The sequence below is a fragment of the Rhinatrema bivittatum genome, chromosome 4, assembly GCF_901001135.1.
Source record: "Rhinatrema bivittatum chromosome 4, aRhiBiv1.1, whole genome shotgun sequence".
Lineage (NCBI taxonomy): Eukaryota > Metazoa > Chordata > Amphibia > Gymnophiona > Rhinatrematidae > Rhinatrema > Rhinatrema bivittatum.
In genome coordinates this window covers 377,804,894-377,936,048 of record NC_042618.1, presented here as the reverse complement: position 1 = coordinate 377,936,048, position 131,155 = coordinate 377,804,894, and the positions used below count along the sequence as shown (strand labels likewise).

At 42.5% G+C, this 131,155-nt stretch overlaps 1 long non-coding RNA gene across 1 annotated transcript; it reads right to left on the bottom strand.

Annotated features, from left to right (window-relative positions):
- Nucleotides 1–28,445: 28,445 nt before the first annotated feature.
- LOC115089539 lies at nucleotides 28,446–90,080 on the bottom strand. The gene is made up of 4 exons (XR_003856150.1): nucleotides 89,964–90,080; nucleotides 38,945–39,093; nucleotides 32,138–32,188; nucleotides 28,446–29,286 (listed from the first exon to the last, which is right to left on the bottom strand). It is a non-coding gene; the product is annotated as an uncharacterized LOC115089539 (long non-coding RNA).
- Between the last annotated feature and the right edge of the window lie 41,075 nt (nucleotides 90,081–131,155).

Here is a 131,155-nt window from a genome sequence, read left to right as displayed (position 1 = left end):
GATGAAGCTTCTCAGAAGTGAGGGTAATTTCTATCATAAACTGACCTTTTTTTTTTTTTTTTTTTACGCTTCTGTGAGAGGATACATATGCAACCGATTTTTAAATAAAATACTAAATTAAGTGCCCATCAAAATGATGGGGGAAGGGGAGGGAAAAACATTTATGTGTAATATAAGTACCCGTGGGCATTTTGCAGCTAGATTTCCAAAAGCAAATCTCTGTACATTCAAGTCACTGAATTTATTTCCTTCCCCTCCACCCATCACCTTTGAGAATGTGCCTTTTCTCAGTGGTCGAAAGCAAGAACGCTATGTAACAGTATTGCATACTTTTTCGCTCACAGAGGATGGTCCGTGTTCAGAAGATCATTTTACATGCATAAACGTGTTTATCTAGAGAAAATATAATGAAAATTGTCATTTGCATGTGGCTCATGAGAACATACTCTTTATTATATTTTGTGTTCAGTTAAGGAACAATATTTTGCTGGGATACCAAGTGCAGACATTAAAGAAATAAAATTAATCCGGCTCAGTCAGTACAAATATGATTTTTGGAAGGTGACTGATGGACTGACCCAACAACACACAACTGTAGCAAATTACAGAGAAATTATACACCCAGAAACCTTAAGCAAATGCTTAGAAAATGAAGCAGATATGCATAACTTTCCTGTTACACTTTAAAGTTATACATTTTTTCTAAATGAAACCCCGTTTTTTGGGCCTGATAAAATTTGAAATTCCTATGGCTGTAAGGCCACAAGGATGGTATGGGTTGCAACTGTTTTTGATGTCATGAAATGCTCAACTTTAATGCCAGGCTTCAAAAACAAGTTTAAAATGACAAAAGTCAACTCTATGGATAGCAGGAAAGTTTTTAAAGAGAAGTTGAAAAACAATTTAAAGTACCCTTCTAGGAAAACAAGTAATGTGGAGACCAAGCATATACCACTTATTTTTCTCCAGTGTGGCATGGATTTCAGAAACTGATAAATAATCATTTGAAAGGATAATATTCTAGCACATTGAAACTTCTTTTGGGGCCAAGAATGCATTATCCTTAAAAAAAAAAAAAAAATAGTACATCAGTCTATGGAGCATTTAAACTTGCACTGGGAAAAATTCAAAGTTCTGTGGTCCGATTACTAACATCTGTTTCAGTTTTTCCTTAGTTATATATTGATCAGTGTTCTTTATTGCAAAAACATATACCCTATTTAGAAAAGTCAGCATTTTTTCACTGGATTGTGTTCAAGCTCTTCCCAATAACAGGAAAATTAACAGAAATTTATATATTGACAGTGGCTAACAGTGCCGTGTTCAAAATAGTCATTATGGGCTCAAATAAAGAGAAAACTGTTTTAAAGTTTTATCTGTTCAATTCTTTAAACTGCTGTTGTACCAGTGCTGGAACCACATATGTTTTGATAAATGTTTCCAAACCTCTGTTTCACATGGTGCTGCCAATACCAATTTTCAAAACTGTTTTTGCAAGGCATTATTTAAGCCACTGCTATTATCAGGTACTGTGACCGGTAAAGTGATCATTAAGATTCAAGGACAGCAAACTTCAGAGAGTGCTTTGTAAACCTGAGTTGACCAATCAGATTCACTTAATGGAGTAACAGTGCATGTGAATATGTATATGTATGTGTACACACACACACACATATATATATGTATGTGCGTGTGTATGTGTATATATATATATATATATATATATATATATGGTGATTTTTCAAACTACATGTAAAAATTGCATATATCATAACAATTTTCAAAAGCCTATTCATGTGCTTAAAATGCACTTATACGCATAAAACCTGACAATTCAACAGCATATAACCATAGCAATTTTCAAAAGCCCCTTTATTTGTGTAAAACCCAATTTTAAGCATTTTAAGAATTACCCTATATATATGTAAACACACATATACAGGTTTCTAGTTAGATTCCTTGATTTTACTGAAACATAATTTGATTAGCAGTACTTCATTCCAGATGCCCAAATACTGAGTTAAACTCAGAGTTCATAATTTAGGATAAAGGTTGCAAAGTGTGCATCTTATTAAACTAAAAATGTTTCTAGAATTCCATGCAATACTGAACTAATGTAAAATATACATATTGTACTGTGTGGGTCAAATATTGCAAACAAAATGGGAAAAAAAGAGTTTAGAGGAAATTTCGCTGCCACCTTTGTGGGTGTGAATTAAATAATACTGCTTTTATAATAATATGACCAGGAAACCAGATTTCTTTTAACCAGCCGAATACATTGAAACTAAATATTGTGTTAAGTTGATCTTCCAACTAATATATCACTTTTGTACTGGTTATTACTATCTGGTATGCACTTTATTTTATTAAAAGAATTTCTGGAAACATTTACAGTGACTAAGTTCTTTTTTTTTTTTTTTTTTTGCAAACCTCTGCAATATCAGATGTAGGCATGATTTATAATTGGCAAGCTTGCTTCAGTTTGTCTGGACAGACTATTTTCTCTGTTTATTTCATATTCCCCTTTCACCCGGATGAATGGTTTGATTCAAGCAGTGATATAAGTGAAAAGGAACTGGTCCTGCGCTTCTGTGCAACTTATAATTTGGTGTTTCCATAGGCCTGACCACAGGAAACGAGTCATGCATTTTGGACACATGGTAACCCATATAGAAAATGGTGGAATTAGCATGAGTTTGAAACTTGTGAACAATAGTGTCCATCGACCAGGGTCTGCCTTATTTTATTTTTTACTGATGGTTGATGACATTTTTATCAAAATTTGCAGTTAAATCACTTTAAAACAAGGAAGTATAAACCATTCATTTGTGTATTTTTCTAGTGCTTTTCAACATCACTTTATTGAATGACCCAAATCTGCTTCCTGACATTTCAATAACATACCATGTAGGATCATATTGCACCTTCCATCATGATTCCCCCACATCCCACCCCTCACCAATACACGTTTGGACTCAATCGATGCATGTTAGGGGAAATTATTGTACCACAGCTTGGTGGAATTCCGGCCCTTCGGTATATTTCATACACATTGAAATATGCTAGAAAATATTGCCGTATTTGAAATCAAAATTTTAAAGGAATTTTAAATGTTTAAGAGAACGGAGTGAATCAGCAAATGTTGAAGCCTCATGACTGACTCAACTGTTGAAAAGTATGAACCATTTTGTAGAGCATATATATTATTCACATGTGAGATGAAGTCTGTATCACTTGGCAGTGAACAGTTTTGAAGCCAGCCTTTTTAGCCTGTAAAAGCAATGTTTCAGTTATATTTTAATCTTGAAAATCCCAGAAATTCTGTAGGTTTAAAATTTGGAAGCCTCACATTTTTGGAAGCAAAATAAGAGGTTCACAATCGCAGAGGACTGTGTTTGTAGAGACGTGAAAATATGTACATTTCACAGAAGGCATGGTTTACCCATGCTGCGATAAAATGAAATAATAAAACTTGGCAATCTCTGGATCAGGCTTCAGGTTTGTTTTCACCAATTTCTAAATATTTAATTGCTAAAAGACTCAATCTCCAATTTACTATGGCCAATGATTGCACACAACCTGATAAATTTATGACCGTTGCACTTTGGAAGGGATTTCAAAGTTGCAAATTTGCTTGAAATATTAATAAAATGGCATGAATTGCATGCAATGTTTCCTGTTTAAAGGCTTGATCTTTAGGAAGAAGCTAGGTATGGGCATGGTTCAGATTAAATTTCAAGAGGCACTGCTCACAAATAAGTTTGGGTAATTCTAACCATTTGCAGCTTAACTTGGGTAAACTTGGATCATTTGTGGTTTGACTTTATTTTCTGTATATGCTGAGTTTTGATCTTTCAGAGGAGATTTGATGCAAATATTTGCAGATTGATGTGAATGTTAATTCAGTACATACACATTTTAAAAAAAAGGGTAGGGTTGGGTTGGAATAGAGTTGAAGCTCAGTCTGATTATCCAAGTAGTTAATCTGAGTCAAATACTCACTGATACAATTTCCTGCTTGCTGCTGTGAATGCTGCTTTTGGAATGCACTGGGGAAGTTCTCCTCATCTATGATGTGTATCCTGTGGAAACCACTTGTTGTGAACTTTTGATCTTGCTGAGTTTGGAGGGTGCGGTGGTGGTGGTGGTGGTTCTCTGCTTAGCTCTCAAATTTGAACCTGATTCCTAACTGGGTTGCAGTGGGCTTGCTCAACCATAAAAGGATCACTGGCCCTTGTTCAATAAAAATATTTTCTACAGGACACAGAGTGGCAAAAAACATTCTTTCCAGAATAAGGCTAGTTGTGTAGCTGAGAGGTTTGTTGTTTTTTTTAAGGCCAGGTGGCTTTCTTGTAACCCTGTGAATCTTAAGGACATCTACATACTGTATTTCCTTTTTGCTTGAAGTATGCTGCCACCTTTCCAGTAGTTTCCTAATATGACCATAGGAAATGTTAGCAAACAATGGTTGCTGATGAACCTTTTTTTTTTTTTTTATACTAGCAAAGGACATAATATCTTCATGAATTGAATTACTCCAGGTATTGGAATTGCCTACAAAAATATTGAATGTTTAGTATTCAATGCTTACTTGTTAGCTGTCCTGAAACATTATGGAACTTCCATTTTTGAGCTTTAGTCTAAGCACACATACCTTCAACCCTTAACTTTTATGTATCCCTCATCACTTCTTTTTCTTAAATATATTTAAAAATCTGTACTCTCTAGTAACTTTGCCTATGCTGTTCTTTAAGCATTCTTTTGCTATGATCTGATCTTGCTTTGCCTTCAAGGAGAAAGAAACGCACACATCAGGGTTTGATATTCCTTCTTGCATTGCATGTTCTTTTTCATTTTTAATTGGTTTCAACAAATGCATGTCTGTACCCTGTATTTGCCTTTTATGCTTGTGGACTTGTAAGTCAAGATTGTCTGCATAATGTTTTTTTTCTCTAAAGTATATGCCAGGCTATTTTTCATAGTTGCTTTAAACGTCTTTAAGTCTCTTGTGTAAAAAGTCTATTATTCTGTTTACTTTATTTATTTATTTAAAAACTTTTCTATACCGTTGCTAAGTTAAATACCATCGCAACGGTTTACATGTAGGCACATATTTAATGTAGGTAAAAGTGTACTATGGCCTTTCCATTTGACAGACCTGTCAATGCAGAAGTGGCGGCCACTGTAATTCCAATGTTCTTTTTCAGTTTTGCCATGTCAATACCCTTTATCTCTTAAGATCCTGCATCGGTCCTGACAAAGTAATAGTTGACTATGGGCCTCATTTTCCAAGCCGCTCGCACGCAAAAAGTCCCTTATCGCGTGCGATACCAGGATGGGGGCGGAGTCGGCCCCGGAAGAGAAGGAGTCGGGGCGTCACCAGGGCCGACTCTGCGCCGACGCCGCTGACAGCGAAAAGGTAAGGGCCTTTTCGCTGCCTATTTCGCTCCCAATAGCTACACCTCCTATGGTGGCGCTATTGGGTGCAAAACCGGCAGCGATCGCACCGCGATGGTGCGATCGCTGCCGGCTAGCGCAGGCCCGCCCCCCGTTTCGGCCCCCCTGTCCCTCGTCTTCTAAAGTATCGCAGGCCTGCGATACTTTAGAAAATGAGGCCCTATGAGAGTAAAGAGGTCATTTTAAAAGGCTTTAGTTGTGTAAATATAACATATTATTGTAGCAATTTTAAAAAGCCATTTACGCACATATAAAGTGCACTTACATGTGAATATCCTATGGACAATTCAAAGGCATATATTGTAGCAATTTTCAAAAGCCCATTTACATCAGTAAAGTGCATTTACATGTGTTAAATCCACTTTTATGCATGTAAATGTTTTTTAAAATCAGGCCCTTAAGATGCAGTTATAGGACTTGAAATCTGGGTTCTTAAGAGGGAACAATGATCTATAATTACATATGTAAATTTTTTATAATAGAGTACATGCATGCATGGGTGCTGGAAATGTGAAAGGAAGGCCTAAGAGTAAATAATGGTTGAGAATATCATGAACCGAAAGTAAAACAACACCAAAATAGTCAACATGTAGCCCTGTAGAAAAGATGGCCATTGGCAAGTAAAAAAATAATATAGTCTGGAGCAGATGATGATACACATCTTGCAGGAGTTATTGTTTCCAGATCCCTGAATAAATTCATTGCTTTTTTCGACTGTCAGAAAAAACACATTACAGTAACACCCAGAATTATGTTGGCTATGAAGACAAACTGGGCTATTATAACAAGTAGGGATGTGAATCGTTTTTCAACGATTAAAATTATCGTCCGATAATGTTTATATCGTCTTAAATCGTTATAGAACACGATACAATAGAAATTCTAACGATTTATCGTTAAAAATCGTTAAATCGTGTTAGTGCGCACTAACTCGAGTTAGTGCGCACTAACTCGATTTAGTGCGCACTAACTGAAAATGATACAAATAAACACTTTCCAGGTCACTGAAGGTCAGTTAGGAATGAATATGTGTTCCTATTGGCTGGCTGCCCTCTTATCTATTGATATTACCAAGGTTACCACTGAGGTGATGGTTGGGGGGATGGGAAATGGAACTGGAAACTAACGAACACCAACAGAAAATGAAACAAAGTGTTCACACTTCCCAGGTCAGTAAAGGTCACTTAGGAATGAATATGTATGTATGTATTCCTATTGGCTGGCTGTGCTCTTATCTATTGATGTTACCAATATGGTTGGGGGGATGTGAAATGGAAACAGTTGGAAGCTTGACAAAAAAAGTAATGTAATGATCAGCACTCACGTGACTAGAACTTGTTTGTTTATTATTTTTGTTAGCAGGCACCTGAAATGCTAGTGCATGTTGAATTTGCCAATCACTGTGCATTTTAGAAAGGTGGTCCTGGCTGGAACTGTACACAGTTCAAATATATGTAATTGATTGTTGGTAAGTGTATTTTTTAAGTAGCCACACTGGCACCAGTATGTTTACTTTTCCTCCTACTTAACTCACTAGCTCAGCTTGGTAAGAAGGGCTTCTCTGCTTGTGTGTTGTTTTTGTTTGGTGTGAGGAGAGCAGAAACATCAGATCTTTATTCAATCTACTACAATCTCTTACAGTGCCCTATCCCTATTAATACCAGGAGTGTTGTGATCTTCCTGCACACAGTGCCCTAACCCTGATACCAGTCTGAGACAGCTCCCTCCCTGCATTACTAGTGAGAGGCTGGCTTCACAGACAGGGGGGAGCTGCCTGACCCTCACTCCTGACTTCCCCCATGTCCCAGCTAGTGAATGGTGTGTGGGTGAGGGGGGGGGGGGGGGGAGGATGGTGAAGTCTGAGACAGCTCCCTCCCTGCATTACTAGTGAGAGGCTGGCTTCACAGACAGGGGGGAGCTGCCTGACCCTCACTCCTGACTTCCCCCATGCCCCCGCTAGTGAATGGTGTGTGGGGGAGGGGGGGGGGGGGAGGATGGTGAAGTCTGAGACAGCTCCCTCCCTGCATTACTAGTGAGAGGCTGGCTTCGCAGACAGGGGGGAGCTGCCTGACCCTCACTCCTGACTTCCCCCATGTCCCAGCTAGTGAATGGTGTGTGGGTGAGGGGGGGGGGGGGAGGATGGTGAAGTCTGAGACAGCTCCCTCCCTGCATTACTAGTGAGAGGCTGGCTTCACAGACAGGGGGGAGCTGCCTGACCCTCACTCCTGACTTCCCCATGTCCCAGCTAGTGAATGGTGTGTGGGTGAGGGGGGGGGGGAGGATGGTGAAGTCTGAGACAGCTCCCTCCCTGCATTACTAGTGAGAGGCTGGCTTCACAGACAGGGGGGAGCTGCCTGACCCTCACTCCTGACTTCCCCCATGTCCCAGCTAGTGAATGGTGTGTGGGTGAGGGGGGGGGGGGGGAGGATGGTGAAGTCTGAGACAGCTCCCTCCCTGCATTACTAGTGAGAGGCTGGCTTCACAGACAGGGGGGAGCTGCCTGTCCCTCACTCCTGACTTCCCCCATGTCCCAGCTAGTGAATGGTGTGTGGGTGAGGGGGGGGGGGGTGGATGGTGAAGTCTGAGACAGCTCCCTCCCTGCATTACTAGTGAGAGGCTGGCTTCACAGACAGGGGGGAGCTGCCTGACCCTCACTCCTGACTTCCCCCATGTCCTGCTAGTGAATGGTGTGTGGGTAAGGGGGGGGGGGAGGATGGTGAAGTCTGAGACAGCTCCCTCCCTGCATTACTAGTGAGAGGCTGGCTTCACAGACAGGGGGGAGCTGCCTGACCCTCACTCCTCCGGGGTATTGTGATCTTCCTGCACACAGTGCCCTATCCCTGATACCAGGGGTGTTGTGATCTTCCTGCATGCAGTGCCCTATCCCTATTAATACCAGGAGTGTTGTGATCTTCCTGCATGCAGTGCCCTATCCCTATTAATACCAGGAGTGTTGTGATCTTCCTGCATGCAGTGCCCTATCCCTGATATCGGGATGTGTGCAAGAAGATCACAACACCCCCGGTATCAGGAATAGGGCACTGTGTGCAGGAAGATCACAACACCCCCAGTATCAGGAATAGGGCACTGTGTGCAGGAAGATCACAACACCCCTGGTATTAGGGATAGGGCACTGTGTGCAGGAAGAACACAACACTCCTGGTATTAATAGGGATAGGGCACTGTGTGCAGGAAGATCACAATACCCCTGGTATCAGGGTTAGGGCACAAGTTCTAGTCACATTGACTGATCACATTACTTGTTTTGTCAAGCTACCAACTGTTTCCATTTCCCATCCCCCATATACTGTCAGTAGGAAACTTGGTAACATGAATAAATAAGAGGGCAGCCAATAGGAATACATATTCATTCCTAAACTGACCTTAACTGACCTGAAAAGTGTCAAATTGTATCATTTTCAGTTAGTGCGCACTAACTCCCAGTTAGTGCGCACTAACTCGAGTTAGTGCGCACTAATCGGAAAAAACGATTTTTAACGATTTTTTAACTAAAAAATCGTGCCTAAGACGATTTTCTTGCCCTGCCACACGATTTCTATCGTTAAGACGATATGGAAAACGATTCACATCCCTAATAACAAGAAGACTAAATGCCATAGTTCAAGCAGAATGATGTCATGAGTCCTAAAACTCCAAAATTAATATTCTTGTTTCAGGATGCATGTGTCACCTGTGTTAGATTAATTATTACTACTGTGGCCATGAGTCTTGTAAGCCAGACCTCATCCTGATCTGAAAGGGTTGCTATCACAAAAGTGGTGCTAGCAATCTTACAGGATATCTTCTTGGGAGACTGCACACCTGCTGATGCTGCTGTTCATAATGCTCTCCTACCTTTACAGCACTTTTATTTTATTTTATCTTTTTTAGTAACTGTATTGGTTTGGAAGAAAATTGAATTCTATGTAGGTTGTGACTTTTTTTTTTTAAATTTTGAATTTAATTACTCACCTTTTGCAACCCAAGCTGAGAGTGAGTGTTAATTCGGATACTGTAGGTATTTCCCCAGAGGATTTATAATCTAAGGGCTTAATTTACTAAGGTGTTTTACCTATTCTGTGTCTATGAGAAAATAGCTTAGGAAATCAGGCCCTAACAGGGTCATTTATCAACTAACGTTATGGCGTTCTCGCATGCGAAAAACGCCTTAAAACATGTGAAAAGCACCATAATGCATGGTGCGATGCAAATTTTTAAAAGGGGAGGGATTGGGAAGCAGTCGGGAGTGGGAATTTTGTAAAAGTGGGTTGGCTTCATGAACCCATATTGCATGATATTGCACAGTTTTAATGCCAAAAATAATTACACCTTTTTAATTAGCGTTAAGCTGTGCAATATGCCCATAACGCAAATTGTGATTTTTTCGCAAATTCTGTTTTGGCTTTTTTAGGCTGGGGAAGGGCCTGAGATATGGGAGGAGAGAGAGGGGTTAGGGGCCACTTTTACAGGCAGAGTGAGATGTATGAACAGAACAGTACAGTCTTGTGAAAATTTGATGTCCTTCGGAGTGAAGAAACTCAGGCAACGATGAGATTTGTACAATGTTTTCTCAACCTAGCTTGATGGACTCTCTACCTCGGTAACATCAAGCTAGGTTGAGAGAACATTGTACAAATCTCATCGTTGCCTGAGTTTCCTCACTCCGAAGGACATCAAATCTTCACAAGAGTGTACTGTTCTGTTCGTACGTCTCACTCTGCCTGTAAAAGTGGCCCCTAATCCCTGTACTCTTACCTAAACCTCACCTCGAGTTACTAGATGGGCCTCCTATAGTAGCATAAATAGCTAACTACTACAAGGGCCTTGAGGATAGTGTCTCTCTCTCTCTCTCTCCAATAGTGAAATGAGCACTTTGTGAACCCACATTTTTTCCCCTGGTAATTTATATAACAAATACATGGGAACTTTAAAAAGAAAGTTGCCCCCAGAGCCACCACTCAATGTTTTAATGCAAGGACATTTTTTCTCTTTGCTTGGGTGGCTCTGGAGACATCAGGGAAAATTTGGATCTTGTACCCGCAAAAAGAGACGTCTTTGTCTTTGTTCCTAAAAAACTTTCTGAATAGATTATCTTTATCTTGCTCTGAAAGAAAAGAAATAAAGAGAGTCGCCCTATTCTCAATTATGTCCAGGGACTCCTCCAAGAAGGCTGAAATTCCAAAACTTGGAGGGTCCTCAGTATCAACATTTTGAATATTCCTCTCCATTCTCTTTTTGAAGTAATATATTTTAGACAAACAGGGAAATTCTTCCTCTTTATACATTAGTACCTCTCTAAGAAACTTTTTAAACATTTCTAGAGGAGATAGAAGACGGGTTATTGGAAAATTTATTAGTCTCAAATTCTTTGATCTGAATAGATTTTCCATACGTTCTAGCTCTTTATGCATATTTAAACTATCACGCATAAAAGTACTCTCTGATGATTGTACCAATGGCATTCTATCATTCAAAGCTGATATCTTTTTCACATTTCAACATTTTTATCCCATATTCACTAATTGCTTCTGTATTTACTTTAATCACTGCAGACAAAGATCTATTCATTACTGTAATATTATCTAACTTTGAAATTACTTTCCAAAAATCAGATAAAGTAACATTATCTGGAGAGACATCCGAGATAATGCTACTAGAAAGAACTGGGAGATTCTCTACATTTAAAACTTTAAGCATAGATTTCTCAAACCCATGGTTTTCTGCTCGAGTCATCAAGCTTACTTCCAGGGGAGTTATTCCTACCAGTTCTGATGCCATTTCAGCAGATGAACTCTTACTTGGCTGTGGTGGTAAAACAGGTCCTTCTCCAGGACTAAGGGATGCTAAAGACTAGCTTCCCAATACTTCCTCTATTGAATCAATCCTCTGCCTTAGGACATGTTGATCCATCAGACCGGTGCGCTGTTGTGGCACTGGTGACGGAGTCAAAGTCTTTGCTTTTCTCTTCTTCCCCATCCACAAAGAAGGGAAACAAAGACAAAGACCGTGGCCAAACACCCAAACTAACCCGGACCAAGTCGGACCAAGCTGCGTGCCCCTTCGGCGCGCGTGGCTTAGGCATCCCGTTGGCGGCGTCTAAGCGCCGCACCTCGGCAGGATTTAAAAGCCGACTTGGCCACGCCCCCTCTGATGTCGGCAGGCACGTCTTTCTCACCGTAGATGTTGAACAATTTCAAGTCCTCTCTTTCAGCGAAAAGTCAAAATTCTCTCCGCATTTGGTAAGATGAATTCAAGGGCTTTCTTTCAGCGGGACAACTTGGGGCTAAGGGCCGACAGCCCTCTCCTTCTCCTTCTCTGTCCCCGTTTCAAAATGCGCCTCGGCAGGATTTAAAAGCCGACTTGGCCACGCCCCCTCTGATGTCAGCAGGCGCATCTTTCTCACCGTAGATGTTGAACAATTTCAAGTCCTCTCTTTCAGCGAAAAATCAAAATTCTCTCCGCAGTTCGTAAGATGAATTCAAGGGCTTTCTTTCAGCGGGACAAATCGGGGCTAAGGGCCGGCAGCCCTCTCCTTCTCCTTCTCTCTCAAGTCAGAAGTTGGAATGTTAGAGGTAAAAGATCCTTAAAGAAAGATAACTCCTTTCTCCAATTATTGTTATTTTATGTCTAAGTAAATCCCAAGATAGATATTTGGGATTGTAATAGATATTGAATTTCCTATTTATTTTGATTATTGTGATATTCTCCCCCAGTTATGTTATATGTATAACAATGATATTTTTAAGTTATATTAATAATGATTGCCTTGATATTGGGATACATATTTTTGAAATTATTTTCATGACGTAATCATTGAAGAAAATTTAATAAAGCATAAATAAAAAAAAAAAGAAATGAGCACTTTGCAGGTAGGAAAATGCCAAGAAACATCAACATTTTTATTCTTTTAAATTTGCCAGCATGACATCCAAAGACATCAAAGCTGGTTACATTCATAAAATATATAGCGCATAATATATTATATGGTAGCATTAATGTGAGTTGCTACTTTGTGATGATAGTGTAAAGGCAATAATTATTTTACAGTTTAGAGGTAACAGTCCAGGCAAGGAGGCACAAATGTATGATTGGGTAATTATTATCTTTAAAATTTATATATCATATGCTCTTTTGTTTTGTTCTAAATGTAGATTAGAGAATTAGCTGAGGTTTTCTTCAGAAGAATTTACTGTCTTGCCTCTTAAGATACATCTGCAGGAAACACTGTGAGAATATGTTAGCTGTAGAGCTGTTTGCAAATATCATGTCTAGAATTTTAGTTTCCCCACCTGTAATAAAGCATTCTTCCAGTTGCTCCAAATTTCTCATTGCCTGCCTGTTGTCTTATCTTTTTGTATCAAAGTATTTGGGTAAAAAGAAGAATATAACAAGATAAACAACTGTTGTACATTCTCTCACCAAGTACCCAGTCTTTTTCCTCTAATTTCTTTCTATGTTTAGAAGAATATTGTATTTATTAGAGATGTGAATCGTGTGCCCGATCGTTTTAACGATCAGGTTCGGATGGTGGGAGAAAAAAATCGGATCGTTAGAGATGTGAATTGGAATCGGTTCCGATTCCAATTCACATTGGGGCGGATTTTAAGAGCCCTGCTCGCCTAAATCCGCCCAAATCCGGGCGGATTTAGGCGGATAGCCCTGCGCGCCGGTGAGCCTATTTTACATAGGCCTACCGGCGCGCGCAGAGCCCCGGGACTCGCGTAAGTCCCGGGGTTTTCGTAGGGGGCGTGTCGGGGGCGGGACCGAGCGCAGCGCCGTTTTGGGGACATGTCGGGAGTGTTTCGGGGGCGGGTCCGGGGGCGTGGTTACGGCCTGGGGCGGTCCGGGGGCGTGGCCGCGCCCTCCGGACCTGCCCCCAGGTCGCGTCCCGGCGCGCTAGCAGCCCGCTGGCGCGCGGGGATTTACGCCTCCCTCTGGGAGGCGTAAATCCCCCGACAAAGGTAAGGATGGGGTTTAGACAGGGCCGGGCGGGTGGGTTAGGTAGGGAAAGGGAGGGGAAGGTGAGGGGAGGACAAAAGAAAGTTCCCTCCGAGGCCGCTCTGATTTCGGAGCAGCCTCGGAGGGAACGGAGGTAGGCTGCACGGCTCGGCGCGCGCCGGCTATACAGAATCCATAGCCTTGTGCGCGATCCTGGATTTTAGCGGATACGCGCGGTTCCGCGCGTATCTACTAAAATCCCGCGTACCTTTGCTTGCGCCTGATGCGCCAGCAAAAGTACACCTATTCGCGCGGTCTGAAAATCTACCCCATTGTTAATTTTTTAGTGAGGCCTGAGCAGATAAAAAAACCCCCACCCCGACCCTTTACAAATGACCCCTTTGCTCTCCCACCCTCCCGAACCCCCCCCAAAATGTTAAGTTACCTGGTGGTCCAGTGGGGGGGGGGGGGGGGGGTCCCGGCGTGATCTCCCGCTCTCGGGCCATCGGCGCCATTTTGGCTACCACTGATAAAAATGGCGCCGATGGCCCGATAAAAAAAAACCCACCTGACCCTTTACAAATTACCCCTTTGCTTCTCCCACCCTCCCGACCTCCCCAAAAACCTTTTACATGTACCTGGTGGTCTAGCGGGGGGTCCGGGAGCCATCCCTTCAATCATACCCTCAGTGCCGGTGCCGGTGCTGGAGGTTTCAAAATGGCGCCGATCGCCTTTGCCCTCACTATGTCTCAGGGAGCAATCGGCGCCATTTTGAAACCTCCAGCACCGGCACCGGCACTGAGGGTATGATTGAAGGGATGGCTTCCGGACCCCCCGCTAGACCACCAGGTACATGTAAAAGGTTTTTGGGGAGGTCGGGAGGGTGGGAGAAGCAAAGGGGTAATTTGTAAAGGGTCAGGTGGGTTTTTTTTTATCGGGCCATCGGCGCCATTTTTATCAGTGGTAGCCAAAATGGCGCCGATGGCCCGAGAGTGGGAGATCGTGCCGGGACCCCCCCCAGTGGACCACCAGCTAACTTAACATTTTGGGGGGGGGGTTCGGGAGGGTGGGGGAGGGTAAGGAATTGGTTTTAAAGGGTCGGGGTGGGTTTAGGGGTTGTTTTGGTGTGCCGGTTTTCCCGCCCTCCCCCCAAATAATTCCCGTGCCCTATTTAACGATACAATACAAATGCCCCTGACGATAAATCGGGGGCATTTGTATTGTATCGTGCACTCTAACGATTTAGAACGATTCTAAAATTATCTGACGATAATTTTAATCGTTCAAAAACGATTCACATCCCTAGTATTTATTAAGTTCAGAAGTTCAAAACACTAACATACTTGAGCACGAAGATATCAATTCCTTATGACCATTGGGAAAGTGATGATTAACAAAAAAAAGTATGGATTTTGAAGCATCTGCATTATAGTTAAATGGAAAAATTGTTTACTGATGCATGATTTTCTTCTAAGGATAGTTAGATTTTTTAGTGTTGGGACAATTCATTTCATTCACAGATTTAAACTAGCACGCTTTAAGTTATTCTAAGTTGCTTGCATAATAGAAACTAAACCTGTAAAGCTGACAGGATGTAAATAGACCAGGGCAATGGGACATACCTGGATGCTGGGCATGGATGGACCCTTTGGACAGCAGAGGTTTTCTAAAGACGGGTTTATTTGCCACTGTAAATGCTGCTCAGCAGGAGTTCTGCGTTCAGAGCCACAAAGCCTAGATGGTAAGTTCTTGAATCAGCAGTAGATGGAGGCATTGTAGAGGTGGTACGTGATGGCCCTGGCATATGCATTTCTGATGGTCATACCCACCACTGAGGTTTGTAATAGAATTAGTATTAGGAAAAACATCTTCCTGGAGTGGCCTGTAAGGGTTCCAGGACCTGAAATCAGAAATGCAATAGCTGTAAGTAGAAAGAGAAGCAAGACCATTTACCATTATCTTATTTAAATATGTTTTTTAAAGTAGACATGCATGCTAAATAACTGGGCAGCCCCTGTAAATCTGGTTAAATACATATGATCATGTAAAAAATGACGATGCAAGGAAGTAACTTTGCTATACATTCCATACTGACATGAAAGATGGGGGGTGGGGAGGGAGAACATCTTTCTTGGGTTCATTTATAGAAATATGGACAGAGGGGTAGCTTTATTCATCTTTTAAAATTAAGTTCTTAGCTATTCTAATTTTGTGGAAAAAAGGGTTTGCGATTTTAATTTTAAAGACTTTTTTTTTTTGGTTCCAAAATCAAGATATATCACTGGTACTGAGTGATGTAGCCCAACCTGGCAATGAACATTGCAAAAAATAAAGGTTAAAGGAAAGCTCCTTTGCTTTTCATCCTTTTATTTTTCTTTTCTCTCCATTTATTCACCATCAAACGGCAAATCTAATATATTAAACTTGCAAATAATTTAATTGCAGACCATACTCCAATCTCCCTTTTAAAGTCAGTCACAAAGCAGATTCTATCCTTGTTTAAATATATTTTAAAGCTGGTGAAATTATGGGTACTAAGAGACTTGCATGTACTATTAAACTTCAGGGGTGAATAGACTTAAGAACAGCTCTTGTGAATGAAATAGCTTTTACTGGAATAATGGAAAACTGGAAGGCATGAGCAATACGTCCTCATGGATGAAGAAAGCCCTGAGCTAAAAGCAATGGATACAAATAAATTCAGTTTCTCATGTTATTGGTATGAAAAGCACTTTAACTTATTTTTCAAAGTCTTTATGAGCTGCAGCCTGAGACCATTTGACAGGAAGTCAACCATGCCAAGGAGCTACAAAATCCAGAGGAAACAAAGGAGAAACATTTGAAAAAAAGAGAAACATTTATAATAGAACCCTTACTTATAATAGTGACTCTTATTGTAAAGAGAGAACCATATTTTAGTACATGTCCCATGCATCTCTTAATATTTTACATGCTTAAAAATCCCAGTATGTTTCTTGCTATCCTGCGGGCTCCTTGATAGTGCTGTATGCTGCTAAATGGAAGACCTGTGTTCAATTCCTGGGACTGGGGATACTGCAAAGGCAATATTCACAGCCCCATAGGTGGTGGGGAACTTCAGTCATTGCTCAAAACCAGACATTTTTGAACTATTAGAGATGTCTTGAACCTCCTCATATTTTACCTAACATTCCTGCTCTTTGGGAAAAACCTTTTTGGTGGTTACCTTGCTAGAGGTTGAGAAAACTGTGACAAAACTCAACACTGCCTAGTGCCCCCTACATAGATATTCACCTGGGTTAGTAAAGGTTCTGTGTAAGGGCTTATCATTGTATATTAGTAAGATTATTAATCTTTCATTAGCTGAAGTCCATTTGTTTGTAAAATGAAAAAAAAAAAAGCGCCTCTGTTTGATCACTTTAAAAAAAAAAAAGTTCCTTCTTTGGACCCTTTAATTCAGAAGAATTATTGTCCGATATCGTCGCTCCCTTTTTTTTTTTTAAATCAAAGATTATTGAATCTGTAGTTCTTTTACAATTGGATGATTTTTTAATTCAACATGTTTCAGATCAATTTAAATTCGGATTCCGGAAATTAGGTAGTAAAGAACTTTGCTTCTTTCCAGTATTTATACTATAAGATCTGGATTTGATCGTGGGCTTAATTTTATTATGGTTTTATTAGATGTTTTGGCTGCCTTCGATACCATTAGTCACTTTATTTTACTTAGACGATTGGAAGAAATTGGAATTTCCAGAGTAGTACTGAAGAGGTTTACTCGCCTTTGTCCAACAGGTCACAGACAGTTTCTATTAATAACTCCTCTTCTACTTATCATGATGCTTCCTCAGGAGTACCACAGGTTTTACACTTTCTGCAGTGTTATTTAATATTTATCTCTCCCTGTTATTTAAATTACTATCCTGCTTAGGAGAAAATTATAAATTGTATGCTGATGATATTCATTTTTTTTTGTACCTAAACAAGCTACCTGGTCAGCAATTAATGATCTACAGAATCTGTTTCTCTACTATAAGATAAGAACATAAGAACATAAGAAAATGCCATACTGGGTCAGACCAAGGGTCCATCAAGCCCAGCATCCTGTTTCCAACAGGGGCCAATCCAGGCCATAAGAACCTGGCAAGTACCCAAAAACTAAGTCTATTCCATGTTACCATTGCTAATGGCAGTGGCTATTCTCTAAGTGAACTTAATAGCAGGTAATGGACTTCTCCTCCAAGAACTTATCCAATCCTTTTTTAAACACAGCTATACTAACTGCACGAACCACATTCTCTGGCAACAAATTCCAGAGTTTCATTGTGCGTTGAGTAAAAAAGAACTTTCTCCGATTGGTTTTAAATGTGCCCCATGCTAACTTCATGGAGTGCCCCCTAGTCTTTCTACTATCCGAAAGAGTAAATAACCGATTCACATCTACCCGTTCTAGACCTCTCAAGATTTTAAACACCTCTATCATATCCCCCCTCAGTCGTCTCTTCTCCAAGCTGAAAAGTCCTAACCTCTTTAGTCTTTCCTCATAGGGGAGTTGTTCCATTCCCCTTATCATTTTGGTAGCCCTTCTCTGTACCTTCTCCATCGCAATTATATCTTTTTTGAGATGCGGCGACCAGAATTGTACACAGTATTCAAGGTGCGGTCTCACCATGGAGCGATACAGAGGCATTATGACATTTTCCGTTTTATTCATCATTCCTTTTCTAATAATTCCCAACATTCTGTTTGCTTTTTTGACTGCCGCAGCACACTGCACCGACGATTTCAATGTGTTATCCACTATGACACCTAGATCTCTTTCTTGGGTTGTAGCACCTAATATGGAACCCAACATTGTGTAATTATAGCATGGGTTATTTTTCCCTATATGCATCACCTTGCACTTATCCACATTAAATTTCATCTGCCATTTGGATGCCCAATTTTCCAGCCTCACAAGGTCTTCCTGCAATTTATCACAATCTGCTTGTGATTTAACTACTCTGAACAATTTTGTGTCATCTGCAAATTTGATTATGGCTTTCATACCATCAATGTTTATTACATTTAGAGAAAAATGAAATTTTATTCTTGAGAAGATTACCTTTGCAAGATGATCCTTCTGCTTTCACTTTTGAAAATCTTTTTGAGGACGTGGACCCTTAGGCCGAGGTGGAGTTGGGGGGTGTGTGTGTGTGTGTGTGAGAGTGACTTGTTGTGGGCCCTAAAGAAGAGGACCATGAGGACAGAGCTTTAGCAGCTGCTGCTGCTACTGGTATATGCTTTCAAGGGAAAGCAGTAGGAGAGTTTCTGGAGAGGGTAAGCAAAGGTGGCATTTTAAGTTTATTTTTCTTGATTGACTGCCATTTTAATTATTGAGTATTATGTGATGTGTCTGCTGTTTTGAAATATTTTATTGATATTTGAACAATTTTTAATAATTTTTAATAATTTTTATGAGTTTTAATTGTTTGATGTTATTCTGTTCAACAGCTGTTTTGAAACATTTATTAATATAGTTTTATAATTATTTCTGTGTGGGGATCTATAGCAGCTTGGCTTGCTCAGTTTTCCTAACTGGAGGTGTATTGGTGTTTAGGGCCTGGTTTAATAGTTGTAGTGTTGCCTTTTCATAGATAGGATTGTTACTGTTTGAGTGTATTCCATAATACAGGTGTAACTTTGTGCAGATTAGTTTCTGTGCATTATTGCAGATCCTGGGACTGTGTTGGGTGCTATATTTCTCTTTCCATTTCTCCAGGTTTGCACCTAATGCAGAGTGGCTTTTTTGGGGTTTCCATTCCAGTTTCTGTGTCCATATTTATAATGTGTGGTCTTTCTGTCCTTGATGAAGGGCAGCTTTGTGTGTGACCGAGGTGAGGTATTTTACTAGCATGTAGGCATTTGTATCAATCTTATTTGTTGTGTTTTCTCAATAGGACATGCATTAGTGGTAAATTACTGTCTTTTCATAAGGAGGGCTATTGTGCCTGGTAGTAAAGGGAGTTTGTTTTGCTTGTACTGAGATGTCATCAGAACCAGAATATCTTTTTTGTATGGTGAATTGTACGGGTAATGCCCTAGTTCTGCTCTGCACTCATTGCTGGGGGTTGAGGGGATTCCTGTGGATGCAGAGTGTATATTTACTTTAGCCCCATGACAGTCACATGTTCAGCGTGTCACGCATGTGAAAACCATTTGTCAGGTGTGTCCCAGCCGAAAAAAGGTTGAGAACCACTGGTCTATACTTGAGCAACAGGGTAGATGAGAGGAGCAGGTATATTTATTTATTTTATTTATTAACAATTGTGGATTGAGTATATCTCAAAAAGCCTCTCTGTGATTTGCAAGAAGCTAAAACAAAAAAATGGAGAAAGCAGCACCTTTGTCCAACACCTTTGATCTGCTGGATCACACCCTACCATTGGAGAGGTGTGAGGAGCTAGATTTGAAGGGGCAAGTTTTAATTTGGTTGAATTTGTTCTTGAATGAGAGATATGCAGTGGTGCAGGTGTGAGGGGAATTATTGTTTTGAGTATGGGGTTCCACAAGGTTCTTTATCTCCTCTGTTGTTTAACTTGTTGATATATCCATTGGGAAAGTTGGTTAGAGACTTGGGGTTTAAGGGATTCCTTTATGCCAATGACATACAATTGATTTTTCTAGCTGGATAAAATGTTGAGGATACTATGACTAAGATGAATGGAAATTTGGGATTGCTTTCCAAGTAGTTTTATAAAAATTGTTTACGTTTGTATATAGGGAAAACACAGTGGTTATATATTGGAGTGGAGTATGCCCCACAAAGATCATTGAAGTTGAGGATAGAAGGGGTGGAACTGAGGGCCAGTTCAAAAGTAAAGAACCTGGGGGTGGTTTGTGATGATCAGTGGGATTTTGTGTCCCATAGTTCTGTGATAGTAAAGGAGACTTCGGGGATGTTTATCTTTGGCAGTTTTTTGGTTGGTGGTTCAGGCTTTTATTTTGCCTCAAATTGATTATTCCAATAGATTGTTGGTGAGGTTACCAGTTAAGTGCATTCATTGGCTACAGATTATGAAAAATATGGCAGCAAGGTTGATTTATGGTTATCCATGCAGAGTCAGTGCATCTCCTTTACTAAGGCAGCTACATTGGCTCCCAGTTCAACAAAGAGTAGTTTAGGATGATGATCTTAAAGTACAATGTAAGTAAAGTGCAGGAGCAAAGTATTTACCACAGCTGGTAGAGATTTATAGGCCAAGGAGATGTCTTCACTCAGCATCAGAGATTTTATTTAATGTTCCAACAGGTATTGAGAAGCACAATTAGGAAGAGGCTTTTTTTCCATCATAGGCCTTGAATTGTGGAATTTTCACAAAGGGAGTTGCAGATAGAGCCAAAATACCTTCTTTTTTGGAAGAAAGTGAAATCTTGGCTCTTTCCATGTTAGACCATATTTGCTAATCCTCTGGCCTAGTGTAGGTAATTTAAAGTAATTTAATTTTTATTTTATTTTAAAGTTTCTGTTTTAATTTGTTTGATTTATTGTTTTTTATTATTTGTTTTATTGAGTTGTATATTAATTTGTTTAATATGGTTGTACACTGCACTGACCAGGGACTCCCTGAGTAAGAGGTTAATAAGAATGAATGAATGAATAAATAAATAAAAACATGCACCATAATAAAACAAAACAAATGAACTAATTTATAAGACAGTGCTTATTCAAATTTGAAAAAAAACCCCCCAAATAAAACCAACCCACTAAGATAAAATTATCAGTATTCCTAAATCTCATTAAAATAAGCCTCAGACTATACTCAGACACTATTTTCAGCTTCTGTTTTAACCTGTTTTCTAAACCTGCAAAAATCCTCCTGGGCTCTAATTTACCTTGGAAGAGAATTCCTGAATCTAGGGGCAGCTACAAAAAAAGGCTTTCTGTTTGGGTTTGTCTAGCTGGTCAGCTTTAGCTTTGGAACACAGAGCAGGGGTGCTTGAGAGGAGCGAAGGATCTACCTGGGATATAATGAGTTAAAATCTCAGTCAAATAACCAGAAACGTTTCCCTTCAGCCCCTTCAACAGTAGTCAGGATTTTGAACTTAATCTAATATTCTGTTGGAAGCCAATGTACATTGTAAAATAGTGGGGACACTGGCTCCCAGGATTGCCACCCACCTATGAATCTGGTTGCAGTGTTTTTAATAAGTTGCAGTCTTTAAAGTATCTTTTTCATTAGGTCCAGATTGATAGCATTGTACCACCTTAAGCACAATTTTGACTTATAGTTATCCAGATTAAGAGAACAGGAGGAACACAACAAGAATCAATTGGGAAATTAGATAAAGAAAGGCATAAACCAGCCCTGATTAGTCAATTAACTGTTGTCCTCCTGTAAGTCATTACCAAACTAACATTAAATACATTAAATAAATGCCAAAGACAAATAAATTAAGTATCCCTCATTCCTTAGAAACCTTAATTAACTAATAACTCAACAACATTAAGATGCAGGCAGTAGTCCAGCAGCAAGTTAGATGGGACCTTCCAGGCTTTTGCCCCAAGTGCCACATATATGATTATCTCCCTTTTGATGAGAGGTTATATGTACTCAATGCAAAGAACTCTTGGTTTTCAGAGAATGAGTCCAATATCTGGAGGCTAAAGTGGCAGATCTGGAGGAGCTGAGGCAGACAGAGGTATACAGAGGAGATCTTCAGGGACATAGTAAAGACCCAATTTCAATCTCATAGCCGCTATGCTTCCTTGGAGGAGCAAGGCCACCAAGAAGCAAAGCATAACCTTGGTGTAGCAGAAAGTGATACTGAAGCTAGGACCTGCTACTCAAGTAATTCATCATCCTCTCTCACCAAGGATGGGTCTCCAAGGGCTTATGCACAGGAGGGAAGGGCTAGGATGGCCATCATAGTTGTGATTCAATTATTAGAAATGTAGATAGCCATTTGGCTGGTGGACATGAGGATTGCATGATTGCTTATTTGCCTGGTGGGAAGGGGTTGATCTTAAACATCACCTAGATAGGATTGTAGGTTGTGCTGGGGAGCATTTGGCTGTCATGGTACATATGGGTGACAATGACATTGGAAGGTGTGAGAGGAAGGTTCTAGAAGCCAAATTTAGGCTTTAGGTAGATAGCTGAAATCCAGAACTTCCAGAGTAGCATACTTAGAAATGCTTCCTGTTCCACATGCAGGACCACAGAGGCAGGCAGAGCTCTTGAGTCTCAATTCGTGGATGAGATGATGGTGCAGGGAAGAGGGCTTTAGATTTGTTAGCAAGTGGGAACATTATGGGGAAGGGGGAACATATTCTGAAAGAATGGGTTCCACCTTGACCAGGGTGGAATCAGGCTGCTGGCACTAACATTTAAAAAAGAGGTAGAGCAGCTTTTAAGTTAGAACATGGGGAAAGCTGATAGTCGCTCAGTTGCATATGGTATCTTTGAAAGATACTAACATAACAGGGACATTTTAGCATCCTCAAGAGTAGCCCAGATACCCTTAGGTAAAGTGTAGATTGAGTTAAAAGTTTCCATATTATCCTTGTCAATTGCAAGGAAGGTTGTGTATATACAAACAAAAACATATCTTGAAATGTCTATATTCAAATAACAGAAGTCTAAAAAATAAAATGGGAGAGTTAGAATATATAGCACAGAATAAAGAGGTAGACATAATTGGCATCTCTGAGACATGATGGAAGGTGGATACCAATGGGATAGTGCAATTCTAGGGTACAAATTATATCACAATGATAGTGGGGATCAAATTGGTGGAGGTGGTGGTGCTATATGTTAGGGCTTGCATAGCATTAAACAAGATAAAGATCCTGCATGAGACTGTGGAATATGCATGGATAAAAATTCCATGTGTGGTGAAGAATATAACAGTGGGGGTATACTACTGTTCTCCTGGCCAGAATGAAGAAACAGATGATAAAATGTCAACAGAAATTATGGAAGCTAACAAATTTGGCAGTAAGTAAGAAGGGGAGACTTCAATTATCTAATATTATCTGGATAAATGTCACATTAGGACATGCTAAGGAAGAAAAGTTTCTAGAAGCAATAAATTACTGCATCATAGAGATAATATTCTAGTATTTGGTGAGAGGGGAAACTATTTTAGACCAAATTCTTAGTGGAATGTAGAATTTGGTGCAAGACAGAACAGTAGTAGAGTCACTTGGCAACAGTGATCATAACACAATCATATTTGACAATAACTGGAGGGAGGACATTAAGGAAAACTGCTCCAGCAGGAAAATAGTAGAAAAAACTAAAAGGTTAAGAGTTTACATCAGGCATGGATATCGTTTAAAAATACTATATAAGAAGCTCAGACCAGATGTGTCTCATGCAATAAAAAGACGGAAGGAAGGCCAAACAACTGCTGGCAAGATAAAAAGGTGAGGTGAAAGAGGCTATTATAGCAAAAAGAACTTCTTTCAAAAATGGAAAAAGGATCCAAATGAAGAAAATAAGATAAAGCATAAGAAATGACCAGTTAGATGCAAAACATTGATAAAGCAGGAAAGCATAAAGCATAGAGGCAAAACCTCATAACAAACATTTTTATATTTATTTTGGTTTGGTTCATTTGCTGAGCTGAAATAAATGCTAAAAAAAACTCCTCCCAAACAAAAAAAAACGTAAAAGTTATCTTCCTGCCCCCCCCTCCGCCACTTTTTCAGGTCCTGACAGAATGACACAAAACAAATTTTTTTCCATGTGCATCCCTATGAGTAACTAAGATTTTCTTCTCATTACTTGAGAATTTTCATCAGCAATTCTGCTTTTCACACCTCTTCTATAGAGGCATGTAATATATTCACTGAGCTTCAAAGACAGAAAGAGAGAGGGAGGAATATGATGCATCAACCTACTCACCATAGATTCTCAAATGTATTATGCATCCATCCAGAAATACATAAGTTTCTCATCATGAATAGAAAAGGGGGCTTATATGTATGTATCCAGACTGAAACACACTGAAGTAATATCTCTCTCTCAACTGACTGACACTAAGATGTGTCTTTATGAATGGAAAACAAAAGAGAGATACTTCTCACTAGAGCTTCAACAGTTGGGCCTTGATTCATTAAGGCTTTCTTCCCCTAGACACAGAAAGGGAGAAAAGCCTTGGCAAATCAGTCCCTTTGTACTAAAACCTGTGGAAAAAGCATTGATGAAAAGGCAATCATTTTCAATTTCTCACAAAAACTGAAACGAAGCTAATGGAGAAAAAGTGAATGGAGATAGGTCACAGAGAATCATTGGCAGAGTGAGTTTGATGTTTTGTCCCTGGATTTCTCCTGAATTGTGGTTCAGCGGTCTAACCAATAGAACACATCTCCTCTCTAAGGAATTTTTTGCAATATATAGCTCGGATTTACTACTGAATATGCACAACAACTGAATACAACACTATTTCCTTGCTTTGTTAAAAGTTCTCTCACTTGGGGGCCGATGCAATACCATGCGCAGCAGCTAGCACCTGGTTCAACATGCGATTGGATGTGCGTTTTGGACGCACATCCATAACCCCCAAAGCAATATGGGGAAGGGAATTAGCATGTCCAAAATACACATTCAAATCACCGCATAGCTAATAGCACTCATCACATGTAAATTCCAAGTAGATGAGGCTATTAGCTAATCCCCACATAAAGTTATGCCACACTCAAGGGAGAATTGAAAAAAAAGAAAAATCCAGCTTTCTGTAATTCCTTCTAATAGTATTGTAGCAATGCTAAGTAGGAGGAACCAAATAAAGCAGATTGAGTAAAATAAATAAATAAATAAAGTTTTTGAAAAACAAAATCTGGACGCCCAATATACATATACAAGATACATGGTCCAGGCCATCTATCTTGTATGTGTCTATGACGGTAGCAGGAGAAAATGGTCACTCATAGATTGAGTGTTCGTTTTCCCAACCCGCTTGACAGCCAACTCTCCTGGGCACCCAATGCTGAGGAGATGCTAAAGACGCACAAATTTTCCCTAGTGCCTGCTTTTTTTTGCACAACCCCTAATATTGCATCGCACGTCTAGGAGAGGTGGCTGGGTGCACGTTAGGAAAACAGGCGCTCAACACTAAGCACCTATTTTCTGCGCACAAATATTGCATTGGCCCCTTGGTGCAACAGAGAAACTACAACAGTGATCTCCCAGATATACCCCAGAAACCTGTCAGACTGAATAGCATACGTAGAATTCCATGATTCTACCCTCTAAATTATCTTATAGTCTATTTGATTCTTCAGAGTTTTCTGCAAAGGGTTTTTTTTAAATCATTATTTTGCCTGAATTCTATCTCAATATTATTACCAGATTTAACGTAAATGAGCCCTTGGTTGCTCTTCTAGTGTTCACCACACCCTCCACTCCTTTGTAAGAGGCAAGTCTCTTTTAGTTCTCAGGTTCTTCTATTACACATTCAGAAACAATAACAAAACTCTTGCCCCCCCCTTTCCGATAGCATCAAAATACCTTAGTCATTTCCAGAAATCTGTGTATGTCTTCTTTGTGTTTGGGTGTGCCCTTTTCATGACTTTCAGGTTATCATTACTATTGCAACTCAGTGAAAATGGAGTAATACTCTGACCTACTGTGTGAAAGATTTCAAAAAACATTATCAGCCTGTTTATAATGCGTTCCCCCCCCTCCCTTTTTTTGTCAAAGCGAAATCCTTAAATGAATCAGCTTCAAGGTATTCTGAATCATCTTAGAAATAGGATTCCTTCCCTGAATCTATTTGAAATTCTTGGACATCAGCGAGATTTCTGTATTCTCTGTAAGTGCTAATGAAGTTTGCAGGCTGCAGTATTTATTTTTATAGCTGTGCTTCCTGAAGGGCCATAATGTCTCTGGTTTCTGCAGCAATAACATAAAATACCTTAAGGGAACTTGTGAATATAGTTAGTGTTATACAATGATTGTCAGAAGCGTATTTTTTTTTTTCCCAGTATGAAATGTTTAGCCAGTTGTCTTGTTCATTTCATGGTATTCTGTACCAAGGAAACCTTGCTTGTTCTTCATTTTTTTTCCTGTTCATGAGAATTTTGCATAATGTTTGTGTGTTTTTAATTCTTATTTATTTATTTAAAACATTTTATATTCTGCCTCTTCCATTTATATTGTACAGGGCAGATTTACAAATTTTAACATTCATAAAATTCATAAAAATCACTAACTAAACATAAATTCACAAATCAAACATGTCATTAAGTAACATTTAAAATGGGAGGTATCAAATCAATTCAAACCAAATACCTTGTTAAAATAATTTTAAGCCTCTTCTCATTCAAGTGTTAGGTTGATTGACATGTCAGTGATTCTATTAAAAATGTGTGTCACATTTATTCAGAGATTTCTGGGGGTGTGCAATGAAAGCGTTTATTTCATTTTATCCTTTGTTCATTTTTAGTTTATTTAATGTTGAATAAATTTAATGAAATTTTAAAAAATGATAGGGAAAAACAAAACAAAAGTGTCTGTCCGGAGCACTACCCACCCAATCTGCAGCAATTAATTTGCTCCTCTCCCGCTGCCGAGTCCTTTTGGATCCCATCTTACCACATTCATAGATTAAATGGAGCAGGAGTGATCCCGTCGCTCCTACTCCATTACTGTTGTTTTTCAAAATGGGGTTGGTCTTAGGTTAGCAGGCACCATTTTGAAAAACAGTAGTGGCAGGACAGAAGCAACTAAGGATTGTTCTTGCTATATTTAAATACCATGGATAGAATAAGAGAGGGCCCAGAGGGTTTGGTGTGTGGGTATAGTGCTGATGCTGGGGGCCCACAGAGGACCATGAAGGCTTGGGGGGGGGGGGGGGGGGGGCTAGGTATAGGAGAAAGCCTGGGTTTCCTAAAATGGTGGCATGAAATGAAACAAAAACATAGCATTTTGTTCATTTCTTCTTTCAATTCATTTTGACAACAAACCAAAACAAAATGCTGAAATAGGAAATGTTGTTGATGTTTCATATTTCTTTTTAAACAGCAGCACATCCCAAGAGATCTCTGGAAAAGCAATGTAGATTCCAAGGATATTTTAATGTGTTTTCTAAAGTAAAAAAAGCACTTGTGTTTTTGGTCTGTCCATCACAGACAGGGACTAGTGGGCAGGTGAAGAAACAGAGAAGGTGTGTGATGGCAGTCAGCGCAATGGTGCTGGTGGGGCTTCCCAGGTTCTGCCAGCTGAAGACATGAAGGAGTCAGTGGCTAGAGCAGCAAGGCTGGTGGGGTTCCCCACATTCCAGTAGCTGAAGACATGAAGCTGGTGGCTGGAGTAGTGGGACTGATGGGAGTCCCTAGGTTCCAACAGCTAAGTACACAGAAAATCCAGAAGCTGTTCCCATGCAGTCCTTCCTTGTTCAGGGCTGCTGTCACTGTTGCTGCATGCCAGCTCAACCAATGTCTCTCCTCAGGCTCCTGCCTGCTGTCTGATAGGCCAGATACTGGCAGCCATGTGGGGGCAAATGTAGTAAGAGCATGGGGTCTCGGCATAGGGAAGAGAGTGTGTGGGATAGGGAGAATGTGTGGAGGACAGAGTGTTGGGAGAGATAGCATGGGGAGAAGTAGTAGTGGGGAGAGAGTGAAGTGGAGAGTATGCAGGAAGGTTGACTGAGAGTGTGTGGTGGAAGAAGATGGTGTAGCACACACACACAGACACACACATTCTACAGAACAACTGTCACACAGAATCCCCACACTCCCTCCAGCGCAACTGCAACCTTCACATAAACAATTCCAGAGCAACTGGAATATATCAAACCCCATCCCAGCAACTATAACACCCCCCCACCTCCAGAACAATTATAACACCCACCCCTCTGGAGAAACTGTAATACAAACACACACACCCTGCTCCTGAGAACTGTAACACACATCCCCTCCCCACCACAGCTATAACACACACAAATACACATACCAAGAGGAATTGTAACAGACTCTCAATCAAAAAACGTTTTCAGAAAATGTACTCATTGCCATGCAAATTTAGAGTTGGATCTCTCTTAAATTAAGTCTGCAAAAGTCAAACAAATGAAAAGAAATGTAAAACGCAATAACATTTATTTTTCCTGTTCATGGTTGTTTATCCTTCTTCATAGGCCTTCCTATCTGCACTATATTCTTCAAACCATTAAGAACAGCTTCCAGTATTCTGTCCATCAGTCCATAATGTACTACAGTGACCTGTGACGGAGAGAATAGGAAGCGTTCATATTATACTTATAGGCTTGCCAACTGGGACCAGATTTTCAGGTTTATTAAAGCCATGTTTTACCTCATTGCAAGCAGGGACTTGAAGCTCTAATTTCTCAATTGAAGTCCCTAAGAAAGGGAAGACTATAAGTCCCTGCATTCGGTGATTGGATCAATCTCTCCTGAAAATTTGGATCCAGCTGGCAACCCTACACACTTGCAATCCAGAGCCTAAGGTGCTTCATAATTATAAAATATCTGGAACACACAGAGAGCATGGATATAAACTTTGCTGCCTAATCTGCATGATTTAATTTAATGTACAATTTCTATTCTGCTTTTCATGGTTGGTCAGTCACTTCAAAGCAGGTAATAGTGGTTAGTCCAGTTGAAAAGTATTACATACAATTTACAGCACAGAGATCATAGCAAATTGCTACATAACATGGCTAGATGAATCAATATGGTTGACAGGACAGAACATTGTTCAAATGATCATATTTCACAGCAAATCTAGCTTTTCAGTTATTTACATTTGAGAAAGCTGTAGCATAGGAAGATAAAGTGACTTGTCCATTTGCACTCAGTCAGTCAAGTTGCAGAGACGTTTTGAACTTGTGAGTCCCAGGAGATCTTCTGTCATGTAGCTCACTGTTCTCATTGGCAGGCCAATCCTCCTTTTCTAATCAACTCTGAGCATGGGAACAAGCAATAAAAAGTGTAAAGGAAATTTTAAGATGAAAGGAAATTCTGCCAGTGTACCAGGTTCATTTTGGCCAAAATGTAGCAGGTACCTGTGGAAATCTGAACATAAGTCCTTTGAAAATTAGACCCTCGTGACTTATAACAGATCTGCTGCTAATGATTTAAAACCTCTCTTTGGTTGGTAAGAAGAGTTCCTATCCCCAGATTAAAAATTGCTGCATCTAGTCCCAGATAAACTGCAGTTCCTCACCATGGCGACTGACTGTGCATTTGAAGCAGCTATGGGCTGTGTTATGGATCAGTGAATAAAGTGAAACTGAGTAAGAGAAGATGATGGCATAGGTTATGGTGCAGCTCACAATTATATGTTTGGATTGGTCATTTGCTAAAGAAGAAAAATATGCAAGAGGAATGGAACTGTCGTGAGGAATAGATAAACCATTGCCTACTGCTGGGAATGGTATAAAGATATTCCTTTAAGTTGATTGCTAGAGCTGCTGTCTTTAGTCTAGTTCAGGCTAGGTCACACCTCTTTACCATAGGCCTACAGATGTTCCATGTGTCTCTGTCTCTTCACTAAAGAGCTTTAGGTTTTGATAGTTACATAATGCTACTATGATAGAATTTGTAACAATGTAAGCTGCTGTTTTCCTTAGTGCCAAATACAGAGGTTTAATCAACATTGTACTCCAGTGCAAAAATGTCTCCAGTTTGATGCTTGTGTTGTTCCTATTGAAAATACTGGGATAGTTTCACTCACAATTTTGGAGCAAGTTTTGAATAGGAGAAAAAGCTTTTTATTTTTTTAAGATATATAACACAAGTAAAGTAAATATATAACACAAGTAAAGGTTTATTTACCTTGGTTCTATTTACCTTGGTCATTCTTTTGTTATCTCAGTGTTAATCTCTCTTTTGCCTTCTCTTCATTCCAAGTTGCATTTTATCCCTGTTTTATTGTAACTGCTACCTTATTCTTCTATCACATGTTAATGTTTTTAAGTTATTAAGTATTTATTCTGTTGTCACACCTTGTTATTTGTAAACCGGCATGATGCGACTCCCATCGCGAATGCCGGTATATAAGAAATTTAAATAAATAAATAAATAAAAATTGCATCATTTTCATTAGGCATGCATTAATTATATATAGTAGATCAAACAGTTCTACCAGGAAAAAGGAGAAACCAAAAAAGCAAAATGACTAATATTAGCCCATCACCTTGTTCCCTCAATCCAAATACAGTAAGACTTTCAGATCATATTGTAAGATTCTAGGTCACCTTTAAGTGGATAGGTAAGCCTCTTTAGAAGGTGATTTCTATAACATTATGCTTACAGAATTAATACTGTAGCACATTTTTTCAAAACAAATGCATGAATCAACTGAGTCACCAACATTAGAGGTGACTCAGTCAACCAGCAAGCTCAAAGAAACATGAAGTGAAAAAGAGTTGGTCAGTATTTTTTTACAGCAATATCCTTTTCCATTGCCTCCCAAAATTCATATACAAACCTGCCATGTGTGGATATGCAACCCCATTCTGTTGCAACTAGAGATGTGAATCGGAACCAGAATCAGTTCGGATTCCGGTTCTGATTCATATGTGGGGTTTTTTGCATCGGGCCCGATCGCGGTTTTGTTTATCGGCTGCGCCCGAGCCGATAAACAAAAAACCCACCCGACCCTTTAAAACGAACCCCTTAGCTTCCCCCACCCTCCCGACCCCCCCAAAAAAACTTTTTACAGGTACCTGGTGGTCCAGTGGAGGTCCCGGGAGCGATCTCCTGCTCCGGGCCGTCCTCCCGCTCCCAGGCCATCGGCTGCCACTAATCAAAATGGCGCCGATGGCCCTTTGCCCTTACCATGTGACAGGGTATCCGTGCCATTGGCAGGACCCTGTCACATAGTAGGAGCACTGGATGGCCAGCGCCATCTTGTGCTCCTACCATGTGACAGGGGCTAACCAATGGCACCAGTAGCCCCTGTGACATAGTAAGGGCAAAGGCTATCGGCGCCATTTTGAATACTGGCAGCCGATGGTCCGAGTGCAGGAGGTCGCTCCCGGACCCCCGCTGAACTTTTGGCAAGTCTTGTGGGGGTCAGGAGGGTCCCCCAAGACTTGCCAAAAGCCCCTGGTGGTCCAGCGGTAGTCCAGGAGCGATCTCCTGCACTCAGGCCATCGGCTGCCTGTAATCAAAATGGTGCGATAGCCTTTGCCCTTACTATGTAACAGGGGCTACCGGTGCCATTGGTCAGCCCCTGTCACATGGTAGGAGCACAAGATGGCGCCAGCCATCCAGTGCTCCAACCATGTGACAGGGTCCGGCCAATGGCACGGATACCCTGTCACATGGTAAGGGCAAAGGGCCATCGTCGCCATTTTGATTAGTGGCAGCCGATGGCCCGGGAGCGGGAGGACAGCTGGGAGCGGGAGATCGCTCCCGGGACCCCCACTGGACCACCAGGTACCTGTAAAAAGTTTTTGGGGGTGTCGGGAGGGTGGGGGAAGCTAAGGGGTTCGTTTTAAAGGGTCGGGGTGGGTTTAGGGGTTATTTTTGTGTGCTGTTTTTCCCGCCCTACCCCAAAACAATAAGGGAACCCCCACGATCAATATCGTGGGGATTTCCTATCGTTTTGGGGGAGCCCCCGATTTCTGATGATTTTGAAAATATCGACGATATTTTCAATCGTCCGAAGCCCAATTCACATACCTAGTTGCAACAATGCTACATCATGCGACAAAAGTTGCTGAACTTAAACAAGAAAATAGGATATACATAGATACAATGGGGGTGCTTGTATGTTAATTCATGTGTTTTGTAACATATAGATACCCTGTTTGTTGCATGCCAGATGTAGCACCAATCACAGGAGTTCTATTCTACCTGTGAATAAGAATAGGAGAGGGATCAGAGGTTAGATCCTCCGCAATCAGACACTGGCATAATTGAGAAATCATCTTTCAAGAGGGGTACATACAGATACACACCTGTCAATGCCATCTGGACACCTCTGGCATCAACCAGTGCAACAAATGAAATGGAATGCATAAGTAACACAAGTGTCTAGGAAATTTAAATGCAACAACCATTTCCTGAAAAGATTTGATGATACTGACCTGCCAAAACTGTCCTAAGAATATAACACTAGCTACATTTTAGATCTGGGTATCATGGGAAAATGTAGACCAAGAGAAGTGTGAATTATTAATGAGTTGAGTTATTGGGCACAAGTGTTTTAATTAAGTAAATTTTATGAGGCCAATAGACAATAGGTCGTTTAGTGGACAAGTTATCCGGCTAGAGTTAGCTGGATAACTTGTCTTGTATATTTAGTGGGATAAACATCCCACTACATATACTTGCTTAAAGTTGTTCAGATACATATAAGCTGAATAATTTTAAAACCTGTTAGATTGTGAAGTTGTCCGGCCTTGTGTGGCTGGATTATTAGCTACTTAACCAGATGTCTTCAAAGATAATTTGGACAAGGGATCAAAAGAAATGGGCCACAGGCCCATTTACATATGTTTTTTTTTCCTTTTACAGATCTCTACTTAACTAGATATTTTTGAAGCTATACAGTTAAGTAGCTAGCCATTTGGCCACATAAGGCCAGATTATTTTAGATCTACTCAGAGGCAGGTCTAAAGTTATCCAGCTCGCCTAGTCAAATATCTCAGCCCCTCCCTGGAATGCCCCCAAAGTGCCCCTTTTTTATCCGTCTAATTATAGCCGGATAACTACTTATCTGGCTATAACTTAGGGCTTAATTCATCAAACTATCACATGTGATAGGAAGAGGGGTGTGTTTTATGGTAATAGCTTATTTATCACAAAGTGCGCTATCTTGGCATAGCTATTACTGCAGAGTGCAATAACTTTTTCACACTTGCAGTAAGTGCCACAATTGTTGTAATTCCTACCTACAACCACTGGGGGCTGGCGGAGAGAGAGAGAGAGAGAGAGAGAGAGAGAGAGAGAGAGACTGCCTAGCTATAAGGCCCTCAAGTAGTTAGGTATTTATACCTCTATAGGAGGCCTACATAGTTACTCGAGGTGAGGTTTAGGTAGTAATGTAGGGGTTAGGGACCACTTTGACATTCAAAGTGAGACGTACAAACAGAACAGTGCACTCTTGTGAAGATTTGATGTCCTTCAGAGTGAGGAAACTCTCACAAAGATGAGATTTGTACAATGTTCTCTCTCTCTCCACCCCCCCCACCCCCCCATGGTGGTAGGTAGCTTAAAAGAGTAAAAATGTTATGTGCGAAAACATTGCAAATGAAAAAGGTGTAGTTGTTTGCCGTGTTAAAACTGTGCGATATGGCTTCACAAATTACGAAGCCAGCCCATTTGGCCAGAAATCCCGCCCCAAACTGCACCCCTTTTCTAAATTTGTATCGTACCACGCGTTATGGTGCTTTTCGCGTGCATTAAACGCCTTAACACATGCCATAACGCAGCTTGGAAAATACCCCCCTTAGATGGATAAGTTGCTGAATATGCCACATTTGCCATTTAGATGGATAACTTGTGAGTTATCCGTTTAAATGGCTTTTGAATATTGACCTCTTTATTATCATTCAGATTTTAAGGGCATGTGATATAATAGAGTTATTTCTGTGGATCTTTTTCATCTAAGGTGACCAGGCGAGTAATGCAACAGTGCAGGCAAATATTTATCTGGGCCCTCAAGAGGCATCCATGACTGTAGACTGCCATGACCCTGCCAACCATGCAGACAGAACAATCTAGCTTCCTAATAGTAATGCTACAGGAAAATCAACACCCCTGCAATCTTTTCACAGGAACGTCATGGAAAATTCAATATATGATGTTTTACTGTTCCAGATGAAGCCAGACATAAAGCCCCAAAGCTCAGAAACCACTCTCAGTGGCACTTTACATGAAATGTGCTGGAAGAGAAGAAAAGGCATAGAGGATCCATCATTTTGAGAAAGTTACTCCTTCCCTTCAGAGATATGGCAAGGGACATCCATTTCTTCATATCATTATTTAGTTTCTGAATCAAAAGAGGAAAATATGTCCTGTACAAATTCCTTAAGTTAGATACAATGTTAGTTCCAAAGAGGTCAATATTCAAAGGCATTTAGCTTGATAACTTGTGAGTTATCAGGCTAAATACTTACTTTTGAATATTTCTTACATTTATCTGGCTAAATTTTAGCAGGGTAATTCATTATCCTGCTAAAATGTGACTTAATAAAGTAGGGTCATTTTGGAAGCTTTCCAGGGCAGAGCTGGGATAGCTGAATAACTTATTTGGCTAATTCTGGAGAAGGTACAGAGAAGGGCAACCACAATGATAAAGGGGATGGAACAGCTTCCCTATGAGGATAGGCTGAAGAGATTAGGGCTGTTCAGCTTGGAGAAGAGACGGCTGAGGGGGGATATGATAGAGGTCTTTAAGATCATGAGAGGTCTTGAACGAGTAGATGTGACTCGGTTATTTTCACTTTCGAATAATAGAAGGACTAGGGGGCATTCCATGAAGTTAGCAAGTAGCACATTTAAGACTAATCGGAGAAAATTCTTTTTCACTCAACGCACAATAAAGCTGTGGAATTTGTTGCCAGAGGATGTGGTTAGTGCAGTTAGTTAGCTGGGTTCAAAAAAGGTTTGGATAAGTTCTTGGAGGAGAAGTCCATTAATGGCTATTAATCAATTTTACTTAGGGAATAGCCACTGCTATTAATTGCATCAGTAGCATGGGATCTTCTTAGTGTTTGGGTAATTGCCAGGTTCTTGTGGCCTGGTTTTGGCCTCTGTTGGAAACAGGATGCTGGGCTTGATGGACCCTTGGTCTGACCCAGCATGGCAATTTCTTATGTTCTTATTAGAGTTAGCTGAATAAATTATTCGACTGTGTCTAGATGTGGGTCTAAGAGGTTTAATGTTATCAGGAAATATTGCCACTTAAGTAGTGATTAAAGAAAAAAAACACTCTGAATGGGCCTCATATCAGTAAAAACAATGTAGGTCCTCCCAGCTGATCCCCTCTTCCCCTCAGCTCCCCATAAAAATGTATATGTTGTGGGCCTTTAGGCCTGAAAAATTTCCTCCTCCTGTACCCCAAAAAGTCCGAAAATTAATTAAGGGATGGCAAGAGTAGCAAACCAAAGTGCCAGAGAGGTCATCAACAGTGGTTCCCTGCTCACTTGTTGCAGCAGTAATGCAGTTGATTTGCTATCCCTTTTAGTTTCTGTGTGTAACAGGAATAAAATGTCCTGACAGAGGCTCTCTCATAGTGTGAGATTGCCAGCAGATTTTTTTTTCAAACATCCAATGACAGTACTACAGCAAAGTTCTCCTAGCAGAGAAATGTATTAACAAGGCGCTTTTGCACACACGTCCCCTCCATCAGCACTATAATGCTGCTGGGGATTTCAATCTCCCTCTCCTCCCACTGAAATCCACTTTGTGGGCAATCCTCAGCTGTCTCTCCTTTTTTTTTTTTGCATTCGAAAGCTCATTGTCTTAACCCACAGTTGGAGCCTACCACCTTCGATATTATTCTGATGCATCCATGAGCTCAGAATTATCTTGAAGCTCCTCTGTCTCTGCAATTTCCATGGGTTCTGGGGCCTGGAGCTCTGCTGCTTCCCTTCCATTGGGGAAGTAGTCCCACCCCCTCTGAGCAGTACGTCCTCCCAGTCTAGCTCTTGTCTTTGCCTCATGAGTGGTTCCTCCAGGGCCAGCCTCCTGGGTACCCCTTCCCTTGCTTGCCACCAGCTTGTCCTTGCTTGAGGGACCCTGGGAACTGTAGTTTGCAGGTGTTTTTCTTTTAACCTGGGCATTCTGTGCCTTGGCCTGACTCTAGGAGCATTTCTAGATGCTTGTGGGCTCTGAATAGGAACAGAGAGAATCTCCTCTTGTTCGCTACAGCTAGTAAATAGCACAAAACAAAAATTTCCCAGAAAAAGGCAGTGAAATAAAATACCAATAAGTAAACATTACTACATCACTAAATGCCATTATTTATCTATATATTCCACAAAGAAGTTTAAGATTGGCTAATCAGGGTTTGCTTGTAATACCATCAATACGCACAGCACATCTATGCGAGATCAGAGAGAGAGCGATATCAGTAGCTGGACCAAAATTGTGGAACACAATTCCTTCAGAGTTAAGAACACAAATGGACTATCTAGTTTTTTGAAAATAAACTAAAAATATGGTTATTTGAGAAGGCATTTAAAGATGTTATTTTAAGTTGACATTTTATTTCAGCGGTTATTTTAAGTTGACATTTTATAATCAGTGGCAGGCAAAGATTACGCTAGGATATTTTGAAGGCATACAACTTTTTGAATTTTATTTTACTTTTATTTTGGATTATAATGATTTTGTTTTTATGATTCATTATATATTAATTTTTAGAGTTAATTTTGTATAATTAGTTTTAAAGTCATATTATTTATGTTTATGAATTGGAATGTTTTAAATTTTATTTTATTTTACTTTTCAATTGTATTTTAATCATGTAAACTATTATGAGCAATTGTTAGAATAATGGTATATAAAAATTTCTAAATAAAAAATAAATAAACTACAATATATACAAAACAGACCTGCAATATAAGACCCCAAATAAATATGAAATTCAAAAAAGCAGAAAAAACAAGATGAACAGATGAAAAAGGAAAAAGAGCAGTTACAGTGCCCTGAAATAAAGAATAATAAACAATAAATCCCACAATGAATCTGCACTGAGGGTGCTTATACTAACAATTCAGAGGAAGCATGTGAATCAGTTGAAATTCATTATATTATGCGACAATTCTTTAAGTTGGTCAGGCTCATGAAAAACATACCGCATTTAAAGATCACCCTGCATTTGGTGGAATACCACAAGGAAAAACTTGCCCTCAATTTGAAAACCTGAGCCCGCATACTGTATTTAAAAATGTCTTGCTTCCTGCCTGGGTGAAACTCTGGAAACCTACCAATTTATAATGACAGAAAAGGCATTGAGGGGTAAGATCCCTTTCCATTGAGCAATCAATGTTGCTTTAGAAAATCTCTCTGAGTAACTAGAGAGCATACTCTGAAAATTAATTTCTGAAGAACTATCTTCTGGTTTGTTCTCCTCCCATACCTTAGTGGGCCCTGCTTTTTAGACTCAAGCACATAAAATGCCTGATACACAAGTAGAAGAGAGACCTCAGGAACTTTATGATGTTACATTTTTACTTTTTTTTCTAAATTACATAGGGGTCATATTTAATGAAGGGTAGCAGTATATAAATACTAATACAATGTAATTTTCAGTGCTTCCATATAATGTTGAAAAAGATCATGATCAGAAATAGAATTCAGCTTTGGAAAATGTATCAGTCTAATTAATTAGGGCTTGATTCACTAAGGCATTTCTCCCATTCTGTGTCTATGGAAAAAGGCCCTAAGATTCTTATTCTGTTATTCTCCAAATTTTCCACATTCAGCACAGGGATATGTTATCTTTCCATTATGAATCACATAGGAACTGTACCCCAGAAAATCCATGCTCAGTATCAGTCACTTTCTCTAGACAGTGACTTCCAATGAAAAACAAGAATCTCTAGCCCCAGATGACTTTAGCTCCTCCAACCACAAACCTGCAATCCTTGCAGATGATACAGAACTCTGCTGCAAGAATCTCAATGGGCTCCTCAAAATTTGAACACATCTCATCTGTTTTAAAATCCTTGCATTGGCTACTGATTGAATATAGAATTCAATATAAAATTTTAAGTTTAATACACAATGGTCTAAGCCATGATGCCCATGTTTGTCTTAATATTCTTCTAAAGATTCACCATCTGGTTAGAAACTTAAGATCAGAGAAGCAGTGCTTATTGGATATACCGAATCATAAAATTATTCGTCTAGTAGACAGACTCCTGAGAAAAATTATTATTTGTTGCTTGTGCTGAGATGTGGAACAAACTACCTTTATCATTACAAAAGCAGACATGTCATAAGTGTTAAAAAAAACAAAAACTTAAAACACATTTGTTTATGATTGCTTTTTCATTTTTGTTTTATTTTTATTTTTTTACAATTTTACTTTTTAGTTTTTATGTATTTTACTGTGGTTTTATGATATAAAAATTTATGCAGTTTTGTTATATTATTATGTATGTAAGCCGTTCAGAATTTTAGATGATACGGCATATACATTTTGTAAAATAAAATAAAATAAATAAGTTAGTGATAGCAAGCCAAAAATTCTCAAGCCAACAGCTCCAGCTCCACCATTTGCAAAAGAGATCACTAGAGAATCATTTTAAAAATGATCAATACTTTCAATAGGTAATCTGGAGCCCTGCAAAGCAGCCTCTGCTTCCTGGGTTGCAGCGGCATTCCTATCTGCACTTCCTAAAGCACTCTACATCTCAAAATGGCCATCACAGTCAACATATCTTCCATGGTTGATGATCAAACAGTTGTACCCGGCTGTGGACAGCATGTTCACTTTTCCCCAAACAGAGAGGGGAGGGCTATTTTCAAAGTTGTTTTTCCCCTGCAGGCAAATACTCATTTCTTCATAGAAATCTCTTTGAAAAATGCTCCCAAGTCATTATCTGGTAATTCTAGATGTTATACAGTTTATGGTTCATGATCAGCACGACTCACCTTTACAGTGACACCTGAAAGTTGCGCAACATGCATATGTAGAAAAGGGTGAGATGCTGGGGGCTCCTACAAGCTCTCCATTCCTTTAGTTCAGCATTATAATACCACAGGTAAAGCCCCAAGTTTGTAGGTTGGAATCCTGAGGTCCCCTGGTGAAAAATAGAATGTGTCATAACAGAATGCTGCAGTAAATTTGAACCTTCATGGAAAGTAATTACACATTGTCTAATCCTGCTTCCATCACCATTGATCAAATGAAGCCTTATTTTGGAAATTCAGGCATCAGGTGCTGTCAAAGAATGCCCAAATTTTCTTAAAGAAAATCAAACAGTTCACCGCAATGTGACTTAGTTTTTGTTTTAAATAGAACATTTATTTGTGTTTCTGTGGGAAAGGGATGGAAACTGCATTGCAAGGCCAAACGGCTCTGATATGGCAGCTGTTTCCTATGATGCCCTTATTATTTTGTTTTAGAGAAAGCATAGACATAGTGTCCACATCTGCCAAGGATTATAAGCAAATTCCATAGCAAATTCCACACAAGGGCCTTGCAAGCTAGATTCCTTGCTCTTAAACAGTGACACCTGTAGGCGGTCAATAAAGGTCACAATTCTCAATTTTGGAAACTGTAAAAAAATTTGCTCTTAATTGTTGTTAAAAAGTGTTTTCACATTTTTTTCCCCACTCATTTTAACACCTCCTCCCCAAAGTTGGCAGAAAAAGAAGTAAACATGTTAGCAAGTCAATGACGTCTGCCTTTATATAGTTGTAGGCTTTTGAAATATAAAAGCCTCCAGGTTGAGAGTGACTGAAACCCTGGCTGAAAAATTGTCTTTATGACTGTGCCTAAAGCACAGTCTCTCTCTTTCTTCTTGTTAATTTGAACCCAGCACCAATTTCTCTATTAATTTGTATAGTCCCCAAAATAGTATCTGTATGCTTTAAGGAAGTTGCCTGCTAGTCTAGATAGCGTCACATACCGCAACATGAACAAATGCATTGATTAAATCCTACTCACAGGATGCAGGGTGGATCTGATTTTTTTTTTATATAGTAAATTGAATTCCCAGAGTTTCTTTACGGTAATTGCCAGTAGTCTAACATTTTCTTTTACTTGTTATCTTAAAAAGACTATGGTTTAATCCCTTGGAATGGTAGGGTAGTTAAATCATACAGTGTTGTTGCAAAAGAGTGGCAGAGTGTCGTTGCAACTGACTCACTGAGACTGTTTAAAATGCAGGGCATTATCACAGCACAATCCTCTAATCTATCTTCGCATTCTTACACCCTGTTTTTATACTCCAGACTTTATGTCACAGACCATCCAGCCAAATTCTGTAAACACTGGTTACACTGCACCATAATTATGAACTACCTAGCAAGATGTGTGGCTTGCATTTACCTTTATGTGCCAGTTAATAGACATTTTATTTTTCAGTTTCTACTGTACATTTTTGTTCTTATAGAATGCAAAGAAACAATGCAATAATGAAAAGGTAATATTTTGAGGGTAATACGTAATTTTTGTTTTGGCCAATAACATTAGCAACATATCCTTAAATAATCTTATTTTCATAGGAGGGCAGTAATCTGTTTTTTACACAAATAAAATAGAGGAGTTTTCATTTATGAAAGCATTTTTGTCTCTTTGATTCACTAAGCTGTCATTTAGTAGTGTTCTGAATAAAATATATGCTTTTAAATAAGAGAAAAGTCATCCTGCACTGTTCAGTTATGGATTTAGGAAGGGAACTCGCTCGCTGAATGGAGACACAGAACTTCCAAGGCACAGGATTAGCCATGGCCAGTCTGAATTGGTCTTGATTTTACCTCATTGCATCCAGGGCCAAATTTACCTTGTGGTTGCCCCTCAGCCATGCGATATGGGAGCCCTTTCATCTATGGGGCTGCTCTCCTTTCTCATAATAACTGGTCAGTCTTAGCAACTGCATCCTGTCAGATCTGCCACCTCTCCTCCTCCTCCCTCCTCCCTTCCCTATTACTGTTCCTCCCTCTCCATTTCCAGTCCTCCCTCCCTTTCTTCTCTCTAATCCTGAGATCTCTTTCTTGCCTCCCCATACTTATACCTGAGATCCCTCACCCATAAAACTTCAAGAAGTACAAAATAAATTATACCTATATCCTGTATAGTGGGATTCTTTATGGATATCAAAGTATCACCAGAGAGGGTATGGTTCTAGTGCCTCATGTGGAAATATAGGGACTTGTTGTTGAGGACTTGTAATTATTCAGGGGTTTATTCCTCACATTTGTGCATTCCATCATGTCTGTGCTGCTTTTTTAGTTTTAGATTGTTTATTTATATATTGTGTATTTATTGTTATGTGTATTGTTTATTTTTTAATAAAAATACAAATGAAAGGTTGGAGAGATACTTTATTTTAATTATACAAAATGCATTTATATTATGTAATATGCAAAATAATCAAATTTCAGAATGTTGCAGAATTTCAAAAACTTTGCCACAGAATTTTCTAACTTTTGAGCTGCTGCAGGAATCTAGTTGTTTTATATATACTCACCTATACACAGATATAGAGAGTTTTATCATGCCGGGAAAAATAGTGGAAACTATTCTAAAGATCAAAATCGTAGAGAATATAGAAAGACATGGTTTAATGGAACATAGTCAACATGGATTTACCCAAGGGAAGTCTTGCCTAACAAATCTGCTTCATTTTTTTGAAGGGGTTAATAAACATGTGCATAAAGGTGAACCGGTAAATGTAGTGTATTTGGATTTTCAGAAGGCGTTTGACAAAGTCCCTCATGAGAGGCTTCTAAGAAAACTAAAAAGTCATGGGATAGGAGGTGATGTACTTTCATGGATTACAAACTGGTTGAAAGACAGAGAATAGGATTAAATGGTCAATTTTCTCAGTGGAAAAGGGTAAACAGTGGAGTGCCTCAGGGATCTGTACTTGGACCGGTGTTTTTCAATATATTTATAAATGATCTAGAAAGGAATATGACGAGCGAGGTTATCAAATTTGCAGATGATACAAAATTATTCAGAGTAGTTAAATCACAAGCAGATTGTGATACATTACAGGAGGACCTTGAGAGACTGGAAGATTGGGCATCCAAATGGCAGAAGAAATTTAAAGTTAACAAGTGCAAGGTGTTGTATATAGGGAAAAATAGCTCTTGCTGTAGTTACACGATGTTAGGTTCCATATTAGGAGTTACCACCCAGGAAAAAGATCTAGGCATCAAAGTCAATAATTCTTTGAAATCGTCGGCTTAGTGTGCTACAGCAGTCAAAAAAGGAAACAGAATGTTAGGAATTATTAGGAAGGGAATGGTTAATAAAACAGAAAATGTCATAATGCCTCTGTATCGCTCCATGGTGAGACCGAACCTTCAATACTGTGTACAATTCTGGTCGCCGCATCTCAAAAAAGATATAGTTGCAATGGAGAAGGTACAGAGAAGGGCAACCAAAATGATAAAGGGGATGGAACAGTTCCCCTATAAGGAAAGGCTGAAGAGGTTAGGGCTATTCAGCTTGGAGAAGAGAAGGCTGAGGGGGGATATAATAGAGGTCTTTAAGATCATGTGAGGTCTTGAATGAGTAGATGTGAATCGGTTATTTACACTTTCAGATAACAGAAGGACTAGGGGCATTCCATGAAGTTAGCAAGTAGCACATTTAAGACTGATCAGAGAAAATTATTTTTCACTCAATGCACAATTAAGCTCTGGAATTTGTTGCCAGAGGTTGTGGTTAGTGCAGTTAGCATAGCTGGGTTCAAAGAAGGTTTGGATAAGTTCTTGGAGGAGAAGTCCATTAACTGCTATTAATCAAGTTTACTTAGGGAATAGCCACTGCTATTAATTGCATCAGTAGCATGGGATCTTCTTGGTTTTTGGGTAATTGCCAGGTTCTTGTGGCCTGGTTTGGCCTCTGTTGGAAACAGGATGCTGGGCTTCATGGACCCTTGGTCTAACCCAGCATGCAATCTTATGTTCTTAAGGCTCTATCTATGGCCTAGATTCATCAAGAGGGGTGTATTTTATGGTAATAGCTTTTTATCGCAAAATGCACTATCATAGCACAGGTATTACTGCAGAGTGTGATAACTTTTCACACTTTGCAGTAAGTGCCACAACTGCTGTAATTCCTACCTATAACAAGAGAGAGAGAGAGAGAGAGAGAGAGAGAGAGAGAGAGAGAGAGAGAGAGAGAGAGAGAGAGAGAGAGACTAGCCATAATGCCCTCATACTAGGTAGGTATTTATACCTCTATATGAGGCTCACCTAGTTACTCGAGGTGAGGTTTAGTTAGGAGTGTGGGGGTTAGGGGCCACTTTTACATTCAGAGTGAAACATATGAACAGAACAGTGCTCTCTTGTGAAGATTTGATGACCTTCAGAGTGAGGAAACTCATCCAAAGATGAGATTTGTGCAATGTTGTCTCAACCTAGCTTGATGGACTCTCTACCTGGGTAACATCAAGCTAGGTTGAGAGAACATTGCACAAATCTCATCTCTCTCTTTCTCTCTCTCTCTCCCCCCCCCCCCCCCGCCTAGTGATGTTAGGTAGCTTAAATGACTAACAATGTTATGTGTGAAAACATTGCAAAGTGTGATAGAGCCATATCGCACAGCTTTAACGCAAATGAAAAAGGTGTAATTAGCCATGTTAAAACTGTGAGATATGGCTTCGCAACTTGCGAAGCCAGCCCACTTGGCCAGAAATCCCGCCCCAAACTCCACCCCTTTTCTAAACTAGCATTGTATCATGAGTTATGGTGCTTTTCACATGCAAAAAATGGCTTAACGCATGCGAAAAGCCCATAATGCAGCTTGGAAAATAACCCCCTATATTTATTATTTATTTTATTTTTAATTTTTATATACCGAAGTTCTTGTAGGGACTACAAATCACTCCGGTTTACATAAAACGAAGAACTGCTCAACAGAGAGCTGAGCTTTACATGTAATCCCCTCTTCAGTTTATGTCCAGAATACTACTCTCCCAGGGCCAATGTTATCATCCTGAACCTCTAATTCTTCCTGCCATGCATACACCAGATGTTGACCACTGGGATGCTGGTGTTCCACTGGCGGTGATGAGGACAAGCCTCCAGGACCCTGTCCCACAAGCTCCACTCAATCTTTCTCATATGGATATTCACTCCTGTAGATCTCAGCAGGCTTACTCTTAATCTCGGAAAGAGTAGCCACAACGCTTGACGTGGTCTTCAAATAAATATGTTTACTGTAATTTTGGAGAAAAAAATAAAAAAAAAAAAAAATCACAAAAATACAAAATAAAAATCTCTTGATACAGATGGAATGAAAACTCCAAGCACCATAATCACTTTCTCCAACTCTGTCAATGTCCTTACCTGATGACAAGAAAGTAGGAAAATCTGTTCTCCAAAAAGTAGGTAGGAAGGTGGTGATGGTAAAAAGGCTTCCTCCCATCCATGAATAAAGAAACTCTTCCTACAAAATATGTATTATTTATTGGCAACTACAGTCCCCACATTAACTGGAAGAAGGGCAAAGTAGCATCCTATCTCAATCCCCTCAGGCAGGGGTGATTACCCTTTTGAACTAGGAACAGGTCAAGGAACAAAATGCCAACTTTCTCAAAAGTAAAAATTCTTCTCTTCTCCTTTCCCTCAAGGAAAAGATCCCTTTAGATTCATGAGGGCTCTAGTAAGAACAAAGTCCTTGTTTTCCCCAATTCTGCAGGCTGTGGGGTCTACAGGGATTTACTAGAAAAGAACTCCTCCTGTTCCAAAACTAGGTAGAAAGTGCATCAGGCTAGACAGAGTACATTGTACAAATCAACTCCTCTTTTATCTTTCATTGCTCGAAATGATAGAAAATCTTCACTGATGTCAACTTTGCTGTTCGTACCTCTGACTGTGTATGTAAAACTGCCTCCAAAACCTACCCCATCCCCCAAACCTCATCCCGAGTTATAAATGCCCCTTCTTACAGAGGTATAAATAATAGTAAACTTACATATTGGTCTCTCTCTTCCCTCTCTCTCTCCTATTTGTGATAAAAAATCTTTTAGGTCAGTAACTCACCTGCAGTGGATTAATCAGTATGCGATGTGAAAAATAGCGCTAGTGTAATAAATATATCGTGTGTTGTGGAAATTACCCATGTGATGCGGGAGCAGGGAAATTAACCTAACCAAGCCCTCCCTTTCTTTTAAATCTCAGGCGCTATTTTCACTATATTTATAGCATTTTGATGAATCCAGGGCAAAGTTTAAAACAGCTAAACAAAGAATTGTCAGCTTCACAGCCAAAATTACTGTGGACCTGACAGCTATTGCAAATGGTACCCGCAAACAGAAGCTGGTGCCCTTATAAATTTGGGCCACACAAAATGGCGCTGGCCTGGGCCTGGCCAGTGAGGGGTAGTTTTCAAAACAGCCTGCCTAGGTGCAAAGTCTGTGGGTACCTTTGATCCTGTAGTCTTTGTTCAAATTTTCAAATAGAAAGATCCACATGTGTTTTCCCTTTGGAAACTGCATTTGTATCTGCGGGCTAAATTTGCCTGGGAAATAGCAGACGTGTACATTTGAGAATGCAATGCGCGTGTGCTGTTCCCATATCCCACCCAAAACATGGTCCCCGGAATGTCTCCCCTTAACTCAGTACAAAGTATGCATGCCATGGAACCCTGGGCATGGGTTAAGGGTGGAGTGTTATTTCAGACTGCCCTTCTACCAGGGTAAATCAGTATACATCCCAGTAAATGGCTTTTAAAGATTGTCCTCCTCTTGTCAGGATTTTAGCGGAGGTACAGTTAGTCTAATGACTGTCAAGCGTAGAAACTGTTTGGATATTGAACACATTCTACTCATCTTTCAGCTGTCACTGGGAAAAACATTACAAAAATTTTTAACAAATATGTATAAAATCATATGCTGCTACAATTTCCTAATTCACAAATTTATTTTATAAAGCAGAAAAGTGCTGCAAGATAGTGCCTTGTTGGAAGCTACACATCCCCCCTTTGGTTGATGTAGCCATGATTTTGCTTTACTAAATGATACTAATTTTTCTTCAGCCTTTCTATCATTATTGAAGCCTTTCTATGATCATTTTCTAGAGAAGAGATATTTGGTCCTAAGTGAGGTGTTTTGATCTAATCTTCCCTGTGCTTTCAATAAGGTGCCTGGCTATGCATATAGTGCCCGCTTTGATCTATTCCAGCATCCTGTTGGCTTTTTTTCATGGCTGCCTCACATACAGAAGTTTGTTTTAATGCGCCATCCATCACCATCCTGATCTTTTTCCTGGCAAGTACATGCTAGTACTATTCCTATTAGTATGTACTTGGCACAAATAATTTTACTTTTCAAGAACATCAACATTTCATTTATCTGTGCTGAACTTTGCTGGGTTGTTTTTTTTTAGTGGACAAAGTGTTATTAACCTTCCTGGTTTCAGTCAGTTCTGCAATTTTACTTACTGGTTGGAGACATTGGGCTGCTTATTTGAGGGTCTGGAAGATCTTCTCTTTCCTTTCCATCCTGCTTTTTATTTTTATTAGAGAGACATTGATCCTGAAGTGGGGTGGGAACTTCTGATGTGTTTGTTTATTTAGGGGTGAATTTTCGAAGGAGTTATTCATGTTAAATTAGCACATATATGTGTATTTGCATATATCCTATTTTATAAGCATCAAAAGTAAGCATATATTTTTTGTTTCGTGTCCACGTTTACCTGTGAAATAAAAGGAGCAGTCTAGGGGAATTGCAGGGTGGGGCCAAGATTTACTCATATAAATTGCTATTTTAGAAGAGATTTACACAAATACATTAGGCAATTTATTCACACAATTTTATGCCTGCTTGTTATCTAATGGAAATGATATCAGACTCGTCTGTTCTCTGCTATTGTTGGGGGGGGGGGGAGGTCTAGGTGAACTGGGGTGAGTTCAGGGTGAAGCACTAGGAGGGTCTAGAATGGATGAACTGGTGGAGGTATCATCAAACTGGTGATTTCAATTATGTGAGCAAGTTTTATAATACGCGACTTCCATGCATTAATCAGGGTTTTTCGTGAGCAAGTTCTATTTTTTGTCATGTGTAAAATATATCTGCTTATGTTTATAATTGTAACAAAAAGACTGGGGCTGCACTTTAAATAACAGTTAATACACGACAAGCACAGGCAAATTCTTTGTTGGTCTAAAGTTCTTTGGATCAATAATTTTTTAATATGGCAACTCCACTGATGCAAAGAACTTTGGACCAACAAAGAAATTGTCTGCACTTGTGATTAATTGTAACTCAACCATCCTGTCAGGTTACCAGTAATCCTTGGGACATGTCATGGTAGTGCAGGAATAATAACGGGAGGATCCATTCATGTGCAGCCCCTCCACTTGAGGGTGCTAGAATTACATTCCACTTCAGAGGTTTTATAGTAACGCTCTGCCAAGAGCTCTGGGGGCAGTATAATTTGCAGTTCTGGAGGAAGGTTGTACATTTTTGCCTTAGTTGTATTTTTGACCCAAGGACCTGTTAGGATCGGGGACCCTTGGGCCGGCTGAGACTGCGGGTGTCGTGCTGTGGTTGCCCACAGTGGGTGTTGCAGACGGCAGGCGGCGCTGAGGAGAGGATTCGAAGACGGCTTCACCACTGGAAGCCCGAGGTCCCCCCAGGAGAAGCCCATAGGGATCCAGGCCTCTTGGTCTTAGGTAGATCTTATGCGACCAAGGATCAGAAGAGCAGCCTCCTGAGGTAATCCAACGATGAGATGGCGCCCAGGAGGTCAGGAGAGACTTCACCCTTGAAAGCCCGCGGTCCCCCCGGGAGGAGCCCGTGAGGACCCAAGCTGCTGGGGCTTAGGAGAAACCTCCGGGCGGGTGATGAACAAGTACTTTCGGCAGTGGGAAGAGACGAAGCCAAAGTCCAGGGACAAGCCAAAGTCGAGAGCCAGAAGTCAGATGTCGGATGCCAAAACCAGGGACGGAAGCAGAAGCCGGAGTCAGAGAACGAAGCAAGGTCAGGAGCCAAGAATCAGACGTCAGGAAGAAGCAGGAACCGGGAAGCAGGAAGCACAACTAGCTACTCCGAAGTGTCAACCTCGTTGCAAGGCAAGGTAAGAGTGTGGCTGCAGGGTTTAAATACCCTGCAGAGTCTGATGTCAGCTTGAGGGCAGTACTGGAATTTCCCCCACTGGTCCCTTTAAATTTGGAGCTCCGGCGCGCACGTGTGCGTATGGGGCAGGGCCAGCCGCGGCAGGATTCCAACTTCTCCCTCAAGGGGGGAGCGCCGCGTCAGAGGTCCGAGCAGGCCCAAACGAGGCACCAGTGGCCCAGGCTGGGGCAGAGGTAAGTGAAGGTCCCGGGGCACAGCCCGGGACCGCAACAGGACCTGAGCTCCATACTGCCTGGGATCTTTTGGGATGGGTCGAGTGCTCCTCTCTTATACTCTTCTCCCAAGGTGCAGAGTGGTTGTCCTGGAAATATTTTGGACGTTTATGTGGTAAGCGCCTTGCTGGACACCTGGGCCTTTTCTGGATTCAGGGAATGGGGAACCCTGTGTTTGGAACACTCAGGGATAGGGAAGACCTGCCCCTCTGAGGTGGTGACCCGATGTAAATAACAACTATGGTGTTAGCATTTTTTGAGGACAAGAAAGACTTTTGATTAACTGCCCAGCAGGAAGATTTTTTGCCCTTCTTTCTGCTTGGAGTGAAGAAACAGCCCAAGCTATTGGATCCCACTCCATTAGGATCCACACAAGAAAAGAGCAAGAGTAAAGATTCTGAAGATCTGCTAATTGTGAGTAAGGGACTCTCTACATCTTTGAGGACACCCATCTAACATCTTTACCCCCTGGGGACCAGCACTTTGCCTAATCCTGAAGGGTGGATGGCTCCCTCACCTGTTTAAAGATTCCTGCACAGATAGAGGATAAAGACTGTGGTGCTGGATTCATTTATTTATTGTGTTATTATTCACCTAACTTCTGAATAGTAAAGTTTTATTTTGGACACTAACCCAGTATGTCTTGTGTGGTTTTTGGCACATAGCACAGTGAAGAGATTACCCTTTTCCCAGGAAAATTTCAGTAAGGAGGAAGTCACCCCTGCACTGGGCCCTGAAAGTTAACCTTTCCCCCCAACAAAAAGGATCCATACCCTGTGGAAAGGGGCAGAAAGAAGAGCTAGCCAAGGTTCCTGCCCCAAAAAACTACAAATAAGTTTATGATCCCACCCATGTAGGACACTCACATCGTGGAAAAGAATGGCCATTCAATGCATTGCAGGTATTTGCTCATAACCAAACATACACGTGTTGGGGGGTAGACATATGCATATTTTATAATCTGCGTGTCCCTGATATGAGCAGGTTATACAATGCTGAGGATCTCCATGTGGCCATATACATGTGTACATGTTACGCTCCGCTGGCCGGGAATGCTAGAGGGTGATAGATGTGTGCCCCTTTGCATTAAGGCGGGCCTCGTCTAGGGTTGGAGGAGACCAGGCCCCTGCCGACCTGCCTGCCTTAGTGAGACCAACCACACAAGGTTGGACTCTGAGTGGTCCTCCGACTACTCCACACCCTTTCGGACTTGCTGCTGGGTAGCGACAGAGGCGGCAGGCCGGACAGGAGACAAGGGCAGACTAGGACTGAAGCTTGAAGGCTGAGACAAAGACTTCAGGACTCAGGAGTGGAACACAAGGCATCGACAACAGGAAGGAAAGACATCAGGACATCTGGAAAGGCAAGCGAATGGAAACTCACCCATAGAAGGCATCTGGGACTAGAGTAGATGGAGGCTCAGGGCATTAGAAATGTCCGAGGCAAGGATATCTCTTAATGACCTTGGGAAATCCAGACGAGTCAAAAAGGACTTGGAAGACTTGGACGAAGACAGGTATGCACTGTTCCTCAGGATGCCCTACACAGCCCACCACAGAGCGGACCCATGGGGCTGGTCACGGACCACCCTGTCCTCTGCGCGCCCTACACAGCCTAAGGAGGCTGGTCGCGGACCACGTGGGAGCGGGGCAGGCTCAGGAAAGGAGTCCAACTGACCAAAGCTCCAATGACCGGAAACAGGAACCGGACGAAATGGATTTATCCTCAGGGTGGCCATCTGGAGAACTCGAGGAGCTGGAGCATCAAAAGGAACCGACATCAGGAAGATCAGGAACGTAAGACCTCTAGCCATCTAGGACGTCAGGCCTTCCGGAACATCAGGACAGCAGAGACTGAAGATGTCTGGAACATCAGGACATCAGAGATGGAGGATGTCGGGAACATCAGGACATCAGAGACGGAATGAAGAGGGATCTCTTGTACACTGGAACACCAAGCAAGAGCAGGAACATGGAGTTCAAGGGGAAGGAGAAGCTCCTCAGAAGACTGGCTCATTGCGAAGGCACTGGAGGAATGACTGAAGAGCCCTTAAGTAGGGCTAAAGAGGGAGGCTCCCAGATGATGTCATCAGGTGGGGCCAGGAGGAACCCACCCACGCTGTCCCTTTAACAAGGGAAGAGAGCCACGGGCCTCCCCCATTAGGAGGAGCAGTGAGGAAGTCTGCAGGACCTTGGATAGTGGCCCTGCAGACGCTGAAGCAGGGAGGAACTGGAATTGCCATGCAGGCCCCGACGTCGAAGGTGGAGCAAGGCGGTGTCCCTGCCACTGCGGAGCAGGCCTCCAGGCCTGTCAGGAGGCAGCATGGGCAGCGGCTCTAGACCACGAAAAAGACGCCGAAGTCCGCAGCTCCTGCCACAAAGATGAAGCAGCATGGCAGTGCGGGGGCAGCTTCCTGCCACAATGGAGAAGCCTGGCACTGCCGGGGAAGGTCCGGGTAGCTGCGGCCTCTGGGCCACGGAGGTAAGAGGCGGCTCGTGGCTCTAGCCACGAGCTGCATTGCAACAGTACATGGGGCCACGCAGAGCTGTTTGAAAGTTATCCTCTTAGTGAGAACAGTCCCTGATTTGGTATTCCTGGTTAAAGTGACTTCTGTAAATTGTAGAATGAAGGAAATAGTGCAGTTCAATGTTATTTGGGGCTGAATTCTTCAAGGAACCTTTTTTTTGTAAGCTTCCATATCACCCCACCTATATATAGCTTTTTGGATTGAAGAACAATATTGCCAGACTTAGGGCTGAACTGGCAGTCAGGTTTTCAGGAATGTATCCAAAATACATTTACATGCACTAGAGACTCAATATATGCAAACTTATCTCATTCACATTCATTGTAGATATCCTGAAAATCCAACCAGCTGTGGGGGGGACACACGGACAGCTTTGAGAAGTCCTGAATACAATACTACTAGCACAGAGATCTCCCAAGAGAAGGGAGAGTCTCTCGTACTATAGGCTCCATACCATAGATTTAGGATTGCCAAAGTTGCCAACAAATTCCATTTTATCACGACAGGTTAATCCAGTTCTGCTTTTACTCCTATTGTATGCACAGAGTTGTAGTTCTGATTTTCTTACGAAAAACAGGCAGTGATGGATTTTGGATTTTGGCACCTGTGCCCTCCCCCCTCCCAAGTTTAGACAACATGGAGCAGAAGATCTATGGCACTGTCCCCTAGTTTCCTGTAGCAGCTCAGAGGTAGATTCAGTAACAAAAATACATTTTGAAGCAAACATTTACATCTTTTATAATATATTGCATTATAAAAATAAAGTACTTTTCCAGTATAATTATACTTAGTATAATTTGTTTTAATTGGGTGAAGAAAAGGGATTTCAGGGATGGGGGGGGGGAAAGGATGGAGGAGGGTGAGGAAACAGGGGGGAAGGACTGTGAGAAGGAAAAAGGACTTGATATGGAAGATGGGGAAAATTAGACATCTGGGATAGAGAAGAAGAGGAAGAGAGAGGGAGGTTCTTGGATTGAGAAAGAGGAGGAAGAAAGGTTGAGTAGTGAGTTTGATGACTGATGAGAAGGGAATGGTAGGAAGGAAGGGAGATTCCAGGATCTGAGAGGCAGAATCAAAGGTTAAGGGATAGAGGATCTGAACTGCAGTAGGTGGGGAGGTGAGGAGGGGGGGGGAGGTGTCCCTACCATGCTCTGATTCTGCTCCTCCTTGTATTCCCTAATATCCCACCTAATCTGACATATATATACATATACACACACACATACATACATGTCAGATAATCCTAAAATAGGGTAAGTAACATCACTAATGTTTTAAATGATTTGAAAGATGCTTAATGTTGCAAGCTTTATTACACAATGGCAAATAATTTCAAAACTATTCAAAAAATAATTAAAAAAATAAAATTGGCACAATAACACACACATATATTTATCAATTGCCCTAATCAATCATTCCTCATTCACACCGCTTCTAAAATCTTTGTAGTGTTATGCATTTATAACATGAATAGATATTAACATAAAACATGGTCAAAATACTCTGTCCTCTGGCCACCCCTGGTGCCTCCGGCTCAGCTACAGACCCTGGTGTTTCTGGTCCAGCCACCACTTCCATTGCTCCATGTCAGTCCTCTCCATGTGGCCCGCGGAGAGACGCTGCTACTCGGCGCCACGCCCCTCCCTAGGTGCACACACACGTATCACTAATGCTTAAGTAGGGCCCGTGGCGGGAACTGATCCGCGGCCCCGGATGATGATGTAATCAGAGCACCAGTACTTAAGCATGGGCTCCGCTCCCTAGCTTTGCCTTTGCAACAGGTCTCCTCGCTGGTCGAGTACTCGTTGCCTCCTAAGAGATTCGTCTCACTCCCGTGTTCCTGTTCCTCACTAATCCTGGTTCCTGACTCCTTGCTCCTACGTTCCTGCTCTTCACCTTTCCTCGGATTGCCTACATGGACTTTGACTCTGCTTTTCCTGACCACACCGTTGACTCTCTCCAAGCCCGGACTTCCGCATTGCCTGACTACATCTTTCCTCTCTCCAGACCCAGACCTCTGCATTGCCTGACTACGTCGTTGCCTCTCTCCAGACCCAGACCTCTGCATTGCCTGACTACGTCGTTATCTCTCTCCAGACCCAGACTTCTGCATTGCCTGACTATGTCCTTGCCTCTCTCCAGACCCAGACCTCTGCATCGTTTGACTACGTTTGACTATCTCCGTGATCAGACCTCAGCCTTGCTTGCCACTGCTTCCAGATTGCCGCAAGCCCTGACTCAAGCTTGTTCCACGACGCCTCTTCAGCTTACGTCCTGGACTTGGTCTAGTCAGGCTTCGGCCTGCTTTTGCTCGGGTGCCCAGTGCAAGACTGTACCATCTCTCTCCTGCTGTCTCTGGGCTGACCTTGATTTCCTTATCGACAACATACGGAGGCCCACCTAAGTCCAGCCGGCCCCTGCACCCAAAGGCTCAACTCGCGGGGAACGAGGGCTGGTTTTGGTGAAGCTCCAGCTGACCTGTGTTTATCAGCCCACTCCGCTTGCCGATGGTGGGGACCCGAAGGTCCCTACCTACGGGTTGCATCAACCCCACCTCGGCCCAAAGGTCCACCTCTGGTGCAACATCTCTGTCCCAGAGATTCAACTGTATCCCCTTTTTAATGAAGGTATCTTCCATGTGACTCATTTGTAATTCACAAAGTATCTTTCTTGGAGTCCAGCTCTTTTGCAAGTGTGTCATTGTTTTGTTACAAGCACCAGGGACGAGGAACCAGGTACTGAGTTACTGCAGAGAGGAGAGGGGGCCTTGCTGCATGCATATATATATATATATATGCATGCACTTGGCACCACTCCCTTCTCTCTCTCACACATGAACACTGCTCACCTATCCTTTTTCCCCCTCTCTCATACACAGACATACCCCCCAGCCTCTCTTCCCCACCATCTAATGATTTCTACTCAGCCCCTCCTAATCTACCCTAAATGATCCCCATTTGCTGCAGGCTGACTCCCCTCCTCTCCTCTTCCCTGGAAGATGAGGGGCTGGATTAGGTAACAGAGGGCTGTTCTCTGTTGAGTGAAATTCAGCACAGCAGGAAGGCAGCAAATCTTCAGCCAGCTTGCTGCCCCCCAGATTTTTTGCCACCCTAGGCACAGGCCTAGTATTCCTATTGACAAATCCTTGCCTGTAAACAGGACAAGAAGTCCATATATACAGTGGGGGTAAAAGCATGACTGAATCAGTCTGTCATGAAGAAATGGAGCAAAGCTGACAATCTTACTTGCAAAGAAACCTAAAGGAAGAACAAGCAATTTCTGATAGCGCCTTCGATATTGAGAGATGTAGAGTGGGGAAACAACCATGGGGAGAGGAAGTCTGGTACCTTTGAAATGCCCTAGCTTACAAAGACTGACAGAGGATTCAAAGATTAGCTAGAGAAATGCAAATTGAGGTTGGGGATGTGAGGTGAACGGGATATCATTGTATATTAGGGGTGTGCATGGTCCTTTTTTTCATTTTGTGTGGGTTTTTTATTTTTACCAGTTATTTTATTTTTTTTAATAGCATGCAGTAAAGAACATAAGAAGTGCTATACTGGGTCAAGCTAAGGTCCATCTTGTCTCTGACAGTAGCCAATGTGGGTCACAAGTATCCGGCAGAACCCCAATAGTTGATCTTTTTCTTGTGTTTTACACCCAGGGATAAGCGCTGGCTTTCCCAAGTCTACCTGGCTAACAACTGTTTATGAATTTTTCCTTTAGGAATTTGTCCAAACCTCTTTTGAATCTCACTATTTGCTGCCTTGACCATTTCTGCTGGCAACAGATTCCATAGATTTATCATTGTATAAGTGAAAAAAAATACATCCTATGATTTGTTTTAAATCTGCTGGTTGTTAGTTTCATGGAGGGAAGGGTAAATAACTGTTCTCTATTACTCATTCAATCCCACTTAAGATTTTATAAATCTCAGTCATATCACCTCACATTCATCTCTTTTCCAAGTTTAACCTTGCTCCATTAGGGAGCTTTGCACCTCCTTTATCATTTTTGTTGACCTTCTCTGTACCTTTCTATATCTGCTATGTTTCTTTTTGAGATGGGGTGCCCAGAACTGCACGCATTACTCAAGGTGTGGTCGCATCATGGGTCTATACAAAGGCATTTTTATATTCTCAATTTTATTCTCTATTCTTTTCCAAATAATTCCTAACATTTTATTTGCCATTTTGACCACCACCGCACACTGATCTGAAGATTTCAAGTTGTTATCCACAAGGAATCCGATATCCTTTTCCTGGGTGGTGGCTCCTAACACAGACTAGGAGTGTACATTCGTTCCCTACAAATTGGGAATCCGCAACGTATAGGGCCCTATTCGTTGTATTCGTGGGGAAGCGAAACGTATCGCGATTCCCCACGAATACAACGAATCTTCGCCAAATTATTTGGCCGCCTAAAGGAGCCAATTTAAACAAACCCCCCACCCTCCAAGACTTACCAAAACTCCCTGGTGGTCCAGCGGGGGGTCCGGGAGCCATCCCCTACACTCACACCCTTGGCTGCCGGTTTCAAAATGGCGCCGATAGCCTTTGACCTACTATGTCACAGGGGCTACCGGTGCCATTGGTCAGCCCCTGTCACATGGCCATCGGTGCCATCTTGTGCTCCTACCATGTGACAGGGGCTGGCCAATGGCACCGGTAGCTCCTGTGACATAGTAGGTCAAAGGCTATCGGCACCATTTTGAAACTGGCAGCCAAGAGTGTGAGTGCAGGGGATGGCTCCCGGACCCCCCGCTGGACCACCAGGGAGTTTTGGTAAGTCTTGGGGGGGGGTCAGGAGGGTGGGGGGGTTGTAGTTAATTTAATTTTAGCAGGGAAACAAATAGGGATTAACGTATAAATGTATTGGGGGGCCCCCTTTCCGAATTCAACGTATCTGCCCCCCGATGAATACGAATCCCGAATGCAACGTATGGCGTCCCTCTGCACATCTCTAACACAGACCCCAGCATTGTGTACCTGTAGTTATGATTATTTTTTCCTAAGGGCATTACTTTGCACTTGTCCACATTAAATTGCATCTGCCATTTAGATGCCCAGTCTCCTAGTCTCACAAGGTCCTTCTGCAGTTCTTCACAATCCACTGCTGTTTATACAACTCAAAACAATTTTGTGTCATTTGCAAATTTGGTCACCTGACTTGATGTTCCTTTCTCCAGATCATTTATGAATATGCTAAATAGCACAGGTCACAGTACAGACCCCTAAGGCACTCCACGAATGACCTTTCTCCATTTGGAAAACTGACCATTTAGTCCTACCCTCTGTTTCCTGACTTTTATCCAGTTACTAATTCACAACAGGACATTGCCTCTGATAAGGACTTCTCAATTTCCTGAGGAGTCTCTCATGAGGGTCTTTGTCAAATGCCTTCTGAAAATCCAAACACACTACATACACCTCACCTTGATACACATTTTATTATACCTTCAAAAATATCTAATAAATTGGTAAACCAAGACTTCCCTTTGCAAAAACCATGCTGACTCTTCAGCATTAAACCACATCTATCTATGTCAGGGTGGGCAATTCCAGTCCTCAAGGGCTGTAAACAGTTGGGTTTTCAGGATATCCCTAAAGAACATGCATGAGAAAGATTTGCATATACTCTTCCTCAGTCATAGGCAAATCTATCTCATGCATATTCATTAGGGATATCCTGAAAACCCAAGTGATTTGTGGCCTTCGAGGACCAGAATTGCCCACCTCTGATCTATGTGGTCAGTAATTTTGTTTTTAAGAATAGCTTCTATCATTTTGCCCAAAACCAGTGTTAGGGGTTTTCCTGGATCGCCCCTGGAGCCCTTTTTAAAAATTGGCATCACATGGGCCACCTTCCAATCTTCTGTTACTCTGGATATTTTAAATAATAGGATTCAAATCACCAGAAACAGGTTTGCAGTTTCATGTGTGAGTTTCTTCAGAACACTGAGGTAAATACCATCTGGTCCTGGAGACTTGTTATTCTTTAGTCTGTCAATCTGATTTATTACATGCTACAGTTTTATAATAATTTCAATTAGTCATTCAGAGTCATCACCATCAAAAATGTTTCTAGTGTGGGTATTGCCCTGACATCCTCCTTAATAAAGACAGAGGCAAAGAATTTGTTTTCTGCTATTTCTTTATTGGAAATAGCAAACCACCTGATTCCCTTATGGGCATTTTGCTTCAAATGTACTTGAAAACATTTTTGCTTTTTTTTTCAGATTTTCTCAGTCTGCTTAATTATTTTTTTACATCTAACTTTCCTTATTTGAGTCTGATTTCCATTTTTGTAATGATGCCCTTTTGGCTTTAATTGTCTCTTTCCCCTCATTAGTAAACCATGCTAGCAGTCATTTGGTTTTCCTGAGACCTTTTTAATGCATGGAATACATTGTATTTGAGCCTCAATGATTTAATGAATGCTACTTTCAAATAGCATAAGCTAGTTTACAAAACAAAACAAAAAGAAATGTTTTGAGGTTGTTGTTTTGATTCATTTCCTTTCAGAAATTAAATGAAACAGCATAAGAAATCATGTTACTACACATTCCTATTGTGTACTTAGGAACTAATGGGTATAGTGGAGGATATACCTGGTTCCATAAGGATTATAGAGAGGGAGTGATTTGCATCTACCCAGGAAAATATTGCAGCCCATAGTTATTGTTGAAATCCTGCCATCATTTAAGGAAGCACAAACTGTCCTCCCCCCGAAACAAAAACATTTGAGTTAAACCCTGAAGTTATAAAAACCCCAGATCAATTATGAAATCATATCTGGGAGGCAAAAAAAAAAAGAAGTAAGAGAAGACTATGTAGGAAACAAATGAAAATGAAGAGAGAAGATGGCTAACTATTGTATGTACCACTGTTCAAAGTCTTATTAAAATTACTAACCTGGATGCTACATAAACAGACCTGGATATGGTTGCAATGCGTTTTGGTTCATTTTGGTTAACTTTGTTTACTAAACTGAAATAAACATTAAATAAAAAAAAGTAAACAAAAACAAAAAGAAATTCTCCCAACTTCTGCTGGCACCAACCCCCCTCCCCCAATTAATCCCCCTCCAAGACTTTTCCCTAAATCTCCCATCCCCCCAGAGGTCTCTTATCCCCTTTTTAGGGTCTGCAAAATAGAAAGGAGCAGGAGTGATCTGCAATTGCCCCTTCCCTATTGGGTTCTGGTTACCAAGATGGTGTCAAGTGGCCCTGAGGGTGATACTGTTTTGTTGTACAGCTTTATATTATGTCTGCATAACAAAATGGTGCCATCCTCAGGGCTAGCTGGCACTATTTTCAACTCAACACCTAGCAGTAATGCTGGCCCTGACTGTTAGGCATGGAGAAATCCTGCATTCTCTAAAAAGAAGCATTTCACAGGTAACTAATTGAAGATTCCAGTCACAGAGAGACTGTACTGGATCTAACACTGACAAAGAGTGACAGTATTATTGACCTCATGGTAAGAGAAAATGCTGTAATGCCCTAAGTTTTATGTCTAGCAATAAAGATATGTGGAAAGCCTGAACTATATCAATATTTATTAAATGCAGAATAGTACAAGTCCCAAAGATATTTATTTATTTATTTATTTAAATGATTTTATGTACCGATAGCCGTTTGCACATTGTATCGGTTTCCAGTAAACTAAAACTTTTTGACAGTGTCATTAAACAGAACTTTAGGCACTGCCATTACATAGAACAGTAAATTAAGGGACAATTTACAAATTTTCAAGGCTATACCTCTATAAAGACATTCAAAGGATGGGAATTCAGAGAAGAACTACGAAAATGATTCAGGATGTGCAACACAAATCCTACAGACAGAGGCATAAGGAAGTCAGAATATGCTGGCTTTGAAGAAGGAAAGGGAATGAATGATAGAAATATTCCAATATTTAGCAAGAAGGTACAAGAAGGTGGCATTTTTCATAGTGAATGCAACTGCTACTGGCATTTATTTATGGTTTGATGTATCAAAAAGCAGAATTTAAATCAAATAAGAATATAAAGTGAGAAAGACAAAAAAAAAAAACCCAATAAGTAAGAATAGGCTGCTACGTCTAGCAATACCTTCCTTTTTTTCACAAAAAAGCTATTTAAAAGTTTGTTAGAAATCATTACCAGCTTTGCCAGGTACTGTTATAGCCTTGGATTCAGCTATTTATTATTTTGGTGTCTGACAAAATTAAAATTGGGGTTTTCTGTTTGCCTGTGTGTTTTATTAAGATGAAAATAAAAAAACATTCCCTTCATTCTGACCATCATGAAACATCTCCTTGCTAAGAGAAAAAGAACCTTTGTGCTCAGTCAAGCCTACTTTTTTGACTCCTTTTTTGGCTGTTTGTCCATACTTCTTCCTTTGAGGTCTAAAATTAAATATAATTGTAACCAATGTTACCTCCCCTTGGCAATGTTTTGAAACAAGCATTGATGTTTTGGACTGCCAAGTGAAGGACCAGGGTTTGATTCACTGCTCAGGTCTTCCACTCCCCAGGATGGTCGGGGCTGGTGATGCTCCAGAGGCAGTGCTCACAGTCCCTAGGGGTAGGTGGGAGGGAGTCATAGCTATCGTGCAATGGTGATATCTAGTGGATGGAGATAGTCCATGATTTCAGGGTTCTGGAAGGAGTCCTGGTGCATAGCCCTAACCGAGGACTGACATTGCAATGACAGTAAGCTAGGAAGGAATATAAAATAGAGGAGAAATCCTAAAGTAGTTGCAAATGAAGGTTCATAGTACCAGCTCCAAGCCCAGGTTCTGAAAGAGCTGGAGGAAATTGCCAGGCCAAAAAAAAAAAAAAAAGGATAGATCTTCATCTTGCATAACTTTGCAAAACCTGCTTTGCTTTGTTGCAGCTGTAGAAAGGAGCTTTAGAATGTTCATTTAGTAGCTGGCAAGTAATATTGTAAAAGAAGTTTTTATAATGACTAAAAAGTTTCTTATAACAACTGTATGTTTCTATGGCTACACATGGTTCTAAAGTCACTTTTTAGTTTCAAAGTTTGTCAGTAACAAACCCCTAGTCCAACAAAATATAAAAGTCACCTTTATGTCAAAATTAGGCACTCCAGATGTTGAATTACCTTAAGTTCCAAGTTTAATATGTCTCTAGAGATGGGCTTACTTGATAGTAGCCCAACATTTACTGCTGTAGTAGGTTTTGTTTAATTGGAAAAAGCTACCAAAGGATTTTGATCATGGTGTTGCCTTTGATTCATAATCCTGTTACTGAGAAATAGAAAGTACAAAGAGGAATCAGGGAAGGATGATGTTATTCACAGCAACATCTTGTTTATAGGAATGTAATGCCAGCTACAAAGGACTATATCCTGGAAGTAAGGCTTGAGTTTCAGTTGCGCCCTTGAAACATGGATCAATCTGTATTCTCAATGCAAAGCAGATTTGGCCTTGTCTAGCATTTTATTTGTTCTGGAATCAGATGAAAAATTATGCCTTCTGCTAGCCTACATATTCATGCATAGTTTTCTTTTGTTCCAGGAGTTGTTGAAGGACACAAGAATTAGAGATTCAATGAGCTGATGCCTCCAGACTTTTTGGATACTTAAAGAAGTATTTTTCCTACTGTAGCTTGGTTAGAACTCTTCTAGTTTGACTTATTCTTGCTTTTAAAAGTGACCAATGGAATATTATAATACAGAACTGAAGGCAGCATGATTTTAGCAGAGGGAAACAATGAGATTGGTAGTAGGTAGTTTCAGATGCGACATAAGAAAAGATTTTGGAACACCCTCCCACTGTAAGTGATGGAGCAAAAATCAGTATCAAAATTTAGGAGCGCATGGGACAGAAACCAGAAATACTTAGTTATAGTAGTGTGGATGAGAAGGTAAACCTGGGGTTCAAGTAGAGTTTGCGGTATACTATATAATGATGGTCTTTACCTGCCATCATACTCTATGTTTCTGTAATAGCTGTGAATTTATAGCACCACAGTATTCTTGTTCTGATGATCAGTACCTGAGATCTTACAGTAAAAGAACTTTCTGAAAAATGCGTAACATGGTATGCCCATTTGGTTGAATACAAACGTTTGTATAACATAGGCATGCAGAACTTTCCTGACACTTTCTTGCACCTCCTCCTTCCAATAGTACACAATGGCACACAAGGAATGGATTTATAAAGGCTGCAGTTTATTATTAACATTGACATCATCAACCTGATCCTATTCCCTAATCTACAACATTTGAACAATGTGTACTCTTAAATCCTCCACTATGGCTTTGGGCAGTCTACATGTCACTGCAGTACACAACCAACAGCCCCACCAGAGGCCTTCAATGCTGCTCTGATAGTCAACTACCACTGCTCTGATAGACAACTACCACCCTCCTTGTCACATTAACAAGGATGGACCACACTGTGTAGTCGATGACCACATCGTCCTGATACTGCCTTGTATAGCAGCCTCCCAGCTACACTCCAAGCATTAACTACCACTAGCACAAAATATATGAACCTAAATGTTTCAAACATCAGAATTAACCTGGGCTCAAGTTACCACCTACAAACAAGGATAACCAGGCCTTCTGCAGGTCTCCTTTCTTCTTCTGTCATCAAAATCTGATGCCGTCTGGTACCTTCCTCTTGACCAAGTACTATATTGGTGTACTGCCATACATTTTAAAGGATATACACCAATATGGCTCCATCTTGTCAGGAGGAAGGCCCCAATTTGATGTCACTGTAGCGCCTCCTTCCACCTGACGGCACCAGTTTTCATCGATAGAAGAAAAAAGAAAGAAGATCTGAGGAAGGCCTGGTCCTGGGTCTCTTGGCCTAGGCATTGGGCCTGGGCCCCAGCCTCGGGTCAAGCCCCTGGTGCAGGACTATGCTGAGGCCTGATATCTCTCCAGAGGCTCTATTTTTTTTTAATGCATAAATAAAAAAATACCCCAAAATTTTGGCCTATATTTGTCTGAGGCAAATTTTTGGTTGCATCATTCATATGAATTGAAAATAGCTTCGTTTATTGTGTTTTGCCTAAAACAAATACATATTCATATTCCATACCAGTAAACTCCAAAATTGACTGCCCTAGTCACATTTGAATACAACTGCAGATCATAATTAGATACCTCAGTCTCTTGTACCATAAATGTGCCATTGAATGACTCCAAAATGGTCTCCCCAAATTCCCAACCCTTCCCTAATTTGTTTAATCACTCTTATAAAATGATGCTCATACCATATGCATACTGTCATTGCCAAGAGTTGCCTAGTAAATACCCTTCCTATGAGTATGACGCTGCATGCAAACTTCATGGATCCAATAAGGGACTGCATCTGTTTCAATGTAACCTTCTTTGCAGGTCTGGTCAATTGAACCTTCACAAGCAATTTATACCCAATCGCCTCCTAGTCAGGTTCTATCCTAAAAATATGTCTAGACATAGAACCTTCTGCCTTTTCTTGTGCAATGGGAATACCCAACTGACCTGCCACCTCTAAGAAACTATTCAATAAATTTGAACATGTGCTCGCATAAGTGGGACCGCTAAAAATAAAGGGGTAAATTTTCAAAGGGTTATGTGTGTAAGATATGCGTGTAACTCCCGAAAATCTACCCCTGTGCGCGCCGAGCCTATTTTGTATAGGCTCGGTGGTACATGCAACCCCGGGATGCGCGTATGCCCCGGGGCTTTCCAAAATGGGCAGTCCGGGGGCGGTCTGGCAGCCGGCTGGCACACGCAAGTTACGCCTGCCTCGGGTAGCCGTAACTCCTGAAAAAAAGGTAGGGGGGTATTTAGTTAGGGCTGGGAGGGGAATTAAATAGGGGAAGGGAGGGAAAGGTGGGGGGATCTAAAAAAAGTTCTCACAAAGCAATTTAAACCTGCTCCGATTTCGGAGCGGCCTTGGATAGAACGGGGAAAGCCATTGGGGCTCCCTTTGGGTGCGGCATGCGCAAGGTGCACAAGTGTGCACCCCCTTGCGCGTGCCGATCCAGGATTTTATAACATGCGCGTGGCATCTTCTGGCAACAAATTCCAGAGTTTAATTGTGCATTGAGTGAAAAATAATTTTCTCCAATTAGTTTTAAATGTGCTACTTGCTAACTTCATGGAATGCCCCCTAGTCCTTCTATTATTCGAAAGTGTAATTAACTGAGTCACATCTACTCGTTCAAGACCTCACATGATCTTAAAGACCTCTATCATATCCCCCCTCAGCTGTCTCTTCTCCAAGCTGAACAGCCCTAACCTCTTCAGCCTTTCCTCATAGGGGAGCTGTTCCATCCCCTTTATCATTTTGATTGCCCTTCTCTGAACCTTCTCTATCGCAACTATATCTTTTTTGAGATGCGGCGACCAGAATTGTACACAGTATTCCAGGTGCGGTCTCTAAATGGAGCGATATAGAGGCATTATGACATTTTCCGTTTTATAAACCATTCCCTTCCTAATAATTCCAAACATTCTGTTTGCTTTTTTGACTGCTGCAGCACACTGAGCTGATGATTTTAAAGTATTATCCATTATGATGCCTAGATCTTTTTCCTGGGTGGTAGCTCCTAATATGGAATCTAACATCGTTTAACTACAGCAAGGGTTATTTTTCCCTATATGCAACACCTTGCACTTGTCCACATTAAATTTCATCTGCCATTTGGATGCCCAATTTTCCAGTCTTGCAAGGTCCTCCTGTAATGTATCACAGTCCGCTTGTGCTTTAACTACTCTGAATAATTTTGTATCATCCGCAAATTTGATAACCTCACTCGTCGTGTTCTTTTCCAGATCATTTATATATATATATATATACTGAAAAGCACCGGTCCAAGTACAGATCCCTGAGGCACTCCAATGTTTACCCTTTTCCACTGAGAATATTGACCATTTAATCCTACTCTCTGATTCCTGTCTTTTAACCAGTTTGTTATCCACGAAAGGACATCGCCTCCTATCCCATGACTTTTTATTTTTCGTAGAAGCCTTTGATGAGGAACTTTGTCAAACGCCTTCTGAAAATCCAAATACACTACATCTATAGGTTCACGTTTATCCACATGTTTATTAACCCTTTCAAAAAAAATGAAGCAAATTTTTTAGGCAAGACTTCCATGTTGACTGTGTTCCATTAAATCATGTCTTTCTATATGCTCTACGATTTTGATCTTGAGAATAGTTTCCACTAATTTTTCCTGGCACTGAAGTCAGGCTCACTGGTCTATAGTTACCTGGATCACCCCTGGAGCCTTTTTTAAATATTGGGGTTACATTGGCCACCCTCCAGTCTTCAGGTACAATGGAAGATTTTGGATAGGATGGATAGGTTACAAATTTTAACTAATAGATCAGAAATTTCATTTTTTAGTTCCTTCAGTACTCTAGGATGCATACCATCTGATCCAGGTGATTTGCTACTCTTTAGTTTGTCAATCTGGTGTATTACATCTTCCAGGTTCACAGTGATTTCATTCAGTTCACCTGACTCATCACCCCTGAAAACCATCTCCTGAACTGGTATCTCCCCAACATCCTCATTAGTAAACACAGAAGCAAAGAATTCATTTAGTCTTTCTGCAATGGCCTTATCTTCCCTAAGAACCCCTTTAACCACTCGGTCATCTAATGGTCCAACCGACTCCCTCACAGGTTTCTTGCTTCGGATATATTTAAAAAAGGTTTTATTATGAGTTTTTGCCTCTATGGCCACCTTCATTTCAAATTCTCTCTTTGCCTGTCTTATCAATGATTTACACTTAACTTGACAATGCTTATGTTTTATCCTATTTTCTTCAGATGGATCCTTCTTCCAATTTTTGAAGGATTTTTTTTGGCTAAAATAGCCTCTTTCACCTCACCTTTTAACCATGACGGTAATCGTTTTGCCTTCTTTCCACCTTTCTTAATGTGTGGAATACATATGGACTGCACCTCTAGGATTGTATTTTTAAACAATGTCCAAGCCTGTTGAACACTTTTAACGTTTGCAGCTGCACCTTTCAGTTTTTTTCTATTTTCCTCATTTTATCAAAGTTTCCCTTTTGAAAGTTTTGTGTTAGGGCTGCAGATTTACTTATTGTTCCCCTTCCAGTTATTAGTTTAAATTTGATCAAATTGTGATCACTGTTGCCAAGTGACCCCACCACCGTTACCTCTCTCACCAAATCCTGCGTTCCATTAAGAATTAAATCTGAAATAGCTCCCTCTCTTGTTGGTTCCTGAACCAATTGCTCTATGAAGCATCCAGGAACTTTATGTCTCTAGCAAGCACTGATGTTACATTTACCCAGTCAATATTGGGGTAATTGAAATCTCCCATTATTATTGCACTGCCAAATTGGTTTGCTTCCCTGATTTCTCTTAGCATTTCATCATCTGTCTGACCATTTTGTCCAGGTGGACGGTAGTATACTCCTATCTCTATACTCTTACCCAACATACATGGGATTTCTACCCATATAGATTCTACTGAGTATTTAGTCTCTTGTATGATCTTTATCTTGTTGGACTCTATACCTTCACGGATATAAAGTGCCACACCCCTACCAAGTTGATCCTCCCTATCATTGCGATATAATTTGTACCCTGATTATAACACTGTCCCATTGGTTATCCTCCTTCCCCCAAGTCTCTGTGATGCCAATTATGTCAATCTCATCATTTGCTGCTATACATTCTAACTCTCCCATCTTACTTCTTAGACTTCTGGCATTGGCATACAGACATTTCAAAGTGTGTTTTTTGTTTGTTTTAACAACCTGCTTTTCAGTTGTTAGGGATAATTCGGAAATCATTAGCTTCGGTGATTTTTCACATATAGGCACATGGACTATATTTGCTTTTAATGGAACCTCTCTGTTGGGATGCCCTTACTCTCCTGTTTCATTAGTATCCTTCAAGGATACATTTCTCCGAACCATGCACTGCTGAGTGACTGTCGGCTTTCCCCCTTGTTCTAGTTTAAAAGCTGCTCTATCTCCTTTTTGAAAGTTAGTGCCAGCAGCTTGGTTCCACTCTAGTTAAGGTGGAGTCCATCCTTTCGGAAAAGTCTCCCCTTTCCCCCAAAGTTTCCCCAGTTCCTTTCAAAGCTGAATCCCTCTTCTCTGCACCATCGTCTCATCCACACATTGAAACTGAAGCTCTGCCTGCCTCTGGGGACCTGCACGTAGAACAGGAAGCATTTCAGAGAATGCCACCCTGGAGGTTCTGGATTTCAGCTTCCTACCTAAAATCCTAAATTTGGCTTCCAGAACCTCTCTCCCACATTTTCCTATGTCGTTGGTGCCCACACGTACCAGGACAGCTGGCTCCTCCCCAGCACTGTCTATAATGATATCTAGGTGATGCGTGAGGTCTGCCACCTTTGCACCAGGCAGGCAAGTTACCAGGCAGTCCTCACGTCCACCAGCCACCCTGCTATCTAAATTTCTAATAATCGAATCACCAGCTATAATGGCCGGCCTAACCTTCCCTCCTGGGCAGTAGCCCTGGGAGACTTGTCCTCAGTGCAAGAGGACAATACATCACCTGAAGAGCAGGTCCTTGCTACAGGATCACTTCCTACTACACCAGGGTGATGTTCTTCTATTGGGAGACCTTTATGATCCAAGGCAGCACTGGGGCTGCCAGACTGGATTTGGGACTTGGCTACTATGTCCCTGAAGGTCTCATCAATCTACCTCTCTATCTGCCTCAGCTCCTCCAAGTCTGCTACTCTAGCCTCCAGAGATCGGACTCATTCCCTGAGAGCCAGGAGCTCTTTGCACCGAGTGTACACATACAATCTCCAATGCATCCCCAATGCCCTCTTCTATAGCGACCTTTTACTAGGCTCCAATCAGTTCCTTCCAAATTCACTCTCACCACCACAGAAGTCCTGTGAAAAGTTCAATCCATCTCATTTCCAGGGCTTGGACTCCAGAGTTGCCTTGACAGATGTCCTTCAGCCATCACAACCTCCATCATATCACCATTGTGACTCCCCCTCTATCACCAGAATCACAGACTCTGTGGGAATATTGACAATTCCTGCTTTATTTCCTTTTCCAGTTCTGCTTTGTCCTCTGAATAAAAGTGGCATTTTAGTGCACTAAATAACAATTCTAGAGGAACCACTGTCTATTATTTTGGCTTTTAAAAATGGGCAAAAATGCTCTTGTGTATTAGAAATGGTAAAAGACTATAGAGATAGTTCTTTAGGTCTTTCAAACTTGAATGCACTGCAGTGGAAAGTAAAATATATTGACATAGATAAGAAAACATGCAACACTTTAACTAGTTTTAAGAGCTTAGGGGTAGATTTTCAAAGGGGTACGCGCGTACCCTTCGAAAACCTACCCCAAACCCCCTCTGCACGCGCCGAGCCTATTTTGCATAGGCTCGGCGGCACGCGCAAGCCCCAGGACGCGCGTAAGTCCCGGGGCTTGCATGGAGGGGCGTGTCGGGGGGGCGTGCCGCGAGTGACGTGGCGTTTCAGGGGCGGGTCTGGGGGTGTGGTGCCGGCCCGGGGGCGTGGTCGAGGCCTCCGGACCAGCCCCCGGGTCGGGTGATGGCGCGCCAGCAGCCCGCTGGCGCGCGCAGATTTACGCCTGCTTTCCGCAGGCGTAAATCTGCCAACAAAGGTGGGGGGGGGGGTTTAGATAGGGTCGGGGGGGGTGGGTTAGGTAGGGGAAGGGAAGGGAAGGTGAGGGGAGGCGGAAGGAAAGTTCCCTCCGAGGCCGCTCCGATTTCGAAGTGGCCTTGGAGGGAACAGGCAGCGCGCGCTGGGCTCGGCGCGCGCAGGTTGCACAAATATGCACCCCCTTATGCGCGCCGAGCCCGGATTTTATAAGATACGTGCAGCTACGTGCGTATCTTATAAAATCCAGCGTACTTTTGTTCGTGCCTGGTGCACGAACAAAAGTACGCGCTCGCGTACATTTATAAAATCTGCCTCTTAGTGTACATCAAGGATAATAAAATACCAGTTATGATTAAAAGAATATAAATTTATGGAAAACTGTATTCATATTTCAAACAAAATTATTATTTTTCCAATGGAGACTACATTTCAAACCAAAATATTTTTCTGACCAAAATTTCTCACTCTAAAAAACAGAATTTACACCTTTAAAATTAACCTACATCTGTAGCACTCAACTTTCAAACTGCTGAAGAGCCTAATTTTGGGAATTAGTTACTTAAATTGGCTCTTTTCAAAACGGACTAAGGCTGAGTGCCTAAATTTAGGATCCTAGTTTACCTGATTTAGGAGCTGATACAGTGGGTGTCTGGGATAGTGGAGTTAGAATGGGGAAAAAAATTTAGGAGCTTAGCACTGATTTTCAACACTAGACATCTAATTTAGGGGGCCTATTTACTTAAATGTTTTAATGTGCATTGTAAGTAAATAGGCCATATTGAAATTAATGGGGCCTATTTACTAACAAACAGATAGATTTTAAGAGTTTCTTGCGCAAAAACGGTCCCATACACGTATGTGGGCTGCACGCAAACTTTTAGAAGACGGGAAATATGTGCGTCAAGAATAAAGAGGCAGAAAAGGAGCAGGGCATAGGTATTCTGAGGTGGGGCGAAGACTTTCGTGCAAAACCCCCACATTTTGCAAGGTTAAACATGGCAACGTGCCATGTTACCTGTATAACTTTACTACTGGTCCTGATGAGGTGCAAGTCTGGAGATTTTGAGCCAGAGGGATCTTGAACATCAGGGAGAAAGAAATGGAAGGAAAGAAAGAGAGAGAGAGAGAGAGAGAAAGAGAGAGAGAGAGTGAGTGAGAATATGACACTCTATATATATCTCCCACTGTAAGAGGAGAATTTTCAAGTCAGGGTGGGTTTTGGAGAAGGCGGTGTTACATTGGCTGCCTAGAGTGCAAGGGTCTGTAGACCCTTATAACTCCGCCCCCTTCCCCCAAAACCCACCCTGAGTTGAAAGTGCCTCTCTTACAGTGGGAGATATATAGAGCGTAAAATTGTCTCTGTCTCTTTCTCTCCCCCTCCCCCAAGGGTCACTTGAGTATAAGCGGCAGGGATATTTTAAATGATACACATGTACTTGCACGCACGATATAAAATTAAGTGTACCTTTGCTCACATATCTAATGGGTACATGCACACTCCTTTTAAAATTTACCTGAAAGTGCAGTAATGTGCTGTAACAGTTTGGTAAATAGTCCCCTCCCGCATCAAAATCTAGGCAAATTGATTGCAGTCCTATATTTAGAGCCCTCATTTTTAGGAAACTAAATGCAGGTGAAATTTCAGCTGAAAACTAAATTTAGCTGAATATCCACCTAAGTTTAAGCGTCTAAAATTTGTGCATATAGTTTGGAAAATTTACTCTTACACTCTACAGAGTTTAATCCTTCATTATCTTAGACTTCTTTTCCTAAAATACTCACATTTTTATTTTTTGGCAGCTCCATCTGCCCTCTGGTAGTTTTCTTCCCTTCAGATACAAGTGTGTATAATTAGAGCTAACAGTAGAATGGTTACACCATCAATTAAAATGATTGACAGATGAGATAAGGATGATGTCAGCCAATCAGCATTCACTTCCAATCTAGGCCCCACCCATAATGCCACTCATGCCCTACCCACATCCATAGAAGTGAATGGATGTAGCTCATCCATGTCATGCTCCAAAGCCATACCCCTTGCCACCCAAACCACAACCCAGCCTAGCCCAAACCATGTCTCTGTCCAACTCAAATCACATTCTCTATGATTTCATTGGAAATGGCTCCTGACCACTTTTTGATGACATCATGGAAGTCCAACCAAATCACACCCCCAACCTTAACCTCCAAATACGCTCCTTACATCAGAAATGACTCTATTTCTTTTTATGATAAAAGAATTAATGGACTCTGCTTTTTGATGACATCACTGGAAGTCGAAATAACTGCTACTAGGGGGTGGTAACACAGCCATAAACAGAAGTTCTTGACCCCAGAATTCCAAATTACTCTCTATAACATAGCAGGAAGCTCTCTCTTAATCTGTGCACAGTGACAGGGAGAGATTCTCCCTTTCCTCCTTCCCTCTCACTCTCTGTTCAGGAGGCTTCAGTGTAAATGTGCATGCAGAATGAGCTGATGGGGGGCTGGATTGGAGGAGACCTGCTACAGGAGGTTTCCAGAGTTTCTACCAGTTTGTGAAGATTTTTCTGAATTCCCAGGAGAAAGTTTGTGGGCCCACCCTTTCTGAAAATTTTAAACAGCTGGGAAAAGGCATCAGAGCTTCAAGACATTTGATTTGAAAACAGCTTTGTGTCATAAAAGAAGAATAAAATGAATGAAGGAGGGCTTTGATTTATGCTGCCTTGTAATACCCCTGCAAGGATGTTTCCACAAGTTACCGGTTCTAATTTCACAATACAATTAACTAGCTAGCTGATACTGCAGGGACTGTTGGAAGTAAAACTGGTGAAAATACAGTACGCACACACATGGGATAATATTAAAGAAGATCAGAAGTATATTGTTACCTTTGGAGAAGGAAGACTGGATTACCACTTTGTTGTATAAAGAGAGTATTATGCAACTGCACAAAGTTTAGTGGATCACATGAACCATGACATGAATAGTTTCTTTAAACTCACTGCAAATCATTTATGCCCCCAATATCTGAAGAATCAAATTAAAATCAGTAATTTCTACAAAGGGTGATTTAGCAACCATTTATTTATTTATTTATTTATTTATTTTTGGTTTTTATATACCGGAAGTTCCTGTATACAATACATATCACTCCGGTTCACATTTAACAGAAATAACTATCGCCGGGGAGGCGGTTTACATGGAACATATCGAATTAATGAACGGATAATATATAATAAAGTACAATCTATTGGGAAAAACAACTAAGATCAACTTAGAACACAACTTGGAAACATATAACTGAAGTAATATAAACATTAGATTATTGCTGTAAGGCAAGGATGGTTGTTGTTCTTCTTGCTTTTAGCTCTCTGGGAAAGCTTGACGGAAGAGCCAAGTCTTGAGTTTCACTTTAAAAGTAGTATGGCACGGCTCAATGCGGAGGTCCGGTGGTAGGGAGTTCCAGAGAGACGGGCCCGCTGTAGATAGAGCACGTTTCCTCAGGGTAGATTTTGCAGGTTGGGTGATCATTCTGTTCTGGTATGCCCTTCTGGTTAGTTTTTTAGAGGAGTGTAGTTGAAGCTGGAAGGTTAAGTTGAGTGGAGAGATGTTATGTAGGGCCTTATGAATCATCATGCAGGTTTTGAACTGAATCCTATATTTGATGGGCAGCCAATGGAGATGCTGGAGGATCGGGGTGATATGGTCCCTTTTTTTGGCGTTTGTAAGTATCCTTGCAGTGGCATTCAGTACCATCTGGAGTGGTTTGGTGGTGCATGCTGGAAGGCCCTGCAGGAGTGAATTGCAGTAATCTAGTTTAGGGAGAATGATGGGGGGCTAGAAGCTAAAACAAATATTCAGTACTCGCCAACAGATATTATGGGTAAGTTTAATACTCTGTACCTGTACATAGATATTGTAGAGCAGGTGGGAGAACATTTTGTGCTGCTACTACGCTATATTCCTGCTAAGGGGATTAAGGACAAATTTATCACTTCATTTATGATAAACTGTATTATGTTCCTGTGAATGAACACCATCTCATTAGAAATAAAGACAGATCAGAACAAATACATATCATTTTGTTATGGAAAGGTGATCCTCAAGCTTTATCTGTATCGCAGGAAGGCTGATTTTTAAAATGATGGTTGCTAAAGACTACATCGCATACAGAAATTATGATGCCACACAGGCCGGGCATAGGTTTTCAGAGTATTACAGGGCTCCAGACATGTATGGTGCAGGGATAGGTGGTGTGTTTTGTAGTCTCTTTAAGATAGCAATAACGATTTTGAGAAGGGGTTTTGAGATTGTTAAACCACATGTGAAAAGTGCAGCAAAAACCATCATCAAAGATGATTTGGACCATGTTGCTACAGCCATTCTGAATAAAATGAATGATAACACAGAGCAGACAGGGTCAGAGCAGTCAGTGCTTAGAAGAGCTGTTAAGTAAAAGAGAACCAATCAACAGGGTCCTTCTGAATCTTTTTAAAGAAAGAAGCTCAGATGTAGCAAATCTCAGAAGCCTAATCGTAAGTCTAAGAAGAGCAACTTCTCCACCAGGAAGCAAGATATATTCTAAAGCACCATGGCCCTGAAGAAATCAAACAAAGATGATTTCATACCATTGTAATTCATCTGAGATTTTTGATTATCAAAGCCACTGAGGCAGTGGCTGTTGAGCTGAGAAACTCGGCCTGAGTCGGGCAATTTTATGAATACGTCTCTACTTTAATAAACATTTGAAAAAGATCAAGGCATCTATTTCTCTTTGTTCACCTGAAGAAATCATGAAATTGGAACTTGATCTGTTTCAACTAGCCCCCACTCAAAACAGCAATGAAAAAAGTATTTACGTGGAAATTCCACCATTATCTGCTTTGCCAGAAATGGCCCCTTTAGATTTTTATGCAGCTAGACATGGCAAGGATTACCCAGATTTAAACAACACACTGCTGTACCTGACCTGTCAAATTGTGAAAGAAGATGGGTAAGACCATGATATGGGGGCCAAAGTTGCTCTCATGAACTATCTGGTGGCCTCTATTTTTAACCAGCTGGATTTCACTCTCTGAGACCTATTCATTAGTGATAGCAACAACTGCTATCCTTACAGAGCCATCTTAGAGATGCTTCCCAATTATGGTGAAGGACTTCTCAAAACACAGTTTACAGTCTGCTTTAAAAAAACACAGCCAGAACTTCGCAATGTCGGTTTTATTGAAAGATCTTCCTACTGAAACCTTTCCCACATTCAGAACATGTTAAAGGTCTCGCCTGTGTGTGTTTTCTGTTGTGCCTGCATTTCTTCCTTCTGAGGGTTTTGCTATTATCTGATTATGTATATTGTCTGTCTTTAGTATAATATTGCTGTGATTTCAGAGTTACAAGATCCCATTGCTCTTCTCCTGTGCTTGTGAAATTACTGGCATTTTGATCATACACACAAGAATTCTCAGCTGAATTTCCTGCTGAACTTTTTTGCTTCATCTTTGAGATGCCTTTATTCCTATACTTTATTCCCCAGTCAGAACAGGAGGAAACATTCTCTCTGTGTCTTTCTGGTAATATCTTGTACTGTAGGCCTGGGGTCTTGCTGCCACTATGCCTAGCTGCCATGCCCCAGATATACCACAATGGAGGTCTTACTGCCTCTATGTCTACTTGCCATGCCACGAATGCTATACCTGGGGGGGGGGGGGGGGGTTTGATGCTTTCTTGTTGTTTCTAATTGGATCCCAGCTTAGTTATTTTACCCTACTTCTTTCATGGTTAAAATGGGGTGTTTTGCCACCAAAATAAAATGTAAAATAATTGAAAAAGAAAAAAAGAAATACAAGTTTCTTTCCTTATCCCACCTCTTTTCTGATTCTCCACCTTATTCTTTATTGCGTATCTGTAGGATCCCTGTTTAGTTCTTCTTCCCTACTTCTCTCTTGTTTAGACCAAAAAGAAATAATGTTAAAAAAAGAAAAAAAATACAAATTTCTTCTTCCACCCTAGCCTTCAGTCAGTACCTGTATCCAGATTCCAGCCTGTGCCTGCCCTTTAGCTTCCAACCTGCCTTACCTTGTCCAGCCTAACCTGCCTCATCCAGCCTACACCTGACCTCAGCTTCCAGTCTGTACTCAGCTTCCACTTCGTACCAGTCTGCACTCAGCTTCCACTTCGTACTTTTCCTACTGGCCTCAGAACCTAAGGTCTCAACCTGTGTGGGAGGGGGTTGGATAGGCAGAAGGCTAGCTCCAGTCCTGTCATGCAGCCCTTTACTGTCTGTATAGTTTTGAGGTGTTTGAGTGGATTCTTGGGTACTGTGGAAGATGACCACACCCATGGGGAGGAGCCCCGTGGGGAGCCACAGTACTGGGCTAGACTCAGGATGCACAAACACAGAGTTTTGTCTTTTATTGTAAGGCTGATGTATTAGGGATGTGAATCGTTTTCCATATCGTCTTAACGATAGAAATCGTGTGGCAGGGCAAGAAAATCGTCTTAGGCACGATTTTTTAGTTAAAAAATCGTTAAAAATCGTTTTTTCCGATTAGTGCGCACTAACTCGAGTTAGTGCGCACTAACGGGAGTTAGTGCGCACTAACTGGGAGTTAGTGCGCACTAACTGAAAATGATACAATTTGACACTTTTCAGGTCAGTTAAGGTCAGTTTAGGAATGAATATGTATTCCTATTGGCTGCCCTCTTATTTATTCATGTTACCAAGTTTCCTACTGACAGTATATGGGGGATGGGAAATGGAAACAGTTGGTAGCTTGACAAAACAAGTAATGTGATCAGTCAATGTGACTAGAACTTGTGCCCTAACCCTGATACCAGGGGTATTGTGATCTTCCTGCACACAGTGCCCTATCCCTATTAATACCAGGAGTGTTGTGATCTTCCTGCACACAGTGCCCTATCCCTAATACCAGGGGTGTTGTGATCTTCCTGCACACAGTGCCCTATTCCTGATACTGGGGGTGTTGTGATCTTCCTGCACACAGTGCCCTATTCCTGATACCGGGGGTGTTGTGATCTTCTTGCACACATCCCGGTATCAGGGATAGGGCACTGCATGCAGGAAGATCACAACACTCCTGGTATTAATAGGGATAGGGCACTGCATGCAGGAAGATCACAACACTCCTGGTATTAATAGGGATAGGGCACTGCATGCAGGAAGATCACAACACCCCTGGTATCAGGGATAGGGCACTGTGTGCAGGAAGATCACAATACCCCGGAGGAGTGAGGGTCAGGCAGCTCCCCCCTGTCTGTGAAGCCAGCCTCTCACTAGTAATGCAGGGAGGGAGCTGTCTCAGACTTCACCATCCTCCCCCCCCCCTCACCCACACACCATTCACTAGCTGGGACATGGGGGAAGTCAGGAGTGAGGGTCAGGCAGCTCCCCCCTGTCTGTGAAGCCAGCCTCTCACTAGTAATGCAGGGAGGGAGCTGTCTCAGACTTCACCATCCTCCCCCCCCCCCCCTCACCCACACACCATTCACTAGCTGGGACATGGGGGAAGTCAGGAGTGAGGGTCAGGCAGCTCCCCCCTGTCTGTGAAGCCAGCCTCTCACTAGTAATGCAGGGAGGGAGCTGTCTCAGACTTCACCATCCTCCCCCCCCCCTCACCCACACACCATTCACTAGCTGGGACATGGGGGAAGTCAGGAGTGAGGGTCAGGCAGCTCCCCCCTGTCTGTGAAGCCAGCCTCTCACTAGTAATGCAGGGAGGGAGCTGTCTCAGACTTCACCATCCTCCCCCCCCCCCTCACCCACACACCATTCACTAGCTGGGACATGGGGGAAGTCAGGAGTGAGGGTCAGGCAGCTCCCCCTGTCTGCGAAGCCAGCCTCTCACTAGTAATGCAGGGAGGGAGCTGTCTCAGACTTCACCATCCTCCCCCCCCCCTCACCCACACACCATTCACTAGCTGGGACATGGGGGAAGTCAGGAGTGAGGGTCAGGCAGCTCCCCCCTGTCTGTGAAGCCAGCCTCTCACTAGTAATGCAGGGAGGGAGCTGTCTCAGACTTCACCATCCTCCCCCCCCCCCCCTCACCCACACACCATTCACTAGCTGGGACATGGGGGAAGTCAGGAGTGAGGGTCAGGCAGCTCCCCCCTGTCTGTGAAGCCAGCCTCTCACTAGTAATGCAGGGAGGGAGCTGTCTCAGACTTCACCATCCTCCCCCCCCCCCCCTCACCCACACACCATTCACTAGCTGGGACATGGGGGAAGTCAGGAGTGAGGGTCAGGCAGCTCCCCCCTGTCTGTGAAGCCAGCCTCTCACTAGTAATGCAGGGAGGGAGCTGTCTCAGACTTCACCATCCTCCCCCCCCCTCACCCACACACCATTCACTAGCTGGGACATGGGGGAAGTCAGGAGTGAGGGTCAGGCAGCTCCCCCCTGTCTGTGAAGCCAGCCTCTCACTAGTAATGCAGGGAGGGAGCTGTCTCAGACTGGTATCAGGGTTAGGGCACTGTGTGCAGGAAGATCACAACACTCCTGGTAATAATAGGGATAGGGCACTGTAAGAGATTGTAGTAGATTGAATAAAGATCTGATGTTTCTGCTCTCCTCACACCAAACAAAAACAACACACAAGCAGAGAAGCCCTTCTTACAAAGCTGAGCTAGTGAGTTAAGTAGGAGGAAAAGTAAACATACTGGTGCCAGTGTGGCTACTTAAAAAATACACTTACCAACAATCAATTACATATATTTGAACTGTGTACAGTTCCAGCCAGGACCACCTTTCTAAAATGCACAGTGATTGGCAAATTCAACATGCACTAGCATTTCAGGTGCCTGCTAACAAAAATAATAAACAAACAAGTTCTAGTCAGGTGAGTGCTGATCATTACATTACTTTTTTTTGTCAAGCTTCCAACTGTTTCCATTTCACATCCCCCCAACCATATTGGTAACATCAATAGATAAGAGCACAGCCAGCCAATAGGAATACATACATACATATTCATTCCTAAGTGACCTTACTGACCTGGGAAGTGTGAACACTTTGTTTCATTTTCTGTTGGTGTTCGTTAGTTTCCAGTTCCATTTCCCATCCCCCCAACCATCACCTCAGTGGTAACATCAATAGATAAGAGGGCAGCCAGCCAATAGGAACACATATTCATTCCTAACTGACCTTCAGTGACCTGGAAAGTGTTTATTTGTATCATTTTCAGTTAGTGCGCACTAAATCGAGTTAGTGCGCACTAACGGGGAGTTAGTGCGCACTAACTCGAGTTAGTGCGCACTAACACGATTTAACGATTTTTAACGATAAATCGTTAGAATTTCTATTGTATCGTGTTCTATAACGATTTAAGACGATATAAACATTATCGGACGATAATTTTAATCGTTGAAAAACGATTCACATCCCTATGATGTATACCACCAGAGGTGGCAGTAGTGAGGAGATCCAGAGGTAGCAGTCCAGGGACCCTCGGCAGAGGGAACCCGTCTCACCAAGATGGTATAGGGAAATCCAGGTGTAGGTTTCTCAGCACGGCAGAGCTGTAGATGAGACAGACTGAGAAATAGATTACTCACTAGATGGTAGCTGTAAGGTTTACGATTCCATCAGGCTGAAGTAGATGGTTGCAAGTACCGAGGCAGGGAGAGCAGGCCCTCGAGGAGCGAGTACCTGATCCCAGTAAGGCACCTGAAAGAAAGCAAGGGTCTCCGAAGGGCAGAGAGAGAGCTTCCAGCGGCAGCACGGAAGCGTCAGAGTAGCTTAGACCGGACGAATCCAATCCTTGCTAACTCAATGAGCTAGCAAACAAGCGTAGGCTAAATACCCGGATGGTGTGACATCACTTGAGGGGGACGCCCCCGAGGTTCCCACCATGACGTGGATAAAGACATGGGTGGTGTGCGCACCCTAGGAGGCCCTTAGAAGAAACATGGCGTGAGGCTTTGTCATAGCCATTCTGATGACGCCGGAGAACGTGGCTTGCAGACATGGCGGCAGCCATCTTCCAAAGGCTAGTGGGGAGAGCAGAGAAAAAGGTGAGGCACAAGCGTCGAAGCCATTTGAGACTGTTGGGGTGCTCCCTGACTCTTGCCTGCCAGTCCAGGACACCCCAGACTCCTCAACTTGGGATGTTTTTGCCACTGTGGGGTCTGCTTCTCACATCTCATTGGCCTTGGTGTGTTCATGCTACTCTTTGTGCTGGTTTGTCCCTTTATCAGTGCCTTGTGATTTTTCTTACCATCTTTGCTTCTTCAGTCCTCCTTCTTGGTTCCTTAGGATGATGATGCCTCTCTTGGTGCCAATTTGCTTCTTGTGTTACCTTCAAGAGTTCATGCTAATATTGTTTGTGTCCTCTTTTGAAACCTCAGGGTGTTTTCCCCACTCTTTCTGCTTCTTTGCACCTCTCACAGTGCTTTGGAGAAGTCCTGCCACTTCTGGTACTCCTTTGCTCCTTTATGGCGCCTTAGGCTATTCATGCTACTTTTTGGTTGCACTTTGCCACAGTCTAGGTACCTTGGAGTTCTTTCCCCCTTAATAGAATTGACGAGAAAATCCCAATTTTGAAGTCCAAAATATGCTGATGTGCTTCCTCCATTGAATTTAATGGTAAATGAATGAACAAATAAATGAATAAACCTTTTTTTTTTAAATTTAAAATGAACCAAATGAATGGAGATGATCTATATAACAAATTAACTAATTGAAATGATAATTTTGCCTCTGCACATACCTAAATTATATTACAAACAGAGGCATTTATTTACTTTCAGAAACCTCACAATCTATTTTGTTCAGTTTCTTGCCTGCTGGATTTCCAGGTCCTCATTTTAGGAGGTGCAGCCTAGTGTTTAGAACACGGCACTGTTATTCTAAGTTGCATAAATCTAGAATCACAGACTCTCTCCACCTGTGAAATCCAGTTGAAAACAAGGCATTTGTTTTAATCACGTTAATAATGGGATTGTCTTTCTGCAGTGTTTTGCAAAAATATGATTAATATTTAATGTTTAATAATATTTGATGAATCTCATTTCTTCACATATGATAAACTGGAATGCAACTTTTGAGAGTTGCCTTCAAAACATGGACTACCTAGCAAGCTTACTAATGGCTATCATCCTCAAGACAAACCAACAATAGAGAGACCCTTATTTTGAAGGGTTACCATTAACTTTATTTTTAATTCTCTAATCTTCAGCAAATATATGATATCACCACATTCAGTACAGAAATTCTTACATAAGAATCACCATACTGGGCCAGACTAAGGGTCCATCAAGCCCAGTATCCTATCTCCAACAGTGGCCAATTCAGGTCACAAGTACCTGGAGGATCCCAATTAGAAGACAGATTACATGCTGCTTATGCTCAGATATAAGCAGTGGCTTTCCCCATCTGAACCTGGTTAATAATAGTTTATGGATTTTTCCTCCAGAAACTTGTTCAAACCTTTTTCGAAAGCCAGCTATGCTCACTGCCTTTACCACATCCTTCAGCAATGAATTCTAGAGATTTGTTGTAAATGTACTACTTATTAACTTCATAGAGTGTTCCGTAGTCTATTTTTAAAAAAAATAAATAACTGATTTGCATTTATCCATTCTATTCCATTCATGATTTTAGACCTCTATCATATCTCCCCTCAGCCATTTCTCCAAGCTGAAGAGCCCTACCCTCTTTAGCCTTTTCTTCTAGGGGAGCCATTTTATCCCCTTTATTATTTTGGTTACCCATCTCTGTATGTTTTCTAGTTCTGCTGTATCTTTTTCAAGATGCAGCGACCAGAAATGCAGACAGTGGGGCCTAATTCATAAGCTGTGCTGAGCCTAGCACAGGTTTTATACTTATATTTTAGTGTGGGTTTTTCAGCACTAATCTTGCCAAGGTATGTAATATAGGCTTCAGTGCCAAAAATACCTGTGCCAAAAAACCTGCGGCAAGCTCAGCACATCTCATGCTAATTGCAGGGTAATAAGCCATATTAGCCATTACTCTTCAATGCAGAGAGAAGCACTAGTGGGGAGGCTGCCTAACACACCTCCATTTACCAAAGGAAATTTAACTCCTGGTCAAAGGCAGGAGTTAAATCACCAATAGTAGGCAAGAGGATAGAAACATGCGTGGTTTGGGTTCAGGTCAGGACGGACTGAACCAGGTGAGGCTGGGTATGGTCAGGTCTGAAAGAGACTTTTGTGCAGTGCTGCACTCCCACCAGCAGGGGTCCAAACCCTATGGCTTGGAGGTCCTGCTGGCAGCTATGGCCTGGATTTATCAAAATGCACTAAATATTGCATGCGATAGAAAAAGGGGTGTGTTTTATGATAATAGGCAGTTTATCACAATTTGTGCTATTACCTGTGTGAAGTGCTAAGTTACCATAAATTGTGATAACTTTCAGAATTGTGTTATCTCCTACATACAACCATGTTTACTATTAGAGAGAGAGAGAGAGAGAGAACACCTAGTCATAATGCCCTAACCCTAGATAGGTATTTGTATCCCTATGGGAGGCCCACCTAGTAACTTGAGGTGAGGTTTACGTATTAGTGTAGGGGTTAGGGGCCACTTTGACATTCAAAATGAAATGTACAAACTGAACAGTGCTCTCTTGTGAAGATTTGATGACCCTCGGAGTGAGGAAACTCACTCAAAGATTATATTTGTGCAATGTTCTCTCAACCTAGCTTGGTGTTACCCAGGTAGAGAGTCCATCTCTCTCTCTCTCTCTCTTTCTCTCTCTCACTAGGCATTAGAGAACACATCACTCACCCTTAACTCCTCTTTTTCAGATTTGCATTGCACCATACGTTATGGTGCTATCGCATGCAAAAATGCCTTATAGCATTTTGATAAATGACCCTATTTGTTTACAACAGTGGCTTAGCACTGCCACACCCTTAAAAGCCTGCATTACTCTTTGCACATCAGCTCAGTTTGATGTCAGGGCACCAATACCAATGACTGGGTAACCCCCACGACAGGACCAAGCAGGACCTGGAAAGAGGTGGCCTGAGGTCTGGAAAGGCTGTGCAGGACAGAACTGGCTCAATGACAGGTAAGAAAATAAGAATATAAGAAGTCACCATACTGGGTCAGATTGAGGGTCCATAATACCCAACATCCTGTTTACAATAGTGGGCAATCCAAGAGATAAGTTCCTGGCAAGTACCCAAACAGTAAATACATCCCATTCTACTATTGCTAGTAATGAGCAGTGCCTATTCCCTAAGTCAGCTTGATAAATAACAGTTTATGGACTTCTCCTCCAGGAACTTGTCCAAACCTTTTTTAAACACAGCTATGCTAAGTGCCTTAACCACATCCTCTGGTAATGAATTCCAGAGCTTAATTGTGCAGTAAGTGAAAAAGAATATTTTCTGATTTCTTTTAAATGAGCTACTTGTTAATTTCATGGCTTGCTCCTCTGATGGAGCATGCAAGGAACTTCCTCAGAACACCTTAAAGGCCCAGGAACAACTATCTGTACCAGTCCTCCTTAAGTCCCAACCCAGCAAGGGATTCTAGCATAGGATGGATTATTGCAAGTGGGGATAAGAGACCAGGGCCAGAGGGATGATGGAGGCCTTTTGAATACAAACTATAAGGTTCAATAATTTTGTTGAAGTGCACAAACCAGCTATCTTGTTTTGTTTACTATTTGTTTATTATTCCCCCCACGGGGGATACAAATTCGGCCAAGAGTCTAGCCTGGAGTCTGTTATCTGGCTAGTCCTGACTGCTTGGTATCACACAGGCGGATACAGTAAAGCGCGGCGGAACCAAAGGGACGCCCAATTCTAGGCTTGAGAGTACATGATGGTCTAGCTACCAACCTTTCCAAACGATTATGCCACGAAGGTTGGAAGATAGGCTGCCTTGAGCGCCGGAAAGGTTGGTTGAATGTTCAAAAGTAGCTAGCATGGCCTCTGCGTCCATGAATCCTGGGGGCCTTGCGGTACCTGTTGGAAAGAAACAAGCGTGCATTGGTATGCCTACCTGCTGAAAGCCTTGCCGATCTCCCAATAGATATCCGACGGAACAGTTGTACATGGTCTGTCCTAGGCAAAAACCAAATACAAAGGGACTTTACTTGGAGATGCGACTTATGTACACATCCATGGTAGGATTATGACGCAGTGATGATGTCACAAAGGGGAAAATCCAGTTTAATTGTACTGACATGTCGGTACAGCTACCCAACTTTCCGGGCGCTCAAGAGCCCATGCACGCTGGAAGCTAGCCGGGCCAGCGACCATGGATGTCCAGGCCATGGACGGTGGCAAGAAAAAGGCGGGAATGTCCATGATTGCTGGCCATGTAACCTTCCAACATCCATGGCCTGCGGCGGAGGAGCCGCAGCCTTTGAGCGCCTGAAAAGTTTATAGCAGTAGGGACATGGTGGAACCAAAGGGACGCCTAATTCTAGGCTTCAGCCTTGAGCGCCGAGAAAAGTTGGTAGCTGTACAGACACGGACGGTGGCGAGAAAAAGGCGGGAACGTCCATGTTCGCCGGCTATGTAACGTTCCAACGTCCATGGCCTGCGGCGGAACCAAAGGGACGCCCAATTCTAGGCTTGAGCCTTGAGCACCCGAGCCTGAGCACCCAGAAAAGTTTGTAGCAGTAGGGACATGGCGGAACCAAAGGGCCTTTCAGTCATGGATGTCCGGAAAGAGACAGGAACGTCCATGAACGGAAGCCCCGACCTTGGATGTCCGGCCGGGCGCTCAAGGCAGTGGCCATGGATGTTGGAAGGCAGCATTCCCATCTCTTTCCGGGCATCCATGCTTGGAGGCCCCAACCTTGGACGTCCGACTGGGCGCTCAAGGCAGCAGCCATGGACATTCGAAGGCAGCGGGGCCTCCCCTCTGATCATGGACGCCCGGAAAAAAGCGGGAATGTCCATGAACGAAAGCCCTGACCTTGGACGTCCGGCTCAAGGCAGCGGCCATGGACGTTGGAAGGCAGCGTTCCCATCTCTTTATGGGCACCTATGCTCGGAGGCCTCGACCTTGGATGTCTGGCCAGGCGCTCAAGGCAGCAGCCATGGACGTTTGAAGGCAGCGGGGTCTCCCCTCTGATCATGGATGCCTGGAAAGAAGCGGGAACGTCCATGAACAGAAGCCCTGACCTTGGACGTCTGGCTCAAGGCAGCAGCCATGGACGTTGGAAGGCAGCGTTCCTGTCTCTTTCCGGGCATCCATGCTCGGAGGCCCCGACCTTCACAGATGCCCGGACGTCCTTGCATGTCCTTAAGCGCCTGGACGTGGAAGGTTGGGGGTGGCCTCCGATCAAGGACGTCCGGATGCTCAGGGCAGCAGCCCCGGTGTCCATGCAGGGTTTGTAGAAAACAACCATCCACTTCCCTGCTGGACTGACATTTGAAATGACATTTGAAATGACAGGTATGGCGCCAGCGCACCCTGGATACTGTATAGGTGCTGTATACCACTCTATACAGTAAAATGGATTGCGAACGCCTACAGCTTCATAGGCATGCTTTTGACGCTCCTTTGCCGCTGCTTGGATTTGCTTCTAATTTGAATACTGAATCGAGCGGCTTGCGAACCAAAATGTGCGCGCATCAAACGCGTGGGCTCCCAGCACTGCCGCACTTTGTATTACGTGTCGGTACTGTATCGGCCTGACAGCTCCCTAATCCTTGTTTTATCTGAAACAGTAAATAACCGATTCACATTTATCTGTTCTAGTCCTCTCATGATTTTAAAGACCTCTATCTTATCCCACTTCAACCACCTTTTCTCCAAGCTGAACAACCCTAACCTCTTTAGCCTTTCCTCCTATGGGAGTCATTCTATTCCTTTTACCATTTTAGTCATCCTTCTCTGAACCTTTTCCAGTGCAACTATATCTTTTTTGAGATGTGGCGACCAGAACTGCACACAGTACTCAAGGTTTGGTCTCATCATAGAGCGATACCGAGGTACATTCTCTGTTTTATTCACCATTCCTTTCCTAATAATTCCTAACATTCTGTTTGCTTTTTTGACCACCACAGTATACTGAGTTGATGATTTCAATGAATTGTCCACTATGACGCCCAGATCTTTCTCCTGTTTGGTAACTCCTAATATGGAACCTAACATTGTGTAACTACAACATGGGTTACTTTTCCCTATGTGTATCACTTTGTACTTGTCCACATTAAATTTCATCTTTCAGTCTTACAAGGTCCTCCTGCAATTTCTTACAATTTGCTTGTGATTTAACAAGTCTATATAATTTTGTGTTATCTGCAAGTTTCATCACCTTGCTTGTCATTCCCCTTTCCAGATCATTTATAAATATATTAAAAAGCAATGGTCTCAATATAGATCCCTGAAGCAGTCTACTGTTTACCTCTCTTTTTCCAATCTATTAGCCAGTTTGCAATCCACAAAAGTAGATTGCCTCCTACCCCCATGACTTTTTAATTTTTGTAGGAGTCTCTCATGGGGGACTTTTTCAAACGCCTTCAGAAAATCCAAGTATACTAAATCCACTGGCTCACCTTTATTCACATGTTTATTAGCCCCTTCAAAAAAATGTAGCAGAGTTTTGAGGCAAGACTTCCCCTGGGTAAATCCACTTTGGCTGTGTCCCATTAAATCATGTCTAAATATATGCTCTGTGATTTTGTTTTTCAGAATAGTTTCCATGAATTTTCCTGGCACTGAAGTCAGGCTCACCAGTCTATAGTGGCCATCCTCCAGTCTTCAGGTACAATGGATGATTTTAATGATAGGTTACAAATTACTAATAAGATCTGAAATTTCATTTTTGAGTTCTTTCAAGACCCTGGAGTATATACCATCTGGTCCGAGTGATTTGCTACTCTTCAGTAGTATACAACAGTTATGATCATTGTTTAAAAATACCATTTTTGAGGCGCAGTCCAGATGTATTCCACACATTAAAAAAGGTGGACAGAAGGCCAAATGATCCCTGTGATGCTTAAAAGGTGAAGTGAAACAGGCTAAAGAAGGTAGCCATAGAGGCAAAAACTCATAATAAAAACTTTAAAAAATATATCCAAAGCAGGAAGCCTGCGAGGGAGTCGGTTGGATTGTTAGATGATCAAGGGGTTAAAGGGGCACTTAGGGAAGATAAGGCCACTGCAGAAAGACTAAATGAATTCTTTGCTTTGGTGTTTACTAATAAGGATGTTGGGGAGATACCTGTTCTGGAATCTGTTTTCAAGGATGATGATTCAGATGAACTGAACCAAAACATGGTAAACCTGGAAGATGTCGTAGGCTAGATTGATAAAATGAAGAGTAGCAAATCGTATTCACCCCAGGTTTTTTTCTTGACCAGCTATCTCCCTGTTAGGTTGAACTTCCAGGTTCCAGGGGCCAGCAGGGCTTCATAGGAGGTGCACTCAGGGACAAGAAAGCACTTAGTAGGTCAGGAGTGGCTGCTAAAATAAATAGGGAATAAGAAAGTGACCAAAAACAATACACAAGACAGACATGCACCACAAGACTAGACAGAACAAACTAAGACGGGACATATACAGACAGGACAAAAAGACTAAGCATAACTAGGACCAAGCACAGGACAAACAAACTAAGCAAACAAGAAAAAAGGCTAGGACAAACAGATTACCAGAAGGCCACAAACGTGGGCCAAATATCTAAGGAATGGGTGGGAGGTCAGCACTGCATACAGATTCCTTACATGATTAGGCTGGGGAGGCGAGACCTCCCTCCCCAAAATGAAAACCAGTATCAATGTATTCAAACACAATTTTTTTTCAACTTAATGAATTAAGAAATAAAAATAAAAATGGAAAATTGTATAGGTCCTAAATTGAATTATGATTGAATTTAGGTCTTAAGCAAGCAGAAGACAAAGCTCACAACCACACACTGCTGGATGCAATTAACGACTTTGCTCAGGAAGGACAAAGAGCTGTGTTGAAATGCAGACTTCAAGCTGGTCAGACCAAAGGTCCATCTAATTTAGGGCTGCTACCTCACCCAAATCAATCTGAGCAAGCTGATCCAATTTGGTTTTGCCCCATTGCATGCATAGAGATCCAGTTCTATTTTTCATAAATTCCAAGCATGCAATGAGACAAGCCTAAGAACCGTCCAAATGATGTTGTATATGAGCTTTTGAGAACATTTTGTTTCTTCAAGACATCTGAACAATAGAAACATGCAGCCTTGAAAATTCCTGCATAATATCCTTGGATGATTCTTATGCTAGTCCAGTAATTGGTATCGCAACCTGCGAAGACTCAGGTTAAACTGAGGAAGGCTTGAGTTTATTAGTGAAGAAAGCCGGAGAATTCTGACTGTTACTGCCTAATTAAGCATGGATAAAACAATATCATTTTAGGACCGATTGTTGCCAGCACCCTTGCCTTTATATGGCTACATTTTATTAAATAAGTGAAAAGTTAAGGAAAAAAAAGTTTTCCCACCACTGAGGGTCTAGAAACCTAGTTGGGGAAACAATGATTGTGTAAGGGCTTTTCTTCTGTTTGATATGGGCATCAGGTTATATGACAGACACACAGAACTGGTAGAAAAATAGATGAAAACAAAGTCTGGAAAAATAGGAAAGCTTCTATGTTTAATGATATGTTGGAATTTTTGCATGAAACTGAAGTTTTGAAAGCTTAATGCTCAGCAGCAGAAGAATGTAGAAACATCACATTCTGAGCATGAGGTCTCTGTCTAAATCCTCCCAGATGAAGAATGTTTGGCAAAGGTATATTTTGCAGTTTTTGAGTAATATGCTGTTAAAACAACCAGATAGTGAAATAGAAGGAATTGTTTTTCTGATTTCTACTGCCAGATTGGTAAAGGCTCTGCAAAATTTGGGAAGGAGTGTACAGTCTGGTTTATGCAAACATAGGAAACAGTAAAGACAGACAAAATATTTAACTTTAAAAACATCACGAACTAGTTTTATAAGAGATTGTCATACATGAAAAATAAATGTGTTGCTGTTTTGCAGTCTTAAAAATGGGTCTGATTTTTTTTAAAGGGTTTTATAAGTGTTTCATCCTGTAAATATAAACACGTAAACATGCAGACTTGTTTTTAGGACTAAATCATTCTTTAATTTATGTTGAGTTTCCTTAGCATTTTGGGATCTTGTCTTGAGTTAAAGCATGGCCTAATCCTAGATGTATATATTTTAGAATGAGAGCAACAGGTTATGAAGTGATATCTCCAGCCTGTCCTGCCACAGTGTGTGTCCTCCAGCTGTCTGAGTGGGTCCAACAGGTTCAACTGCTGGGCTGCATCAACCACTCTACTGCACTGAGGGTCCACCACTACCAGATACATTGCAGGTGGCTGAGGCCATGGACCAGGTGGACCTGACTGCACTACAAGCCATTCCAGGCATGGCTCATTGGATTCAACAGCAACAAGGCATTCTGGATCAAGTGTCAGAGGTCCTTGAGAGCTCGCTGCTCGAATGGACACCCCGTCAGTCAACTGTCTGTCCTAACTCCTGCTGCAATCCTTTCGCTGTCTCAGCCAGCTCCCTCTCTGAGACCTGTTCCGCAGCTTTTGCCCGTACCCTGCTTCCATGAGGATGCCAGAAAGTTCAGGGGCTTTCTCAACCAGTGCCCATGTACTTTGAGCTCCAGGCAGCCCTCTTCCCCACATACAAGGCCAAAATGACTTACATCTTGTCCCAGTTGGGGGTGGGGTGTGTTCTGCACTGGCTTGGATCTTCCTCCTTCGGGAAAGAGAGAACCCTTTCCTTTCCACCTCAGTTTCAACTGAAGTCCTCCAGGAGCCAGGTTGGTGGGGGATTATGTGGTCCACTTCTGGACACTGGCATTGGAGCTCCAATGGAGGGAGGACAGTTTGATTGCCATCTTCCATCAGGGCCTATTCAAACCCATAAAGGACGAGCTGGCCAGCTGGGACCTTCCAGCCACCTTGGAAGGACTCATCAGTTTGGCTATCAGACTGGACCTTCGGTTCTGTGAATAAGCAAGAGAAATGGACCTGTCCGGTTGCCACAGCCACAGGACTTCCCAGTCTTCCACAAACCCTGCCAGAGTCCCAGAGCCCTTAGGCCCTGCAGGAGGACTGCCTCAGGATTTCACCAGAGAAAAAACAGAGGAGGAGGCATCTTAGCCTCCATCTCTATTCTGCTGGCCAGGGGCACTTGCAGCTCATTGTCCGGCTAAGCCAGGAAACTCCAGGACCTAGGGCTGGTAGGATAGGACAACCTAGGTCGGCTCAGCTCCTCTCCCCAAATTCTAGTCCTGGTTTGTATCTCCATTAAAACTAACCAGATCCATGTGCAGGCCTTCCTGGTTATGGATGCAGCTGGAAACTTCATTGCGGAGGGCCTTATATGCTAACATGGTATCCCTTCCAAGCAGATGGTGATCACGCTCACCATTTCATCAGTCTTAGGGGAGACCCTGCCTGGCTGAGTCACCTTGTTCACCATGCTGCTCCAGATGCAAACCAGCCTGCTCCATCATGATTGACTCTCATCTCTCTTTTCAATGCCATATAAAATCTGTTATCCATTCTGGATTTTTAAAATTGAGAGTTTTGTCTGGTTTTAAACACATATTAGAAGATGCTGATTTTCACACGGTAGTTCAAGCTTCCATTTTTCTATTATTAGATTATTGTAATATCATTTATTTAGGTTTGACTTCTTCCACTTCATAACCTATTCAGCTACTAGAAAACTCTGCTGCTAGACTTATCACTGGAAGTAAGTGTAGAGATCATATTACTCCTATGTTAGCTAGCTTACGTCTGACAAATCTCCAAGGGCAAATGCTTTAGTCAGGTTTTATTGTCCAAAAAGGGCCTTGCGTTCTCAACAGAGAGAGTTGCTGGATGTTCCCTTGGTACGTCAGGCTCATTTGGCTGTTACCAGAGAATGCTCCTTCTCTATTGCTGCTCCAATATTTTGGAATACATTGCTAGAGGAAATCAGGCAATTAGATAGTGTTAAAACTTTTAAGTCAATACTGAAGACCTTCCAGTTTAAACAGGTTTTTTTGTGAGGCAATGGTTTCTCTGGGATTTTATTGAGTTGGTTTAGTTGTATCAGAGGGTTTTTATTTACCTATTTATCTATTATCAGTCCATCAAGCCAGTAGTCTTTAGGTAATGCTGTCAGAGACATGTATGTCTTTTAACCTAATTTTATTTTAATGAATTTTTATCAATTTAGAGGTTTATGTTAAATTCTGTATTATATTTTTATATTTTCAAGTTTTTATTTATTTTATGCTGATTTTACCTTATTATGTATGTTCTATTATATTCTTCATCTAGTGCATTCTTAAGCGATTAAGAAATTTGAATAAAGATAAAGATCTGCCTCTATGTACTTCCTAAAGCATTCAATGAATTTTTCTTGGGCCTGCCATAGTTAATGCAGCACCAGCCTCATATGAACTGGGATATCCTGCAAATCTCCAGATGGGGCAACATATGCACTAGGGATGTGCAGACAAAAAGTTTATGTTCATAAGTCCATAAGTCGAAAAGGGGGGTCAATTTCGGTCAATATGGACATATGGAGAATTCCATAAGTTGAGTCTATGTCCATACGTGCACCAGTTCCCTAAATAAAAATTTAAACCCCTCACCCTCCTTAATCCCCCCCCAAGACTTACCAAAATTCCCTGGTGGTCCAGCGGGGAGTCAGGAAGCCATTCCTCTATTCCTTTGCGAGGAGCACGTGACGTCCGCATCACGTCGGAGTGACGCGGCCGTCACGTGGTCCACCGTGGTTCCACTCCTGGACCCCTCGTTGGACACAAACGGAACTTTTGGCCAGCTTGGGGGGACCTCCTGACCTCCCCAAGCTGGCCAAAAGTTCCGTTTGTGTCCAACGAGGGGTCCGGAAGCGGAACCGCGGTGGACCACGTGATGCGGCCGTCACGTGCTCCTCGCAAAGGAATAGAGGAATGGCTTCCTGACTCCCCGCTGGACCACCAGGGAGTTTTGGTAAGTCTTGGGGGGGATTAAGGAGGGTGAGGGGTTTAAATTTTTATTTAGGATCAACGATCGCGATTTCCAACGTATTCAACATAGCTATGTTGAATAAGTTGGAAATACGATCGTTTTCGCCTCATCACTTTTTTAAGTTAAAAAAAAAAAAAAAGTAGCGTTTTACATATAAGTTCAAAACGAATGCACACCCCTAATATGCACTGCCTATCCAGGGTTCTGCCAATGATCCCTATTTCCTAAACAACAGTTCCAGGACTACCCGGCCTGCCTTCACAATACTCAGGGTTGTTTGGGCTGGGATAAGATTGGCTCTACCCACAGAGAGAAGTCCTGCAGGTTCTCACTGCCAGCAAGTGGACCCAGGTGAAGCAGAGACCAGTCTAGAGCTTCAGCTATACCATCCCTCGTTCCCCTCTGGTTGAGCCTTTGGGTGCCAGAAGCTACTGAGGAAACTCCCAGCACAGGTTTTCTGAGAAGCACAGATCCCTTGGAAACCACAGTTTAAGTTAATTCTATCTACACAGCTAATACAAACTTAGCTTGTCCAATTGGGTTAAATTCCTTACCTGGAAAGGTAAAATTTCTTCTGATGCCAGTCCAGATAACCAGGGGCAAATGCATGCTCTGGATAGTTCTGTTCTGTCCCCATCAATAGAAACTCTGTTAAGCTAAGCTAATTAATTCTGCCTCTAGAGCTCAAAGTACCACAGCTGGCAGCAGCAATTTATTAACGAGATTTGCTCAGACTAACAGAAAAGCAGCACATACCTCATTCAAGCTTGCCTGAATGTTCCCAGCTCAGAGACCAACTTCAACCCAGCTGCAGGTCAGACTGTTCCCTCTCCATCCCTGGATTTACCTCCTGCCTAACCTAAACTTTTGACACAGTCCTTATGCAAGGAGAAAACTTCAGTGATGCCTGCTAATCCACTCCTAGAGAAGTGGTCTTGCATTAATGATTCACTCTAGGTGGAAAACTCCAGTGCAACAGACATACTTCAGCAAATGTACTCCATTCCAGCTCAGCCTTTTCAGGAAGAGCCTGCAGCCACAGTCTTGTTCCAGTGGAAGCCTGCTTTGCCAGCCCTCTGCTCTTAACTCCGAGAGTCTCCAGTTCTGTAATCCAGTGATGAAGTGAACACCCAGAGGGAGGCACTCTTCTTGACACTGATCACCCAGAGGGAGTCACAATGCAGTTCCAGATGCCCGGTTACCAGAGGGAGGCACTGCAGTTTCAGGTGCCTCATGCCCAGAGGGAAGTACTGCAATTCTAGATGCACTGCTCCCAGAGGGAGGTGCAGCAGTTCCAGATGCCCAGTGCCAAAAGGGAGGTGCTGCACTTACAGATGCCCAGTGACTGGAGGGAGGCACTACATTTCCAGATGCCCAGCACCCAGAAGGGGGGCCTGTTCATGATATGCAGTTCTCAAGCAACCCTGAACTAGTGGTCAGTTTTCTGGTTATCCTGTGTCATCAGCCTAGCCTTGAAGAGGCCTTGAGCCTTTAACCAAGCCTTGGAAACATTCTGACTTCTCTGACCAGTTCCAAAGAAACATTAGTCTAGCACTTCTGATTCAAGTTCCTGCTTGACATAGTCAACATGGACAATGGGACCCTGGAGGATGGGGTCTTGGGGGGTGGTGGTGGTGGTGGTGGTGGTACTGCCATGCAGCCTCTCCATGCCCTGGTCCAGCCTGCTATGTCTCCTTCTTGCCTGTAGAGGTCTTCAGTAAGCCTTACTACCAGCCTTGCTAAGCTCCTCCTCACACAATACCCAAGTCTCAGCCCTATGTAACCCTGCCTTGCCAGAATCTCCTTGCCTCTTCATGCAGTCACTCTTGGCTCTCTGAGCTGGCCATTCTTGTCTTGTACCTTGCCTTGAGGCCTTCAGGTTTGCTCTTGTCCTGAACCTTGCCTTGCGGCCTATCTGGCTATTCCTTTCTCCTTGCTCTGAGGCCTACTCTAGGCCTTGCCTTACCTTCTGCTTTCTGGGCATGCTGCAGTCTTGTATCCTGCTTTACGGCCTTCTGGCCTCTCTGTACCTAGGAGCCTATTGGCCTCCAGCATTGTTGCCTTTGGAATTTTATGTTCTATGTTCTGTGTTGCCTTGCATAGCCCTTGTCCTGTCCTGTCTCATCTGCCATGTCTAGTCCTATCTTTGGTCTTGTTGTGCCCTGCCCAATCCAGCCTTGCTATTGCTTGCCTTGCCTTGTATCAGTATCCTGCCCTTACCCAGTATCCCTGTTTCCGACAGTGTTTGTTTCCTGTCCCAGTTTCTGCTTTCTGCTTCCAGCCTGTCTCTGTCCATATTGCCTGCCTTGCCTCATCCAACCTGTACAAGCCTTGCTTTGTCCAGCCTCACTATGATGTACTGCTGTCACAGTAAAGACCTACTGACACCCAGGACCGAAGGGTTCAACTTGTGGGGGAGGGGGCTGGCTATGCAGAAAATCAGCCCTTGTTCAGCCCAGTGTCCTGCTTTGCAGTCCTGTACAGCTCCTGGGGTGGTGTACCCAGATCCCAGTAACCGTGACACAGGCCTAGCTTGGCTGCAGGTAAACTGACAGGTTTAAGATATGAGAGATGTCTTCATATTTCTTTCCAGAACCAGGATAACACCTGGCAGTGCCACCACATATGTATATAAGTATCTTGCTTTCCACAACCTCGCCAGCACATGTTGTTTGTGTTGGAAAATATTTTGGAATAATACATTGGAGTATGATAAGTTCTATGCAGAAGCTTAGCCACCAATTCAACTCTCTTACAGCAAATAGAACTCCTGTGAGCTTCCTTCCATATCCCTTTCTATTCTTTATCCGTAAGAGTGGTGCCTAGATCTGAGTTCCACTTATCAGTAAGAATTTGGGATGTATTGTTACCAAATTTCTGCATAAGAATACCCCAATAGATGTTGGACAATTCCTTAGCAGTGGCATCCAGATCACAGAGAAAAGCTTCCATATATTTAGCTTACAAAGTGGGGTTTGTAAATCTAGCTTACTTCCCAAAGCCCTTCTCAATTACAGGCAGTACATGTATGAGTCATCCTGCAACTCAAAGTCATCAACCACCACTTAATAAATGATTAAATGTATCCCTCCATAGTTGGGCCACACATATCAATCCCTTATCTCTCCTCTGCTTAAACATGGGGGAGAAAGTACAACTAGCAATGCATGAATTCTTATAAATAAGGGCGAGAGGCGAGAGTGACTCCTCCACAGAAGTCAAGTTTTTGTTGACCTGCCTCCATATTTTCAGAGTATGAGCAAGAATGGGTCTAATTCTACATATTCATCTACTCAAGGGCGAGGAGGCAGGCCTAAACAGTAGTGCAGGTAGACTTGGCTCACAAGCTTGTGCCCGCTCTAAGGCCAGTCACATGGTGTCTTTATTATTAAAACAATTTTTCAAACAAAACAGACGTGCCACCCAGTAATACAACATGAAGTTAGGTAGGGCCATATCACCCTGTTTCTTAGGGAACTTTATTCTAGTGGTTCCAGATAAATTTGCTAACCTGACTATGCAGATCTATAAAACTTGCCTAGGGATATTACAGGGAATGGTCTGGAAAAGATACAGCAGCTTTGGTAGAAGGTACTAGGGATGTGCAGAGCAAAAGTTTAAGTTCATATGTCCATATGTCCAAAGGGGGTCCCATTTGCGGTCAATATGGACATAAACAGAATTCAATGAGTTGAGTATATGTCCATATGTGCAAATAAAAATTTAAACCCCTCACCCTCCTTAATCCCCCCCCCCAAGACTTACCACAACTCCCTGGTGGTCCAGCGGGGTCAGGACGCCATTTCTGACCAACTTTGCAAGGAGCACGTGACGTCGGCGTCACATCAGAGTGACGCGGCGTCACGTGATTCCCCACGGGGTCGCTTCCGGGATCCTCGTTCGGCCCAAAAGGAACTTTTGGCCAGCTTGGGGGGGCCTCCTGACACCCCCAAGCTGGCCAAAAGTTCCTTTTGGGCCGAACGAGGATCCCGGAAGCGACCCCGCGGGGAATCACGTAACGTCGGTGCCACGTCAGAGTGACGCGGCGTCACGTGATTCCCCGCGAGTTCCCTCCGGCACCCTCGTTCGGCCCAAAAGGAACTTTTGGCCAGCTTGGGGGGAAGCTGGCCAAAAGTTCCTTTTGGGCCGAACGAGCGTTCCGGTGCGAACCCGCGGGGAATCACGTGACGCCGCGTCACTCCGACGTGGCGCCGACGTCACGTGCTCCTCGCAAAGAATTTCAGAAATGGCGTCCTCACTCCTCGCTGGATCACCAGGGAGTTGTGGTAAGTCTTTGGGGGGGGGATTAAGGAAGGTGAGGGGTTTAAATTTTTATTTTGGATCAACAATCGCGATTTCCAACTTATTCAACATAGCTATGTTGAATAAGTTGGAAATCCGATCGTTTATGTCTCATCACTTTTTTAAGTTAAAAAAAAAAAAAAAGTAGCGTTTTACATTTATGTTCAATACGAATGCACACCCCTAGAACGTACATCTTAACTAAATTCATTCATCCAACTTATGAGATACGTATATCTTCCCAGTCTCTCAAATATTGCTTTATATTGGCCAATAGTGGAGTGTAACTTTTAGGATAGAAGTCTTTATGATCTCTAAGTATAGATTCCAAAATAAGTGAACCTCTCATTTCCCATATATTGGATAAGCTTTCAGTCAAGCCCCCTCCCACTCCTTGAGAGAACATAAGAACATAAGAATTGCCATACTGGGTCAGACAAAGGGTCCATCAAGCCCAGTATCCTGTTTCCAACAGTGGCCAATCCAATTCACAAGTACCTGGAAAGTACCCAAACATTAAATAATTCTCAAGCTACTATTGCTTAATAATTAATAGCAGTTTATGGGTTTTTCCTCTAGGAACTTATCCAAACATTTTTTAAACCCAGCTACACTAATTGCTATAACCACATCCTCTGGCAATGAATTCCAGAGCTTAACTATACGCTGAGTGAAAAAGAATTTTCTTCAATTTGTTCTAAATAAGCTATTTGCTAACTTCATGGAGTGCCCCCTAGTCCTTCTATTATCTGAGAGAGTAAGTAACCAATTTAGATTAACTTGTTCAAGTCTTTTCATGATTTTGTAGACCTCTATCATATCAGCCCCCAGTCATCTCTTCTCCAACTTGAACAGCTCTAACTTGCTTAGCCTTACCTCATAGGGCAGCCGTTCCATGCCACTTATCATTTTGGTCGCCCTTCTCTGCACTTTCTCCAGTGCAACTATATCTTTTGAGATGCGGCGATCAGAATTGCACCCAGTATTCAAGATGCAATCTCACCATGGAGTGATACAGAGGCATTATGACATCCATCGTTTTATTTGCCATTTCCTTCTTAATAATTCCTAACATTCTGTTCATTTTTTTGATTGCCACAGCACACTGAGCCAACTATTTCAATGTATTATTCAATATGTGTTATAATTAGTGAGGTTTGGGTGGACCCTTGGACACTGTGGCAGCTGACCACGCCCATGGGGGAAAGTCCCGTGAGGGGCCACAGGTCAGGCTCAGCTTAGGACACATAAACACAGAGATTGATCTTTTATTAGACAATTGATGAAGCCACCAGAGGTGGAAGTGGTGAGCAGCAGAAGTAGCTGGGCTAGTATCCCTCAGGCGCTGGAACAGCGAATCCTCCGGTAGCAGTGCTTTGGTGGAAGGAACTGAGAATAACGAGTACAGTGGAATATGCACAAAGTCCCAGTATGGAGAACCCCAAGATAGGGAGAGCAGGCCCTCGAGGAGCGAGTACCTGATCCCTGAGAGCTGAGAGGCTTGAAGGTAATGTACTCACACAGCGGTTCCACGTAGGAGATAGCACTAGGGCTGGAACGGAGGCAGGCCCTCGAGGAGCGAGTACCTGGTTCCGGGGAACAGCTCTGTAGGTGAGGATGGTAACTCACTGGTGTTGAAGATAGCGAATCCTTCCAGGCAGAAGAGAAGGTAGGAGCAGGCAGCGAGTCAGGGAACATGGGCCCTCGAGGAGCGAGTACTGGTTTCCTGATAGCGACCTGAAAAGCAAGTTAGCGTTAAGAGTCCAATGGAAGATTGGAGAGGCAGAGTAACTAGGTAAGGAGAGCGAATCCCATCCGTAGAATACCCCTTGCTAACTGAAAGGCTAGCAAAAATTGTAGGCTTTAAATATCCGGGCAGCGTGACATCATCACAGGGGGACGCCCCTGAGGTTCGCGCAAAGTAAGAAATAAGAGTGAGGGCTGCGCGGTGCGAGTGCCCTAAGGTACCAGCGGAGCATGGCGGGAGGCAGTGCCCAAGCTGGTCTGGGGATGCCGGAGAGGACAGCAGGCAGATGCCGCGGCAGCCAGGTGTCTATCCATAGCGAGAGGAGGTGCAAAGAAAGAAAGGTAGGCGGAGTGAAGCTGTCGGAAAGGGACGGTTGCAACAATATGACACCTAGATCTCTTTCCTGGGTGGTAATTCCTACGATAAAACCTAACATTGTGTAACTATAGCAAGGGTTATTTATCCCTATATGCATCATTTTGCACTTTTTCACATTAAATTTAATCTGCCATTTGGAAGCACAATCTTCCAGTCTTGAAAGGTCCTTCTGCAATTTATCACAATCCGCTTGAGAATTAACTGCTCTGCATAATTTTGTGTCATCCACAAATTTGATCACCTCACTCATTGTACCCCTTTCCAGATCATTTATAAATATATTAAAAAGCACCATTCCAAATACAGATCCCTGAGGCTGTTACCCTTTTTCCACCGTGAAAACAGACCATTTAATCCTACTCTTTGTTTCCTGTCTTTTAACCAGCTTGCAATCCACAAAAGGACATCCCTTCTATCCCATGACTTTTAGTTTTCTTAGAAGCCTCTCATGTGGGACTTTGTCGAACGCTTTCTGAAAATCCAAATATACCACATCTACTGGTTCATCCTTGTCCACATGTTTATTCACTCCTTCAAAAAAATGTAGATTTGTGAGACAAGACTTTCCTTGGGTAAATCCATGCTGGCTGTGACCCATTAAACCATGTCTGTCAAAATATTTTGTGTGATTTTATTCTTTATAACAGTTTCCACGATTTTTCCCGGTACTGAAGTCAGGCTTACCGGTCTATAGTTTCCTGGATCATCCCTGGAGCCCTTTTTAAATATCGGGATTATGTTGGCTATCTTCCAGTCTTCAGGTATAATGTATGATTTTAATGATAGGTCACAAATTAATTGGAATAGGTCTGAAATCTCATTTTTTAGTTCTTTCAGAACCCTGGGGTGTATGCCATCGGGTCCAGGTGATTTACTACTCTTCAGTTTGTCAGTCTGGCCCACCAAATCTTCGAGGTTCACCATGATTTGGTTCAGTTCTTCTGAATCATCACCCTTGAAAACCATTTCTGTAACAGGTATCTCTTCAACATCTTCTTCAATATACACTGAAGCAAAGAAATTGTTTAATCTTTCTGTGATGGCCTTATCTTCCTTAAGTGCCCTTTTAACCCCATGATCATCTAACTGTCCAACCAACTCCCTCGCAGGCTTTCTGATTCAGATACATTTAAAAAAGTTTGTATTGTTAGTTTTTGCCTTTATGGCCAACTTCTTTTCAAATTCTCTTAGCCTGTCTTATCAATTCTTACATTTAATTGCCAATTCTTTTGCTTAATCCTATTTTCTTCTGATGGCTCCTTATTCCAATTTTTGAATGAAGATCTTTTGGTTAAAATAGCCTTTCACCTCACTTGTTAGCCATGTTGGGAATCGCTTGACCTTTTTTAACAATGTCCACACCTGTTGCACACTTTTTACCTTTTAGCTGCATCTTAAGACTTAAGACGTGGCTATTCCACCAAGCCTTCGATGATCCTCCAGACAATCCTTAGTCTTCTTTTCCCTCACTTGGACATAGAAGATTGAGGTCCTCCAACCATTCAAAAGAAGGACTCTGGCACTCACTGGTTAAAGCATCTTATACCTTCTGCCTTTACCTTTCTTCCAGCTTTTAAGCTTCCCAAGTTTTTTAGTCCTTGTTAAATGTAACTTTGCCTTATTCACTTCTCTTGTTAATTACTTTTATTTTATTTATTGCTTCAGTTATACCCTTGTTTTATGTAAACCGATCCGATATGGTTATTACTATGAAGGTCGGTATAAAAAAGTGTTAAATAAATAAATAAATCTTTCAATTTTTTTAACTATTTTTCTCATTTTATCAACATTTCCCTTTTGAAAGTTTAGTGCTACAGTCATGGATTTACTTACTGTCCTCCTTCTAGCCATTAATTCAAATTTGATCATATTATGATAACTATTGCCAAGTGGCCTCACCACTGTTACCTCTCTCACCAAATCCTGTGCTCCACTGATAATGACATCTAAAATTGCTCCCTCTCTCATTGGTTCCTGAACCAATTGCTCCATAAAACTGTCATTTATTCCATCCAGGAATTTTATCTCTCCCAGTCAATACTGGGGTAATCGAAATTTCCCATTATTACTGCACTATCAATTTGGTTAGCTTACCTAATTTCTCTTAGCATCTCACTGTCTGCCTCACCATCTTGGCCAGGTGGAGGGTAATATACTCCTATCAGTATACTCTTCCCCAACATGCAAGGGATTATGCATTTAGTCTCATGCAGAATCTTTATCCTATTGGACTTTATGCCATCCTGGACATAAAGCACCACCCCGCCACCAAGATGCTCCTCTCTATTATTGTGATATAATTTGTACCTTGGTTATCCTCTTTCCATCATGTCTCTGAGATGCCAATCATTCAATGTTATACACACTAATTCTTCCATCTTATTCTTAGGCTTCTGGCATTAGCATACAAACATTTCAAAGAATGTTTTTTGTTCGTATTAACCTTCTGCTTTTCAGTTGACTGGAATAAATTGGAATCTTTTAGTTCAGGTGAGTTTTTAATTATAGGCACTTGGACTACTTTTCTTATTACTAGAATCTCTCTGTTGGGATACCCTAACTCTAATGCTTCATTAGTATCCTTTGAAGATACCTCCATGCACTACTGAGTGACTGTCGGTTTTCCCCTTTGATTTAGTTTAAAAGCTGCTCTGTCTCCTTTTTAAAGATTAGTGCTAGCAGCCTGGTTCTACCCTGGTTAAGGTGGAGTCCATCCCTTCGGAAAAGACTCCCCTTTCCCTAAAGGTTCCCTAGTTCCTTACAAAACTGAATCCCTCTTCTTTGAACCACTGTCTCATCCACACATTGAGACTCCGGAGCTCTGCTTGCCTCTGGGGACCTGCACTTGGAACTCAGAGCATTTCAGAGAATGCCATCCTAGAGGTTCCGGATTTCAGCTTTCTGCATAAGAGCCTAAATTTGGCTTCCAGAACCTCCCTCCCACATTTTTCTATGTCATTGGTGATGCATGATGTCTGCTACCTTCATGCCAGGTAGGCATGTTACCAGGTGATCTTCACGCCCACCAGCCATCCGGCTGTCTATATTCCTAATAATCAAAACACAACAATAAAGGCCAACCTATCCCTTTCCTCCTGGGTCCTAGGATTAAGCTGAATGGCTGCCGCTAAGGGCTCAATTACTAAGTCAAAAAGTTGGGGTGAGAGGGGACACCCTCTCTTGCACCACGTCTAATGAAAATAAATGAAGTTAGTGTACCATTTAACACCAGATGTGCACGGGAGCACTAGTACATTGTCCTTAGCCAAAATTCAAATTGGGCAGGGAATCCAATTTCTTATAAGACTTCAAACAGGAAAGGCCAGGACACCCTTTCAATGTCCAGTGAAATGAGGAAACCTGAGACCCTGATTTGTTTGCCATATGTGATATTTAAAAAAACCTGTCTGGTAGTAGTAGTAGATGTTCTCCCCTTAACAAATCCAGTCTGATTTGGGTGTACTAAGCCAGGTAATATGTTTTCAAACGAAGCTGGAGAACTTTAGACAGAATCTTTATATCTGAATTCAGGAGAGATATAAGTTTGTAGGAGCCACAGTTTAAAGGGTCCTTCCCCTTCTTATATATCAATGTAATGTTAGCTTCCGCCATGTCCCCCAGTGTACCCCCATTCACCCCCACATTATTGAAGATTTATGCAGGAAAAGGGACGAGGTTCGGGAGAAATCTTTTGTACAAATCTATGTGATATCCATCAAGTTCTGGATTTTTTCCTCCAGGTAGAGTTGCCACCGCTGCCTGTATCTCAGTCAATATCACCAGCTCTGACAGTCACACCTTCTGAGCATCTGTTAATTTTAATAGGTGCAATGGGGCAAGGAATTCCTGAATTTCATGAGTACTAACCTGGGAAGTATCTGTATAGAGGCTGGTCTTCAATATCCTTGTGTACTGAAGAGACATTCCCTGAAAGTTTTCATATACTTAAAATTGTTGCCTTTCTTTCTAACTGTCCTGGCCAGAAAAGAGCCTGGTTTATCTCCATGCTCATAAAAATTGCAATTTGACAGCGAAGTGATCTTTCTATTTTGGTCAGTTCCAGGGATTTTAAGTCTCTCCTATGCTGTTCCAGTGTTCTTAATGTACGTTGCAAGCAATCTTGTTTATGCTGAAGTTCCAGTTTATTAATTTGTTTCAAAAGCCCATCAGTTCTCTTCCTACGGAACTTCTGTAAATGCTTAGCATACAAAATTATCCTGCCATGAAGGAATACTTTAAAGGCATCTCAGGCAATAATCAGACTTGGGGGTTAAAAGAGTTGACATCCTTAATAGCATCTTTTAGCAGACTAGGAAAATTCTTATCTCCCAATAAGGTGTTCAATCTCTAGGAAAAGGACCTAGGTCTGTGAAAACTATAGTCCAATGTAGTCCCTATTGGATGACAGTCAGAGACTGAATACACCAAGATGTTACTCTTTGGGATCTGCGAGACCAAATCAGGGGAACACATAAAATAATCTATTCTACTGTACATGCGGTGTTTGGGGGAGAAATATGTGTAATCTTTTACACCAGGATTATAATGTCCCCATATATCCATAGGACTGAAAATAGCTATTAGATCCATGGTTTCTCTAGCTGGGCCTCCTCCCCCATTCGAGTCCTCAGTGTTTTATAACTTGAGGGTCGGGACAGACCTTCCAGTATCCCCCAATACAGAGATGCCATGGCTCCCAAACAGCAAGCTTGTTCATTAGATGCTTCTATATCGCTCCATGGTGAGACCACACCTTGAAAACTGTGTACAATTCTGGTCGCCGCATCTCAAAAAAGATATAGTTGCGATGGAGAAGGTACAGAGAAGGGCAACCAAAATGATAAAGGGGATGGAACAGCTTCCCTATGAGGAAAGGCTGAAGAGGTTAGGGCTGTTCAGCTTGGAGAAGAGATGGCTGAGGGGGGATATGATAGAGGTCTTTAACATCATGAGAGGTCTTGAACGAGTAGATGTGACTCGGTTATTTTCACTTTCGAATAATAGAAGGACTAGGGGGCATTCCATGAAGTTAGCAAGTAGCACATTTAAGACTAATCGGAGAAAATTATTTTTCACTCAACGCACAATAAAGCTCTGGAATTTGTTGCCAGAGGATGTGGTTAGTGCAGTTAGTGTAGCTGGGTTCAAAAAAGGTTTGGATAAGTTCTTGGAGGAGAAGTCCATTAATGGCTATTAATCAATTTTACTTAGGGAATAGCCACTGCTATTAATTGCATCAGTAGCATGGGATCTTCTTAGTGTTTGGGTAATTGCCAGGTTCTTGTGGCCTGGTTTTGGCCTCTGTTGGAAACAGGATGCTGGGCTTGATGGACCCTTGGTCTGACCCAGCATGGCAATTTCTTATGTTCTTATGTTCTGTCTGGTCATCATTTAGGCCATAGATGTTGATCAGCGTGAATTCCGCACTCCATAGGGAGCGATCAAGTATCACATATCTCCCATATGGGTCTACATTGGAGTGCTCAACCTTTAAGGGTAGGTGTTTATATATAAGGATAGAAACGCCCCTACTTTTAAAGTTATATGATGAGTAATGTTTTTGGCCTACCTGCAGCTTCTCATTTTCTGCATTAGTAAGGTGTGTTTCCTGTAATAATAAAATGTGTGCTTTGTTTCTATGGGCAAACTGTAGAATACTTTTAATGGGCGAGGAAATTTCTCAAATATTCAGTGAGATACAACTAACTGAGACACGTCTGGCCAGCCTCCAAGTCAAATCCAAGATGAAAAGACACTGAGTAGTACCAAGAAATAGTTAGTGAAACTGACCAACTTTTAATGAGTCTTGTATCATATGAACATTATATCTCTCCAATAGTATTTGAGTTCCATCTTGTTTGCAGAGACCCATTATAATTCTAACTTGAGCATGCCCTTTTTTATTTTTCTTCCCATCTCCCCAACACTCCAACCCCATCCCAATCCAGAACCAACTACTCAATAGGCCAGTCTTTGAATTGACCCATTCGGCTGCTAACCAGGGCAGAATTCAAACCTCCCCTATATAGAAACCTAGGAAATCGACACACGAGACCTATTTGGAAACACCAACCTCTTCTCCACTTGGATGCTCAATTGAAAACTAGAATGAATAAACCCAACCCCCCCTCTGTGGGAGCTCCTTCAGGACTGAAAGGCAAGGTCATCACTATTGAGCAAGTAAGAACCCAGAGTCCCACCCTGATTTCCTAAACTCCTGTCCTCTCCCATCCCTAACCATCTATATACCTCAACTAACCTAAGGAAGAAAAAGGAACCCAAGCTATGTACACCCTCATCCAGAAAAACCCACATTATCCCATCACTATCTCTAGCCCCCTCCATAAGCACCCTTCACCCCATAAGTATACCACCACTTCAAGGGGCAGGGACTCTGCGTCTCTCCTACCTTATATCACCAATATCCCCCCAAACCAAGTATTTCCCAATAATAAAAACCAAAGCAGTCTCTCTGATTAAAAAAGCAAGGCCAGAGTGAAGAAGCCTAGAATAACTGAAGAGTATTAGCCTTTGCTGTAGAAAAACATCAGGAAACTGGTAAAGAAAAATAAAGCAGCCATAGTAAGCCTTATCAAGTGAGAAAGTTGTAGTGTGGCTTGAAAGTCTACATAACTTTATCTTCAAAAATAGATCATGCTGATTCAGTGCATATCAAAGCTAGCTTAGTGCTACACTGTATGAGCACAAAGATTCTCCATGAGTTCAGTTGTTCCACATGAAAAAGTATGATCAAGCTCACCGCACTGCACCTCGAGGGACAGACTGATGTTTACTGTCCTACACCACATCAGATATGCATCAATGTCATCTTGTGCTTGTTACACAGCGAAAAAACTGAAATGGAGATTCAAAGTCTCCCCAACCCACATCCCTCTCTAATCCCCACCCCTCCCAGCTCCCCCACCCCACCTAGCGTGAAACCTCAGTAAAATATACACTGAATAACCAAAGACAATAAAACAAACAGAAAAAGAGAAACAAAATTAAGATCCTGGGGGAGTCACTTGCAGTCTGAAAAAGCATAGCACGTTAGAACACTTGGAATCCCCCAGACTCCATCAAATCAACTGAATTGGGCAGAGTAAAAAGCCCGCCAATGTGGCCTTAGCCGCTGTCACTGCTAAAGCAGCCCCAGTGATGCGATTCTGCCTGCTCCTGACAATTCGGGCCATGCGGGCCTTCCTCTTATGAAAAAGTGCCTCTCCAGCCTGATCGAGGAAACGCTGTTCATCCACTGGTGAGTCAAAGAGCTTCAATTTGTTATTATGGGCCACCTTTAATTTAACAGGGTAAACCAATGCATACTGGCTGTCGTGTTGCCTCGGAGATTTCTTAATCACCTCAAATCCAGCCCGCTTCTTTTGTAGTGCCACCAAAAATGTCGGGATAAAACGAGACATAGTGCTGCTGAAATTTCGCCTTTTCCATCTCTCTCTGGCAGCACTGAGGATTTTTACTTTATCGGGAAAGTGATGCAGCTGAAGAATCACTTTACGTGGCCACCCACCAGAGCTTGGAGGAGGGGCTAGCACTTGATGGACACGCTCAATCTGAATACCCCTGATCTCAGTCCTAGAGGCCCAAAGCTTCTGGAGTCCATTGGGTGAAAAACTCCCTCTGGTCAGAGCCTTCTTTCCCTTCACTAGCCGTAATTTCTTATGCCTGCCGCGATTCTCAATATGTTTTCATTTATTGTGGCAAGCCTTTACTCTAGAATGTCCACTTTCTTTCGCGCTCCTGTAAGAGATATCTCCTGGTCTTCCACATGTGCTACAGTCTCATCTTGTGAGCCAAGCTTTCCTGCACTGTTTTGACCAGAGCCGCCACCTTATTCAGCCACCACCATTTTCAACTTTGTGTAAAAATTTGATGTAAGATTATCTGAAAGTTTTCAAACATCAGCTACAGGGTTTTAGTTGTCTCAAAGGGGGTTGATGGGACAGACCATTTATCATCCGAGGCCTCCTCACCTGCTACTTCAGGCTTCTCTGAGCAGGACCATTTTGGCCTTTTCTCCTGAAATCTCCCCATATAGCTGACAGCGATTCCTTAGGGGATACTTTACTCATTTTAGATTGAATAGTAGAAACTGGAGAAAATAAGGATACATTTTCCAGAGTCCAGGGAGTTCCTCTCTCCCACGTCTGCTTAGATGCAGTGCATCACGTGACCCCCCCCCCCCCCCTATTTTCTTTTTTAGATTTCTATGTAAATGTATAGCAACATATAAAAATGTTTGGTTTGTTTTCTTCTGATCCATAGCATTTAATTTAGGACTTCTGTGCCTCCGTTGAGGGGTTAGTTTGTGGCACATGTTTTCTTTTCCATAAGAGTTATACTGTGCAGATTGTATATAATTTAAGATTTAGGTTGGGAGCCAGTCTAACTGTTGTTAGGGTACTTTTTTCTTTTATAGTGAGATTTTTATTTATTTAAAAATAAATAAATAAATAAACGTGTATAGCGCATAGTCCCAAATTCTAATTGGATTACAGTAAAAAACATGCATAGATAAATAAAGCAAGCAGACACCAAAAGATCTAAATGATTGATACTTAGCAGGAAAAGACGTATCTCTTTTTCTGCTCGTCTTTTCCTTCTTATTATGTAGAATGTTTAGATTGCTGATAAACTGAACACTTTCTCTTTTGCCAATTTTTCTCTTAGCTTAAATTTATTATGGTCTCTTACTTTTCAAGATTTTTGGGGAATTTATGTAAATTTAACAAATTTCTTTACTAGAGAGGTTTGTGCCTTCACAGAGCATATCCATGAGGTCAGAAAGAAAGTGGTGGTACTGTTCAGATTTTGGATTGTTGTTTCTACTATGGATGTTTGTTGCGATCCCGGTCACGACACCCGCGACTGGGCTCTTCCCTCCACGGCTGTCCCCAGGCACGGGCAAGTCTCCCCGATCCAGCGCGAGGCCTGTACAGGCCTTTCCCCATCGCGGCGCCTCCACGAGGGTGACGCCGTCGAGCTTTCCTGCTTGGCTCCACCCTTACTACACGCGTGCGCACAAGGAGGCAGCTCTTGAAGCTGCAGGGGCGGGAGATCTCGGCCGGCCCCCGGAATGACGTCAGACGCCAGCAGGGGATTTAAGCCCGGTTCCTGCTCCAGAGAATCACCTTGCAACGAGGTCACTCTTGTGAGTATCTAATTGCCGTCTCATTCCTGTTCCTGCTACAGTTCTTGTTCCAGCATTATTCCTGCTTCAGTTCTGGTTCCAGTCTGTTCCTGCTACAGTTCTTGTTCCAGCATTGTTCCTGCTTCAGTTCTGGTTCCAGCCTGTTCCCGCTTCAGTTCACGTTCCAGCCTGTTCCTGCTTCCGTTCACGTTCCATCCTGTTCCTGCTTCAGTTCACATTCCAGCTCCGCTCCTATCCTTCCCAGTCTGTCTTTGGATTGTCTGCCTGGCCTTTGACCCTGTTCCGTACCTGCTACTTTCCTGTCTGCCGCCAGCCCTGAACTGTGTCTGCCTTCTGGCTACTGAGACTGCCTTCTGGGGGAGACCTTCTAAGTCCCAGCAGTCCAGGTCCTTACGGGCTCCTCCCGGGGGGATCTCAAGCTTCCAGGGTGAAGCTACCTCCTGGTCTCCCAGTTTGGTGCCGCCTCCTGGCCTTTCAATCTCTGCGGAGTATTCTCACATGCTGACATCACTCCACACGGCCAGTCCAAGGGTCTACTATCTCAGTCATAACAGTTTGCAAGGCCATGGACCCGACAGACATTTCGAGCCTACAGGCCATTCCAGGAATGGCACAACGGTTGCAACAACAAAGCATTGCCTGGATGTCCTGGCAGTGACTGTGGAACGTCTGGCTAACCGCCTGGATTCCCAGCCTGATGAGACCCCACCCATACCTCCTGTGGCTCCCGTTCCAGACGCAGTAGTTCCTTCACACCTGCCAGTACCGCCACGCTATGCTGGTGAAGCCAAATTCTGTCGTGGATTCTTGAACCAATGCTACGTAAGGTTTGTATTACTACCTAAACAGTTTCCTACAGACTCAGTGAAGGTTGCATACATTCTCTCCTTGCTGGAGGGGAAGGCCCTAGCCTGGGCATCATCGTTGTGGGAGCGCAACGATCCCATGCTGGGTAGCTTCCAATAGTTCATCCTCAACTTCAAACAGATCTTTGATGAGCCAGCACGCCACTCCTCTGCTACTTCGGAGCTATTACAGTTGCACCAAGGGTCCCGCTCTCTGGCGGACTATGCCATTGAGTTTCGAACACTGGCTTCTGAAGTAGGCTGGTGGGAGGACAGCTTAAGAGGCTTGTTTCTGGAAGGCCTGGCTTCCAGGATAAAGGATGAACTAGCTGCTAGGGATCTCCCTGAGGACTTGAATAACTTGATTGATCTAGCAGGGAGAATCAACCATCAGTTGCAGCAACGCTCCCGGGATTTCCGTCCGGCTAAGAAGCAGGTTTCGCTGTCCCCCGCATTCTCGAAGCCCCTAGCCGCAGTGGCTAAACCACAGGCAGAGTCCTCTGGGGAGGAGCCAATGCATCTGGGTCGCAGCACTCTAACCCCAGAGGAGAGAAGGAGATGCAGAACCATGGGACTCTGTCTGTACTGCGGAGGGAAGGGACACTTCTTGGCCCAGTGTAAAGAACGGTTGGAAAACACCAAAGCCTAGGTGCCACAGGGGAGCTGTCCCTAGGCTGTGTAACTTCTGCTCCTTGATTTACGGTTCCGGTAATCCTGGAATATCCTGGAGGGACCTTCGCCACTACTGCCTTCATTGATTCAGGGGCAGGTGGGAAATTTATCCACTGGGATTTGGTACAACAGCTCCAGCTTCCTGTACGTCCTCGAGACCCTCCGCTCCGGATTACGTCCATCCGAGGTACAGCTGTTCATCACCCGGATCCTCTATGGCTGTTCATCGTAGAGGTGGATGCTTCTGATATTGCCGTGGGAGCTGTTCTCAGCCAAGCCTCTAGGAACGGAGGGTTGATTCCGTGTTCATAATTCTCTCGTAAATTCTCTGACGTGGAGAGGAACTATGGAATTGGCAACAAGGAACTGTTGGCCATCAAATTGGCCTTCGAGGAATGGAGGCAGTGGTTGGAGGGTGCTCAACATCCCATAACGGTGTACACGGATCACAAGAATCTGGAGTTCTTGTGTAAAGCCCAGCGCCTGAACCCCAGACAAGCCCGATGGTCTCTGTTCTTCAGTCGCTTTAATTTCTCCCTGCACTACCGGCCAGCTACTAAGAATGTACGAGCAGATGCATTATCTCGTATCCCTGAACTCGAAGAGCAGGACAGTTCTCCCAAATACATTCTTGACCCTGCAAGGGTCTGTTTAACCAGCACCATGGTCTCACCAGGAGACAGGACAGTGGAAACTCATCGTCTTAGACGAAAAGTATTAGCATGGGCTCATGATTCACTCACGGCCGGGCACGCCGGTAGAGCTCGAACCTTGAATCTCTTAACACGATACTACTGGTGGCCCCGCATGCGACAAGATGTCAATCTTTATGTCGGTTCCTGTTCTACCTGTGCCAGGCAGAAACCACTAACGGGTCATCTGTGGGGTTTGCTTCAACTGCTGCCCATTCCCGTGGAACCCTGGACACACCTTGCCACGGACTTTGTAGTGGACCTTCCTCTGTCCGAGGGGAAGACTGTGATCTGGGTGACGGTGGACCGATTCTCTAAGATGGCCCACTTTGTCACTCTGGCCAAGTTACCATCAGCTCCAGAACTGGCACAGCTCTTTGTACAACACGTCTTCCGAGCACATGGCTTGCTGTCGCATATCGTGTCGGATAGAGGTCCACAGTTTACTGCACGATATTGGAGAGCTTTGTGTAAAACGTTTGGAATTCAGTTAGACCTCACCACTGCCTTCCATCCACAAAGCAATGGACAGACGGAACGCACTAACCACTCGCTGAAGACCTTCCTACGGACCTTCACCAATGAGACCCAGAGTAATTGGGCCACTCTGCTACCATGGGCAGAGTTCTCGTATAATAACCACACTCATAGTTCCACTGAGCAATCCCGGCTTTCCCCGGGCACAGGCAGGTCTCCTCGATCCAGGGGCCTTTCCCTGTTGCGGTGCCTCCCTGAGGGAGACGCCATCGAGCTTTCCTGCTTGGCCCCGCTCTCACTGTGCACGCGCAAGGAGGCAGCTCTTGAAGCTGCAGGGGCGGGAGATCTCGGTCGGCCCCCAGAATGACGTCAGACGCCGGCAAGGGATTTAAACCCGGTTCCTGCTCCAGCGAATCGCCTTGCAACGAGGTCACTCTTGTGAGTATCTAGTTGCCATCTCGTTCCTGTTCCTGCTATAGTTCTTGTTCCAGCATTGTTCCTGCTTCAGTTCTGGTTCCAGCCTGTTCCTGCTTCAGTTCACGTTCCAGCCTGTTCCTGCTTCCGTTCACATTCCAGCTCCGCTCCTATCCTTCCCAGTCTGTCTTCGGATTGTCTGCCTGGCCTTTGACCCTGGTCCGTACCTGCTACTTTCCTGTCTGCCGCCAGCCCTGAACTGTGTCTGCCTTCTGGCTACTGAGACTGCCTTCTGGGGGAGACCTCCTAAGTCCCAGTGGTCCGGGTCCTCATGGGCTCCTCCTGGGGGGATCTTGGGCTTCCAGGGTGAAGCTACCGCCTGGTCTCCCAGCTTGGTGCCGCCTCCTGGCCTTTCCATCTCTGCGGAGTATTCTCACGTGCTGACATCACTCCGCACGGCCGGCCCAAGGGTCCACTATCTCGGTCATAACAATGTTGCTACTACTATTATTTACAATTTCTGTTGTGCTACTAGACATATGCGGCGCTGTACAGGTACATGAAAGAGAGAGTCCCTGCTCCATGGAGTTTACAATCTAGTTGAGACACACGGTCAAGACAAATAATTTCTAGTATTCATGTACATATTACAGTAAAACGTATTTAATATGAGAGGATCAAGATTAGGAAGAGTCAGGGTTTTTGGATTTAAAAGCAATCTCAAAGAGGTGGGTATTTAAGCAGGACTTGAACCTGGCTAGAGATGGAGCAAGTCATAGCATAGAAAGATAGTTCCAGGCACATGATGCCTCAACATAGAAAGCAAAGAGTCTGGAGTTAGCAATAGAAGAGAAGGGCAGGACACAGGCGGAACTTGCCTGATGAACGGGAGTCATGAGGGGGATAAAGGGGTAGATAAGGGACGACAGGTAGCAGGGAGGTGCACTTGCAATTTAAACTTAATGTGGAAGTAGGTGTAGAGCTAGGAGAAGAGGAATAAAATGTTCATAATGACACTGGAGGAAGATAAGACATGCAGCTGAATTTTGGATAGACTGTAGAGGAGAAAGATGGTTGAGTAGCAGGCTTGTGAGGAGGAGGTTGCATGTAGTCCAAGCAGGTGGTGACAAGAAAGTGGATAAGGGTTATAGTAGTGTGTTAAGGGTTATAGTAGTGTGTTAAGAAAGGAAAGGGTGTACAGCTGTAGGTCTTTTCTGTTTTCTTTTTCTTTTCTCCTAGATTTGTTTGGTATGTGGGGGTGGGGAATTGGTGTGGGTAGGGGAGAATAACGGATTGGTTATTTTGGAAAATTGAACTATGAATGTTACTGGGATTGAGTTGTCCTCTTTGCACATGTTTTATTGTTGCTGTTTCCTGGTTCAATAAAATTTACATTGAAAAAATAAAGAAAGGAAATGGTGATTTTGGTGATATTATACAGAAGAAATAACATGTTTTAGCAACATTTTGAACGTAAGCAGAGAAGGTGAGAGAGAGAGAGACATCATAGATAACCCCGAGGTTCCCGGCCAAGGGTGCAGGGAAGAGGATGATGATTACCAACAAAATAGAAAAATATGGAAGAGGTGAAGTGAATTTGGGAGAAAATATAAGACGTTCTGTTTTGCAAAGTTTAAGGCGACGGTGACGTGCAGGTGCCACTTGCCAATGAAAACATGGCAGTAACTCCAGCAATTCCACCATTTGCAGAGGAGTCAACTGCACCTCCACTTCTACTAGAGAGGACAGGAATCACCTGTGAGAACCCAGCTGCTGCTGAGAAAGAAACAAACAGGGTCAAAAGGTTTCATTGTCAGACATCCACTATTGCTAAATGAAGATGTACTTTTTGCCAAATTATTACAAATTCACCTAGTAAAATTTTATTTTTGGAACATCCCCCAACTGTTGTGGTTGTGTGGAGATAAAAGGAATGCCCATGAACCTATGGGTCTTGAAGCAAATTTCCTCTCCTGTTGGAAGATCCCAGGAACTCCATGAAGTGCATGATGCCCCCCCCACCCCGGCTCCCAGCTGTGGCATGTGTCCAAAAAGAGAGGGACCAACAATAATATATGAAATATACAAAATTTATTTAAAGATATCACACAGATATACCTATATAGACAATAAAACTAAGCTAGCACACACACACATTCATACCCACAAGTTAAAAAATATGTTGTATTGAGATACAGTATATCACTCTGGTTATATTACCAATTGAGTTTACAAATACTCATAGACTTTCAATTGAGAATTAATAAATTACTACAAACTTTGAATTGGAATTATGTGCTATTTTTGTCCGACAAAAGCAGATGCAAGATCTCTTCGTTTCACCCCTGTCATTTGGGGCTTCCTCAGGGACTGATGTAAATGTACACTTACAAGTGTATTGCCACACTGAAAAGCACATGTAAACAATTAATCACACAACTAAAAGAAACATACATTATCTTATAACTATTACACTTCAAAGATATGTGTCAACCCTATTTTCCTAAAACCTATAACAGCTGATAAACACCTATTCACAACTCCCCTACCCCCTTCATTAATCACCACATAGCTATTACCCACCACACATAAAAACCCAATGCTTTTCTAAATATTTTATCTCACTTTGTTTTTCTTTTATTTAGATCCTAAAATCTAATACGCTTATAATCACGACAAAAATCTATCTTCTTTTCCTATACCAAACCCCAAATGTATTTGATAATGGCCGTACCTACCTGAATTACGACAATTTATTCAACCTATAACACTTCTAACTTCTTACAAAGTTCCTTCAACACAGCGTTCCCTTTCATTCATTAGTCACGTCTTTCGACCATCTGTGTTTCGCGGCGTTTCCTTTAGCCCTTATGAATTTCTATACATCCTTCCTTTTTTACATATTTATTGATGAAATACGCCGACCTGCGATCTCAAGCCAAACATATTCTGCAACAATATAACCAAAGAATTACCATTGGAAATAAAACGGCATTACCCCCACCCGAGCTCCTAGTTTTACAAATGCAAAAACTTTCAACACTCACGTCTGATCGGAAGTGACGTAACACGCCGTCACCCGCTGAAATGTGAACTGCTAACCTCCCCACAAAGCTTATATAAGGAAAACAATGAACATTTGGATAATCAATTCAATTATACTCTAACCAGCATCATTCCAATACCAATGTATTTCAAAGAATACTTTGCTCAATTAATCCTTATAGTTTAACACGGACCTACTTAATCAACCATGAATGAAATGTCATTCTAAAAGCTACTATACTCATATGCTAATAAAATGTGCTCCACTCTATCGGTCCATTCAACCCCGACGGGGCAATTGTGCGCCAACTATAGATAAATTGCTGTTCAATTTTTCTTAACATTAGGGACAAATCTCCCCCATGTTGAAGCGTAACTTGTTTAATCACAAAATGGTAATGGTAATTCTTTGGTTATATTGTTGCAGAATATGTTTGGCTTGAGATCGCAGGTCATAAGAACATAAGAACATAAGAAAATGCCATACTGGGTCAGACCAAGGGTCCATCAAGCCCAGCATCCTGTTTCCAACAGTGGCCAATCCAGGCCATAAGAACCTGGCAAGTACCCAAAAACTAAGTCTATTCCATGTAACCATTGCTAATGGCAGTGGCTATTCTCTAAGGGGGTAATTTTCAAAAGGAGTTACGCGCATAAATGTAACTACTATTGTAGCAATTTTCAAACGCTATTTACTCACGTAAAGTGCATTTATGTGAGTAAATCCTATGGACAATTCAATGGCATATATTGTAGCAATTTTCAAAAACCCACTTACTCGAGTAAAGTGCATTTACTCGAATAAAGCCCAGTTTTACTCAAGTAAATGCTTTTAAAAATCAGGCCCTTAGTGAACTTAATAGCAGGTAATGGACTTCTCCTCCAAGAACTTATCCAATCCTTTTTTAAACACAGCTATACTAACTGCACGAACCACATTCTCTGGCAACAAATTCCAGAGTTTAATTGTGTGTTGAGTAAAGAAGAACTTTCTCTGATTAGTTTTAAATGTGCCCCATGCTAACTTCATGGAGTGTCCCCTAGTCCTTCTACTATCCGAAAGAGTAAATAACCGATTCACATCTACCCGTTCTAGACCTCTCATGATTTTAAACACCTCTATCATATCCCCCCTCAGTCGTCTCTTCTCCAAGCTGAAAAGTCCTAACCTCTTTAGTCTTTCCTCATAGGGGAGTTGTTCCATTCCCCTTATCATTTTGGTAGCCCTTCTCTGTACCTTCTCCATCGCAATTATATCTTTTTTGAGATGCGGCGACCAGAATTGTACACAGTATTCAAGGTGCGGTCTCACCATGGAGCGATACAGAGGCATTATGACATTTTCCGTTTTATTCATCATTCCTTTTCTAATAATTCCCAACATTCTGTTTGCTTTTTTGACTGCCGCAGCACACTGAACCGACGATTTCAATGTGTTATCCACTATGACACCTAGATCTCTTTCTTGGGTTGTAGCACCTAATATGGAACCCAACATCGTGTAATTATAGCATGGGTTATTTTCCCTATATGCATCACCTTGCACTTATCCACATTAAATTTCATCTGCCATTTGGATGCCCAATTTTCCAGTCTCACAAGGTCTTCTTGCAATTTATCACAATCTGCTTGTGATTTAACTACTCTGCACAATTTTGTGTCATCTGCAAATTTGATTATCTCACTCGTCGTATTTCTTTCCAGATCATTTATAAATATATTGAACAGTAAGGGTCCCAATACAGATCCCTGAAGGCACTCCACTGTCCACTCCCTTCCACTGAGAAAATTGCCCATTTAATCCTACTCTCTGTTTCCTGTCTTTTAGCCAGTTTGCAATCCACGAAAGGACATCGCCACCTATCCCATGACTTTTTACTTTTCCTAGAAGCCTCTCATGAGGAACTTTGTCAAACGCCTTCTGAAAATCCAAGTATACTATATCTACCCGGTTCACCTTTATCCACATTTTATTAACTCCTTCAAAAAAGTGAAGCAGATTTGTGAGGCAAGACTTGCCCTGGGTAAAGCCATGCTGACTTTGTTCCATTAAACCATGTCTTTCTATATGTTCTGTGATTTTGATGTTTAGAACACTTTCCACTATTTTTCCTGGCACTGAAGTCAGGCTAACCGGTCTGTAGTTTCCCGGATCGCCCCTGGAGCCCTTTTTAAATATTGGGGTTACATTTGCTATCCTCCAGTCTTCAGGTACAATGGATGATTTTAATGATAAGTTACAAATTTTTACTAATAGGTCTGAAATTTCATTTTTTAGTTCCTTCAGAACTCTGGGGTGTATACCATCCGGTCCAGGTGATTTACTACTCTTCAGTTTGTCAATCAGGCCTACCACATCTTCTAGGTTCACCGTGATTTGATTCAGTCCATCTGAATCATTACCCATGAAAACCTTCTCCATTACGGGTACCTCCCCAACATCCTCTTCAGTAAACACCGAAGCAAAGAAATCATTTAATCTTTCCGCGATGGCCTTATCTTCTCTAAGTGCCCCTTTAACGCCTCGATCATCTAACGGTCCAACTGACTCCCTCACAGGCTTTCTGCTTCGGATATTTCATCAATAAATATGTAAAAAATATTCATCAATATTTCATCAATAAATATGTAAAAAAGGAAGGATGTATAGAAATTCATAAGGGCTAAAGGAAACGCCGCGAAACACAGATGGTCGAAAGACGTGACTAATGAATGAAAGGGAACGCTGTGTTGAAGGAACTTTGTAAGAAGTTAGAAGTGTTATAGGTTGAATAAATTGTCGTAATTCAGGTAGGTACGGCCATTATCAAATACATTTGGGGTTTGGTATAGGAAAAGAAGATAGATTTTTGTCGTGATTATAAGCGTATTAGATTTTAGGATCTAAATAAAAGAAAAACAAAGTGAGATAAAATATTTAGAAAAGCATTGGGTTTTTATGTGTGGTGGGTAATAGCTATGTGGTGATTAATGAAGGGGGTAGGGGAGTTGTGAATAGGTGTTTATCAGCTGTTATAGGTTTTAGGAAAATAGGGTTGACACATATCTTTGAAGTGTAATAGTTATAAGATAATGTATGTTTCTTTTAGTTGTGTGATTAATTGTTTACATGTGCTTTTCAGTGTGGCAATACACTTGTAAGTGTACATTTACATCAGTCCCTGAGGAAGCCCCAAATGACAGGGGTAAAACGAAGAGATCTTGCATCTGCTTTTGTCGGACATAAATAGCACATAATTCCAATTCAAAGTTTGTAGTAATTTATTAATTCTCAATTGAAATTCTATGAGTATTTGTAAACTCAATTGGTAATATAACCAGAGTTATATACTGTATCTCAATACAAACATATTTTTTAACTTGTGGGTATGAATGTGTGTGTGTGCTAGCTTAGTTTTATTGTCTATATAGGTATATCTGTGTGATATCTTTAAATAAATTTTGTATATTTCATATATTATTGTTGGTATCTCTATATTGTGTGTAATTTTATGACAAGTGGATAGAGAGTTGTAGTTATTTACCCTTTGTGTATATTTACCAAAAAGAGAGGGAGGCAGAAGTTACAGAATTAAAAATAAGAAACAAATATATATGGCATGCAGACCCTCAGTAAGTAGATGTATATGTGTGAATAACCCCTTGTGAGTTAGCTCAGGGCTAAAATTGTCCCCTTTATTTCAGCCACTATTGAGGAAGGCCTGAGTTGCCGATGCAATAATTTTCTCGGAAAGTGGGTGCTGACTTTTCAGCGCCCACTTTCTTAAGTCACGCATGGCCCACAAGAGGGGCACCATGCAATAGGCAAATTAGGGGGTCGCGCTAGCAAGGAAGCACTAGGATCGCTTGCGTGACCTTAACGCCTCCTTGCTAACGCGACCCTACGGCGGCTGCCGGTTATGCAGACCGACACTGGTAAACTCAGCATCGGATTTCATAACCGGTCATCAGCCAGTAATGAAAACGGATGCCGAGTTTATCAGCGGCCATTTTCATTACTGGCAGATGGCCGATTATGAAAACTGATGCCGAGTTTACCGGCATTGGTCTTCATAACTTGGCGGTCTGCTGAGGTATTTTATTTTTGTTTGTTTTTTTACTGAAGAAGTACAGAAAAACAGTTTTTTCTGCTTTTCTGTACTTCTTTTACATGCGCTCAGTTATTAACGCCTGCTCCGGGCACATTTTTTTTTTTGCATTTGGAGTGAATGAGTGATGCATATAGGGAAAAATAACCCATGCTATAATTACACAATATTGAGTTCCATATTAGGTGCTACAACCCAAGAAAGAGATCTAAGCATCATAGTGGATAACACATTGAAATCGTCGGTTCAGTGTGCTGCGGCAGTCAAAAAAGCAAACACCTAAGCACCTCAGCTGGCGGTTCCAGCTTGACCATTGCCAGCGGAATGCCAAAATCTTTGGCCATGCTTTGAAAGCCATTGAATAGATCATGACACACCTCTGAGTCACAAGATCCAAAGAACAGAAACTTGTAGTGGATGATTCCTGTCAAACCCATGCGCCAGGACAACTCCCAATCTAAGAAGGCGTTGAAAGTCTCGGTGCACACGTGAAACCGAGCACCCCATGGGCATGCATTTAGCAAAGTAGTAAGTGCCTTCAAAAGAAAACCCTGGCAAAGGGAAGTCATCCGGATGCACCAACAAGAGCTGGAAAGCGGACTCTATGTCGATCTTTGCCATTAAAGTCCCTTCCCCACAATCCCTGAGGAGGTCAAATGCACTGTCGAAGGAAACCTAATGGATCGTGCATGCCTCCCAAGGGATGAAGTCATTCACAGCCTGGTCTGCTGGGTAGGAGAGATTATGTATCAGTCTGAATTTACCCTGTTCCTTCTTCGGCACCACCGCAAAAGGTGACAGGATCACCCTGTCAAAGTGTGAGACATTGAAGGTACCTGCTATCCTGCCTAGACTAATTTCTACCTGTAGCTTCTCTCTCACTATGTCAGCAAACTTGGTTGCAGAGTGGACATTTTTGTGTCAGGTGGGGTTCAGAGGACCCTCATATAGGATTCTGAAGCCCTCCCTGAAACCTTGGTGTAGAGTAGAGGCTGCATGTCTATTGGGATAGAGGCTAAGACCCAACGCCAATCACTCCCAGCTGACTGGGGTCAGGGCACGCGTGTAAGGGCTAATTGCCCCTGCCATTTGGGGCTTTCTTGGTACACATAGTGGCAGGGTCACTAGTGGCACAGATGGAGCAGATGTGTTTGTACTTGCACTCCTGGGTTGTTTGTTCTACCGCCAACAGGCTTTCTTCATGGGGTCGACTGCCTGTCCCCATCCCTGGGAGCCTCCCTGAGCACGAAAGGAGTGATTATTCACTTGTGTTTATGAATTGATTGCCATTATGTGTGTCAGCCACAGCTTGACATCTTGCGCACCCCATGGCATGGATGGTATATCAGCCATCCTTTCTCTGAATTGCTCATCATAATTCAACCAAGCAAATCCCTCATAGGTAGAATGGGCACTGACAATGGTGTCTAAATAAAACCACAAAGCTAAGTGCTGCGCGGGATCGGCTTGGCTGACTATTGAAACTAGACATGCAAAGGATCACACCCAGTTGTTAATGTTCCTAGAGACCCGCTTGGGACCTGAAGGAGCTTCATGTTGTTTGAGATCCTTGCGAGATCCTTGCACCTTCCGATGCCCCTCCAGCAAGCTAAACATATTAACATACTGGCAATGGTGTATGAGGCGCCGAAGTGGATGCCGAATGCTTTGCTACAACTGCTTCATTATGTCTAGCGCCAGCAGGCTGGCATTAGTGGCAATGGCACTCCATGAGCCCTCGGCTACTGACGACCCCTGGGAGCTAAGGGAAGATGCTGGTGAGGAACTCCTGCTGCCCAAGGAGTCGGAGCAACAGGACTGCCTCCTACTCTTTCTCTTATGCCTCCTTTCACTTTTGCCATGTTCTGTAGGGGGCTGGGCCTTACTGGCATCTGTCGGGGGTGGGACACTTTCTCTGACTCTGGCAATTGCTTAGTGGATTCCCCAGCCCCGTGTGCTGATGTGACCCCACTGGACTCAACTGCAGCAGATGGTGACGGCGCCACTGGTTGCACAATGGGGACGTGGTCCAGACTCTCATTCATGACATTTTGTAGGTCCAGCTGGTTCGGAGTACTGGAGCTCTCAAGTGCAGGATAGACCGAGGCAGAGATTGGGGGGACTGAAGTCACGGGCTCTTGTGGCTCCAGCACACAGGTGCCCATGGGCTGCAGGCACGTGGCATAGCCGGATTTCCATTGGCCAGCACCAGGAGAGATAACTGGTTGCCAATGCGGTTGGGCCCCCTGGTGAAAACTTGAAGGCCCTGGATATGGCCAAGCAGGCCATGTGGAGGGACCACCTCCGCGGTCCTCCATCCTGGTGCCTGTGGACTGCAGGAGAACGCAGTGAAGCCTTGCAGCCGGGCTCCCCTGGCTGAAAATCACTCTGTTCCCGAGGGGTGACTGTCCAGCTTCCCAACCCGCTGGCTGCAGAGCCTGTGAGGGGGGCAGAGAAATACACCCGTCCTCAGCAGGGAAAATACCCCCAGGCTGCCCGGTTCCCGTTCCCTGCGCCGCACTGCTATTCACTAGGTTGCTGGGGTTTGGCCACGGGTCCCCAGAGCTGGGCTGAGGTCTCCGTCTGGCCCTTCCTTGGGACTCGCTGCATTTCCCCAATCCCGTGCCCCCCCCAGGGGTTACTGGCCAGCGGAGCACCTGGAGATTCCTCTCCAAGTGGTACTGTGCACCCCAGATCCCCCCTGTTGGGCCGGATGGTGTGTCAATGCTCTAGCACTGGGACTGCGACTATGTGCCTTGGCTGAGCTAAAGGTGCTGCGACTCTTAAAGTGCCCCAGGAAGACCAATATGGATCCAACCACCCCTAGCCCCACCCTTGAGAGGAACAGATGTGAAGAGACTGGCCTGTGGTCCCAAAGAACAGACAGCAATATGAACCCTGGCTTCCCTGGTTCGTAACCTGCCCCTTTTACCACTAGGCTACTCGCTAATTCTTCTTTGCTGCCGTCTCTTTTTTTTTTTTTTTTTTTTAGCCATTTAGCCAAATTGCAGGAGACTAATTATTAGTCAGCAGCAGCAGTTCAAAGTTTTTTATTTTTTTTTTGTCTCCCTCCTTATTCCTCCAAGGCAGGGTCAAACCCACAGCCCTTTCCCAAGCGAGGCAGTCGTGTGGAGGACAGGAAGCAAAAGGGACCGGGGCACTGCGCCCCAGTCAGATACCTCCTTCCACACGGCTGCCCCTGCCCCATGGGACGGCCCAGGGCCAGAGTTGGCCAATGAGCCATTCCTATATCAATCACACCCCCCCTCCCGACGGAGCCCTCCCCGAGCCCCCTTTTTTTTGCCCCTTCTGCCCGTAGCCCGAGGTTCCCGCGGTTGGGACTGGGCATGCTCCCATTGGCGGGATAGGGCCGGCATCGGCACATGCAGGCGCATCATTGGCTACACCAACGTCGCACGCGGGTCACGTCATCAGCCCACCCTGACGCCACGCAGCTGAAGTGGCTGCATCTCCCGCCCCCTCCCCAGCGTTTGCAGAGTGCGTGGTGCTGGGTTATCGACAGCTTCCGTGCACACTGCGGCGCTGCGTTTTAGGGCACAGAATGGTGAAAAAGCCTTAGTAAATCAGACCCTTAGATTTTAAGTTCTCTAGGGATAGGGAAATACCTTCAGTAACTGAATGTAATCCACTTTGAAGAGTCACAAGAGGTGGAATATAAATAAAAAACCAAAAACAAACAAACAAGGCATGAAATTTTGTATAAGTACATGTGTTAAAGCCTAGTGTGTACCTTCATGGGCAGTTTGACAATCAACCTCTATTTTCTTGTAACATTTCATACAAAATTTTCCTTTTTGGTGCAAAATGTGAACCGCTTTTTAAGCTAACTTTAAGACATGACTGGAAAAAGCACTAAGAAATTACCTCTTGCCTCCAAAAATATTAAAACGATCTGAATACTAGATTTACAATTCTTGTGGTTTTATGCTGCCCACCCCCCAAAACAAATAACCTTTACAGCAAAGAACAGTCCCATAAATCATGTACATGATTGAAAAAATATGGATAACAGACAAAACTATGGTTCATTCTGCATCTGTTTCACATATAGAAATGTGTCAGGTTTGCATAAAGCACTCTGATAAAGAAGACAAATAAGGGAAGAAATAAAGGTAAAAGTAGCCGACACTGTAACACATCTTTTGTTATTAGAATATTATATAATATGACACAGTTTCTCTCTGGCAATCACTTTGTTTCCATGGTTTGTTAACTTTGACTATCTTTCTTAGAACTAAGAAGAGAACTGGACTTTTCAAAACCTTAGCTGTTTCTCCTGGGAAACTGAAATGAATAACTCAATGTATTAATGAAATATATTATATGAAGATTATATCTTCAAAGAGACAGAAAGCAAATTTTTAAAAGGCTGGGAGAGTCAGGGCAAGTTTTATTATTGGCCTGGAAGTTTTCCCTCCTGCTCCTTTTGGACATAATACTCAATCAGAATCAGCCTCTTTTGGACATCAGTTACCAAGAGTCTTCGTTCACAGCTAAATGGGTTTTCCCCTTATTTTTATACACCCCTTTCATCTCAGCCCAGCCCGTGCAGTGACAGTCCTTGGCTAGGGGCCACAAGCCACAACTCCTTCCAGTCTGGCTATTGTGGACCCTAAGTCTGGACAAAATAATAATAATGAAATAGGTATTGTCATTGAGCTATGTTTGTAATTCATTCTTCTCAAGGGCTGTGAATTCCTCTTTTGTAGAACTGTCAGCCTGGGGAACAGAAGACCTGATTAGTGAGCCAAACCAAGGTCTCCTGCATGAAGTATTCTATATCAGTACTGAGTGATCTGGCCAGCTCATCATCCATGTTAATACAGTAAATGCTATACCACTATTGATATACAGTAATAAGGTTAAAAAATTTACATAAGGGGCACAATATTACTGGAAATGATAGAAATTAGCAAGACTAAAGCTTTAAAGTGCCTCTGTTGTATATACAAATGCCATGAAAATTACCCACAATTTATTTGTTTATACAAACTAGACTGATTCCCTATCTTATAATTGTATCCTAAGCAATGTACAATAAAACTAAATACAATAAAACAGAATCCAAATGCAAATTTCAAACACATCAATAAATCACAATATAGTAATAATTATCTATCATCAAATATAAAACAAAACAAGTAAAAACAGGAAAATAAAATTCTAAAATAACACATTAAAAATGAAAGGGGTAGATTTTAAAAGCTACGAGTGAGCATCCATATGCATGCACTGGATTTTATAATCTGTGCGCGGGTGGGGGGGGGGGGGGGTGCTAATTTTCGAAAACTATGCAAAGCGACGAAATCAGGCCTTTCCCAGTTCCCTCCCAGTCTGCTCCAATTAAGGGAACTTCCCTACTCCCCTACCTAACTTCCCTTCCCCTTACCCTCTCCTCCCCACCTCCTAAATCTAACCTACCTTACATTTTTTTTTTAATTGTTTAAGCGTACGGCTGACTGCCTGCACGCGCTTCCCCGGCACAGTGGCAAATGGCCGCTGTACTGGCTGCCTCCCGACCCACCCCTCCCTGCCCCCCAGACCGGCCCCTTTACAGGCCCCGGCACTTAATCGCGTACCGGAGTTTATGTGTGTGGTTGGGTCCTTTTGAAAATTGGCCCTGCGTATGTAAGGCCCGACCACCTGTGTAAACCCTGGGATTTATGAGCGCCGGGGTTTAAAAATGTACCTGTAAGCTATAGCATTTACTCCAACCTTGCCCATGAAACATTTCTGCTCACTGCAAATAAAAGTACCCACATAAAGTTCCTACATGTACTTTTGCCTGCATAAAGGCAAAAGGTTTTTTTACAAGAAAGGGGTGGTGCATGGGTGTCAACTCGGTGGGGCATAGGTGTTCCAACATTTATCAATGAAATCTGCGCAAAAGTATTTATGTGCACAAGTGCACACCGGGGTCCCCTACCACGTAACTTTGCTTCTGTTATGGATGGCGTGGTTCCTGAAACAAGAAAAAACCGAAAGAGGTTAGCAAGGTTTTAAGGGTTGGGGCTAACAGAGTAAAAGGTAAGCTAGTTAACTAGGGGCGGTTAGGAAGTCCTTTCCTTTACCTAGGTGAACTGGGAATGAATTGGGGAACTTGGTAATTGCTTCGGCTTGCGTGTCTACTAAAATCCACCCACTTACGCGGTAGAGGCGGTATTTGCACACATATGTGTGCGTCTATATAAAATTGTGCATACATGTATGTGCGTATAGCCTATTTTATACCACGTATACTTATACATGCATACATTACAAAATGACAGTGTCCATCGGCGCGAGCCAGCATATGCACGTACATGTGCGCCGGTGTGGCTATTTCAAAATTACCATCCCCATACATATTCCTTGAAGGAGAAGAGAGACAAGAAGTTATGCAGGGCAATTATCAAAAATCCCATCTCCGTGTAAAAAACACCATTTTACCTGTGGAAATGGCTTTAAAAATGTCCCTCTAAAAGACCACCTGAGTTAGCTGCCTTGTCATACCAGTAATAATAAACTATCTTGGAGGTTCACTTTAAAAATGATAATTCTGCATACAGGTGTGTGTCACAGATTCCTGGCACAGATTCCTTTTCTTGACACTTTGCGAGTATTCAAAATACATTGTAGTAAAAGCTCTTTGTCTTTTGCATGATAATCACTGTTCTTGGAAATTTGCTTGCAAAAACACCCCATTTTAAATCAACATTTAATGTAAATAGAAAATGCTTTGGGATATTACATGAAAGAAAAAAACAGCAATTAATAAAGCAACTCTCTAGAGTCTATAATGATATGTATAACAATTATGGATTGTTGCTATTGTCCCTTTTTGAAAAAAAAAAAAGGACTAAAGAAAATCTCCTGATAATATGGAGACAGTCTTCAATTACTTGTGCATAAATTATGAATATGTTTGCTCAACGCATTGTTCTTTAGGTATTGCCTGTGAAGATTTCTAGTTTTCCCACAACTTTTGTGCATTTTAATTTATCTTCCTATATAGAGTCCCTTAGCAACCCAGTAACCTAGCAAAGGACACCTTGAAAAAGAGCACCATAAATTCAGAGACTGTGTTGTGCACTAATGGATTTGGTTTTTTAGAACATTGGACAAAGGCAATTTATTTATTTATTTATTTATTTATAACTTTTTCTATACCGAAGTTCAAAAAACAGAGTTAATTATCACTCCGGTTTACATATCAACCTTGAACGAACAGTGACAAAAATTGTCTTACATAGAACAGGAGGAGAAACTTGGATACAACATAAGTAAAGGGAAAATATAACAAATCGAACTGTTAAGAGCTAAATGAATTGTCTAGTTGGAGTGAAAAGGAGATTACAAAGAATAAACTGGATTACAGTTTATTGTTTGGTTGCTTTCTCTTGCTCTGTGTCCAAAGCAAAAAATATTCTCCTAATGCGCTTTTTCTCATTATTTAACCATTAGCTATTCCCACAAAAGAGATATCAATATCTTGGGCATTTTTTCACAGCTACCAAGAAACCTTGAAATATCATTGCTTTTCTTTATTTAATGTTTTCTTTGGACTGTCCTGTGTATGTGGTAACTGAGCAACCTGGAGACCTAGCAACAACTGGAAGTAGAATGAAGAATGGAATGGATGTGATTAATAACATCTTGATCTTTACCAGCATTTTGTACAAGACATTATAGTTGTTTCTATAGATTAAATATCTTGGCTACAATAATGACACTCTGAACACAAATCACTTATTTAAGGATCCAGTGATATGGCGCCGGCCATCCATTGCTCCTACCATGTCACAGGGGCCGACCAATGGCACCGGTAGCCCCTGTGACATAGTAAGGTCAAAGGCTATCGGCGCCATTTTGAATACCGGCAGCCGATGGAGTGAGTGCAGGAGATGGCTCCCGGACCCCCCGCTGGACCACCAGGGAGTTTTGGTAAGTCTTGGGGGGGTCAGGAGGGTGGGGGGTTTGTTTAAATTCGCTCCTTTAGATGGCTGAATAATTCGGTGAAAATTCATTGTATTCGTGGGGAATCGCGATACGTTTCGCTTCCCCACGAATACAACGAATATGGCCCTATACGTTGCGGATTATCAATACATTGGAAACGAATGCACACTCCTATTGTCTACCACTTACGCGGTAGAGGCAACCTTTGCACACATATGCATATGTCTATATAAAATTGTGTATACATGTACGCACTTAGGAGCGGATTTTAAAAGGGTTACGTGCGTATATTACGTGTGTAACAGCGAAAACCTGCTCCTGCACGCACCGAGCCTATTTTGCATAGGCCCGGCGACATGTATTGAGGAAGTCAAATAAATATATTTCATCTATTAGGGCCAGATTCATTAAGGCTTTTCTCCCGTTTTATGTCTATAGTAAAAACCCTTAGTAAATCAGGTACTTAGCATGGTAACATAGCTCAGTTGTATAAAATATTTTATTTCATGAATTTGGGGAACATCAGTTGATTGCAAAGAGATACAACGGTATCTCTGAAGTCTGTTTTGTTATGACATAATATAATAAGTGATACTCCTTTAAAGTTTGATGATTTCAAAATGATTTACTCAACACGATGTCAACACTGAAATGTTGCACTTGGAGGTGGACTCTTGTTCTGGAGCAGTGTAGGGCAGCTTCCTGGTTGGACCCAGGAAGCACCAGGTGGTGGAGCACAGGAGGAGACAGAGGCTAGCTGGAGCTTCACCACTGGAAGCCCACAGTCCCCCCAGGTGGAGCCCTTGGGAACCTGGGCTGCTTGGACTTAGGTGGGCCTCGCAGGGTCTCCCAGATAGGAAGTATAGAGGTGTGCCCACCAGGATCAAGGGTGTGTGGTGTCTTGACAAGAGGCCTGAGGGATCAAGGAAGGCCAGTACAGTGTCTGTGATGACAAGGCTAGGAGCAGGGCCAGAATAAAGGAGACGTGGTCAACAATAGCAGGGGTAAAGTTCCAAGGATCAGTCCTTGAGTAGTCAGCCAATGCAGAGGTCAAGTTCCAAGAATCAGTCCGAGAGTAGTCAGCCAAAGCAGGGTTCAGCTTCCAGAGGTCAGACATGGTCAAGGAGACAGGCAAAGGTCAGAATCCAGGCAGCGATCAGCATGGTCAAAGAGGCAGGCAAAGGTCAGTACCAGAGAGACAGTCCAAGAGGTATTACCCAGGGGAACACAGGAACAGACGGATGCTGGAACAGGAAGATGCTGGAACAGGAAGACACTGGAACAGGAAAACACTGGAACAGGACTGGGACAAGGCTGGAACAAGACTGGAACAGTCAATGAGACACAGAGGCAAACTAGTACACACACGGTGTCGACCTGATTGCCAAGGCAAGGAAGTGCAGGCAGGCACTTCCTTTAGTAGTACGTTTGATCAGGGCGTGCTGCGGAGCTTGGACCCGCCCCTGGCCCTATAAGGGACTGGGTGGTCCCTGCGCGCACACCTAGGGGTGGGGCCGATGCCACGGAGGACGCTGAGCCCCGCCGTGAGGCCTGGTGCGCTGAAGGCCTGGCGACTGGCACCGCAGGACGCCGAGGCCTGGAGGAGCTTGCAGCTGCTGTCGGAGAGGCCAAACTGGGACCTGCAGTGGAGTTGGAAAGGTGAGCAGGCCCTTGTGCGGGCCGAGCGCAGATGGGGCACGCAACAGAAATACCTTTAAATTAACTCTAGAAACTAGAATGGAATCCCAATATTCATAATTTCACATATACCTAGTATGGGTTTAAACGACAAGGCAAGCACCTTGAATTTAATACGCACCATGATCCTTATACTATATTGATTTTAATATACTTAAAAAAAGAGAGAAAAAGAAAAAAAAAGCAAACAGAAAAAGAAGCAAAAATATCTTTGAATGCAGGACTAAATACGACCAATGATTAAAAATGGCCCCTTTAGCAGTTTAAAAATGGAGCAGACTTGCCCTAAATACCGCGGGGCGCTATGAAGGTCGTTTAAACCCATACTAGGTATATGTGAAATTATGAATACTGGGATTCCGTTCTAGTTTCTAGAGTTAATTTAAAGGTATTTCAATGTTGATGTCGTGTTGAGTATATTGTTATGACTTAAACCAGAAATCCTATGTATTTCAAAACATTTCATATATCGAGCTTTATCTTACCCAGCTGGTTAATAAGGATTCTTTTAGTTTTTTCAATATATGACTGCTGAAACCTGTGAAAACTCAGATGTATTGAAACTGCTGCAATGCTGATAAAATGGTATGCCAAGCAAAGAGATGTCAAAGGTGTAGTTAAGTATTTAAAATATTCCTCTATTTGGTTGCTAAACATAATATCTGAATATTCTCTTGTAATTCAAACTGCTAAATGAAACAAGTCAGAAGGAATAACATAAATTTCAGCTTGATTAATGCTACATTCTAAAACTTACCAGGCTCCGATATCTCAAGATAAATCTGACCGACGCAAGCCAACAAACAGGTGTGTTACCTAGGAGATAAAATATACTGATTGAAATGCAGCATGATAACAGCAGATGTAATTTTTCGGACCTGTGGTATGTGTGTGTACGTGTATGCGAATGAAAGATTGGCAGAAAATAGAAACCCTTCTAACAAGGGTTTAATTACATTTTGAGACACTTTGTTTTTGAACTACTGACATACAGGGGATATGGAAGTTGTGCTAACATAAAAAAAATTGCAGGTGATGACTTTTTAAAACTAATGCTTTTGTCAAAAAAAGATGTAGCATTTTACTGGGTGTCTGGATTTCCAAATATTTTAGGTGATATTGATTATACTTGGGTAGCTGTAGCTCCACTTGCCAAAGATGCAATTTTTGAAACAGAAAATAGTTTAACAAAAGTGCAGATGGCCAGAAAAAAACAGCTTTTCTGTACTCCCTTCTACTTAATATCGTTGTAGGAGGATAAACAAAATTAAATAAGGTTAAAAAACAGACCCCCCCCCCCCACACACACACACACACTGGCAGTTGGGTGCAGGAAACAGACGCTCGAATGACCATACAATATAAAAATAATAAAACAAATTTAATCAATAAGAACATAAGAAATTGCCATGCTGGGTCAGACCAAGGGTCCATCAAGCCCAGCATCCTGTTTCCAACAGAGGCCAAAACCAGGCCAGAAGAACCTGGCAATTACCCAATTACCCAAACAATAGAAATTAGAATCATGTAGAATGAACATTAAAATCTAATAATGAAAAAGCACACAAACAGTAGAATTAATAAGCATCAATAAAACATTAGCCTCTCAATATGTCAGTAACACAGCCTTTGATAAAAATTAAAACACTCAGCTAGCATCCTCTCCAAAGGCCTTTATAAACAATCATGTCTTTAAGTCTTTTTTGAAAGTCTGATAATTCGATTGTAATCTCAATTCACTAGGAAGAGAGTTCCATGATCCAGGCCCAGCTAGAGACACTGCTTTTTCTCTGACTTTAGTCAAATAAGCTGATTTAACCGACAGAATTGCTAATACACCTTTATTTGCTGACTGTAAATTTCGCTGCAGAGTATGAATCCATAAGGAAGCATTTAACCATTCTGTGTTCAGATTATTAATTGATTTATGTATTAGGTAAAGAACTTTATAATCAATCCTATATTTTAATGGTAATCAATCTAACTTTTAAAATAGGTGTAATATGATCAAATTTTTTTTGTACCAGTTAAAACTCTAGCGGCAGCATTTTGTAATAACTGCAATGGTTTCAGCAAATTATCTGGGAGACCTAAAACAAGGGCATTACAATAATCAATCTTTGAAAATAGCAGAACTTGTAAAACAGTTCTAAAATCATCAAAATATAAAAGAGGTTTCAGTTTTTTAAAAATATGTAGCTTCCTAAAACCGTCTTTGATCATATTACTAATATTTGTTTTCATATTTAATTCAGAATCCAAAATCACTCCTAAATCCTGGGCTGACTCCACTAAACTCAAAATTGAGGAGTCAATTTTGCTGAGCCTCCAAACTTATACCCCCCAAACTCCCCCCTACCCTTGTTTGGGATCCTGCTCCAGCCCTAATCTAGGCTCTCACCAGGGTTGTCAAGGTAACATAACCTGAGGGCCACCCCAGTGGCCCAGTTGCTAAGGCCCGCTGTGAATCACAAGGTCTTGAACCAGCTTTAGCTGAAGCTCAGATGATGACATCTCATCACCCGAGCCACCAGCACCAGGACCCGTTCCCCCCCCCCCCCCCCCATTTCTTTACTCCCGAAGCTCAGACACCCCACCACAGGTGGTCCTTTTCACTGGAGCATCCCCCAAAGGAAGAGAGGCCTACAGAGAGAAGGCCCATCCCCAAGGACCTGTGACAATGAAGCTGCTAACCGACACTGAACACACATCTGTTGGCCCATATTGGGTACAGATTACCTCTGCACTTTGTGCACCTACACAAGGCCAATGTGTAGGTTCCTATCCTGTTCCTAATCAACCATCATTGATGTCTGTGGCAGCCTGGTCCATAACTGCTAATGAGGGAGTCAGAGTCCTAACTACACACAGAAGATTATCTACACCTGTCAGTTTGACACACATCTGTGAGAAACCAAATCAATGAAAAAGATCATCGAACGAGGTTCAAAAACATTCAAAAAATCAATACAGAGAACCTCGTGAAAACAATTTATCAATTTCACAGGGCAATGACTTCTAAACATTTTTATAAAGTGGAAAGGGGATGTTTCATATATTTTTTTGCAGGAACCATCCAGGTTATCCCGTATTTGTTTTTAATCATCAACACACCCACCCTCCACCACTTTTTTATATAGATCAATTGCGTGAACCACTGTGAAATGAATAAATAATTTAAGTGCACTTATATCGTGACAAAATATATTTTTTTAATGTTAAAAAACTGCCCAACGAGCTATCCGGTTTCTATGCACAGACCGCCCAGAACAAAAACTTAGCTGAATGAAGATGAGCTGTTAATGTCGGTGTTTCATCATCCAACCCGACTTGCGCAAGTTTCGGAATGTATCCTTCTTCAGGCGTTAATGTTCTTATAACAAAGATTGTTCTGCTTCTGGATCGTAAACTTCTCCCATTTCATCACTAAAGTTCCTATGCGGGCAAAAACGCCTCCTCGCCAAACGCCATTGATCATGTTTGGGGCGCGCGCTCACAGGCCGGTCTTATCAACGTCATGGTGGGAACCTCGGGGGCGTCCCTTCCAGATGATGTCAGGATTTGAGGATATTTAAACCTGCCGGCCCTCTCCAAAGACGATTTGGCAAAGAGTGACATCTTTGCTATTTCCGCCTTACTTCCTGAGGACCCTGCGTTCCAGTTCCAGTTCCGACGTGGACGTCTCAGATATCCGATCCTCGGGGGCCTCTCTCTCATCCTGGCTATCCGCATCTCGGAGAGTCTGATGCCTGGAACTCTGTCTGCTCCATTTCCCTGGGGCTTTCTGGAACCAATTCGCTCCTTGTGAATACTTCACCCTGTGGATCACTTTCTACTTACCAAGTGCCTATCGGGTGTATCCTGCGCTGCGGGCATTACCATCACTACAGAGACCTCTGTCAGAAGTGTCTGCTCTATGGATCTTCACATGCTCTTGAGGACCACCCAGGTGCACCCCGCCTTGCAGACCGCTAACAGATGGACCGAGGACCCTCACCGGTGTACCCCGCGCTGCGGGCCATTACCACCTCCACCTAGGGCCTCAACTGTGCTCCTCTCTCTACAGACTGCTGTCACCTCTTCTAAGGGCTTCATCTGCATTTCCTACTCTGCAGATATTACCATGTTTATCGAGGACATCATTGGTGTACCCCGCCCTGCGGGACACTGTCATCTTCCTCAAGGTCTCTTTGGTGCATCCCACTTTGCGGGCCACTACCATCTCTACAGACCTCTTTGATATACTTGCTTCACAGACTACTACCAGCGCTACAGAGGTATTCCCTCAGGGTACTACCTATCTCATCGACCCTATGTCTCAGGGCCTGTGTGGACTCTCTCTCTCCCTGGCACCCCCGGCTCTACAGGTAGTGCTTCTATCTCTTTAATAAAGACTCTATTCAATCTGTGCCTTCCTCTGCTGAGACCTAGCCTCCCGACAGTGAGGCTCACGGGGCTCCTCCCCGTGGGCGGTACCACTTTCACTTCGGCCCAGGGTTCCCACCCCTTCTGACATCACAGAATCCTAACAACATGCTGAGGAAGTGGAAGTGATTTCTGTTGCAGAAATTGCTGTCATGAAGTGGGATGATAGCTATGTGAGTGCAGTGGATAGCTCCTAGTACACTGGGAAAGTGAGCTTTGGCATGAAAGCCTTTTTTCAAATCCATCAAGTCCTGCCTGTCCTGAGGAAATGCTATGAGGCAATTAAGGTGGTCAGATACAGCTGGCCTAGACAGCAGGAAAAAGTGGTTTGGGACATTTCCTGATGACCTCTTCTATCGTCTGGAAGGAGCCAGATACCAGGAAATGCAGGGTGGCCAATAGTTTGGTGATACCCCAGTATAGCATGGGACCTTTCCCTGACCAGATCCAGATCCCCTCAGATTTCTTCATATAATTCTAGAATAGCCTGAGGGATGAGGTGATACCAGCAAACCACGTAAGCTTCTGGCATGCCCAGTAATGAAGCTCATGGAAGAAAGATGCACTCCCTATATCTTCTCCGCCTTGGCTTCCTGCATACCAAGTGCTGCCGTGGGCCACGACCCTCTCCCTGAAGGGCCAGTGCCTCTGGCACTGGTGCTGGGACTTCCCTGGGAGGGGTTGGAACTTCCCTTGCCTGTACTTGGGATTGTTGTTCTTTTTGTTGTCTGCGATGAGCATCCTGAAGCAGCCAGTGTCTGCCAACAAATAAATCTGCAACAAATATAATAGGTTTAGGAAGACAGCCCAGGTAAGAAAAAGTGTTTTTATTGGCCTAGGAGGGCGTGGTAGGTGTGTCTGATAGAAGACCTCATTTAATCTCATGCGATAATAGTCACGATCTATGATAATGGCTGCGGGCATGCGATAAAAACTTTCTTCCCTTGTACCACAAAAAAAAAGGTGTAGCTATTTCTGACATTAAATCCTGCGTTAGTGTGCGTTAATCTATTGCGGAATGTGGTAGGACACTTTAATTCCTCCCACTTGCATACCAAAATTAAAATTTGCATGGTAGCTTGTGTTGCACTGTTTATCGCATGCGCAATGCTCGTTAGACCTCATTTAACGCACATTAGGGCCATAACACATTTTGATGAATGACCCAGTTACCTGGATAAGTCTTAAACAGCTTTAGTTAGCCCGATAAGTCAAACATAAATTTATTTATTTATTTATTTAAATTTTTTTTATATACCGGCATTAGTGTGCAAACATCATGCCGGTTTACATTGCAACTGAAAGATTGAAAGTACAATGAACAGGGGGGGGGGGGGGGGGGGGAGGGGAGCATAAATAATTATATAGATACAGTAGTGCCGAAAGTGCAAACACAGCAAAGTTAAACAATAAACAATAAGGCTATATGCAAAGGTGAAGTTATATACAAGGTTAACAATAAAGCTATGTGCAGAGGGAGAAGATATACAAGGGCAAGAGGAAGAAAATGACTACTGGGGTCGAAAATAAAATGGGAGGATTATATCCTTAAAGATGAGCCTTGAGTAAAGGTGTATGTGAGCATGTATTGGGGGAGGGGGAGGACTGAGAGTGTGGATTATTCTGGGTAGGCTTGACGAATACATGCCATGCATTTTTTTGATATGGGAACATGTTGTTGGGTAGATTTATGCATATTGGGGTAGATTTTCAAATATACGCATGGGTGTACATGTGCGCATGCTACCCGGCGCACACACATCTATGCCCGATTTTATAACATGCATACGCAGGCACGCGCATGTTGTAAAATCAGGAGTCAGTGCACACAAGGG